The sequence below is a fragment of the Agelaius phoeniceus genome, chromosome 14 (assembly GCF_051311805.1).
Source record: "Agelaius phoeniceus isolate bAgePho1 chromosome 14, bAgePho1.hap1, whole genome shotgun sequence".
NCBI classification, from domain to species: domain Eukaryota; kingdom Metazoa; phylum Chordata; class Aves; order Passeriformes; family Icteridae; genus Agelaius; species Agelaius phoeniceus.
The window spans coordinates 20,906,314-21,047,459 of record NC_135278.1 but is presented as its reverse complement, the minus strand read 5'-3'; the positions used below and the strand labels follow the sequence as shown (position 1 = coordinate 21,047,459).

General features: G+C 43.0%; 5 protein-coding genes and 1 long non-coding RNA gene across 15 annotated transcripts; 4 read left to right on the top strand and 2 right to left on the bottom strand.

Annotated features, from left to right (window-relative positions):
• Positions 1-485: 485 nt before the first annotated feature.
• LOC129125627 (uncharacterized) lies at positions 486-14,644 on the bottom strand. The gene is made up of 23 exons (XR_013184262.1): positions 14,402-14,644; positions 11,787-11,906; positions 10,720-11,388; positions 10,604-10,645; positions 10,335-10,509; positions 10,171-10,251; positions 9,024-10,093; positions 8,898-8,925; positions 8,646-8,810; positions 8,482-8,562; positions 7,326-8,404; positions 7,206-7,247; positions 7,010-7,123; positions 6,846-6,926; positions 5,667-6,768; positions 4,515-5,589; positions 4,397-4,438; positions 4,261-4,304; positions 4,116-4,159; positions 3,994-4,034; positions 3,534-3,912; positions 2,949-3,057; positions 486-2,486 (listed from the first exon to the last, which is right to left on the bottom strand). It is a non-coding gene; the product is annotated as an uncharacterized LOC129125627 (long non-coding RNA).
• A 20,578-nt stretch (positions 14,645-35,222) lies between these two features.
• LOC129125630 (uncharacterized) lies at positions 35,223-50,991 on the bottom strand. 9 transcript variants are annotated; one of them, XM_077185854.1, is made up of 25 exons: positions 50,789-50,991; positions 49,210-49,329; positions 48,902-48,981; positions 48,152-48,825; positions 48,036-48,077; positions 47,774-47,941; positions 47,610-47,690; positions 47,420-47,532; positions 46,447-46,490; positions 46,319-46,346; positions 46,221-46,234; positions 46,068-46,108; positions 45,904-45,984; positions 44,734-45,826; positions 44,616-44,657; positions 44,477-44,520; positions 44,332-44,375; positions 44,210-44,250; positions 43,655-44,115; positions 42,745-42,838; positions 41,038-41,097; positions 40,275-40,294; positions 39,031-39,369; positions 37,644-38,901; positions 35,223-35,779 (listed from the first exon to the last, which is right to left on the bottom strand). In XM_077185854.1, the coding sequence occupies exons 6-14, from the start codon at positions 47,840-47,842 to the stop codon at positions 45,755-45,757; spliced, it is 543 nt and encodes a 180-aa protein (XP_077041969.1). In that variant the 5' UTR covers positions 47,843-47,941; positions 48,036-48,077; positions 48,152-48,825; positions 48,902-48,981; positions 49,210-49,329; positions 50,789-50,991; the 3' UTR covers positions 35,223-35,779; positions 37,644-38,901; positions 39,031-39,369; positions 40,275-40,294; positions 41,038-41,097; positions 42,745-42,838; positions 43,655-44,115; positions 44,210-44,250; positions 44,332-44,375; positions 44,477-44,520; positions 44,616-44,657; positions 44,734-45,754. The 9 variants fall into 9 exon arrangements, with proteins under 9 accessions (XP_077041969.1, XP_077041974.1, XP_077041971.1 ...); XM_077185859.1 differs by lacking the exons at positions 35,223-35,779; positions 37,644-38,901; positions 39,031-39,369; positions 40,275-40,294; positions 41,038-41,097 and adding an exon at positions 40,328-40,672; XM_077185855.1 differs by lacking the exons at positions 35,223-35,779; positions 37,644-38,901; positions 39,031-39,369; positions 40,275-40,294 and adding an exon at positions 40,681-40,858 and having other exon boundaries at positions 42,745-44,115.
• ADGRG4 (adhesion G protein-coupled receptor G4) lies at positions 50,824-87,502 on the top strand. Its single transcript, XM_077185852.1, has 24 exons — positions 50,824-50,978; positions 53,512-53,862; positions 55,179-55,283; positions 58,749-58,826; positions 59,274-59,368; positions 59,766-59,818; positions 60,535-60,574; positions 60,882-60,907; positions 61,974-62,122; positions 63,042-63,174; positions 63,663-63,781; positions 64,513-64,723; positions 65,842-66,007; positions 66,129-66,278; positions 67,089-67,211; positions 68,930-68,975; positions 69,799-69,902; positions 71,222-71,343; positions 71,975-72,243; positions 73,428-73,521; positions 74,575-74,864; positions 75,445-75,546; positions 76,937-77,095; positions 87,370-87,502. Exons 3-24 carry the CDS (start codon positions 55,193-55,195, stop codon positions 87,435-87,437), a joined length of 2,688 nt encoding a protein of 895 aa, XP_077041967.1. The 5' UTR covers positions 50,824-50,978; positions 53,512-53,862; positions 55,179-55,192; the 3' UTR covers positions 87,438-87,502.
• A 104-nt stretch (positions 87,503-87,606) lies between these two features.
• BRS3 (bombesin receptor subtype 3) lies at positions 87,607-95,233 on the top strand. Of its 2 annotated transcripts, none has more exons than XM_054641646.2 (3): positions 87,607-88,025; positions 90,692-91,043; positions 91,627-95,233. In XM_054641646.2, exons 1-3 carry the CDS (start codon positions 87,610-87,612, stop codon positions 92,032-92,034), a joined length of 1,176 nt encoding a protein of 391 aa, XP_054497621.1. In that variant the 5' UTR covers positions 87,607-87,609; the 3' UTR covers positions 92,035-95,233. The 2 variants fall into 2 exon arrangements, with proteins under 2 accessions (XP_054497621.1, XP_077041968.1); XM_077185853.1 differs by having other exon boundaries at positions 90,674-91,043.
• A 2,711-nt stretch (positions 95,234-97,944) lies between these two features.
• On the top strand, positions 97,945-112,576 carry HTATSF1 (HIV-1 Tat specific factor 1). Its single transcript, XM_054641213.2, has 9 exons — positions 97,945-98,300; positions 101,856-102,060; positions 102,368-102,415; positions 103,536-103,690; positions 104,712-104,875; positions 106,465-106,564; positions 107,099-107,188; positions 107,670-107,807; positions 108,173-112,576. The coding sequence occupies exons 1-9, from the start codon at positions 98,124-98,126 to the stop codon at positions 108,455-108,457; spliced, it is 1,362 nt and encodes a 453-aa protein (XP_054497188.1). The 5' UTR covers positions 97,945-98,123; the 3' UTR covers positions 108,458-112,576.
• A 4,986-nt stretch (positions 112,577-117,562) lies between these two features.
• VGLL1 (vestigial like family member 1) lies at positions 117,563-122,808 on the top strand. The gene is made up of 4 exons (XM_077185960.1): positions 117,563-117,773; positions 118,359-118,778; positions 120,877-120,936; positions 121,561-122,808. Exons 1-4 carry the CDS (start codon positions 117,563-117,565, stop codon positions 121,599-121,601), a joined length of 732 nt encoding a protein of 243 aa, XP_077042075.1. The 3' UTR covers positions 121,602-122,808.
• Positions 122,809-141,146: the final 18,338 nt, after the last annotated feature.

Here is a 141,146-nt window from a genome sequence, read left to right as displayed (position 1 = left end):
GAGGGAGAGGAGAAAAGACAGAGAGAGAAGAGGAGAGAACAGGGACAAAGACAGAGAAAGAAGAGAGGAAGAGAGAACAGACAGAGGGAGGAGACAGAGGGAGAGGAGACAGAGAGGAAAAGACAGAAGAAAATAAAACAGGAAGACAGAGTGAGACAGGAAAAGGAGGGTGGGAGAAGTGAAGAAGGACAGGAGTTAGAGGGAAAGGAAAGTGGTTAGGATTAGAGTGAAAGTGAAAACTTAGGAGTGGGGTGAAAAAGGAAAAGACTAAGAGCAAAAAAACACAAACCAAGGAAAAGGAGAACACTGAGAGAAAAAGAAGCAAGAAGACTGAGATTGACAGTGATAAGGAAACAGAAACAAAGGGTTAGAGATAGATGGAAGTTAAGTTAAGTTAGAAATAGAACAGTAAAGTGAGGAGCAAAAGGAAGAAATACAGTGGAAAGAAATGACAAAACCACACCAAAAAAAGACAGGAGCCACGGTGGGGAAAGGAAGGGCAGGGGGTATCTTTATTAAGGGTGACTCAACTTTATTGAAAGAATGCTTTTATTTATACATCAGCAAAATACATGGAAACAGTGTATACAAGTGCAAGTGCAGATACAATGCATAGACACACTGATCAAAGTCTAATTTACATATAGAGCAATACAGCAAAATGAAGCAGTTAATGCAAATGCAATACAGAGCAGCAATACAGAGCAGCAATACAGAGCAGCAATACAGAGCAGCAATACAGAGCAGCACAGCAAAATGCAGCAGGTAAGGCAAATGCAATACAGAGCAATACACATATTAACACAAAGCGATAACCGTTTTCTATTTTCATTAGATGTTGATTTATTGTTACAGGAAACTCAAAACAACAAAAGCACACAGAAAACAACACTCATCTACCATTAACACCCCCTTCAGCTTACACACAAACTCACCATCACTGCCATCACAACTGCTAAATTACTCCCCAGCAATCATTGGTCCTCAGGAACACGGTTCCCGGCTGCCTCCGAAAAATCCTCCTGCCTGACGAAAACCCCGGTCCCTGGACGGTCTGCGCCCAAACTTTGGTGATGAATGTTGCCTCGCAGACCGACCGGGACCCGGGAAAAAAAAACCCAGCCGGGGGGAAAAAAAAAAAAAACCCCCCGGCTGGGGATTTTTTATTCTAAATTTAAAAATGATTTGAAAAACCTGAAAAGCAAAAGTCATATAAGGTTACAACCCTTCAACACACACATACACACACCTCCTTCAGCTTACACACAAACCCACCCTCACTCACACCTCAACCGCTCTGCTAACCCCCGGCACGCATTCGCGCCGCTACTCGGGAACGCGGTTCCCGGGAGCCTCCAAAAAAATCCTCCTGCCTGACGAAAACCCCGGTCCCTGGACGGTCTGCGCCCAAACTTTGGTGATGAATGTTGCCTCGCAGACCGACCGGGACCCGGGAAAAAAAAACCCAGCCGGGGGGAAAAAAAAAAAACCCCCCCGGCTGGGGATTTTTTATTCTAAATTTAAAAATGATTTGAAAAACCTGAAAGGCAAAAGTCATATAAGGTTACAACCCTTCAACACACACATACACACACCTCCTTCAGCTTACACACAAACCCACCCTCACTCACACCTCAACCGCTCTGCTAACCCCCGGCACGCATTCGCGCCGCTACTCGGGAACGCGGTTCCCGGGAGCCTCCAAAAAAATCCTCCTGCCTGACGAAAACCCCGGTCCCTGGACGGTCTGCGCCCAAACTTTGGTGATGAATGTTGCCTCGCAGACCGACCGGGACCCGGGAAAAAAAAACCCAGCCGGGGGGAAAAAAAAAAAAAACCCCCCGGCTGGGGATTTTTTATTCTAAATTTAAAAATGATTTGAAAAACCTGAAAAGCAAAAGTCATATAAGGTTACAACCCTTCAACACACACATACACACACACACACACCTCCTTCAGCTTACACACAAACCCACCCTCGCTCACACCTCAACCTCTCTGCTAACCCCCGGCACGCATTTGAGCCGCTCCTCGGGAACGTGGGTCCCGGGAGCCTCCAAAAAAATCCTCCTGCCTGACGAAAACCCCGGTCCCTGGATGGTCTGTGCCCAAACTTTGGCGATGAACGTCGCCTCTCAGACCGACCGGGACCGAGGAAAAAAAAACCCAGCCGGGGGGGGGAAAAAAAAAAAAACCCCCCGGCTGGGGATTTTTTATTCTAAATTTAAAAATGAATTACAAAACCTGAAAAGCAAAAGTCACATACACAAGGTTAAAACTAGTCAGCATGTGCTCACACACACAGAGACGAGTGGACACAGACACACACAGTCACGTGCTCTCACACACGCTCACATGCTCTTCCTGCTTACAGGCTCGCTATGGCCCTTACTCGAGACGCTGAAGAACGTGCTTCGACGCGTCTCCTGGCTGCCGCTCCTTGACGTCGAATGGTAGATTCTGGGGAAATCGGGAGCCTCGAGGACCTGTGAGACGACAGGAATTGGTCAACTTGTGGCTGACAGCTAGGAATTTTCCCCACTCTGGACCAATACATTTTCTACCCAATATGCCATAAAAGACAGATGAACAGTAAAGTTTTTACAACTGTTCTACCTAACTATGACTACATGCCAGGGCAGGGCAGCTCCAATCATAAGTGGTATATTATAAGTACATACAATATAAGCAAACGCATACAGTGCAAGTGTACATACAGTGTAAGTAGACACAATATAAGCCGACACAGGTACACGCAATATAAGCCTATACAATACAAGCCAACACAGGTACATGCAATATAAGTATATACAATATAAGCCTATACAATATAAGCCAACAAAGGTACATGCAATATAGCTACACACAATACAAGCCAACATAGGTACACGCAATATAAGCCAACACTTGAGATAACTCTGTGGAAGATTAATTGTTGGGCCCCATACCCTTTGAGAAGATGGAACCTACAGAACAACTGCAGTCACTTGAGGAGGGTGTAAGATGCTCCCTCTAGAAGTCCAAGATAATGGCATGGAAAAAAAAGCACTACCAAAGCTGGTAGTGAGAAGGAAGATAGATGAGAAAATCTTGTAATCCTTTCCTGTCTCAAAGAGTAAAAATGTAAAGATGCCAGAATAAGCTATATCTGGGAAGGAATGTGAGTAAAATACTGCCTATATGGCACAAAATAGTGCCTGTAAAGCGTCGAGATGTAACAAAGGCCTATGACACGGAAGACAATAGACACAGACTACATAACACGGGCGACACAACATAGACACGGATGGCATAACAGAGACACGAGTAAACTGCCTAGCGCTTTCAACTTATGGACCCGAGATTCGTAGCGCAAGATGAGCCAGAGGCCGATGATGCCAAAGGAAAGAAAGCCCTATGATGATGGCACGTGATGATGAAACATAACTCATTAAAAGAAGTTAGTGCCAAAGCAGTTAAGAGGATGCTCGAGAGGCTCGGTGAGCCTAGAGAAGGAAGCCGACTGCCGGGTGACCGTGGCCGTAGCTCCGGACCTGAAGGCGAGCTCCTCGGGGGAAAGATCCGTGACGACGTCGAGTCGAGGAAGGCGGACGACGCAAAGTTCCCGAGAACGTGGAGATGGGTTGGAACTGCCCTGCCCGGCAAAGGCTCTGGTGAGGCTGAGGAGAAACCCTCTCCCTTTACTTCCAGAGAGCCTGTCCCGCTACAGACCTCTCCGCTAAGCTGACGTGAAATTGCCCCCTGTGATAGTAAAGGTTTTTCCCCTTCTCCCGACCGCTGGCCCCGACACTTAGCTTTTGGAAGAGGAGCGGACAAAATCCATCCTCGGTCGCACGTGGACGTTGATATGTTCTCCGCGTGTGCTTCGGTGTTGCCGTTTCTAAGCTTTGGGTAAGAGCCTCCTCAGGGTACCTAAGACAAAACAGAAAAGGTGACTATTGCCCTCAACAACAGTAATCCCCTGGACTCCTCCGCACCACTCCCTCGGCTCACCTCAAATCTTGATTTGACTCCGGAGGCTGGCCAGAAGATACCTGCAAAGAGAAAAGGTACATGCTTAGCATGCTGCTGCATAACATTCACCTATGAGTCAGCCTGCCTAAACGCCGACTCACCTGCCTTCCTCTGTTCCTTGGCGTACCTAGGGCAGCGACAGCACCTGCAAAGTAACAAAGCAGAAAAGCATGCTGAGATACTGTGAAAACACAACCTCCCAAATCTGACAAATATGCCACACCGATACCTTAAGCTCGCACCCACCTGGCACAGATATGCTCGGCTAGGATAGATTGCAAGCGGACCACCTAAAATAAAAAAAAGAAAAGATGCTTAAAGCTGCACCAGAAACTGAGACCTCAGCAATAACAATTGCTTCTGTACGCTAGTCAATGCTCACCTCGCCCACTTGGCCTTGACTGCTGCTCTCGGCTTTAACTTCCTAAAAAGAGAGACAAAGAACAATGCTGTAACAGCCACCATTTATGCTTCCTCTACAGAAACAAGTAGTGCCTCACCTGCTTGGGGGAATCCTCTCACCCGGGATGGGGCCCTCTGGCACGGATTTAATCCATCTGAATCTGAAAAAAGGTTAGGACAAGAGTCAAACTGTTGCAGGATAACTTAAGAGCTCCAGATATCTTGTGTCCATCTACAAATCCCATCTAGAGTCCAACTACACCCCACATTACAAACTTCAAGTCCCCGGGACTTCTCCTATTGCGCCGGGCTACGCGGCAGGGCAGAGCAGCTCCGGCACAAATGTGTGTGCTGACACCCGTGACGGGACGTGACAGACGACGGGGACGCGACATGGACAGAAATCTCCTGGCAAGGAAAATGGCTGTGAGGACTGAGAGAATGCAAAAGGAGATGACCGAGGTGAAACTGATGGTGGGCTGATGAGGCTCAGAGAACACTGGAGGAAAAAGATGCTAACTGAATGATTTATTCCAAGAACTGCAAAGATGGATGCCCGAGAATCCTACGGCCAGAAGCCTGTACCTGCCCTCACATTCTTACAAGTCCTAGTCCGCCATAATGGATCCTGGCGGGGTATAGCTGTCCATACAGCTCAGAACAAGACCTGAAAAAGCAGCTGACTGGATGCTTATAAAAAGAGATGAGAGTCTGAGCTCCCGAGTCAAAAGTTCTATGGCATGGGTGCCAGGCCAAGGAACGCTGAGAGCACAGATGCTAAGACTGGTGCCAAGGTTTCTGGTAGGCCCCTCAAAGGGCTAAGATAAAAGACATGAGACAGCTAAACAAGACATAATGCACAACAGACAAGTGACACGATACACACCGGGACTGCTCTGCCCTGCTCACCTCAGCACGGTGATCAAAAGTGAGATTTTGCTTTTAGGGGGCCTAAGGGGCCACTTCTTGGCTACCCTCGTCTCCAGAGCCAACTCAAAACCTCCCCCATCCCAGGAGTGCCGACCCAGCACCTCGCTTTCATCCCCTCTGTGGGTCGTGGCCCTCTACTTATCTCTCGGACATCCGGGGATGCCGGTCCGTGTCGGGTGCGAAGAAAGGCCGCCTCGCCGGCTGGGAAGTTGTGCTGTCACCGGGCTGTTGTCTCTTAGACAGCTATATTAAAGAAAACCAAACATCAACGCCTGACCTTGGCACCACATCGGCCAAAACCACACAAGTCTGCTACTCACCGTTCTCCTAAGAAGGCCTGGCACCTCGTAACCATAACCCTCTGCCACAGATGTAATTCATCTGCACCTGAAAGAAAGGTAGAACATATGTCAAACACATGCACGATAACTCAAAAGCTGCAAACACCTTATGTCAACCTAGGAATAGCATCTAGAGTCCAAGTACAGCCCACATTACCACTTTCAACTCCCCGGGGCTTCTCCTATTACACTAGGCTATGCGGCAGGGCAGAGCAGCTCCGGCACAAATGTGTGTGCTGACACCCGTGACACGGGACACGACAAACAATGGGCACAAGACACGGACAGAAATCCCTAGGCAAGAAGGATGACTGCGAGGACTGAGAAGATGCCAAATGAGATGACCGAGGTAAGACAGACCGATGGCGAGCTGATAAGGCTCAGAGTGCCCTGGAGAAGGAAGATGCTAAACTGAATGTTTTAGTCCAAGAACTGCAAAGATGAATGCACAGGAGCCCTACGGTCAGAAGCCTCTACCTGCCCTCACATTCTTACAAGTCCTAATCCACCATAATAGAACCTTGCAGGGTGCAGCTGTGAATACAGCTCAGAACAAGACCTGAAAAGACATCTGACTGGATGCTTACAAAGAGTTGCAATTCTGATGCCTGTCTGAGCTCCCGAGTCAAAAGTTTTATGGCCTGGGTGCCGGGCCAAAGAAACGTGGAGATCGTGGCTGCTAAGAATACTGCCGAGGTTTCTGATAGGCCCCTCAAAGGGCTAAGATAAAAGACATGAGACACCCAACCAAGACATAATGCACGGTAGACAAGTGACACGATACACACCGGGACTGCTCTGCCCTGTGCACCTCAGCACTGTGATCCAAAGTGAGACTTTGCTTTTAGGGGGCCTAAGGGGCCAATTCTTGGCTACTCTCATCTCCAGAGCCAACTCAAGACCTCCCCTCCCCGATCCCAGGAGTCCCAACCCAGCACCTTGCTTTCATCCCCTCTGTGGGTCGGAGCCCTCTACTTATCTCTCGGACATCTGGGGATGCCGGTCCGTGTCGGGTGCGAAGAAAGGCCGCCTCGCCGGCTGGGAAGTTCCTGCTGTCACTGGGCTGTTGTCTCTTAGACAGCTATATTAAAGAAAACCAAACATCAGTGCCTGATCTTGGCAGCCCATCGGCCAAAACCCCACAAGTCTGCTACTCACCCTTCTCCTAAGAAGGCCCGGCTCCTCGGGTGGCACGCTTCGGGAACGCTCGGAGGCCGACGCCGTCGTCGTGGGGTACGCCTGGGTTGAGAAGACAGGAGGCGATGTGGCATTGCTGAAAACTGACTGGACCCTCGGTCCTCCTCCCTACTTCCCTGACTCACCGCAACTCCTCGGTGGTTCCTGACTGCTACCCGGAAGACGGGGCTCATCAGGGTGAAAAATTCGGTCCGTCGGCCGGGTGGGGATGGGAGCTTGGCGTGCTCCGAGTGGATTGCCTAAGGCACAAAAACGAGAATGGAGACTTAGACTTGCCCCCTTAGAATTCAGACCTCAGCAACAAGAAAGGCTACTGCTCACCTTGCTCTCTTGAACTTGACTGCTGGGATCCAGCTATACTTCCTAAAAATAAAGACAAAAAACAGCGCTGTAATAGGGTCACACTTGACACTCCCCCTGCACAGACAAATGGTGACTGACCTGCTTGTGGGAACCCCCTCACCCAGGATGGGGGGCTCTGCCATGGATGCAATGCATCTGCACCTGAAAGAAAGTTAGAACATATGTCAAACACCTGCAGGATAACTCAAAAGCTACAAACACCTTAGGTCAATATAGGAATAGCATCTAGAGTCCAAGTACAGCCCACATTACAACCTTCAACTCCCCGGGGCTTCTCCTATTACACCAGGCTATGTGGCAGGGCAGAGCAGCTCCGGCACAAATATGTGCAGACACCCGTGACACGGGACAGGACGTGACAAACAATGGGCACACAACACAGACAGAAATCTCTGGGCAAGAAGGATGACTGCAAGGACTGAGAAGATGCCAAATGAGATGACCGAGGTGAGACCGATGGCAAGCTGACGAGGCTCAGAAAACACTGAAGGAAGAAGATGCTAACTGAATGATTTATTCCAAGAACTGCAAAGATGGATGCCCAAGAATCATACAGCCAGAAGCCTCTACCTGCCCTCATGTTCTTTCGCGTCCTAGTCCGCCATAATGGATCCTGGCGGGACATAGCTGTCCATACAGCTCAGAACAAGACCTGAAAAGACAGCTGACCGGATGCTTCTAAAGAGACAAGAGAGTCTGATGCCTGTCTGAGCTCCCGAGTCAAAAGTGGCATGGGTGCCAGGCCAAGGAATGCAGAGATCACAGATGCTAACAATGATGCCAGGGTTTCTGACAGGCCCCACCAAGGCCTAAGGTAAAAGACATGACATATGCAAACAACACATAATACACAAAAGACAAGTGACACGATACACACCGGGACTGCTCTGCCCTGCACACCTCAGCACTGTGATGAAAAGTCAGGCTTTCCTTTTATGGGGCCTAAGGGGCCACTTCATGGACACCCCCCACCTCCAAAGCAGACTCAAAAACCCCTCCCAGTAATTCCCAAACCAGCACCCTGCTTTCATTCCCTCTGTGGGTCGTGGCCCTCTACTTATCTCTCGGACATCTGGGGATGCCGGTCTCCGGTGCGAAGAAAGGCCACTTCGTCAGCCGGGAAGGTCCTGCTGGCACCGGGCTGGTGTCTTAGACAGCTGTATTAAAGAAAACCAAACATCAGTGCCCGATCTTGGCAGCCCATCGGCCAAAACCCCACAAGTCTGCTACTCACCCTTCTCCTAAGAACGCTCGGCTGCTCGGGCCGCACGCTTCGGGCACGCTCGGAGACCGAGGCCGTCGTCACGGGGGGTGCCTGGGTTAAGAGGAGAGGAGGTCATTTGGCATGGCTGAAACCTGAGTAGAACCTGGCTCCTCCTCCCTACTTCCCCTACTCACTGCAACTCCTTGGCGGCTGCTGAAGGCCACCTGGATGGCACCTTTAAATAGAGTTCAGGGTTTCATCACCAGGTCCTGTAATGCATCCGCAGGGCTCAAACGTGCAGGGAACCCGGTGCATCGGCCGGCTGGTGACGGGGGCTTGGCAGGCTCCGAGTGGATTGCCTAAAGCACAAAAAAGAGAATGGAAGCTTAGAGCAGCACCAGAAACTGAGACTGGAGCAATAACAGCTACTTCTCTCCACTGCTCACCTTGACTGCTGGTATCCAGACTTAGTTCCTAAAAAGAAAGAAAGAACAGAGCTGTAACAGAGTCACCACATACACTTCTGTTGCAGAGACAAATGGTGCCTCACCTGCTCGGGGGAAACTACTCACCCGGGATGGGGCCCTCTGGCACACATTTAATCCATCTGAATCTGAAAAAAGGTTAGGACAAGAGTCAAACTGTTGCAGGATAACTTAAGAGCTCCAGATATCTTGTGTCCATCTAGAGTCCAACTACACCCCGCATTACAAACTTCAAGTCCCCGGGACTTCTCCTATTGCACCGGGCTATGTGGCAGGGCAGAGCAGCTCCGGCACAAATGTGTGTGCTGACACCCGTGACACGGGACAGGACGTGACAAACAACGGGAACACGACACAGACAGAAATCTCCTGGCAAGGAAAATGGCTGCGAGGACTGAGAAGATGCAAAAGGAGACGACCGAGGTGAGACCGATGGTGAGCTGATGAGGCTCAGAGAAACCTGGAGGAAGAAGATGCTAACTGAATGATTTATTCCAAGAACTGCAAAGATGGATGCCCAAGAATCATACAGCCAGAAGCCTCTACCTGCCCTCACGTTCTTTCGCGTCCTAGTCCGCCATAATGGATCCTGGCGGGACATAGCTGTCCATACAGCTCAGAACAAGACCTGAAAAGACAGCTGACCGGATGCTTCTAAAGAGACAAGAGAGTCTGATGCCTGTCTGAGCTCCCGAGTCAAAAGTTCTATGGCATGGGTGCCAGGCCAAGGAATGCAGAGATCACAGATGCTAACAATGATGCCAGGGTTTCTGACAGGCCCCACCAAGGCCTAAGGTAAAAGACATGACATATGCAAACAACACATAATACACAAAAGACAAGTGACACGATACACACCGGGACTGCTCTGCCCTGCACACCTCAGCACTGTGATGAAAAGTCAGGCTTTCCTTTTATGGGGCCTAAGGTGTCCGCTTCATGGACACCCCCACCTCCAAAGAAGACTCAAAAACCCCTCCCGGTGGGTCCCTACCCTGCGCCCTGCTTTCATCCCCTCTGTGGGTTGTAGCCCTCTACTTATCTCTCGGACATCTGGGGATGCCTATCCGTGTCAGGTGCAAAAGAAGGCAGCCTCAACATCTGGGAAGTTCCTGCTGGCACTGTTGTTCAACAACTCCCTGTTGTTTCTTAGTCAACTACATGAAAGAAATCCAAATATCAATGCATGATGTTTGCAGCACACTGGCCAAAACCCAACAATTCTGCTACTGACCGTTCTCCTAAGAATGCCCGGCTCCTGGGGCCGCACCCTTCGGCCGCGCTCCGAGGTTGATGCCATTGTCACGGGGTAAGCCTGGGTTAAAAGGAGACGAGGTCATGTGGCATTGCTGAAACCTGAGTGGACTCTAGCTCCTCCTCCCTACTTCCCCGACTCACCGTGACTCCTGACTCCTCGGCCCGTGCCCAAGGCTACCCTGGTGACACCTTTATATAGAAAAGGCAGAGGCTTCATCAACGAGTCCCGTGATTCTTCCGCAGGGCTCGAGAGAGCGGCACACCCGGTGCGTCGTCCGGTTGGTGACTGGGGCTCGGCGTACTCCGAGTGGATTGCCTAAAGCGCAGAAACAGGAACGGATGCTTAGAGTTGCACTGGAAAGTGAGACTGGAGCAATAACAACTGCTTCTGGACGCTACTCAATGCTCACCTTGCCCACCTCATCTTGACTGCTGATATCCAGCTTTACCTCCTGAAAAGAAAAAGAACAGTGCTGTAACAAAGTCACACTTTACACTCCCCCTGCAGAGACAAACGGTGACTGACCTGCTCGGGGGAACCTCCTCACTCAGGATGGATGGATGGATTTTGCCCTGGATTTTATCCTTCTGCATCTGAAAGAAAGTGAGGACAAAAGTCAAAGGGCTGTGGGATAACTTCACAGCTCCAAATATCTTCTGTCTATCTAGGAATATCATCTAGAGTCTGGCAACACCCCACAAACTGCAAGTCCCTGGGACTTGTCCTGTTGCAGCAGGCTATGCGGCAGGGCAGAGCAGCTCCGGCACAAATATGTGCAGACACCCGTGACACGGAACGTGACAAACAGGGGGACAACAAACAACACATTATGCTTGTGGTGAGGGTCTCGAGGGGAAAAGGCAAAAGGGACCCCAAAGACACGCTAGGTAACATGGTATGCCGGACAACACGACGTGGACCGGAACTGTTCTGCGCTGCCTGCCTGAAAGCTGCCGTCAAAAGGAGAACCTCTCCCTTTAGCTGTCCTAAGAGGCCCCTTGGAGAAGATTACTTTTCCCTCTGCTAATTTTTAAATCTGTCCCAGGAACTCCCAACCCACTACTCTCCCATCATCCCATCTCCAGGCCGTGGCCCTGACTTATCTTTTGGATGATCGGTGATGTGGATCCGCATTGCGCCTGAAATGAGTCTGCCTCGGAGGGCCCCGTGATCACCTGTTAGCCTCTCGGTCAGCTACAATAAAGAAAAACAAAACCAAAGTATGAGTACAGAGTTATGTGGGCCAAATCCCAGCAAGTCAGCTACTTGCCCTCTCCTGAGTGTGCCTGGCTCCTTCAGGCTCCAGCTTCATCCTGATTCCAAGGCTGTGGCCATTATTATGAGTGGTGCATGGGTTAGAGAAAGGCAAAGTAAATAGCATTCCTGTGAGTGCAGTGGATGACCTTGTGTGCTGTAAGACATGTGAATGCCTCTGCTAGGTTTCTAAAAAGCCTTGGGGTGGGGGGGGGCCTCAAATAATCACCCTTTCTCACCCTGCTGCCTTCAAAACCACCCCCCCCCCCCCCCCCAACAATAACTCCTAACTGGATACCTGCTCAGCCTCCCTCTCCTAGTCACATGCCTCAACTCACCTGAAGCCTCAATCTCAAACATTATCTTTGACACTGGGCAGATCCCTCTTGTGACATGATGAATCTGCTGAAAAGTGTCGTAGCTGACACAACCTGGAGCCTCTGGAAGCTGCACTCTTCCTAAAAAAAAATACAAACCAAAATACAAACAAAACCAGAAATTACAAATGCACTTTACCACCCCTAAACACAAAACCCAAAATTGTGAACTTAAATACTCCCTGTATTCTATGCTGTTTTCTTCACAGTATCTTCAAAGCCTCTGTTGCTTTAGGTGCCCAGAAGCACCTACTGAAAACAAGCTAAGATAAGCTGAAAGAGCCTCTTCTCTGAAATGAGAGGAAAGCTCTTATCCTAGCACAGCCCAGAGAGGGAATGAACCCCCTCAGCAAAAGCTGGGGTTAATATACCCCTGATGGTGCCCGCCTCTCGTTCCCATGGCACCCAGGAAAAGGGAGGGGGCGAATCCCACCGGGCATAAAAGCCCTCAGAGAAGCTACAGCTGTTTGGCTCCTCTGACTCAAATTCAAGGGGAGCAAAGGGCTTGTTATAGAAGAAAACTCTTCAGAAAAATAACAGCACTTTCTTTTTTGCAACAACTACTTGGAGTAAAAGGGTAGAAAACTGGTAAGAAATATAACTTTCTGTTTAGGCAGCATAACTAGATAAATTGGGTAATTTGCTGTTAACTTACTTATAATTATTCCTTAGTGGCTACTAAGTAGTACTTCACGTGTGACTGAGCTGGGTGGAGAAGAATGCTTATGATATGAATAGTCTAAGTCTCCTTGGGACCTCTAATTAGGCCTATCTACATTATAAGTAAAAATAAGAAAAATAAAAGCTTCCCAGGCAGTGTAAGGGTTAAGTGCCTGCCAGGCTCACCCTGCTCTGAGGTACTTGGTCCTACGGCACAGAAAGAAGGGCCCTGAAATGTAGTTTTAAACCCTTAAAATGCTGAAAAAGGCAGAGCTTCCTTCCAGTGCACCCCTTAAACAGAGGAAATGGGGTAGTTACCTCTACTGAAACTAATACAATAGCAAATAAATAGCTTCTGCCCTTTGATTTATTCTCCTCAAGTACTGGGAAAAGAGGGGTTTTCATCACTTTAAATCTCTCTAGTGATGAAAAAAGAGGGATTTTTCCCTCAGTTCAAACTCTTATGGAGGGATAGCTGGGCTTCTCCCTCAATTTAGGCCTCAGGACAACAAAAAGGGGGTGGCTACCCTAAATTCAAACCCATAAGAAACATTTTCAATATTTTCCCCTTCTACTTAAACTGGGAAATAATAGAAAATGAGGACTCCCTGTCAATTAACACCCCTGACAGCATAGAAAAGGCAGGGATTCTTTCAACTGAGACCATTAAAATTGCAGGGGAAGCAGAGTCCCTCCCAGTTGGAACACAAAAAATAAAGGAAAAGGAAGCTTTTTGCCTTTTTTCTAAACCTTTTTTCTCCTAATAACCCCTCTCCTTTCTGGGAGTGCTGTGGAGGGTCTGGGGGCCCTGGGGAGGGACTGACACAGTAAAAGGGGAAAGTTGAAAGCCCTCTCCTGGAACCCCCAAATGCTGCCTGGCCTGCTCAGATGCTGCCCCTTGGCAAAAGGGCTCTTCCCTTGGCATTTTCTCAAAGTGATGCTCCGTGCCGAGGTGGGTCTGGCTGCTCCCTAGTCCGTGCTGGATGCTCCGACCGTAGTTCCTGGAGGGACCCTTGGGATGCCCCTGTTAGCCACTCTGGACTAGCAGCTCCCTGTGTGGGTGTGCCTGGGTAACCCTCTGAAAGCAGCTGGGCACACGGGGGGCTGCTAGACCTTGGAGTGGGCTTGAGGTGAAGAAAGGTCCTGTGAGGAGTTCCTTCCCCTGCACAGCCCTTCGTCTGCCCCTTAAACCATGGGCTGCCAGACTTTCCTTTCTAAGGAAATTAACCGTCTTTATTCTCTGTGTGCCCGTGGCCAAAACTGCGATTCGGCCTCCAAAACTGCAGAGAACGATTTCTCACGGACCGCGGCTGCCAACGCCGAGAACTCTTGCCGCCCTTGGAGTGCCACGTGCCTCCTGCGAACGGACGTCGACGCGCAGCGGGGCTGAGTTTGGCTTTACGGGGAAGAGGGCCGGTGCGGGATTTCTCGGGGAGCAAAGCTGCCCCCGCCGAGAACTCGGGCTGCCCTGGCAGTGCCGAGCACCTCCTGCAAACTGGCATCGGGAGACGCGGGGGGTGAGTTTTTCTGTGCAGAAGTTCTCCCAGACCAAAGCTGAGAGCATCTAACCCTAACCACAACTTATCTGGGTCTAAAATTTACAACCTTTGGACTGGCAGCGTGGGACCCAACCCGCTGTGCCACTGCTGGCCCCTTTCTAAAGCATTCCATTGCAGTCCTAAAACTCTGCCTTTTTGGAGGCTGTTTTCTCTGACCCTGACCATAATCTTCCAAATATGCTAAAGACTCATAAAATGGCTTTGAAAAAGCCCCAACAATACCCTAAGAAGTCCCAGAAAAGTCCCTTCCAAAATCCCCTAAATACCTTTAAAAGTCCTGGAAAAAAAACCTCAAAAAGACATGCTCAGTCTCCAAACTCTACCTCTTGCTGTCTAGCCCACAGATGTCGTCCCTACCTTGCTGCAGTGTGTCTGTTGTCCTCTGAGGGTTCTGTCCTTGTCCTGGTGTGTGAGGGTTGCTGTCTGGTCTCGCTGTTAGGGTTGCTGTGTTGTGCTGCTGTTGGGGGAAAAGGCTGTTTTTAGGGGGGCTGCTTAGGCTGAGGTTAGGGCTGGGGTGAGGGGTGGTACAGCTGTACCCTGTACCCTTGATCTCCACTGGACTGTCCGGCCCTCAAGCCCTCTCCCTTTACCCCTCAACTGGTCCCTCTGCCCCCCAGCCCTCAGCTCCTGTGTGTCACCCTTAACCCCTCTCCTTTGTCCCTCAGCCCCCAGCTTCTCTGCGTCACCCTACAGCTGCCCCTGCCACCCTCAGCATCTCTGTGTGTCACCCGCTGTCCCCTCTCCCTGTTCCTCCCTCAGCTCCCAGCCTCTGTCACCCTCAGGCCCCCACAGTGCCCCTCAAGCTGCCCCTCAGCCTCCATGTGTTGTGCCATGAAAAGACCCTAAAAAAACCTAAAAATTCCCTGAAAACCTCCTAATCTTCAAAATATCCTAAAAACCCCATGAAAACCTAAAAGCAGCCTCAGAATGCTGTTAGAATACACTGGAAATATCCTACTTTTAAAAAACCCCTAAAAATCCCCAAAGAACCTTTAGAAATCCCTAAATATACCCTAAATAGTTCAAAAAGAGCTCAAAAAATACCCCAAAATCCTTAAAATGCCCTGATAAGATCCTAAAAAACCTAAAAATTTCCTCAAAAACCCTAAAAATACCCTAGCCCTAAAAAGTCCTCCACATACCCTCAATAGTCCTAAAAAAACCCCAAGAACACCCAAATCCCCCCCCAAACAGTTCTTAAAAGTACTAAGAAAGCCCTTAAAATACCCTAACAAAATCTTTTAAAAGCCCTGAAAAAGCCCTAAAAGTATCCTAAACATTACCAGAAAATTCCTGGAAAACTCCTCCAAAAAAGCCCTAAAATATCCTTTTAAAGCCATGAGAAAAACCCTAAAAAAAACCCTAAAAAACTGCTCAGCACCCAACTTCTACCTGTCACGCTCTAGACCACAAACATCATTGCTACCTTTTCATTAGGGTTGCTGCCTGCAGCTGCTGGGAGAGTTCTGGGGCTGTCCCAGCATTGGGGTTACTGCCTTGTGCTGCTGTTGGGGAAAACTGGGGTCCTAGGGGTGCTCTTTAGGGTGACCTTGGGGTTGGGTTGAGGGCTGCTGCACCTGTACCCTAACTCTACCTGGTACCCTGTGTCTTTTGTACCCCTAACCCTCAGTGTGAGCTCTCCATCTGTCAAGCCTCCCCCTCCTTGCCCCTCAGCCCGCAATATCTGTGTGCCACCCCAAGAACTCTGGCGTTGTCCCTTGGCCCCCTGGCCTCCACCGTGCGCTCTCCACCTGGTTAGGGGTGGTTTTTAGGGTAAGGTTAGGGGTGGTGTGAGGGGTGGTTCACCTGTCACCCTCAAGCAGCCCCCACTTTGCCCCTCAAGGCATCTGCTTCCCCTCACCCTCTTCTTGTCACCCTCAAGCTCCCCACTCCCAGCCTCTCAGCATCTCTGTGCCACCCTGGAGCCCCCCAGTTGCTCCTAAAGCCCCCTTCTGCCTCTCAGCTCCCCCCATCCTCTGTGTCACCCTCCAGCCCCCTCCCCTCAGCCCGCAGCCCCTTGTGACACCCTGCAGCCCACAGACGTTGTCCCTGCCTGTCTCGCTTGGGTGTTGTCCTGCTGCGAGAGCCGCGCCGTCCTCCGAGGGTTCGGGCTCCTGGGTGCTGCTGCAGGGGACTCACGGGTGGGCGGTGGGTGAAGTAACGGATGGAGCGGGAAGTGTGGTGGGACGGGTTAAGAGCAGAGTGAGGGATGGAGCAAGGGCGGGCTGGAAAATAGAGTAGGGTTAGGGGTGGAGAAGGGGACGCAGCAGCAGGGGGCTGAGGTGAGGAGGTGAGTGTTAGGAGGAAGCGTAACTCCGTAACTCCAAGACCGAGTCTGCAGCCAACGAGAACTCTGAGTGACCTGGGAGCGGTGAATGTCTTTGGCAAACTGATGTAAGGAAACTGGGGTGATGAGTTTTGTTTCCCGTGGAAAAGGGATGGCATCTCTGTCCGTGGGCCTGCACCCTGCCCGGGACCTTTGATCTCGAGTGAGCTGCCACCTCCTAAAATTCCAAACATCGCAGGTGAGACAGGGGGTTGGAAATTTTACTCGGGGTAGAAACCAATTTTGGATTTAGCTGAAGTCTGCTGGTGAAACTTGTGTAGTCTGTTAATTGGTGTGCTTGCAAAAAGGCCTGCAGAGAGAACAAAGGAAGTTCTAGGCTACTGTTGGAAAAAGTGAATCTGGGTTACGACCGAGTGCACGGCCTTGTCCCTGTGTCAGTAAAAGTTTGAGGTTTTGCTGGCAGTGTCACCGAGTGCTGAGGTGTCCCCTGGTCGATAGGGCAACTTGGGAGGGTTTGCTTCAGGCTTTGCTTGTGAAAGGTGTGAGAAAAGCAAGCAGCTCTGAAGCAAATGAGCCCCCTCTCACCTGTTGAAGTGTTGGATAAATCAAAGATAAACCTCAAGGTCCCTTCCCACCCAAACCATTCCGTGATTCTTTGCCCTGAAGGCCAGGGTGCACCTGTCACCGCATTTCTCTTCACAGAGAAAAGCAAGGCACAATTCTTCCCAAGAATATTTCTGGGATTCACATCCTCTGTACCTCAGAGGAAGGAAAAACAATTCTTATCTCATTTGCTGTGCCTGTGTTTGTGCTGAAGGAGAATGCAACGTGGAGATTGTTCGCCCAAAGTGATGGTGTTTTGTTTCCTTGGCCTGTCGGGGCCAAGTGTGTGTGCGTGTCGGGTCTGTTGGGTGACAGTAACGAGTAGTGTGTGGTGTGTGCAGGGTTGAGTACTTGGCAGATTCAGTTTAGATGTAATGTAATATAGTATAATAAAGTAATTAATTAGCCTTCTGATAAGGCTGAATGCAGATTGGAAATATTTGCACATATAATATTAAAGGACACATGAACCACCTTTCTGTGAGACAAAGACACAAGACTTGGCCCATCCCTAACTTAGGACACAGCTAAAAAATAATATATAATTTTTAATCTATTTTTGAATAACTCTCTAAAACTAATGGCAGATGATATAGCTATTTTATCTGGCAAGCTTCCGTGCAAAATTTCCTGCTGATGCTGGCTCAGACGGATGGAGATTTGGGAGGAGGGGGAAGAACAAAGTGCCACAGGGCTTTATTGGATAAGCCTTGAAAGGTTTCTGCAAGCTTCTATTGCAAGGTTGATGAACCTTGTGTTTGTTAACTTCAGTTTTGCTCAGTGTTTTAACCCTGCTTTATCTCCTGTGGTCCAGATGACACATTCACACATCGTTAGAAAATTCAGTGGGATGCTCTTCAAACATGTGACTTTGCACCAGTGACGGCAGAAACTTGATGGTTTTACCTCAATCTATAGTTTTTCAATATTGCTATAGAAAGTGCTTTTCTGTGAAATGTCTACTTTGGTTAGATCATGCAAATTGAGTGCTGGCTACTTCCATAAGTTGAAGAGTAAGAATAACTCAGGAATGTTTCATCATTTGTCTCTGCACTGGTCAGAAATGGTAATTTGAACTCCAATCTGTAGAAATTTAGCAAAAGAAGTTGGACACTCAGAGGATAAAAATAGAAAAAAATGCTTTGGAAGGATTTTTCCTGCTAGTGAGTGAGTTTCTACCTGTAGGAGCATCGGGGGGGTTAGCACGGTCGGGACGAGAGATCTCTGAAGCCAGGTTGTGGAACTTGGGGTTTATTGCAAAGGGCCCGGGGGCAGGGGCCTGCTGGGAGCTGCCAGCCACAGCTCGGAGCATGCCTGAGAGAAGAGAGAGGTTGACAGGATGAGAGGGTAAGAGCATAAAAAGGTAAGAGAGCAAAAGCATAAGAGTAAAAAGGGGTAAGCGAGTAAAAGGTCAAGAGAGTGAAGTTCCCATTACAATACAATAAATCATCTTCTGTGTTGAATATTCTACTTCTCACTAACCAATCTAGTACAATACACAAATCCTATAGCATTTCAATACGGCCTATAAGAATCACTACATACTGTGTTACATTTTAAACCCTAAAAGCTTCTCTTTGGACCCCTTCTGCCAAGCTAGTAGGGTCTGCTCGGCCCCTTGGAGCTGTCTGCAGGCAGAAGGTGTTGTTTCATCAAAGGGGATTACCTTCAGCTGGCCACACCATTGTTTTCCTGTTGTTCAGTAACTGAGGGATCTCAAAGCTCGCTTTCATTTCAATCTTGCTTATAGAAATATTGCCTCATCCATTCCCGTTTGTTCCCCCACTCGTTCGCGGCTGCCCCAGCCCCTGTGCCGGCTCCGTCCCGGTCCGTCCGTCCCGGTCCGTCTGTCCCGGTCCCGGCCGCCTGGCCCGCGGCCGCTCCGCTGGCCGTGCCGGCGGAAGGGGCGGGGGGTCCGTCCTACCGTGTGCACCGTGGGTACCGCGCTGACCGCACCGAGGGGGGGGTCCCGTCTGTCTCACCCTCGGCTGCCCTGACTCTGCTCGGCTCCCGCCGCTGCAGCCGGGGTCCGTCGCCGGTTTTGTCTCTGCCGGATCAGCCGCCGTGAGCCATGTGGGGCCGATCCACGCTGCAGCTCGGTCTGCACCGGAACAGCCCCTGGGACGATCCCGGCTGCAGACCCCGCCTTTGGAGGACCGAGACTCTGAGCTGTGCCGAGCCCCTCGGGCGATTCCCCCTGCAGACCCCGCCTTTGGAGGACCGAGACCCTGAGCTGTGCCGATCCCCTCGGGCGATTCCCCCTGCAGACCCCGCCTTTGGAGCGTCCAGACGCTGAGCTGTGCCGAGTTCCCCCGTCCTGCCCTGAGCTCCGTTCCCTTGGTAACCACAGCTCCGGCTGCTCAGCGGAACTCTCTAAAGGAATCACCTTATCGAAACACTAAAAGTTCTGGTAAAAGAAAGCCCTCTCCTGATTCATCCTAAAAATACGGGAGAAAAGCTATAGAAGATTAAAATCCAAAAAGAATGGGATAAAGGGATTGGTCTATTTCCATTAAAAGAGGCTCCCATAGGAGGGGGCGGACCAGGGTTTGTAAATGCTCCTTTGACTTCGTCTGAGGTCTGAAATTTTAAGAAATAAATAAAAGGGATATTTGGAGGATCCCATAGGCATAGCTGAACAATTAGACCAATTTTTAGGTCCAAACATTTATATTTGAGAAGAGATGAGGTCTGTAATGAAAATAATATTTTTCTCAGGAAGAAAGGCAATCAGAGCAGCTGAAATAAAAGCTTAGGAAAAAAGATAATCTGTGGGGACCCCCAGAGAAGACAAAATGCCAACTGTACCTCCTGAGTGGGGTAAAAATAATAAGGAGGGGAGTAAACACGTGAATAATTATCGTAATTACATAATCAAAGGAATAAATGAGACAGCATATCAAAGGCGAAATGCAGGAAAAAAAAAGTTTTTAAGGGACAGCTTTTAGAGGGGAAAGAAGAAACTTCAGCTAAATAGATAAACAAACTTAAGAGAAATAGGAAAATGGTCCTAAGTAAGCAGAAGATCTGAAAATCTTTAAAGAGATGGGCACAGAGGAGGAATAGGGAGGTCATAAGCTCTAATTTTCTGGGGGGCACAAATACCATCTGGAGCCTGTGGTAACTTTAAAAGTGGGTCCCCAAGAAGAAGAATTGGAATTTGTAATAGACACAGGGGCAGAGAGAACCTGCCTGTTAAATATTCCAAAAAGTTATAGTGTGAGCAAACATATAGTGAAAGTAACAGGGGCAAAAAGAGAAAGTTTTACATTTCTGCTCATTAAAGATGTAGTAATTGAGGGAAGAAACTAGAATTTGGATGGGAGATGTCTTATTGGTCCCAGGGGCAGGTAGCAATTTATTGGGAAGAGTCTTACAAGTGCAATTAAGAATAGGAGTTATATCAGAAAATGGGAAAATGACAGCTAGAGTTTTAAAATTAGGCCAAGAGGATGAAGGAAAAAAAATCGACAAAGAAGTTTGAGCTGGAGAAGGAAATAGGGGAGGATTAAATATTGACCCCATAAGGGTTACAATTGAGAGAGGAGATTGTCCCATAGGTGTACGTCAGTATCCTGTATCTTTAGAAGGACGGGAAGGTTTGAAGCCAGTCATAGAAGGACTAATAAAGGATGGGGCATTAGAACCTTGTATGTTTCCTCATAATATCCCTTTTCCCCCAGTAAAGTCTGATGGGAGTTATAGACTAGTATAAGATTAAAGGGAGGTTAATAAAAGAACTCAGACTCACTACCCAATGGTAAAATATCTTAGACACTTAATAAATAAAAGTAGCTAGAAAACCAACCATGAGAAAATTGCAAGAATTTTATTCATTCTCCCTCCCTCTTCAAAGAGAGAGATCAGAAAATTACCTAGATTATTGAAATATTATAGATTATAGATTGAGGGGTACGCACAAGTAGCAAAATTCGTGTATGAAAAAAATTGACAGAAGGAGATGATGTAAAACAGACCAAAGAAGATATTGTTAAATTAAAAGAGTTACGTTAAAACTAGCCTAAGTACCAGCTTTAAGCTTACCTTTGTTAGAAAAATCTTTTATCATTTATACATAAATACAGAAAATGGAGTAGCTCATAAAATTTTAATTCAAGAGTAAGGAAGAATAAAAAAGTATCTAGTAGCTTATATATCAAAGATGTTAGACTCAGTAAGCCACAGCTAGCCAGTAGGTATTTAACAGCTACTGCAATCCTAGTAAAAGAAAGTTGTAAGCCTACTTTTGGAAGTAATTTAGTTAGGTTCACCTCGTACCATCTGAGGTCTGTTGAATTAAAAAAAAAAAAAAAAAAAAAACAGGTAAGAAGAGAAGAAAGAGAGAAGTTGAAGTAGGGAGGTGGTTAGCAAACTCTGAGATGTTAGAATGTGAAGTGATGACATCTTGGTGCTAGAAGAGAGCAGAAGTGTGAATGCGGGGTTTTTGCATGAAAGGCAGGGAAGTGTCTCAACACACAATTGTTAGGAGGTTATTCAATGCTGAACTGAGGTCCAGAAAGGGTTTAGCAGAACGGGCCCTCCTTGAAGGGAAAAGAGGATAAGTTGACTAGAGAAAGGAAAAGAATGTCAGGAGCACCTGGGGACGCCAGGTTTGGGGTTGTCAAGGTTGGGAGGTGTCTGACCGCTCCCTACGAGCGGCAGGGTCTCGGAGGCTGCGGCAGGCACCGATCCATGGAGGTGACCCGGCGGCGGTGCTGGCAGCAGGGGACACACGGGTTTGCCGGGCAGGAGCGGGCTGGCTCCGTGGCGGAACTGCCGGGGGGGCTCCCAGACTGCCGGGGTCCCGAGTCGAGGATGGCAGCGTCAGCCCCAGTAAGTGGGCCGAGAGAGAGAAGGAAAGAGAAAGAGAGAGAAGAAGAGAGAGAGAGGGCAAAAGGGACCCAAGGCTGCCCCCAGGGTCCCCATGCCCCTGGCTGCTCTCCCCTGCTCCGGCCCTGCAGCGAAGTGGCAGCATGGCATTGACAGCAAGGCCGTGAAAAGAGCGGGAGGGGGCTAGCACTGAAAGATAAAATCAAAGCAGAGATTGCTGACTCTCCAAACCTCACAAAGTGGTTTGTTTTTCTTAAGTAAGAAGATTTTTGGTCTTTTCTTTTGTGTGTTTTGTTTGCTGTTAAAAAGAAGTTTTTTGTTTTTTGTTTTTTGTTTTCCTGAAGCATGGGTTTGTAAGGCTAAAACAATTAAATGCTGCCTAAAAAGTAAAAAGCAATAGATGTGATACATCTAGTGTTAAAATTGGTCTAGCTTTTCTTATTTAACTAACTGTAACTCACAAAAAGAAGAATTTGCCTCTGCAGCTATTAGCACAGCTGGATAGAAGAAGAAGAAGAGGCTGCTGTGGAAAAAGCTTTTAGCTAAACCCAGAAAGTTTGGAAGAAAAGTGAATGGTAAAAGTTAATGCAGTATTATCTTACTTTTATTACTATGCTATTAAGAAGTCCTATCCAGGTACTACCGAAGCAACAATCAGAATCACGGAAAAAGGGTGAATTCATGCCAGCAGAATCAATGGACTATCACATTTAAACCGGGTGATACCAAACTGACTTTCCAATGGGGACTGAGTGGTAATAGTTTGGAAAAAGCAAAATGATCCAAGAAATGTACAAAGAATAACACTGAATTCAGAAGTAAGACAATGCTTATACCACTGGTTTCAAGCATTGCCTGAATAAAACATCTCCTTAGGGGAGGAATACTCCAGATAGAAGGATCAAGACTGTTTTTGTGTTCCAACCTTAGCCTGAGAATTGTACAGGGGAGAAGGGGAATTACCATTTCCATCAGTAAACTTTATTTGATTCATTCCAATACTGGACATGCTAGCTGGGTTATAAGTAAATGCTTGAATTGTGAGAATAATTAGTATTGTAATTCACAACATTTATGCTCTTATTGCAAAAAGTGTTAAAGTAATAACTTAGCTTTGTGGATGGGAATTATTACTGCCTGTTGAATGAGAGATACCGGAAGAATGGTAAGAGACCACAGTTAAAGGGTGTCAAAACCAATTTGCCTGGAAATTAGTTAAGAGAAAGTGACAAGGAAATAGAGGGCAAGACCAGATTGGCCTCTGTATTTTGCCACCAAGAAGATCAAATACACCTGCTGTGGATTGCAACCTCACAGGCCTGGGAGGTGGGAGTATAAGCCATACTGGACCTCTGTTATTCCTGTTTCTGGCACTCATTTGTTCTCTTTTCCCTTTCGGGATACCAGCAAGATCGTGTCACAAATGCTGCAGAAAGCATCACGTGGAAAGAAACCAAAGTTCCTCTTTTATTACACACACCTATGTCAACAGCCACTGTTATAACCCATCCAAATTAAGAACCTGTAGGCAAAATGGAGTAAATTATTGGATTACAAGAAACTTAGGAAAAAGTGGTAATAGATTTGGAATTGAATGTCTAAAAGGAGAGAGATGGATTTGTTTTACATTTAATCTTGAAGATACAGTTCGAGATTTGGTAAAAAAACAAATAATAAACAAAAAGGTAAAACCAGCACAGCAACTTAACTCTGTATTGACCCCAAATTATCTATTGAGTCGTATTACAAGACTCCAAGCAGTTATAGAAATGATAGCAAAGGGAGCTGCCCAGGCATTGGAGTTAATATAAAGTCAGCTAAGCCAAACAAAAACTGTAGGGTATCAGAATAGGTTGGCTTTAGACTATTTATTGGCCAAAGAAGGGGGTGTTTGTAGAAAGTTTAATATATCAAATTGTTGAAAATTGATGAGCACAGAAAAGTCATTCTAGAAAAAGCAAAAGAAATCAAAGAAGAAAAAAATATATATGCATATAATAATCCAGGTACCGGTCCAAAAATTAGAAAACAATGTTAAAACCTAGCTGGTAGGGTAATGTATTAGAAGAAATTAAGGTCTTTCATTTTATGTGTTGCATCCCCTGTTTTATTTTGCCCACATAGTCCAGAAGATGCAAGTAGATAAGAAATATTGCTCAAGCCAAAGGATTTACAAAGAATAAGAGTGGGGATTGTGAAAAATGTGTGTATTTTATGATTGGCTTTTTGGAAATATTAAAATTAATATTATATGTGTTGTGCTAGAAAGTAATGCTGTATTAACTCTCTTAAGTAGTGTGTTAAATATAGTTTAGGTTACAAAAACTGTTAAAATAGAAACGATGCTATGTAAGATACTTTTTTTAAAGAAAGGACTTGCAGCAAGATAGCAGCCACAGGACACCTGGATCTTTCAGAGAAAAAGAATTTATTGCCCTCTTATCAGAAGAAACAAACTTCTTCCCACCTCCAAGGCATTAGGATTAGAAGGAAGAAGCTGATGATGAGCAGACAGAATCCTGTGTTTGAATGGAATTTATGCACCATGTATGAAGTGTATGACTATGCAACGGGCTATTGCTTTTAAGGGTTTATCCTTTGTTAACGGGGGTCCTTTTTCGGGCCCCTGCTGCCCAGAAAAAGGTACCCCGATGTCCATAACTCTTTGTTTTTGTTATCTCATATTGTCCTAATTCAAATTGTCCAAATTATTATTACTCTAATTGTATTACTATTTTTATAACCATTTTATGACTATTAAACTTTCAAAAATTTTAAAAGCAAGTGATTGGCATTTTTCACACCAGTCTGTTAGGTGAAAATTATCAAAAGATTTTTGTGAATTTTCTAATTTTGGCATTAATGCTGGCGAATTTTCAGGGTTTACTGTCTAATTTTGGGTTGAGAAATCTGTCCCAAACACTGAGGGGACTCTGGAGCTATTTGGGAACAGTTCTTTTTTGAAATTCTTTTGTGTTGGGATCAAAGGGTTGGCATTTGCAGGGGCAAAATAATTCTCTGTCTGTCCTGTATTTATTAAAGCAGCTGTCATATTCCAACCTCCTCCTCCTCCTCGTCGCACGGTTTGTGTGCACGGATGTGGCTGTGCAGACAAATAGTGACACAAAGTAGTCCCACTGGGTGCTAGGAGTGTGAAGGCGAAAATGCGGAGGCACACCAGGTATCGGTTGCTCAGGGTTACACGCTGCAGGGGGATCTCTCGGTGCCCGGCAGAAGGAGAGACGCGGAAGGATACATGCAAGGCGCTGCAGTTTTCGCCTGCTGTGGTGCCGTGTATAGACACAGTGGCGGCAGAAGTGGCGTGACAGGGCACAGGGATGCCGGCTGTGGCCGGACAGCGGCACGCAGCGGCTCAGAACCAGGACCAGGCTGTGCCAAAGCTGCGGCGAAAGCAGTGGGGGGTGGCAGCGGGGCCGTGGAGATAGAACTGCGCATGTGTGCGGCTGATCCCGGGAGCAGCGCTGTGGTTCGATGAGTCGGCGTGGAGTGATATCGCTGGTGCAGGGGTTGTAGCAACTGCGCATGCATGGGGTCCGTCACTACTGCAGTGTGGGCAGTCATCATGGTGGTGGGCGGGCCGGGGCGTGCGGGAGGCGGCAGAGCTGCGGGAACGGGAACGCGGCTGCGGCTGCGGCCATGGAAGGAAACACCGGGACGCCCGTGGTTGCAGGAGGCGGCGGAGCCACGCCATCCAGAAGCTCTGAAGCGGGAGGGTGCGGTGGGGAAGTCGCAGCTCGGCCCGCCATGCAGCAGCGGCGGCAGGAGAGGGGAAGCGACCACGGGCGGCGCTGACGGGAGGCTGGGCTGGAGCGCCGCGGCGCCGGCACGGGGTGCCTTGGGTGGCTGGGGTGCCCCGGTAAGACAGTCATTAAAACACCCTAAAAATTATTTTAAAAGCCCTGAAAAAGCCCTAAAGGTATCCTAAACATTTCCAGAGAATTCCTAAAAAACTCCTGCAAAAAAACCCCTAAAATATCCCTAAAAATCCCTAAAAAATCACCTGAAAGACCCTAAAAAACTGTTTAACCCCCACCTGTAACACTGTGGCCTCCAAACATCATCTCTACCTATTAATTGGGGTAACTGCAAGACCCTCAAACACCACCACAATCACCAGCTTGAGTTGGTCTGGACAGCAACAAATAAAATAAAATAAAAAGCTTTATAAATAGAAAAATTAAAAATAAAAATTAATTTTAAAAAAATGCTTTAAAAATGGGAAAATAAAAAAAATTAAATAAAATAGAAAATTTAAAAAATAAAAAGCTTTAAAAATAGAAAAATTAAAACTAAAAATTAAAAAAAATTAAAAAATAAAATAAATGCTTTAAAAAGAGAAAAATTAAAACTAAAAATTAAGTAAAAATGAAATTAAAAAAAGAAAAGAAATGCTTTAAAAATAGAAAAATCAAAACTAAAAATTAAATAAAAGATAAAATTAAAAAAAATAAAATAAATGCTTTAAAAATAGAAAAAGAAAAAATAAAAATGAAATAAAAAATAAAATATAATAAATAGTTTAAAAATAAAAAAATTAAACTAAAAAGGAAATTTAAAAAATTTAAAAAATAAAATAAAGGCTTTAAAAATAAAAAAAAATTAAAAATAATTAAATCAAAAATAAAATTAAAAAAAATTAAAAATAAAAAAATAGAACAATCAAAAATAAAAATTAAATAAAAAGTAATAAACAAAATAAAAGCTTTAAAAAAATATCAAAACTAAAAATTAAATAAAAATTTAAAAAATAAAATAAATGCTTTAAAAATAGATAAAGCAAAAATAAAAATGAAATAAAAAATAAAAAAAAAATGCTTTAAAAATAAAAAAAATAAAAAATAAATAAATAAATAAAATTAAAAAATTAAAAAATAAAATTAAAAAATAAAATTAAAAATAAAAAATAGAACAATCAAAAATAAAAATTAAATAAAAAGTAAAAAATAAAATAAATGCTTTAATAATAAAAAAATCAAAACTAAAAATTAAATAAAAAATTAAAAATAAAATAAATGCTTTAAAAATAGATAAAGCAAAAATAAAAAAGAAATAATAAATAAAATAAAATAAACAAAATAAATGCTTTAAAAATAAAAAAAATTTAAAAATAAAATTAAAAATAAAAAATAGAACAATCAAAAATAAAAATTAAATGAAAAGTAAAAAATAAAATAAATGCTTTAAAAATTAAAAAATCAAAACTAAAAATTAAATTAAAAAAAATAAATTCTTTAAAAATAGATAAATCAAAAATAAAAATGAAATAAGAAATAAAATAAAAAATAAAATTAATAGTTTAAAAATAAAAAATGAAAAATAAAAATGAAATAAAAAAAAAATTAAAAAAATAAAATAAATGCTTTAAAAATAAAAAAATTAAAAATAATTAAATAAAAAATAAAATTAAAAATGGAAAAAATAGAAAAATCAAAAAATTTAAATAAAAAGTAAAAAATAAAATAAATGCTTTAAAAATAAAAAAATCAAAACTAAAAATTAAATAAAAAATAAAAAATAAAATAAATGCTTTAAAAATAGATAAAGCAAAAACAAAAATGAAATAAAAAATAAATTAAAAAAACCAAAATAAATAGTTTATAAATAAAAAATGAAAACTAAAAATGAAATAAATAAAATTTAAAAAAAACACTTTAAAAATAAAAAAAAAATTAAAATAAAAATTAAATAAAAAATAAAATTAAAAATAAAATAAAAAGCTTTAAAAATAGAAAAATCAAAAATAATAATTAAATAAAAAGTAAAAAATAAAATAAATGCTGTAAAAATAAAAAAATCAAAACTAAATATTAAGATAAAAATAAAAATAAAAACCAAAATAAATGCTTTAAAAATAGAAAAAGTAAAACTAAAAATTAAATGAAAAATAAAATTAAAAAAATAAAATAAATGCTTTAAAAATCGAAAAATTAAAACAAAAAATAAAAGATAAAAATAAAATAAAAAGCTTTAAAAATATAAAAATTAAAAATAAAAACTAAATTAAAATTAAATTAAAATTAAAATATCAATTAAAAATTAATAAAAAACAAAATAAAATCCGTAAAGTGCTGTAAAGTTCCATAAAAGTTCCATAAAAGGTCGTGTCGTAAAGCGCGACTGTCGTAAAACTGCAGCTTTTACGACAGTCGCGCTTTACGACACCTTTTACGACAGTCGCGCTTTACGGCAGTTTTACGACAGTCGCGCTTTACGACACCTTTTACGACAGTCGCGCTTTACGGCACCTTTTACGACAGTCGCGCTTTACGGCGCCTTTTACGACAGTCGCGCCTTACGGCAGTTTCACGACAGTCGCGCTTTACGGCGCCTTTTACGACAGTCGCGCTTTACGGCGCCTTTTACGACAGTCGCGCTTTACGGCAGTTTTACGACAGTCGCGCTTTACGGCAGTTTTACGACAGTCGCGCTTTACGGCGCCTTTTACGACAGTCGCGCCTTACGGCAGTTTCACGACAGTCGCGCTTTACGGCACCTTTTACGACAGTCGCGCTTTACGGCGCCTTTTACGACAGTCGCGCTTTACGGCAGTTTTACGACAGTCGCGCTTTACGGCAGTTTTACGACAGTCGCGCTTTACGGCGCCTTTTACGACAGTCGCGCTTTACGGCAGTTTTACGACAGTCGCGCTTTACGGCACCTTTTACGACAGTCGCGCTTTACGGCGCCTTTTGCGACAGTCGCGCTTTACGGCGCCTTTTACGACAGTCGCGCTTTACGGCAGTTTTACGACAGTCGCGCTTTACGGCACCTTTTACGACAGTCGCGCTTTACGGCAGTTTTACGACAGTCGCGCTTTACGGCAGTTTCACGACAGTCGCGCTTTACGGCACCTTTTACGACAGTCGCGCTTTACGGCAGTTTCACGACAGTCGCGCTTTGCGGCACCTTTTGCGACAGTCGCGCTTTACGGCACCTTTTACGACAGTCGCGCTTTACGGCAGGTTTACGACAGTCGCGCTTTACGGCACCTTTTACGACAGTCGCGCTTTACGGCACCTTTTGCGACAGTCGCGCTTTACGGCGCTTTTACGACAGACGTGGATTGCGACACTATCTTTTATAGAAATTTTGTGGTACTTTACAGCACTTTATGGTTTTTGTTTTTCATTTTTTTTTAATTAATTTTTTTTTTTTTCTAATTTCATTTTTTATTTATTTTTTCTTTTTCATTCTTCTATTTTTTTAAGCTATTTATTTTTTTTAATTTTATTTTTTATTTAATCTTTTATTTTTAAATTTTTCTATTTTTAAAGCATTTTGTTTTATTTTTTAATTTTATTTTTTATTTAATTTTTATTTCTAATTTTTCTATTTTTAAAGCATTTATTTTATTTTTTAACTTTATTTTTTATTAATTTTCATTTTTAATTTTTTGATTTCTAAAGCTTTTTTGTCATATTTTTTTTTCTATTTTTAAAGCTTTTTTATTTTATATTTCTAGTTATATTTTTTATTTTATTTTAAAAAATTCTATTTTTAAGTATTTTTTTAATTTTTTATTTTATTTTTATATTTAATTTTTCTATTTTTTATTCTTTTTATTTTATTTTTCAATTTTTAAAATTTCATTTTTATATTTAATTTTTCTATTTTTAAACCTTTTTTTTCTAATTTTATTTTCTATTTTATTTTTTTAAAATTTTTCTATTTTTAAAGCACTTTTTTACTTTTATTTTTTATTTAATTTTTAGTTTTAATTTTTTTTTTTTTAAGCATTTATATTTTTTAATTTTATTTTTTCTTCAATTTTTATTTTTAATTTTTCTATTTTTAAAGCTTTTTGTTTTATTTTTGTAATTTTATTTTCTATTTCAGTTTTTTTATTTTTCTATTTTTAAAGCATTTATTTTTTTTTTTTTTATTTTTTATTTCTTTTTTATTTTTAATTTTCTATTTTTAAAGCTTTTTATTTTATTTTTCTAATTTTATTTTTATTAAATTTTTATTTTTAATTTTTGCATTTTTAAAGAATTTATTTTATTTATTTTATTTTATTTTTATTTCATTTTTAGTTTTAGTTTTTCTATTTTTAAAGCATTTTTTTAATTTTATTTTTTATTTAATTTTGATTTTTAGTTTTTCTATTTTTAAAAGCATTTTTTAAAATCTTATTTTTATTTCTTTTTTATTTTTAATTTTTCGATTTTAAAAGCTTCTTATTTTTTTAATTTTATTTTTATTTAAGTTTTATTTTTAATTTTTCCATTTTTAAAGCTTTTTATTTTTTTTCTAATTTTATTTTTTATTTAATTTTTATTTTTTATTTTTCTAGTTTTAAAGCATTTATTTTTTTTTAATTTTATTTTTTATTTCCTTTTTATTTTTATTTTTTCTATTTTTAAAGCTTTTTTTAATTTTATTTTTTATTTCTTTATTAAATTTTTCTAATTTTAAAGCATTTTTTAATTTTTTATTTCATTTTTTTAATTTTTATTTTTAATTTTTCTAGTTTTAAAGTTTTTATTTTTCTAATTTTATTATTATTTAATTTTTTAATTTTTCTATTTTTAAAGCATTTATTTTATTTTTAATTTTTTTAATTTAATTTTTTAATTTTTCTATTTTTAAAGCATTTTTTTTATTTTTCTAATTTTATTTTTTATTTCATTTTTATTTTTAATTTTTCTATTTTTAAAGCTCTTTTTTTTAATTTTATTTTTTATTTTTTATTTTTTTATTTTTCTATTTTTAAAGCTTTTTATTTTTTTTTATCTGGTGCTGCCCAGACCAACTCAAGCTGGTGATTGTGGTGGTGTTTGAGGGTCTTGCTTTACGGCACTACCTTTTATGGAACTTTTACGGCACTTTACAGTACTTTACAGTTTTTATTTTGTATTTCATTTATTTTAAATTAATTTTGTTATTTTAATTTTATTTAATTTTTATTTTTAATTTTTCTATTTTTAATGCATTTTATTACATTTTATTTGGTGCTGCCCAAACCTGCTGTAGTGCATTTTTATACTTTTTAATACTTTGAAGTAATTTTGTTTTGTATCCCCATATTTTTCCCAAATGGTTTATCCCAAACTGTATCCCCCTCCTTCTACCTGTGTTATCCCTCTCCCAGGATGAGATCATCCCCAAACCCCTACCCTGGCTGTCAATCACTCAGCCTCCCATCCCCTCCATCCAGAAGTTTCGGTCCAAATCGTCGAGTGATTAGCCAGAGGCTAGAAGTCAGCCCCCCAAGCCTTGCCCCATACGCTGTCCTAAATGTCTATCCCCCAGCATCCATCCCTTAGGGTCACTTAATGGTTGGTAGGATGTTATCTACTTTTGGTTTCCACCTCCCTTTAAATGTAACCTTGGCACATCTCCCGGGGCTCTCGGCAGGAGGCCCCCTGAGGTGCAGGAGCTCCTTTGGGACTCCTAATAAAACCTTGGATTAACCCCTGCTAAGAGTCGGCCCTTTATCTTCTACTGATGTCTCTGGTGTCTCTTCTGCTGCAAAGGCGACCAGCCCAGGTGCCCTCAGCACCCTCGGGGCACAGAGAGTGTCTGCCCCCAGCCCAGGTGCCCTCAGCACCCTCGGGGCACAGAGAGTGTCTCCCCGCCAGCCCAGGTGCCCTCAGCACCCTCGGGGCACAGAGAGTGTCTCCCCGCCAGCCCAGGTGCCCTCAGCACCCTCGGGGCACAGAGAGTGTCTCCCCGCCAGCCCAGGTGCCCTCAGCACCCTCGGGGCACAGAGAGTGTCTCCCCCCAGCCCAGGTGCCCTCAGCACCCTCGGGGCACAGAGAGTGTCTCCCCGCCAGCCCAGGTGCCCTCAGCACCCTCGGGGCACAGAGAGTGTCTCCCCCCAGCCCAGGTGCCCTCAGCACCCTCAGGGCACACACAGAGAGTGTCTCCCCCCAGCGCAGGTGCCCTCAGCACCCTCGGGGCACAGAGAGTGTCTCCCCCCAGCCCAGGTGCCCTCAGCACCCTCGGGGCACACACAGAGAGTGTCTGCCCCCAGCCCAGGTGCCCTCAGTACCCTCGGGGCCCAGACAGTGTCTCCTCGCTGTCAGCCGTGTCGGGGCTGCCTCCCGGTTTCTGCCAACTCGGGACTGGCCGAGGGTTACTGAGAGGCTCGCACAACACCGCTCGGCCGCTGACTGTGGTGGTGTTTGAGGGTCCCCAGGACAAGGGAAGAGACGAGAATCTTGACTCCACCTTTCAGAAGGCTGAAATATTATTTTATGATCTCTATTATATTAAAAGAAAATGAGATATTAGAACTATACTAAAAGAGCAAGGAGACATCAGAAAGCTGGAAAGGAATGAAAAATAAAAATCTGGGACTGCTCACAGCCCCGACACAGCTGGACCATGACTGGTCATCAAGTAGAAACTGCACAGGAGACTAATCCAAGATGCCCCTGTTGCTAAACCATCTCCAGCCCACACTCCACAGCCAGCAGATCGTTATTGGTTCCATTTCTGTTCTGAGGCTTCTCAGGAGAAAAATCCCAGCAAAAGGATTTTCATCAAACACATCAGTGCCAGGTGATGGCACAGGCAGCATCAGCTGGCCGAGGTCACTGTGTCAGCCCTGTCACAGCAAGGAGAGAGTTCATCCTGTGCTCACCCTGTGCTCACACAACCCTGCCAAGGGACCGGCTGCCAAAACAGAGCTGTGCCATGCATGCCAGTGTCTGCACGGCAGAGAGAGGACATGAAAAGCCACTGAGGAAGCTGCCACCTCCTCCCTGAGCTCTGCCCTGCAGGCCGGGTCATGGGCAGCCACTTTGGGAAGGCTGCATTTGCTGCCCATCAGCTGCTCTGTGTCTGACAGGAATTGAAATAGCCCAGCTTTGGGTTGGTGCTGAGCAGAGGGCAGTGAGGAGAAAGGGAGAAGGCTGTGCTGCAGGGCAGGTGGATCCAGGCAGAGCCAATCTGGGGAGCAGCCTTGTCTAACAGCATTTCATTTTCCAGTGCTACTACATTACATTTCATTTTGCACTTCTGCTAGAAGTGCATTTCAACAGGCTTCAAATACCCTCCTCAGTCCCAGCAGCCTGCTTCAAAGTGCTGTGTATTTATCAGACCATTGATGGTCCCTCTGAAATGTGAGTCTCACTGGCTGCATCCAAACCTTGGGCTTGAAGAGCATTCCTAATCCCTGCATTAAAGCAGATTGGGCCTTTGGGGAAGAAGGGGCTGCAAAGCATTTCCTACTCTAATTTAATTGTGAGGAAATACACCCGAAGGATGATGCAGGGATTAGGATTGAGACAAAGATGAGTTTTGTGGGTCAATTTTACTTTGAGAGCTTGAGAAGCACAGGAAGCCCAAGTGATGATCCCAGAGGGTTGAACACAGAGGTTTCACCCTCCCAGATATACAAGGGCCTTAACCTTAAAACCACTGCTCTCACCACGGAGCTGTCTCAATGCTGCATTAATGTTTTCTCCTCTTTGTGCATGTGTAGAATTGAAATCCCTCTTGGGGAGGAAGCTTATTCCAAGTAAATTCCTAAACAATCAGCTGAAAAAAACCCTGAAATGTTCTTTCACTTGATTTGCTACTCCCTGCCAAATGCATGCGCATGCCAGGTCTTAAGCCTGGTACTAGAGCTGAGCCTTGAAGGAGGAATTGTCTACGCAAGGCTTCTCCTTCAGTTTTGGGATCCAGTGCTGATTGCAACCAGGTCTGGTGAGAGAAGTGATCATAAATACACCAGGTTTCTCTGTGGCTCGTGAGAAATGAAGAGCAGGTTTTGCCCAAGGCAGGTGTTGTGGTCAGATCCTGTCTGCTCTGCACGGAGTTTTTGGTCCCTGGGAACCTCTCATGTTGGGCAGGAGTTCATGTTGCAACATCTCCTGCTGGGCTTCACTCCCAGATGCTCCAGTAATGATATCCGAGGGTTATCTGGCTGCACTGGCTAAAGATGCTCTGCTAAGACACCTTCTCCTTCAATTCTTTCAGGTCCCATTGGCTTTCATAGCCCTGTATATTTTTAAATCCTTTGATATTTGAAACACTGCTCCCCTGCATGGCCTTCTCCTAAATCCCAGCTTCTCAGAAGGCCCAAGGGGACAGGGTTGGGCAAGGGTGGAGCTGTTCTGGGTTTGTTGGTGGTGCCTTGTAGTGAACAGTGTGTTCAGAGCTGCTCTGCTGGTTCTGCCTATCACTTTGACAGGGAAGGAGTGTGCTGGGATATGATAAATCACTAAATTGTCACTTCTAAATGCTGCTTGCAATGAAAACATTGTCTATAAACCCTCCTAAATGGTGTTAAATTTGTCTGCTATATTTCTTCCCTCCCACCCCACCACTGCTGCTCTAAGATCCCTTAGTAGCTCAGTCTTTCTTTGTGTTTTGTTTGACATTTATGCCCACTTTCCCCAAAGCTCTGGGGGTTCTTTTAAAAATATGATATTGATTTTTTTCTTGGTTTAAAAAAAAAACCCTGAAATATACACACACACACTAAAGAAGCAGATCTTCATGGCTCAGCCCTGAGTGGTAAAGGAAGAGCAACAGGAAGGGTGGTTTGTGGTGCTGGAGAAAGTCTCTGCAAGGTTTAAAGGAGCATCCCATTTCACCAGATGGCTTTTTTTTTTTTTTTAATGGGTTATGGTGCTGGGAAGATCTGGAAAGAGTGCAAGTCCCTCATTCCAGTTTGGATGTCGTGTTTTAAGAAATGTGTTCTTTCAGTTCTTGGAGAGCATAGTTTTGGATTTATCCTCACATCCTCCAGTTTTGGTGGCTCTGTTGTTTTTTTATTTCCCTTTCTCTGCCCTCTTCCCTGCCCTCACTCCCCTGATGGCTGCAGGGGATGTGATTCAGGCACTCATCACTGCTCTGGAGCTTCTTTACAGAACTAAAACTGACTGGGTCTTTCACCCTCCTCTCATAGCAGTGGTGCAGAATGATGCACATGGGAGGGCAGGGGTTTTATCTGTTGTTTTATCTTCTGGTTTGATGTTTAACACATGAGGCAGAACCCCAAGCCCCTGCTCACCATGTCAGGCTAGGCTGCAGGGGAGCACATTGACAGCAACACAGTGGCTGCACCACAACCACAATCAATCTGATAGAAAAAGGGTTTAAGGCTTCTAACAGTGCCATGGTGACTGAGCTGAGCCCAACCTGGGTCTAGCTTAATCCCTGATCTGTGTAAAGCCCTCTTCTGTGCTTTCCTGAGGCTGGGACAGCTGGAGAGGTTGCTCTCCACGAGCACAGGATGGCAGCTGTGGGCTGAAACTCACTGAGCTGCCTCCCCAGTACGTGATGGGGTTGTGAGGGATTTAAAAGAAAAAACATTACAATGTCTTTGTCAGTCTTCCATGCTCACTTAAGCTGGCTGTTGGTGATTTGTAGTATTTTTTAAAATAAAAACCAAACGCTTTCCCTTTACAAGTAAATATGCCATGAAGAGGGCTTCAAAGGAAAGATGATTAGTTACTATCCAACTGTTGCTAAATTCATTGGTTGATGGTCCATATACTGCATTTTTAATGTTACTGATACCTGATACAGACTATTCCCAAGCTGTTTGATAATTATTTATCAGCCATTTATCAGCCATCTGCATCAGCATCATCTGCATGACCAGTGATGGCCAAAAAGCAGGAAGGAGAGAAAGGGGTTAAGCTGTAGGCAGGAAAGGGAAGGCAGAAACCAAGCAGAAAACAATTGGCACCTGGGCTCCATTGAAGACTAAAAGTGGGAAAAAATGGCTAAATTGAAAAATCTGCCTATTGTGTGTGCAGTTTCCAAGGGGAAACAAACAAACCCATTCAAAGGAAGGGAAAAAAAGGCAAAGAATTAAAAAATCCTTGTGCTGTTATGCAAAATTGGGGGGTTTAACTCTTCCCAATCTCTTCCCAGTCTCAGGCAGAAATATTTTTATAACCAAACCATCTCCCTTTTTAAAGCATTTAGTTGGATTGAGTAATTTCTTAAGTCCTCCATCATCAGGACCAGTTTGGATTTGGCAGCTCAAACACCTTGGCAAGGCCAGGACAAGTTCAGTGGTTCTCCCTGTCCTGAAAGAGAGGAGAAAAGGGAAGTTAAGCTCACTGCAGAATCAAAGACTCCTGCATTTCATCTTTTGGCTTGGATTGCTCACCATGGAGTTTTAGCCATAAAAAACAGGGAGGTGGCACCAAATTGAATTAAAAAGTGCCCTTTCCCAGTGTTTTTATTCCAGACATTCAAAGAAAGCTCATTTTTCTTCTAGCATTCTTTCCCTAATTTTAGCAGAACCATTCTCATCCCGGACACCACTCATCAGTTGTTTAATCCTTTGGCACTGGATCTGGACAAAGGAAGGGACACATCTGGGTCATGGGAAAGCACGGAGAGAAACCCTCCAAAACTGGACAGAGAAAAATGAAATGCAGGAAGACAGAGCCTGCAGACAGAGAAAAATGAAATGCAGGAAGACTTACCTGCAGCTGGTTGCTCTTTGCACTGGGCTTCCTTTAAAGGAATGGATTTGCTGCTAAACGCATCTCAGGCTCAGATGTGACCAGGAGAAGGTGGGATGGAGATGAGGAGTCAGACAGGGAATAGCCAGGGAGATGCAGGGCCCACGAACATCAAGGATGGAGAAGAGAACGAACAGGGATTGTTCTCCATGTTTAGATCCATCAGTGCTGGGAGCTTGGGAAGCACATGAGGGTACCAGAGGGATGCTGGGCAGGAGCAGGATAACTCCAGGATAAGGGCAAGCTGCTCCCACTCCAGGGCTGGGCCAGGGAAGGAGGGGAATTATTTCTCTCCCCTTTCCAGTGGGATGCAGGTGCCACCCCATGCAGAGGCAGGAAAACTGCCTTGCAATCAAGTACAAAACCTGCCTGGCAAGCCCAGGATGCCAGCAGCCATTTCTCCTGGATTTCCTGCTTACAGGCATTTTAGGCTTACTTTGTCTCAAAAGCACCTTTTTTGCCAAGGGCATTCCCATTTCTTTTGGATCCTGAACAGAGGTTTGGAAAGCTGACTTTGATGAGGGAACTGTTTCCTATTTTGATCCGTGTTAACTTGGAGTTTCCCTTGGCACCAAAATCAGGGGGTGAACCCAACCCTTGAAGGGCCGTAAGATCCTAACTATCCAATCCCCTCAGCATTGGCTTGTAGAACCTTCTCAGGGTTAATTTAGCAAACTTAAGGGTTTGGCAAGTTCAGGATCAAAACAACCAAAAAAATTCGTGAAAAAGAAACTGAACTGAGGCTGGCTAAAAGCTGATGACTCATTACAACAATTCAGTGAAAAGGAAGCAGGATTGATCCTGTGAAAAACGCCAATCGCTTGTTTTTAAAATTTTAAAAGTTTAACAGTAATTAAATGGTTATAAAAATAGTAATACAATTAGAGTAATAATAATTTGGACAAATATAATTAAATATGAGACAATAGAGACAAAGAGTTACGGACGTCCGGGTACCTTTTTCCGGGCAGCACGAGCCTGAAAAAGGACCCCCATTAACAAAGGATTAACCCTTAAAAGCAATAGCCTGTTGCATAGTCATACACTTCGTACATGATGCATAAATTCCATTCAAACACAGGATTCTGTCTGGTCATCATCAACTTCTTCCTCTGAATCCTAACAGCGCCTTCAAGGCAGGAAGAAGTTCGTTTCTTCTGATAAGAGGGCAATAAATTCTTTTTCTCTGAAAGATTTAGGTGTCCTGTGACTGCTATCTCGCTGTGAGTCCTTTCTTTAAAAAAAGTCTCCTACATAGCATAGTTTCTACTTTAACATTTTGTTATAACCTAAAACTATATTTAACACACTACTTAAGAGAATACAGCATTACTTTCTAACACAACACATATAATATTCATTTTAATATTTGAGAAAAGACAATCACAAAATACGCACTTTTCACATTTTCAATACTCACCAAGCCATCTGGCCAGAGTTCTTTGCCCACCGAGGACACAGCAACCAGCAGGGATCTTCCTCCCATTCTCCAGCACAGGCTTCAGGGAACGCCGACTTAGTCACAACAGAAGAGGCACAAGGATAATTTGGAACTCGTTGTGACCTCAATGCCGCCCAGACCCAGGAGAAAGCACTTTTCCGATCAGACGGAGCGGGGTATTTCCCGTACCGCCCTCTCTTCTCCCTACCCAAGGCGCATGAGCACACTGCCGCCATCATTGCAAGGGCAAGTGAGTGCCGTCCTGAGCCACCATCTTGGGTGTGGCGTAAAAGTGACCTTTTTTTTGTCTCCCCTTTCCAGTTTTCACCCCCTGCAGAGGCAGGAAAACTGCCTTGCAATCAAGTACAAAACCTGCCTGGCAAGCCCAGGATGCCAGCAGCCATTTCTCCTGGATTTCCTCTCCGCAATCTTTGGTACTGGCAGAAGCCACTCCCGGCCGAGCCGCCATCTTTGTTGTGGTACCCTTAAGCATCCCCCGCTCCTCACACAGGCGTTTCTCTTGCCGGCTGTCTCAACCCGGTCCCGACGCCGATCCACTCTCAGCGCCATTTTCTGCTGCTTTTCCCGGCGGGAGAAAACGGGTGGCGGGGTCAGCGGCACCGGAGCCCCGCGAACCGCGGCAGGAAGCGGCGGCGACGCCTCTGCCGGAGTCCTCCCGCGGCGCCATCTTGAGTGTGGCTGGAGCCCGACCCGGCTCATGCAGGGTCCTGGTACGCGGGCGCTTCGCCGTCTTGAAATGGCAGCTCTGTCCCCTCCGCGCCTCCGCCGCCCGCCGAAACCGGCCCCGCCGCTGTCGTTCTTCCCAGCCACGGCCCCGCACGGCGGCCGCTCAAGCCCGGCCACGCCCCTTTGCACCCCTAACTGTGCTTCACCGCTCCTCTCTGTGCACAGTACCGTTCTGTGCCCACAAGGTGGCAGCACCGCCCCCCCTGCCCGGGCCGGGCTGGACGCACCTTGGGGCAGGCAGGGAACGGAGGCCGAAGCTGCCGGAGAGCCTTTTGTATTTATTCCCTTCAGCCCCAGCAGCTGTTCCTACGGTTTAAGGGCACTTGATTGGTTCATTCCTAGGTAAAAACGTTATAGCGTTGGTTTCAAAACGACTGCGCATCTCTAGTCAGAGTTTCCTATATTCCCGTATACAATAGAATGGATAGATTCGTTCCAAACCATTCTTTCCAAATGGTTTTAGAGATAAATTCCAATTCTTTGAAAATACCTATAAAAACGAAAAACTTGACAGGTTTTGGTGTTCTACACCCACCCCTCCGCGTGAATTTTCTGGCAGCTTTTGGTCCCTCTGGGGGAAGGTTACCCAGCATGACCCCCCCCCTCACTCCCCACTCACCTGCTCCTCCATCACAGCCTGGTGTGACGGTGTTCACAGGAGTCAGGATGAGGGAAGAGACGAGGAGTTGACTCCATGTTTCAGAAGGCTTGATTTATTATTTTATGATTTATATTACATTAAAACTATACTAAAAGAAGAAAGGATTTCATCAAAAGGCTAGCTAAGAACAGAAAAAGAAAAAATGATAACAAAGGCTTGTGTCTCAGACAGAGAGTCTGAGCCAGCTGGATGTGATTGGCCATTAATTAGAAACACCCACATGACACCAATCACAGGTCCACCTGTTGCATTCCACAGCAGCAGATAATCATTGTTTACATTTTGTTCCTGCGGCCTCTCAGGAGAAAAAATGCTAAGGAAAGGATTTTTCAGAAAATATCATGGCTACAGCCTGGCTCTCCCTCCTAGGGACATTGCGGTGCCCCAAATGACATCAGAGCCCCCAAGTCTCCAGCCCCTCTCCCTCAGCCTTACTTCCTCACCCCCAAAGAAGGCACAGAAGGAATCAAACTGCCCTGGACAGCAGAGTGGTGCTTTATTCAAGCCCTTTCCATGAGTACATCGCCCCCAAAAGTGACTCTGCTGCAACAAGAATGGGGGGGCAGCCCCCAGAAGTTCCTCCCCAGCCCCGCAGTCACAGGAGAGAGGCAGAAAGAGGGAGGGGCAGCAGAGAGGACACAAGAAGAAAAGTAAGAATGGGGTGCAGAATGAAGTTGAAAAAACAACCACAAAACCTGGGATGGGCAGCATAACAGAGAGGAATTAAAAAGGAACGGGGATAGGGAATGGCACACAGGAGCACCAGAGAGCCACCAAGAATATAAAAGGAATACAAAGAAGGCATAAACAAAAAACAACCACCAAAAAAAACCCCCAAAACAAGAACACACACCCCCCCCCCCCCCAAAAAAAAAAAAAAAAACAACCCAAAATCAAAGAACAACCAACCAAAGAAAACCAGACTGGGACAGGCAGCATTAGAGAGGGATTAAAAAAGAAGAGGGAAATGGAATGGTTCACAAGCATCCAGTGAGAAAGAATGGCATGGAAATCACCACACAGAATAAAAAAGGAACAGGAGTGGGCCATGGAGAAGGACAGAGGAAAAGGCGGAGCGCCAAACACACAGTGTGCTCAGAATTAATGTGATGGGAGGCTAAGACATGTTTTGCACAGCACAGTGAATGGTCTGGATTTCAGAAGACAATTGAGAACAGACAGAAAAACTGCCTCAAGGATACAGAGGTTTCCTAAGAATTCCCTGGAACAGGTAAAGAAGAGAAACCACACAGACTATCAGTGCAAGACTCTAAAACCAGCAAGAAATTTATTCTTGTGTATTAAATGTTAAAAATCACATGCATGATTGTAGAATATTTTAGTTTAAAAAATATTTCAAAAACCAACCCTGAGAGTTTACCTGCAACTGCTATAAAATATCTATTTTTTAATATATATATATAAACATGATTATTTTCTGTAATCAAAAAATTTAGACAAGGATGCAACCATCCAGGTAATGCTGAGTGAACTGATGCCCTGCATCAGACAGTCTTGTCAAACTCCTGCTGGCAGAACTGAGCTCACCCCAGTCCATGGATGCACTCAGCTCACACACTGATTCAAATGCAAGTGACAGCTGGGGAAACAAGGAGTGGAAGAAAATTGTATTTTGCACACTACAGCCAAGACCTGTGAAAGGCCACAGTAGAATATGCTGCAAAAGAGCCCATGGTACAAGAAATGCAGGCTCATAGGCTGTCTCCTCAAGACAAGCTGGTGGAATATTCTGCAGAGCTGGCCACAGGCACAGCGCCCCTGAATCCTGTAAGCAACATCAGAAATGTCAGCAGGTGTTGCACCAGGCACTTTTAGCTCCTAAGGAAGGCAGCCAACAAAGATGTTTGTAACCTTTACCAAGGAACAGATATAAAAATGACAGGTTGCTCAGATCTAGTACCTTTTCCATTTTCATTCAAAGTCCCAGCCCCACCATCCACTTACCAGCCCCACAGTGATTTCAGCACCCCCCCAACAGGTGCCAGCACAGGCCCAGGCAGTATTCTATCATCGACAGGGTTTTCAGGCGCAAGGTTGCAACAGAGAAAAGGTGAGTGAGATGGAGAGAAAAGAAGACAGAGAGAAAAGGAGACAGAGAGAAAAGGAGGGTAGGAAAACTGAAGAAGTACAGGAGTTAGAGGAACAGAAAGTGGTTAGGATCAGAGTTAAAGTGAAAACTTAGTCTTTTCCTTCATCACTCTACCCTTAAGAGCAAAAAAGACACACCAAGGAAAAGGAGAACACAGGGAGAACAAGAAGCAAGAAGAGTGAGGGTGAAAGTTATTAAGAAAAAGAAATAAGGTGCAAAGTATAGACAAAAGAGAGAAAAATAAATACAGTCAGACAGAAATAGTGAAATGGACAAACAGAAAAAAGGAAGCAGATGGAAACAGAGTTACAGAAGCAGAGACACTGTCAGAAACAGTGAGAAACAGAAACAAAGGGTTAGACATAGATAGAATTTAAGGTAGAAATAGAAAAGTAAAGTGAGGAGCAAAAGGAAGAAATACAGTGGAAAGAAATGACAAAACCACGCCAAAAAAAGACAGGAGCCACAGTGGGGGTAGGGAAGGGCAGGGGGTATCTTTATTAGGGGTGATTCAACTTTATTAAATGAATGTTTTTATTTACACTTCAGCAAAATACATGGAAACAGTGTATACAAATGCAAGTGCAGATACAATCCATAGACGCACTGCTAAAAGTCTAATTTACATATAGACCAATACAGGGAAATGCAGCAGCTAATGCAAATGCAGAGCAATGCAAAGCAACACAGATAGAAAAAGGTTATCACCTTGTGTTTATATTTTCATTACATGTTGATTTATTGTTACAGGAAACCCAAAACAACAAAAGCACACAGAAAACAACACTCATCTACCATTAACACCCCCTTCACATTACACACAAACTCACCATCTCTCTCGTCACAACTGCTAAATTACACCCCAGCAATCATTGGTCCTTGGGAACGTGGTTCCCGGGAGCCTCCAAAAAAAATCCTCCTGCCTGACGAAAACCCATGCCCAAACTCTGGCAACAAACGTCACCTCGCAGACAAACTGGGACAGAGGAAAAAAAAAACCCAGGCCAGGGGAAAAAAAAAAAAACAGGCCCTGGCTGGAGATTTTTTATTCTAAATTTAAAAATGAGTTGAAAAACCTGAAAAGCCAAACTCATACAAGGTTACAACCCTAGAACCCTTCAATACCACACACACTTCCTTCAGCTTACACACAAACCCACACTCACACCTCAACCAGTCTGCTAACCCCCAGCACACATTCACACCATGCCTCAGGAACACAGGTCCCAGGAGCCTCCAAACAATCCTCCTGCCTGACGAAAACCCCAGTCCCTGGCTGGTCCACACGCAAACTCCAGCAATGAATGTCACCTCGCAGACTAACTGGGACAGAGGGAAAAAAACCCAGCCGCGGGGTGGGGGGGGGAACTCTGGCTGGGGATTTTTTATTCTAAATTTAAAAATGAGTTGAAAAACTTGAAAGGCAAACGTCACACACACAAGGTTAAATCCAGTCAGAATGCACTCACATGTGCAGAGACAAGCCGACACAGACAGACACAGTCACATGCTGTCACACACACTCACACATTCTTCCAACTTACACTCACTGCAGCCCTTACTTGAGACACTGAAGAACGTGCTGCGACACATCTTCTGGCTGCCGCTCCTTGACATCAAATGGTAGATTCTGGGGAAATCAGTAGCCTCGGGTACCTGTGAGATGACAGGAAGCGGTCAACAAGTGGCTATCTGATAGCTAGGACTTGTCCCCGCTCTGGACCGATAAATTTTCTACCCAAAATCTATCTACTGTTCATCGGTCTTCTATCTACCCATAGAAGACAGATGAACAGTAAAATTTATATAACTGTTCTACCTGTGACTATGTGCCAGGGCAGAGCAGCTCCAGTTATAAGTGGTACAACATAAGTACACCCAATATAAGCTGACACATACAGTGCAAGTGTATGTATAGTGTAAGTACACACAATATAAGGCGACATCTGTACATACAGCATGAGCCAGAACTTCAGATAACTCTCTAGAAGATTAATTCTTGAGCCATATACCTTTTGAGAAGATAGAACCTACAGAACTACTGCAGTCACCTGAGGAGGGAGTAAGACACTCCCTCTAGAAGTCCAAGAGAATGGCATGGAAAAAAAGGCACTACCAAAGCTAGTAGTGAGAAGGAAGATGCATGACACCTTGTGTAATCCTTCCTGTCTCAAAGAGTAAAAAAGGAAAGATGCCGGAATAAGCGATATCCGGGAAGGAACGTGAGTAAAATACAGCCTATATGGCACAGAATAGTGCCGATAAAGCATCGAGATGTAACAAAAGCCTACTACATGGAAGACAATGGACACACACTACATACCAGACACGGACAACATAACAGACAATTGGAAACTGCCTGGCACTTTGACCTTATGGACCCAAGATTCCTACTGCAAGATGAGCCAGAGGCCGATGATGCCAAAGGAAAGAAAGCCCTACGATGATAGCACATGATGAAACGTAACTCACTATAAGAAGTTAGTAGCAAAGCAGTTAAGAGGATGCTCAAGAGGCTGCGTAAACCTAGACAAAGAAGCCGACTGCCGGGTGACCGTGGCGATAGCTCCAGACGTGAAGGCGAGCTCCTCGGGGGAAAGATCCGTGACAACGTCGAGTCGAGGAAGGCGGACGACGCAAAGTTCCTGAGAACGTGGAGATGGATCGGAACTGCCCTGCCCGGCAAAGGCTCTGGTCAGGCTGAGGAGAAACCCTCTCCCTTTACTTCCAGAGAGCCTGTCCCGCTACAGACCTCTCTGCTAAGCGGACATCAATTGCTCCCTGTGATAGTAAAGATTTTTCCCCTTCTCCCAACCAGTGGCCCTGACACTTAGCTTTTGGAAGACAAGCGGACAAAAGCCATCGTTGGTTGGACGTTGAGATGTCCTCCACGTGTGCTTCGGTGCTGCCGTTTCCAAGCTTTGGCTAAGAGCCTCCTCAGGGTACGTAAGACAAAACAGAAAAGGTGACTATTGCCCTCAACAACAGTAATCCCCAGGACTCCTTTGTACCACTGCCCCGGCTCACCTCAAATCTTGATTTGACTCCGGAGGCTGCCCAGAAGATACCTGCAAAAAGAATAGGTACACACTTAGCATGCTGCTGTGTAATGCTCACCTAGGAGTCAGCCTGCCTAAACAATGGCTCACCTGCCCTTCTCTGTTCCTTGGCGTGCCTAGGGCAGCGACAGCACCTGCAAAGAAACAAAGCAGAAAAGCATGCTGAGATACTGTGAAAACACAACCTCCCAAATCTGACAAGGATGCCACACCAATACCTTAAGCTTGCACCCACCTGGCATGGTCATGCTTAGCCAGGATAGATTGTAAGTGGACCACCTAAAATAAAAAGAACAAGAGTACATGCTTAGAGCTGCACCAGAAACTGAGACTTCAGCAATAACAACTGCTTCTGTACAGTACTCAATGCTCACCTTGCCCACTCAGCCTTGACGGCTGCCCTCTGCCTTGACTTCCTAAAAAGAGAGACAAAGAACAATGCTGTAACAGCTACCATTCATGCTTCCTCTGCAGAGACAAACAGTGACTCACCTGCTCAGGGCAATCCCCTCACCCGGGATGGGGTGCTCTGCCCTGGACTTTATCCTCCTGCATCTGAAAGAAAAAGTTCGGACAAAAGTCAAAGGTCTGCAGGATAACTTAAGAGCTCCAGATATCTTGTGTCCATCTACAAATCTCATCTAGAGTCCAACTACACCCCACATTACAAATTTCAACTCCCCAGAGCTTGTCCAATTGCACCAGGCTATGCGGCAGGGCAGAGCAGCTCCAGCACAAATGTGTGTGCAGACACCCATGACACAGGACAGGACGTGACAAACAATTGGGACACAACAGGAACAGAAATCTCTGGGCAAGGAAAATGATTGCGAGGACTGAGAGAATGCAAAACGAGATGACTAAGGTGAGACCAATGGTGAGCTGATGAGGCTCAGAGAACCCTGGAGGAAGAAGATGCTAACTGAATGATTTATTCCAAGAACAGCAAAGATGGATGCCCGAGAATCCTACAGTCAGAGTTCTCTCCCTAACATCGCATTCTTAGAAGGCCTAATCCACCTTAATGGATCCTTGTGGGGCACGGCTCTCTGTACAGCTTAGAACAAGATGTGACAAGACATCTGACTGGATGCTTCTAAAGAGAGATGAGATTCTGATACCTGCCTGAGCTCCTGAGTCAAAACTTCCATGGCATAGGTGCCAGGGCAAGGAACACTGAGATCACAGATACTAAGAATGGTGCCAAGGTTTCTGACAGGCCCCTCAAAGGGCTAGGATAAAAGACATGAGATACCCAAACAAGACATAATGCACAAAAGACAAGTGACATGATACACGCCGGGACTGCTCTGCCCTGTGCACCTCAGCACTGTGATCCAAAGTGAGACTTTGCTTTTAGGGGGCCTAAGGGGCCACTTCATGAACACCCCCCACCTCCTCCAAAGCGGACACAAAAACCCCTCCCAGTAATTCCCAAACCCACACCCTACTTTCATCCCCTCTGTGGGTCATAGCCCTCTACTTATCTCTCGCGCATCTGGGGATGCTGGTCTCAGGTGCAAAGAAAGGCCACCTCGTCAGCTGGGAAGGTGCTGCTGGCACCAGGCTGGTGTCTCTGAGACAGCTGTATTAAAGAAAACCAAACGTCAGTACCTGATCTCATCAACCCATCGGCCAAAACCCCAAAAGTCTGCTACTCACCATGGTCCTAAGAACGCTCAGCTGCTCAGGCCGCACGCTTCGGGCACGCTCGGAGACCGAGGCCATCATCACGGGGGGTGCCTGGGTTAAGAGGAGATGAGGTGATTTGGCATGGCTGAAACCCGAGTGGACCCTTGCTCCTCCTCCCTACTTCCCTGACTCACCGCAACTCCTGGGCCATTGCCAAAGGCCACCTGGATGGCACCTTTAAAGAGAAAAGTTCAGGGCTTCATCACCAGGTCCACAATGCATCCACAGGGCTCACATGTGCAGGAAACCCGGTGCATCAGCCAGCTGGTGACAGGGGCTTAGCATACTCGAAGTGGATTGCCTAAAGCACACAAACAAGAATGGAAGCTTAGGGCTCCACCGGAAATTGAGACTGGAGCAATAACAACTACTCTCCACTGCTCACCTTGACTGCTGGTATCCAGATTTACTTCCTAAAAAGAAAGATAAAGAACAGAGCTGTAACAGAGTCACCACATACACTTCTGCTGCAGAGACAAATGGTGCCTCACCTGCTCAGGGGAAATAGCTCACCTGGGATGGGGCGCTCTGACACAGATTTAATCCACCCAAAATCTGAAAAAAAAATTAGGACAAGAGTCAAACTGTTGCAGGATAACTTCAGAGCTCCAGACATCTTGTATCCATCTATAAATCCCATCTAGAGTCCAACTACACCCCACATTACCAACTGCAAGTCCCCGGGACTTCTCCTATTGCACCAGCCTATGCGGCAGGGCAGAGCAGCTCTGGCACAAATGTGTGCAGACACCCGTGACACAGGACAGACAGGACGTGACAAACCACAGGCACAAGACACAGACAAAAATCTCTTGGCAAGGAAAATGGCTGCAAGGACAGAGAATGCAAAAGGAGATGATCGAGGTGAGAGTGATGGTGAGCTGACCATGAGGCTCAGAAAACACTGAAGGAGGAAGATACTAACTGAATGATTTATTCCAAGAACTGCAAAGATGGATACCCAGAAATCCTACAGTCAGAATCCTCTACCTGCCCTCACATTCTTACAAGTCCAACTCAGCCTTAATGGACCCTGGCGGGCATAGCTGTCCATACAGCTCAGAACAAGACCTGAAAAGAGATCTGACTGGATGCTTATAAAAAGAGAAGAGAGTCTGATGCCTGTCTGAGCTCCCAAGTTGAAACTTCTATGGCATAGGTACCAGGCCAAGGAATGCAGAGATCACAGATGCTAAGAATGATGCCAGGGTTTCTGATAGGCCCCTCAAAGGGCTAAGGTAAAAGACATGACATATCCAAACAACACATAATGCACAATAGACAAGGGACACGATACACACCAGGACTGCTCTGCCCTGCGCACCTCAGTTCTGTCATCAAAAGTGACACTTTCCTTTTATGGGCCCTAAGGGGCCGCTTCATGGACACCCCCATCTCCAAAGGTGACTCAAAAACCCCTCCCGGTGGGTCCCTACCCTGCGCCCCGCTTTCATCCCCTCTGTGGGTTGCAGCCCTCTACTTATCTCTCGGACATCTGGGGATGCAGGTCTGTGTCATGTACAAAAGAAGGCGGCCTCGACAGCTGGGAAGTTCCTGCTGGCACTGTTGTTCAACATCTTCCTGATGTTTCTTAGTCAGCTACATGAAAGAAATCCAAATATCAATGCATGATCTCTGCAGCACACTGGCTAAAACCCAACAATTCTGCTACTCACTCTTTTCCTAAGAATGCCTGTCTCCTGGGGCTGCACCCTTTGGCCACACTCCAAGGCTGATGCCATCGTCACGGGGTAAGCCTGGGTTAAAAGGAGACGAGGTGATGTGGCATTGCTCAAACCTGAGTGGACCCTCGCTCCTCCTCCCTACTTCCCTGACTCACCACAACTCCTCGGCCATTGAAGAAGGCTACCCTGGTGACACCTTTAAATAGAAAGGGCAGAGGCTTCATCGCCGAGTCCCGCGATTCTTCCCCAGGGCTCGGGAGAGCGGCACACCCGGTGCGTCGGCCGGTCGGTGACTGGGGCTCGGCATACTCTGAGTGGATTGCCTAAAGCGCAGAAACAGGAACGGATGCTTAGAGTTGCACCGGAAAGTGAGACTTGAGCAATAACAACTGCTTCTGGACGCTACTCAATGCTCACCTTGACCACCTCATCTTGACTGCTGATATCCAGCTTTACCTCCTAAAAAGAAAAAGAACAGTGCTGTAACAAAGTCACACTTTACACTCCCCCTGCAGAGACAAACGGTGACTGACCTGCTCAGGGGAACCTCCTCGCTTGGGATGGGTGGATGGATTTTGTCCTGGGTTTTATTCTTCTGCATCTGAAAGAAAGTGAGGACAAAATTCAAAGGGCTGCAGGATAACTTCACAGCTCCAAACATCTTGTGTCTACTTAGGAATATCATCTAGAGTCCGGCGACACCCCACAAACTGCGAGTCCCTGGGACTTGTCCTGTTGCAGCAGGCTATGCGACAGGGCAGGGCAGAGCAGCTCTGGCACAAATATGTGCAGACACCCGTGACACGGAACGTGACAAACAGGGGGACAACAAACAACACATCATGCTTGTGGTGAGGGCCTCGAGGGGAAAAGGCAAAAGGGACCCCAAAGACACACTAGGTAACACAGTACACCGGACAACACGATGTGGACCGGAACTGTTCTGCGCTGCCCGCCTGAAAGCTGCCTTCAAAAGTAGAGCCTCTCCCTTTAGCTGCCCTAAGAGGCCCCTTGGAGAGGATTACTTTTCCCTCTGCTAATTTTTAAATCTGTCCCAGGAACTCCCAACCCGCTACTCTCCCATCGTCCCATCTCCAGGCCGTGGCCCTGACTTATCTTTTGGATGATCGGTGATGAGGGTCCACGTTGCACCTGAAATGAGTCTGCCTCGGAGGGCCCTGTGATGGCCTGTTAGCCTCTCGGTCAGCTACAATAAAGAAAAACAAAACCAAAGTATGAGTACAGAGTTATGTGGGCCAAATCCCAGCAAGTCAGATACTTGCCCTCTCCTGAGTGTGCCTGGCTCCTTCAGGCTCCAGCTTCATCCTGATTCCAACAGTGTGGCCATTATTATGAGTGGCACCTGGGTAAGAGAAATGCAAAGTAAAATGGCATTCCTGTGAGTACAGTGGATGACCTTGTGTGCTGTAAGACGTGGGAATGCCTCTGCTCGGCTTCTAAAAGGCCTTGGGTGGGGGGCTCAAATAAACACCCTTTCTCACCCTGCTGCCTTCAAAACCACCCCCCCAACAATAACTCCTAACTGGATACCTGCTCAGCCTCCCTCTCCTAGTCACAATCCTCAACTCACCTGAAGCCTGAATCTCAAACTTCATCTTGGACGCTGGGCAGATCCCTCTTGTAACACGATGCATCTGCTGAAAAGTGCTGTAGTTAACACAACCCGGAGCCTCTGGAAGCTGCACTTCTCCTAAAAAAAAATACAAAACAAAATAAGAACAAAACTAGAAATTACAAATGCACCTTACCACCCCTAAACACAAAACCCAAAACTGTGAACTTAAATACTCCCTGTATTCTATATTGTTTTCTTCACAGTATCTTCAAAGCCTCTATTGCTTTAGACATCTGAAAGCACTTGCTAAAAACAAGCTGAGATAAACTGAAAGAGCCTCTTCACTAAAATGAGAGAAGAGCTCCTATCCTAGCTGATCCCAGAGAGGGAATGAAGGCCCCCCAGTAAAGGCTGGGGTTAATATACCCCTGATTGTGACCGCCTCTCATTCCCATGATACCCCAGAAAAGGGGGGGGGGGGGGGGGGGGGGGGGGGCAAATCCCACCAGGTATAAAAGCCCTCCAAGGGGCTACAGCTGTTTGGCTCCTCTGACTTGAGTTCAAGGGGAGTAAAGGGCTTGATATAGGAGAAAGCTCTTTAGGGAAATAGCAGCACTTTCTTTTTGCTACAGCTACTTGGAGCAAAAGTGCAGAAAACAGGTAAGAAATAAAACTTTGCGTTTAAGCAGCACAGCTTGGTAATTTATGTAAGTTAACAGCAACTTGATAAGTTGCTGTTAACTTACATAATTATTCCTTAGTGACTGCTAAGTATTACTTCATGTGTGACTAAGTAGGGTGGAGAAGAATACTAATGATATAAGTAGTCAAGTCTCCTTAGAACCTCTAATTAGGGCTATCTACATTATAAATAAAAATAGGAAAAATAATAAACTCCCACATAGTATTAGTGGTACATATGTGCACATGTGCTGGCCTTTCTCCCATCCAAAATATTTGGTAGAAGTGCCTTGAAATGCAGTTTTAAACCCCTAAAATGCTGAAAAAGGCAAAGCTTGCTTCAAGTGCACCCCTTAAAATGAGGAAATAGGGCAGTTGCCTCCACTTAAACTAACACAGTGGCAAATAAATGGCTTCTCCCCTTTAATTTAATCCCCTGAAATATTGGGTAAAGAGGAGCATTCATCACTTTGAATCTCTCCAGTGATGGAAAACGGGGGATTTTTCCACCAATTCAAACCCTTAAAAAGGAGGGACAGTTGGGCTTCCCTCTCCATTTCAGCCTTTGGATGATGAAAAGGGCAGAGCTACTCTTAATTCAAACACATAGTAAAGCATCATCGAGGTTTTCCCCTTCCATTTAAACTGCAAAATAATGAAAGATGGGGACTCCCTGTCAATTAATACCCGTAACGGCATGGAAAAGGTAGGGTTTCCTTCGATTGAGACCATTGAAGTTGCCGGGGAAGCAGATTCCTCTTCAATTTGAATGCGGGCAATTGTGGGAAAGGAACCTTTTCCCCTCAATTTAAATCCCCTTTCTCCTAGTAATCCCTCCCTTTTCTGGGGGCACTAGGGAGGGACTGATAAGAGCTGAAAGCCCCCCAGGCTTTCATGCCGCATGCTGCCCCACCTGCTCAGGTGCTGCCCCTTGGCAAGAGGGCTCTTCCCTCGGCATTTTCTCTAAGCGGGGCGCCGTGCCCGGGCGCATCCGGCTGCTCCGCAGCCCCTGCCGGATGCTCCGACCGTCGTTCCCCGAGGGACATTCGGGATACTTCCGTTTCCTTCTCTGGGCTGGTAGTTCCCTGTGCAAGTGTGCCCAGGTAACCCTCTGAAAGCAGCCTCTGGCAGGAGCTGCCCCCTCCTCATCCTCACTGGTCACACCTAGAGCTGCTGCATCTTGGGAGTGGGAGGTGGGGGGGTTTTAGCCAGATTTCTGGAATGCTTGCTGCAGGACTCAGTAACTCATGGTCAAAAAGATTTTGTCCGAGCTATGAAATTTTAAAAAAAACCAAAAACTAAGTCAATCTCGTACTTAAAGCAATTTGTAATCTAGAAGTTTGTATGGACTAACTGTCAGCTCTCAGGAAATTAAACACCCTGCTATCTTTTCTTGCCCTTACATAGTGAAGAACTCTAATATTTTACAATAAAATTTACTGGCTTCTAGTTCACGAACTATAAATGGTATTTGTTATGATTTTGTGATGCTGTTTACAGGTCAGTGTTCTGAGGGTAGTTCCAGCCCTCCCTTGGCCCACTGCCCTGTGCAACCAGGCCCCTGTGCTGTGTGGCTGTAAAAGGCAGCTGATGCATCTGTTTTGAAGAAAAAGAGTGAGAATTGTGTATTGAAACTTAGTACCGGTTCCCTTTGCTGTACAGTATTTTACACTGAATCAAAGAATATGTGTTCTGGGCTTTAATTCTTTTTTAATGGTGCCTTATCTCAGGGGAGCTGGGCAGAACGGGGTAAGTCTGATGTTTAGAGAGCGTGAATAATATTTGCACAGGTTTCTGTGTTTTCAGTGCTCAGTCAGTGACAACTAACCTAAATTACAAAAGCTGAGGAAATGCAAGAATGCTCCTGTCATTGTGTGCTTTTTAGTTTAGGTACCAAACTGAAATGTCCAGTGATTTGAAGAAAGCTCAGCCCAACTGGAGCTAAACATCCTTTAATTACCCTTTGCAGGATGGAGGTGTTCTGAATAGGGAGGCTCTTAGTTTAAAAGTTATTCAAGCAGGTCTTGGAACATGGCAGCCAGAAATGCCTGAAGAGTTCACAGAAACTGCAAGCACCTGTTAAAAGCAAAGTATATGGATCTTTTTGTTTTAGAATAAAAATGGCTGGTTAACAAACATCCTGAAGAGTCAGCCACCCACATTCTTCCTCCAAAGAATTGCAGATTCTTAGCTCCTGGGCTCTGAGATGTAATTACAGTATGAGGAGGTTTAGGAGAGCTGAAAAGTCACCATGGCAACCTCCTGGCAAAAATCTTCGCTCATCCAACGTAAAGCAAAATTTATTTTTATCTGAATGGCCTTAGTGAGCCTGAACAAGTTCTGTGTTCTGGCTCTCTGCTTCATTTCATTGTACTCCTCAGACACGGTCTTTTCCTGCTCTAAGTCCTAAAGGCCATCTTCTAAATCTTCTAAATGAAAGTTTTGACTAGAAATGGATGCAGGATGCTGGCTGTTCAATCGGGGTCTGCCTCTGAGTTAAGAAAGAGAGGCCCTCTCGTGGCGTTCCAGACCCTTTGCAATCAGCTCCAGTGAAGCTGATAAACAACCTGTGCTGAATAATTTTAAGCATTGAAGTAAACTGAAAAAACGTGGAAACAGATAAAAGAAGATGAAGGAAATGAAAATCATTGAAAAGTCCTGTGCAGTCCCTGTTCAGAGGAAAGAAAGGCTCTCCATGCAAGAGTTTATGCAAATTATAGAAGCTAGGAGAAGCTATGCAGCATGGACTTGGTGAGACGCAGTGCTTGCCAAGCAATTTTCGTGGATGTGACCTGCCCATAATAGGAGACTGAGACCTGCTGGTCGAAGCTGCTGGATGGCAGGAGGGTGCTGCTCAGCTGCAGCTACTTGACTGTGAGAGAGTCTGTGCGGGTGCACAGGGGGAAGGCAAAGCAGGAGAAGAGCTGCTGAGATATAAAGCAATTTGGCTAAGGGGTGCTCTCAGTTTTTTGAGGAAAAACTTGAAGTCTGTGGTGTTTAAATGGGGGTAACCAAGAGGAGGAGACAGATTTGTGAGCAATAAGGTGACGATGGATGGGTAGGTTATGTAGGAAAGCTGAAGGGAGGGATGCTTCTATTACTTCTGGAGCCTAGAGTGCCTGGACTAGCAGGGTGCCGTGCTCAGCAGCCTTGGGAGGTTCAGGCTTTCTCCGGTTCCTCTTACATCCCTCTCAGATCCAGTAAGGGGAGTGAACAACCCGGAGCTGCTGTCAGAACATTTAAGATCACGCTCCTGCAGGAGACAGCCACCTGGCCTCCAGGGCCAATTTTGTCCCTCTGGAGCTAACTCACAAAATTCAGAAGTTGATCTCTGGCTGACCAAAGTGACAGGCACACAGGGGTGTCCTTCTCAGGGGCCACTCTCTCTGAGACCTCACTCATGAAATCTTTCTCAGCAGCAAGCAATAATTAGTATTTTTGGAACTTGGCAATGACTAATTAATATCTTGCAGGAAGGAAGAAACTGGTGTTGATCTTTACACTATAGTATTATGTACTACAAATATGGGCTAGCTATTGGGGGGAATTTTCAACTAGTGTTCTTTAGTGCAGTTGCTTTGGAAACAGAAACGAGGGGATCTCTTCAGTTGTTTCTGTCTAATTTATGTTTTACAGTGCTGCATACTCTGGACTTTGCTCTGGACAAAACCTGCACGACCCTGTGACGTACCGTAGGCTGGGAGTGTAATGATTTGTTTCTTAAATATTATTGCAAAAGTCAACAAATCATTTCTGGAGTAATAAAAGAGAGGGTTGAAAGCAGAGATTTGTTATTGCAGCAGATTTTCCAGGACCTTAGAAATGTGGTTTCAAAACAGAACAACTTGCTCTTCATTTGCTGACCCACTGAAAATATCGCAATGTCCCATCTGATTTCCTCTTCATATTTTCTTCACCGGTCTTTTGGCATCTGACAGAAGAAACAGTGTGGAGCAAAAATCTACCTGAGCTGCGCTACACAGGGAGGTGAGTTTTTGAGCAGAGCCTTTAAATAACTATGGTGTTCTTAGAAGAAAGTATGAAAATATATTTATGTGCCACAGGCTGGGAGCACAAATGTTACTGCAAAATCAGCAAAAAATTGCCAGAGTGATAGCGTTGAAAGCTGGGAGAAGAGATTTGTTGTCACAGCAGTAAATGGAAAACTGGATGCCATTTCCTAACGTTGTAAATTTTGTAAAGTGCAATTTTTAAAGGAAATGGATGGAGTTGTTATTAGCTCAGAGGTCTTTATAATTTTCTAGTGTCCGAACACAAAGGGACAGCTTCCATTTTGCCAGTGGGCAGGATGCTGTAACCCTGTGTGGAGAGCCCCAGGTGAGGGCTGCGTCTGATGTGAAGCCAGGTGACTCCACGGAACGGAGTGTGGCCATCTTAGACGATCTGAGGAGCTAGTTCCTCCCTCACGGTCATTTTATGTAACTCGTGAATAGGTGAAGATTTCATCCAGTGTGGTGCTGAACCAAGTCCTTCCTTTGAGGCCTGGTGAAGTGAGTAGAGGAAGTAGAGTGGCACAGGGGGAGTTGCAGGGCATGGGGAGCGAGTCTGGGGCTCTCAGACATCGAGGCTGCCTGTCCACTTTTTCTTGATCCGGTTTAACTCTAGTCATTTTGCAAGCAACTTTAGTCAAACTGAAGCACAAAATAGAATAAAGCCCTTTCTGCTTAGACTGGCATATTTGGATTTAAGTGTTCAGTATATGCTTATACCCTGGAACTAGCTCTGTCTCAATTATAAACATGTTCCCACAGCTGAATTACACTGATGAAAATTTGCTTGTAGTCAGAGCCCTGGAGTGAGAACAAATACTTTTACTGGCTGTTGCTGTCTGTGAGAAGTGTCCTGTTTCTCCCTTTGCCCTGTTTGCTGCTGTGTGGATTACCATCCCACCAAAGTCTGTAGGATATAACTGCAGGTCAGCACACCCAGCTTAGAGGCACTGGTAGGGCTTTCTCTTCTTATGTTCCCCTACATTTTTAGGAACTTCACCACTTTGTCAAAGCAGACTGGAAGCTGGTTACAGGCTTACAGAGTTGTGACAGATGACCAAAATGTGTTCAGTGTTGTTGTATGAACTTCATCTCTTTTAGAAACCAGCAGAATCCAGAGGGTTTTGTAGCTGTGACCTTTACAGAGATGGCTGATCTAGTGACTCAGCCCCATCACAGGGAACGAGGACTTCTGGGCCTCTGTGCTGTCAATGCCATTCCAGCAGATTGCAGGAGCAGTTTGAATTTCTCAGCCAAGTGGGAAGGGGGTGCTCACCAACATCTCTTTTTCAGAACATGCCTAGAAAATGAAGAGGTTCCTGCGTTGGCCTGAACAGCGCTCTGCTGATAAGGTCTTTTGCATCTTGGTGGCTGCTGCTTGTCTTTTTCTCCTGACAGGTACAGTAATTCTGCTCAGGACTAATCACATGAATGGTGCTTCCAGCAGGCTCTGGGAATCCCCCAGCCCAGAGAGTGTCTGATGGTGTCTTGATTTGTGCACACACAGTTTATCCCTACAGGAGCCCACTTTCCTTGTGTTCTGCCCCAGAGCAGCAGTTCTTATTCAGGCCCTTTCCCTTCAGCCATTACGAGGGTCCCTGAAGCACACTGGCCAAGTCTGGACACAATTCATACCCTTTCCTGGGCTGCAGATGAGTCAGTACTAATAAGAAAACGCATCAAGGAGTGAAATGTCAGGTTTTGATGGCATCACAACCGTCATCCATGTTTGGAGGTGAAAAGGCTTGTGTTTTGTCATTATTCACTTTCCCTACTGGGTGTCTTCTGTATTTCTGCATAGTCTTTTTCTAGTTTTACTTTGGTCACTGTAAAATAGGAGCTGTCCGGTTGCTCCTCGGTGTCTTGGGAAATGCACAAAGCTGCTGACAGAACCAGGTTCTACGGTAATGATTCAGGCCTAGAGTTCCGCATGGTAAGCTGTGTGTCGTGAACACGATCAGCATCCTTTCGCTCTAACATAAATCCCAGCAAAACAATAACTAGTTCTATGCCAGTTTTTGTATTCCTTTCTTTCACTTGTCTTCAAGAACAATGCAGGGCACGGAGATAATTTGTGCTTCTAAAACGCACCCTGCAGGACTGGGGTCACTTCAGCCCACTGGCCTGTTGAGGAAAACTCAGTCTCTTCCCAAAGAAAACCTTTATAATAAAAAGACTGAGTTAATATCTAGCTGCCAAATCTATCAACTTTCTCTCAGCCTTGGATGAGAAAAATCAAACACCCAACCTGGTACTGGACCACATGGACCCTAGAGAGCTGAACTATGTATTGATTCCTATTTGACATGTCTTGAGGACTTTGTTTTCTATTGCGGAGTTAAACTTGTCTTTTTACTGGTAGCTTGGGCAGTCTCAAATTTCAAAGGTAGCAGAAACAAGAAATTGAATAAACTTTTAAATTTTTTAATCATAATGTGGAGAGGTACTCAAATGAGGATGTAGGGCAGCTTTTTCTTTGGAAGTGACACTTCGTTTCCCTTTTTTTACTCTCTTTCCCAACGTGGTTTGCTTACAGAAGAAGGCTCTCTTTATGGAGAACTCCTGGATTTACTGGGAAGGAATGATAAATATGTGTCCAAGTGTGTGTTCTCATCCTCTCACTGACTCAGTCTGCATCTCTTCCTCCCTCTACCTCACCCACACACTGCTTTCTGTTTTTCTTCTTAATTTTAAGTAATCTGAGAGAGGGATAAATATTCAGTATCTGAAAATGACTGCTAATAATATAGAAATATATTTATTGCAATCCTCTTATTGGTTAGTCTCATTTTTGATGCTCACCTATTGGAAACCATACATATTTACAGGGTGCCAAATAGACCATTTATTAAATGGTTAAATCAAAATCCTTGAGTTGGACTTTAAAAAGTCAGTGGTACAGTAGGCTCATGGCTTCAGACCTCGTCTGCCATCACATCTCGGTCCTCTTTTCACAAGCAGAATCACATCACTTGTGAGGCAATGGTTTTTGAAATATTGCACTGATAACAACAGGAATGGAGTGGAGCCTGTGATCGCCCTCTGCAGATTCAATTCTACCTAGAGAGAATCTGCAGCACTGGAATGTGCAGGGAGACTAGTTGAGCCCCAGGTGTTCTAATAGTTTGGAATGTGGCTCAGTGGATCATATCCTAATATCATGTCTATATTTCTGTAGGAAAGAAAAACGTATTTATTCCAGTGATACAGCATGCCTGACGTTGCAGAGCTGGATTTTAGTCGCTTCACTGTCCACTTGCTCCAGTTTGATTCTGTGCTGACTTCATAGCCTTTGGCTTAGTGCAAAGGGAAAAATCAATTCTGTGCCTAGCAAGTAGAAATTTAGGTACTGTAGCATGCCTGCTCAGAAGGGGTTTTTGATTTCAGCTGTCCTTTGAACTTCAGAAGACAATTTGAAGTCATTTAGAATAAAAATAGGAGACTTCAAGTTATTACCAGCCCCTGTTTCTGTTATTGTCCATGGATGAATTGTCATTGATTTGAGTGAGTTGGACTGTTGTATTTTGAGCGTGGATGAGTGTCCTTAACTTGAACTACAGTAGAGAGAACAATGTTTTATGTATGAAGCATGGTCTTACCCTGCTTCTTTCTGACCATGCTCCTTATTCATAGATATGTGGCTTTGTATTCATATGTTGACTTTATTTCTCATAGACAGAGCTGCAATGGCAAGTCTCTCACAGTCAGGTCAGAGTGTGAACTAAAAAAATACCAATTACCAGCCTCGCGAGGAAATGGCACTTCTGGGGCAAAATTTTGTGATCCTGTTTTTCTTTCAGCATCCAGGCCTGTAATGTAACAGGGTGATTCAGTTCACTGCGATTTTCTGTTGTACGTGTGCGCAAAAATATTCACAGTGCAGAGGTTTGCATCCAAAAAGGAGATAGAGGAGGCCTGTAACTTTATTCAAATAAAGGGAGAGGCTGTGGGTCATTTCCCCCAGGGTCTCTCAAATTGTTGGAGGACACGGCGTCCTTTTAATCCTATTTTCCTGGGCATATCATCCTCTCTCTTTCTCTGTTGGCTGAGCTACTTGAGTGGTACAGACTTACCGAATCACCTGCTACATGACCCCCCTAATATGCAACCCTCCCCCCCCCATTTTGTATCTCTGTTCTGTCAATTAGTACTGTTCCTCTGAATTTTATGGTTCCTTTCCCTTACTATCTTATCTATCAATCTCTGGTCTTAACTACAAGTGGGCTCAAACAGTCTATTTGTAAAGATGCTCATTCCTTTCGCAGGTGACAAACATCATCCATCCCTGTCTGCCTGGTGATGTGGCAGATCTCATGCAAAATGCAAAAGTCATATCTGCTTTGACAAGGTGATTCTCTTCAAGGAAAATTAGCTATGAATGAATGCCTGGATTCTTTACTTTGAAAACAACAGGCAGGATGGCCAGCATTTAAAATGGGAATCTTTATGCCAGGTTATCATGAACCCTGAGGCGATGAATATCAATGTTCCTTTCACAGACATTACGAATGCCTTCCCTGAAGGCTGGCACAGCTTACACGGGCAAGAAGGGAACACGGATAACTGTTCTCCAACACAAGAAATGAAAAAGGATAAAAGTGCATTAGGTCTGGTTTTCCCTGTGATCTAAATCTTGTTTTTTCCATTGCTATGCTGTGTTGACCTCTCTATATAAAGAACAACACCCTGTGTGGGTGTATTTTGCCCTTTGCCTTCACCCTGCTGAAGTCTGAGGAACCACAGCAGGTCCTTGTAAAAATGACCTTCACAGAAGTACTCAAACCTTTCTCTCACATGAACTGTGCTTTCCCTCGCACTTTTGCTAGTGTGGATTCTCAGGCCTTTTATGGTTCTTTCCAGCAGCCTTCAGTCAAGCATCCTCAAAAAGGGCCCCTATGCTGTCCCCGGTATCTCCAGTCAGTACCAATGGTACCATGCCACGTAAGTGCTCGGGGAGCTGTCTTAAAGGTTGATGTGGTTATCATTGACGCTAACTAACAGTGTAGATGTGACAAGTGAAGTCACGTGTTTAAGCCCTTGCTGCTTAGCAAGGCGTCCCATGTCAGCAAATGCTCCTGTCTCTGCCTGTGCATTCTCAGCAAACAGTAAAAACTGAGATGGTGCCCCTCAGCTATGAACCACAGCTTGGTTGTTGATGTGTGATTATGTAACTGTGTGTTTGGGCCCTTGAGGTCTTTAAAAAAATTCCTATCGATGCAGCAGTAACATAGACTTGGACACTGTGGTCTGGGGTTTCCCAAAGACACTCGGTGCTGTAGGAATGGGAACACAGCCGTGGTCCTACAGGAGAGTGAGGAGAAGAGAAGGGGAGCAGGCGCCTTCTGTGCAAGCTGCAGAATGTTTCTCACCTCTGTCCTCTCCTTACAGTCAGATTCTTTAATGTGCACGTGAACTTCTCTCTTCTCTATAAAATGGAGAAGGCACCGGATTGCTGTGATGCAAGGAGGCTTCTTGAACACTGGGTGAGTAGCTTCCTTTTCTCATTCTCATGTGTTTCTAGCAAGTATCACATGAGGACAGCTGGTAGGATCATAGAATACTTTGGGTTGGAATAGAATGGGTTGGAAGGGACCTCTATAAGTCATCTAGTCCCACACCCAATGTACAGAATGCAAACTGTTGGGACAACACAGAAATGAGCATCCATGTAACAATTGTGGTGTTCCAGACTCACATTATTCAATGTATAACAGGACAAAATGAAATTTTGAAGGAAGGGAAAAGCGTAAAAATTTTGCAAAAATTCTTAGCCGCTTTCATTGGGATTTAGGACTTTGATGAAAATTCTAATTTTACAAGCAGGTCTAGAAAAAGTATTGATATATCATGCTAATTAAAATGTTACTGTTTTCTTTCCAGTTTAATATCATACTTACTGGACAAGGGTTTGTTATGACAAATTTTAAAGTCAGGTAAGGTTCTGGCTGTGTGGTGGTGTCACCTTGACCCTCTGTGCTTTGAGCAGTCCCGTTCCAGGCACCCATTTCCCAACTGACCGGTCTGTTTGGGGGTTACAGAGGGGAACAAGGCTCACAGACCCGGGGACTGGCTCTCATGTGGCAATGTCTAATGAAAGGATGTTACAGCTTGAAAATGCTGCTAGAAACAATGGTTTCTTGCACCAGATTCCCCTATTTTGTTCCTTTTAGGCCAATCCACTGTATTCACATCCAAACTGTGAGCAGCAGAGAGGGATATTTTAGCAATTTGTAAACATGTCACATGCATGGATGCAGAATTTTGTCATTTTATATCTATTTTTACTTCCTACTTTCTTCTCTGGTACTGCTCTGGTACTCTGGTACTTCCACAGGTACTGTTGGTTTTATAAATGACAATACAGTAACACACTGCAATGTTCACATGGGATGAATCCCATCCATAAAACATTAAGGGAAGGTTCTTCCCATTTTGGAAGAAACATTTTTTTGCTGGCATGCATATCAATTATAGCACTCGGTTCTGGTGACTTCTGTAGATATACCTGTGCTGAATTCAAGATGATTTCCAAGCTGTAAAGTCTAGCTTATTGTGGTCACAAGATTTTGTTTTTAGGTGGTAGCAGAATCGGGCATGTTACAGTTACATGCTACCGTGAAATAATTGTTCTATTCCCTTTTGTTTTCAGGGATAATTATCCATACCACAGTGCCTATAAGAGGACTCATGTATGTAATTAGTTATTTTCCGATTCCTTTTATAGACAGATATATTTTTCTTACCTCTGCATAGAGAATGTAGTAGTTAAAGGGTCTAAATGTCAATGCTATTGTGTTTTGTTGAAATTATTTAATTATCCTGATGAACCCCTTACAGTACTGTGAAACAAAGGCTTCTCCCGGTAACATTTAAAGCAACAGGCCCTGTTTTAAAGAGCACATTGAGTTTCTGCTAATTGCTTTCCTTAAAAAACAATTTGTGCCTGTCGATTCTAACCATTTTCTAACTTTCTGTGTCCTTCCATGTGAACTGAAGGGGAAGGTAAAGCAGATATCACAAAGGTAAGACCCAGGGTTATGAATTGGATTTACATAGTTTGTACTGATTTCATTTCTAGGAGGAGGAGAAATTATATCCATCCGTGGCTCTTTGAGTTTCAGGGTGACCAGAAAAGTACACATGGAAGTCAGAACCACAGGAATGCTTGACTTGGGGAAACGTATTTGGGCATCCAAGGTTTTCTTCTCATACCCCAGGTCTTGGGAGTGATTCCATGGCAAGCTGTGAGGTTTATGCTTCCCTCTAAGAGCCTACCCTGAGCTGGGGCCAGAAGCAGTGAGTGGACAGTGCCCAAGAGGGATACCAGGATGAATCCTGCAACTCTTCTGTTGGAAATCCTATTTGCCTTCTGACCCCAGGCCAGGAGGAGGAGGAGGTGAATTTCCATCACCTCCAAGGGGCTATGAATGGTTTAGAAAGACTGTGATGAGTGGTGGACAACTGTGTGAATTGAAAAAGCTTGAAATATCCCAGCCCTAAGGAACTCTCACTCATTAGCCCTCAGTTAAATAACAGGTCCATGAGGTGGTCCATCCATGGGTTCTTCTGACATTGAGTGGCTTCAGGCATTTTTCTGACATGCCTGAAGCCACTCATACAGTCTTTCCAAACCTTCCAGAGTCCGCGAGCATAATTACTTCGAGCGAAAGCTGTTCTGAGGAGAAGTGGGATCCACCAGAAACACTGAAAGTGGTTGGTTAAATCCTGGTTTTCCAGAAAGCCTTGGAGTCACAGGGTCACGAGCACCTCACTATTTTATGACTGGCTCTCTCCGAACTTTGAATGCTGAAAAACCCTTACTTGTGACAGGGGTGTTCCTTTGCTGAGATAACGTTATTAGGAAACTTTTAGAGGCATATACCATGAAACTATACAGAGATTCTTGCACCTGTATTCCTAGTATTTTCTACTTTAGAAAACATTTCCTCAATGCTGCACTTACGGTGAGAAAAACACATACATTATCCAATTCAGTGTAATTATCTGGGTTACTCCTTAATTTTTTAACCGCTTATATTTGTGAAATGTTACCAACATGGCAGCCTCGTTTGTGTATTCTCTTTGTAGCTACATCTGTAAGGCCACTGTAAAGACCACATCCCTGGAAATACCAGAAGTCCTGAGTCTCAAGATCAAAGAGTTGTTGAATGACACTTACAAAGAGGGACCATTTTCCCTGTATGTGAAACCTGAAGATGTGGCTGTGAAGTCAATAGGTAAAACTTCACTGAAGCCTCATTGGAATTCATATACTTTGCAGTTCTGTCTATTGGTGATTTTTGTCAAATTCATATTCTGTGAAGAGGTTAGGCTAGAAAACATCCTTACAAGTAACCAGACCGACCTCATGTGATGTACAATCTGTAGAAGATCATGCGGTGCCAGCAATATCAGAAACATGGGTTCCAGATGAATGGAGACCAGTTCAAACATGAATCCCAGAGTCCAGGCAGGTCTGAACACCTTTGCGACAAAGGCAGAGTATAGCTGACGAGCTACAAATCCAGGAGTTCCCGGTGGTGGCAAGTACCCCAGGAAGACTGAAACCAAACAACCGAACCAAATCTACCTGCCAGCATTTTCTCAATGCCTCTGCACATTGGAACAGTCCTCAGATGGCAAATAAGTATTTTGCTGGTTTGGTTACTGTCTCTGTTCTTCCTTAAAAAACAGGAGTAAGCCGGAGATAAGAGCTAACAGATATACCTGAGATTCAAAACCCTTTTTATAGCAATAATTTACGAAATATCAGTTGCAGATGATAAAGCAAGTCTGGAGGGAAGACATTGAGGGGTTAATAAGGGGCAATGTAAAGCACTTTCTGATAGATTAGAGAAGCCTGGAGGGTGTTCGGTCATTGAATACGGTTTGTGATGCTGGAAACTCTCTACCTGAGAACTGAACTTGTCGAACAAAGGAGAAAAAAAATGTAGGAGAAGAGATGAAATATTTAAACAAAATGTTTTCTAATAGACCGTAAACCTCAGTAAAATGCCCTTACCTGGTCTGCAAATTAGAACTCATTCCCATCAGGAAACCAGATCTACAGGGCAGCTGGCCCACCTGGTGTGGGGGCGGAGTCTTGTTTTTGACTATTGAATCTTTGTAAAGAGCTTTTATTTATTTCCTCCTCAGCACTAGTGGGTTGTCCAGAAAGCTTTTTCGTCACAAGGTACAACGGGAATTATTCCTGGCCTGTAACAAGTCCAGCCTCTGAGACAGAGGTCAGCTGCAGGAAAAACCCTCTGCAGTCTGCTCAGAGGAGCTGGTGAGTGACAAGACATCTTGTATTGATCCTTCCATGGAAGAGCAGCAGGTTTTGTAATGGCAAATCAGATAGTGGTCTGCCACGGCACACAGCAGTGCCATGCCAATGAATATACAAAGAAATCCAGGGCTTGTCCTGCATGGGCTGCAGGAAAAGGGTGTGGCATCATTCCCATCACCTGTAGGCAGAACCTGCTGTCACTGCAGGGACCCGACTTTCTGCTTGGGCAGGAAGGGGAAACCGGGCCCCTTAGCATTTTGTGCCTCCTCTCAATGGCTCCTCTGAAACCTCAAGGCGTGTTTCATGTGGGTCTGGCATTTGGGCTCTGCTGCCATTCTGCTCGATGAGTGCTAAGTCAGATCTGACTTGAAAGTCCATTTTAAGTTGAGTTATTAAATTGCATTCTTGGCTACCTAAGTGGGAAATATGAGGAACATCATGAGTACCTGTTTTTTCTTGTAACAATGTGCTTTGTTTTCATTTTTCAGTGAAATTAGTATTGAACTTGAGCAAGCTTTTTGGAAGAAACCAAACGTGACTAAATTCAAATTAATGGAAAAACTTCCAAATAATATTCTAGACCTCCGAGATATCAAGCTAACAGACGGTATGGCACCAGATACTTCAGTGACACAGTCAATCACAGTAAAAATAGTTGTAGTTAGATAATGCTCACGCTGCACATTTGAAGAAGCAATAAGGTTGTTTTTGTGCATCCTGCGCGTCTGGTCATCTTAAAGGTCTTTATTGTTGATGGATTTTGCAGGAGCTTCCAAATTCTCTATTGAATCATCTAGTCTCAAAGTCTACACTTAGATTTATAGCTAGGTAAGTAACCAGTGAATAATGTGGCAGGTTTTGCCCGTCTATATGCTCTGTTAGCACACCACTATAAAGCAGTTTACCGTATGTCATGGAAAGAAGCACTAATCAGCATCTGGTGCTGTAATTCATGTAAGCTATGAGATGAACTCTACCACCTGTTTATACTTTAGCTATGCCTAACAGTGAGAATAGTTTGTAGTTCACAAATTCTTGTAAACAACCAAAGTTAGAACTAAATATTATTTGCGGATAGTCTTTACAAATCCAAAAGCAGGTGACGGATGGTATTCTTTTGAAAAGTATGCTATTTTCTTCCTTAAAATACCATCTGGGGTATGCAGATTTTACTTAGAAGTTTGTGCCAGTCTCATTGACATGTTGAGGGCTTTTTGACTTATCCTTAGGACATAAGTTTGTAATAGATCAGGAGCACTCGAGAGAAACATGTAGCTGTATGGCCGGACAGACAGCTATGCCACATAAATTGTGTGCGCTTCCTTTTCTTTTTTCCAGAGAATGCACAAGATGTTGTACAGCATATTTTATACCTCTTACCTAATGCAACACTGCATGCGGAAGAGCTAGAAATCATTGCAAGTAAAATTTCTGATATTGAAGAGCTTGCAGATGTGAGTGTGACACTTGCAGAGAGTGTATTGGCTATACTAGACTATGTTCTGCTGCAAGAAATAGAAGATGAGAACTTTAGAAAAATAACCAATAGGTAAGCAAGATAACTTGCCCAGAGGAGGCTTCCTAGGCTGAAATGGCACTATGGTGTAATTTATTCAGTCTATTGAAATATTATCACTGGAGCTAGCAATTTCTATACTTTGATCTTAAACATATTTGAGGTTTTTACCAGCAGAAATTGGTTATTGTGTTGTCAAAGGTGCCTTTGGCAGAGCCAGTTCTGCAGAAGTCTCCATTCCAGCATTGTTCCCTATGGGCATCCCAGCCTGGAGGCAGCTCAGGGACTGCCCAGCTGTCATCTCCTCTCACAAGGATCTTTGTGGCTCAGCAGTGAGGGCTGAGGTCAGGTCAGCCTAGGGACATAACTCTCTTCCACCCTCTACCCTTGTTGATAAAGACTTTTTAAACACAGCTATGCAATGTTAGTCTTCAAAATCTGTATTTAGGATGCTGCATCGATGATGTGATTTTCACACATGCTAAAGTTGAGGTTCTTAGCTTTAAAAACACTTCTCTTCTCTGAGGTCTTAAAGGGAACTCGGCTGCCTGGTTTTGAATGTCTGAGCAGAGCACTGTCCAGAGCAGTGCAGCTGGCCTTGGCAAGGACAAATGCAAGGCCACAGAGTTTGCCCATTTGAAGCTTTGCTGGACAAGCCCCTGAGCAATAGCTCTGCCTTCAGAACATATCCTGCCTGACATGGTGAGGATTTGGAGGATGGACTTCCAGAGGTTCCTACCGGACTAAATTCTTCTGGCTCCAGTATTTCATCTCCTGGTACAATTAGATGATTGAAAAAAATCGAATGAGCAGATTTTACAAGTTACTGCCTTCCAGATGACGTGCAGTTTTTGACTGGGTGTGGATTTTTACTCAAGTCTTCTCAGAACCTCCTTCTGTGGTCCCCACAGGGAGAGTATCTTCCACCTGCCAGAGGCCACTGAATCATGCTAACTCAACTGCTTGCCATCACCTGAGCCTGAGCAGACAAAGTGCCATCTACCCCAAAATGGACCCATTCTGCTCTAGTGGCTGCTCCTGGTGATCATAAATCAGAGCAAAGGCTTTTAGTCTCTTGGGTGTGCATTATGAAACCAGCACTACATTTCAAGAGTTCTATTTTTTTTTTCTTTCTGTTGCTCTTGTTGAAGTATCCTGAAGATGTCTGAGGAGATGGGCTATAAGGTTAGCTCCACAGAGAGAAATATGTCAGTCACAACCACGTCCTTGGCCCTCTTGGTGCTGCGTCCAGATCCCGGCCTATTTGGAGGACTGGCCTTTGGCATTGCCTCTTACAACAGAGGTGTGGATATCAAGGTGAGAGCAAAGTATCACCTCAGGGACCACTGACTAAACCAGACAATTCTCCTACTCTTTTGCCTCAGTTTGAATTTGACCTGAGCATGGCACCTCTGAGCATATCATCTTTCTCCTGCAGATCAGTGTTCAAGAAAACCCTTTCAGAAAGGCTTTGGCCTCTGTGTTTTTGCCAAAATCCCTGAAGAACTTCCTAGGCATCGAGTACTCTGACCCAGACAAGCATTCAAAGATCCAGTTCAAGTTTTTTGGCACTACTTCACTTTTTCTGGTAACTATGGCTCCCAACAAACCCTAACACGGCAGGAATGGGCTCAGCTGTTCTCAGTGCCTACAAAAAGAAATCCCAATCCCAGCATCATCTGTTCTGGGCATATTAGCATCAGACTGATGCATGTGCAGGAAAAGTGTACTCAGGCAGCAAAACCTTCTCTGACATAAGGATGCTCTGAGAAGTGCCTGTAGACCTTAGACTTTTTTTTCATTTTCTGTAGCTGATGTTATTCTAGTCTTCTTGTAATGCAGGCAAAGAACATGCCCCCTAACCTTCTCTGATCGTAAGGATGATGCATAGCATATGCCGAGTACCACAAAAATAATTTCGAGCCTTCTATCTCTATTAAAATAATATAGCAGCAGGATGTGCAGGATTTATGACTATTCTAGTACTTACTTTTCTTAAGGCCAGGTGGGTATAATTTAGAAAGGGAGACGTTTCTTTGAAATGATGGCTTGTACAGTGCGCCGAACAATGCTTTGTGCAAGGAAGGAGCATTCACAGTTGTGTCTCCTGTCTAATGAGCTTAGTGATGTACAACCAAGTGTTTAAATGTACTGAAACAATTACGCAGCTTTCTCAATCTAGCTGGTGCATCGGAAACTCAGTTCAGCTTCAGCTGATGTTGATGCTGTCCCTGAGTTGCAGCTAACTACTTGTTTTAATGATGTAGCAATTAGCTAAATTACATCGGTCATCCTCTGGAGTTTAGCTGATCACCATATCCAAGGAATACAGTTTAAAAAAAAATAGCGCAGGCCAGATCTTGAATTCATTTTGCATGTGTGTGCTTTCCCCCTGCAGGATGACAGTTTAACGATGGAGAGGTTGAACACTTATGTTGTGAGTGCCAGCATTGAAAATGCATCAATTCAGAACCTTAACGAGCCCGTGACTGTCACTCTCCACCACATAGACCAGAACAGGGTAGGATGTGTTCATTTCATCAGAGATGGGGTAAAAGGCAAAGCTGACTTCACATTTTCAATAAACTGGGAACAGGAATAAACTTAAAATACCTTGCTGCCTCACCTCTCCATGATGCATGGACCCAAACACTGACTGACCACACACATCTCAGTGTTTAATAATTCCTTGCAGGTCACTACAGCTTGTGTCTGCACTCTAAATCCATACTTAGCAACAAGGGACATTCTTACTGTTTCCTTGTTCTGATCTAGGCAATTTTTTTTTTCAAAGAATAGTTTGTTTGTCAGAAAATAGTGGGGCTTGGATTGGACTGAAATGATTTATCCTTGATCTGAATTTGGAAAATAGGTCAGGTCACCAAAAGAGAGGAACTTTAAAAAAACCCAAAACCTTGCGAAGATGTTTTAAAAATCAAATTGCTTTGTTTTGTTTAAGTCTATTTTAAATTTAAGTTTAGACTTTAACCTAAAGTCTAAACTTAGTCAAAGTCTAAACAGACTTGAGGTTAGTCTATTTTTAAGTGGGCATGGGTCAAACTTGTTGATTGAATTCCTCAGAATTTTTGTGCTGCCAATGTTTAAGGTCCAGCCTCCTCATGACTACATTACAAACCCAAGGCAGAAGAAAATTACTCAATAAGATGAACTTGGTTAGAGTTTGAGTTAATGAGGACTTGTAATTGCTGTTTTCGTGGCAAAATGCTCTTTCCATCCAGCAAATATATACCCAGAAATTTCACCCAGATATTCCCTCTCTTCTGTCATTTTTACCAGACCATCTGGCACCTTTCAGATTTTTTTCCTTGACCTTTTAAAATTATCTTAATTAAATATTTAATGAGTTGTCATCCAAACCTACATCTTTGGCTCTGTGCCTAATTATATTTGACAGCCTGCAAATCACACATCTTAACAGCTTCCTGTAAACTCTGTGCATTATTAGACTTTATTAATGATATAATAATAATAAAAGTAAATGAATCTGTGCCCTGGGAAAGTTTGCAGCATTATGAGTAACAAACTAGAATGTCTCCAAGAGAAATTATTGGATTGAATATCCATTTACATCTGTTCAGCTCTCACTTGCCTTTCCTGCCTGATTTCAGAGAGAGGGAACTACTGAAATTCTTAAGTAAAGGTTTCTTGTAGGGTTTTTTTTTTTTTTTCCAAATGTATAAAATCTCAGATTGTTATTGCAGGTCTTAGTCATAACTTTTGAATTTCACCAGTAATTTGGTGTGACATCTCAGACACCGCATGGACCCAATGAGATTAGACACGGGAATTGGTCTAAGGTGAACAATTTGTCAGATTTGCTGCTGTCCTTAAAAAACTACAAGGTATTGAAAGATACAGGTAAAACTGGGAAAATCACTGACTCGCAGGATTTCCCTTGGAAAAGGGGAAGGCAAAAAGTGGGGCTCTGCTAGTTTAGTGCCATGGGTGAGATGGCTAATATCCTGGCTGGCTCCTCAAGCCCAAGTGTCTGGCTGCCCCGTATTTCGTGGTGTCTCCACTCACACACAGACCCCCTGCAGCACCGCACACAAATAATCACAGACATAAGTGGGCTTTGCTGCCAAGCAGTGCAGGGGTAATCAAATCCAAGTGCCTTGGTTATACACCCCAATTCGAGGTGAGATACACCATCTGCAACTGCAGACGGAGTGCATATGTCCTGAAGAAATGTCACAGCCTCCTTTCTTCTGTTTCCAGGGCAATGCAGCAGTACACTGCGTCTTTTGGGACTTCGGGAAAAACAGTAAGTGTTATTTGCTGTGCTGGCTCTGTCCCCAGAGGCTTTGGTTTCTTGACATTGCACCTTGAAAGTTGAGTGTGTGCTGCTGCTTTGTGTTGATATCAACACTTCAGTACTCAGTGTTTTCCCCAGGGACCTGGATATGGCAGTGTGCAGTGCTGCGTCTGCACAAATAAGAAGACTTTGCTAAAGAAAAAGGCAGAAATTCAGATGAACTCTTACCATGACTTCAGGGAATACAATAGGGGCTTTGCTGGGATTAGGTCTTTAAAATGGCTCAGACAATCACTGGAGAGAGATAACTGAGAATTGGGTTAACTCGGAGCATGTGGGAGAGGTTTCCTCTACAATCACTAGGAGTAGAAATGATTTGCTTGTTTTTGATCAGAATCTTAGCTTCTGAATGTGTGATGCAGACCACAAAAATAGGGTCATAACATTCGGTCTTACCAGGGAAGACCTGGCTGTTTCAGTGCTGCACTCTGCCTAAACAAACCCTCTGCCCTGTGTGTTTCTTTTCTTCTGTTTCCGCACCCTCCAGCACAATCTCCCCCAGCACTAGGTTCTTTATCTTCTTTCTATGAGTACAGATATGTAAATGACTTTAAATATTTCTTCATTCCACTAAAAGCTTTCATCCAAATTTTGAGGTCCTCAGGCAACTACAGAAGATGTGTTTCAGTGTGAAATCTCACTTGTGTGCTGCTAAATGACCCTGCAATCTGTACTAACTTGAGCTTGTCTTCACACACCCTGCAAGCTGCAGAGCTATAAATGATGGAGGATGACTAACTCTGCTTAAAAATCCTTTTTCTTTATTACACAGATGGACTGGGTGGTTGGAATACATCGGGGTGTGAAATGGAATATACAGATATGAATTATACAATCTGTTTCTGTAACCATCTTACCCATTTTGGAGTCCTACTGGTGAGTACACCATGAATCATCTCCCAGAAAGTCCCGTGGTGCTAAACAAAGTCATCTCTAGCTTTGGAGAAGAGGTGGGAGATTCATATCTATACAAGCTCTTAGATATCTGCAATGTTGCCAAAATCAGCAATACAAAGAAAACAGTAATAATAATTTAATGGTGTAAAGTCCTTTAAACTGCTTTGAGGCAGTTTTGTTTTACAGATGTAGTTTGTACTTTGCAGTGTAACTTAATCAACCTTAATATGTGTTGGAAATACTGTGTTAAATTTATCAACTGCCAGCGACAACTAATGACATTACACCTTCTTGAAAGTTTTATCTATGCTCCATCAGAAAGTGAAGTTTAGTATAAATATAGGAGATGTCATTATCTAGCACCTCTTATTTCTCTGCAATATAGAGAAAACTGCCCCTAAAAGCAAAATGTCAAAAGCTGGTACAACTGCCTGAGAATGGGCTGCACAAAAGGCAAAGAGACAGGTGGGTTCTAAGCAAATCAGGTAGATTAAATTGTCTATTCCTGGTAGGACACAGCCCACAGGATGGGGTGAGGCCCCACCTTTGCCTTTGGATGCTTCCCCTGTCAGCATGACCCTGCTCCAGAGGCAAAAGCTCTCCTGGGAGTAAAATTGTGGCTTTACAAGAAGGAATTGAGATGGTTCAGATTCCAGACACTTGCTTAAGTTTTTGTTCAAGCAAGAAGAATTCAGTCTGATTTTCAGATCACACCTCGCACTGTCACTTTGGTAATCAGCACAGCTACAGGTCTTCAGCAGCATCATCCATGGGACATTGGACATGTAGGTTACTAGTCAAAATAGAAGAGAAGCTGTGTCAGGGAAAAACAAAATCCTCTCAGTGTTCCTCCTGGCAGCAGCTGTGGAGAAGCGGGGCCCAGCCTCCTGTCTGATTTTGCAGTGGTGCTTCCTGGACAGGGAGGATTGACCATGCTCTGAGGCATTTAGTAGATTTGTGCAGTTCCCAAGCATGGCAGCTGCCACTGAAACAAAGTAGTTTCTCCTACAAAGTGAGCTCCCGGTGAAATAATTTTGGTAAGATCTTGGAATCCATATTCAATTTGTGGTTTCTGAAGAACAGCTTTTCTAGCTTCACAACTTATTGCCGGATACTTTTGGCTAATTTGCCATTTACTAGTTTGAATATTCTGTGGGACTATAGGATAAGAAACGCATAAATATATTAATGGAAAATCTCCAAAAGTAGCAGTAAGCAGAACAGTAATTTCAATATGTGAAAGGAATTTTCTAAATCTGTCTTGGCAAACAACTGTGTTTCTTTATCTTGTAACACAGGACTTGGCCCGGACAGAAATAGATGTCACACATGATCATATATTAACTTTGATAAGCTATGCAGGATGTGGTGCTTCTTCACTTTTTTTGGGAATAACGCTCATGACGTACCTAACCCTTGAGTAAGTAGGATCCTTTTTCTTACACTGATTTCAATATTTCGGCAATAAGGAATTTGCAGCAATTATCAGAATGTTTGCTAGTATTTGATGCTGTGATGCATAAAAGGTGTAAGACTGAGAGTATAAATATTGCTTTATTTTGATGTCTGGTGCAAAATTAGAGAGATTTGAATACTTCTACTTCAATACAAGCACCTATCTTTACTGTTCAGCAATTTTTATGTTCCTAAATTTCACAAAGTCATTGAATGCTTTGGATTGGAAGGGATTACTAAAAGGTCCTCTAGTTCCACCACCTTGCCATTGGTAGGGACACTTTCCCCTAGACCACATTGCTCCAAGCCCTATCCAACATGGCCTTGAACACTTCCAGGGACAGAGCAGCCACAGCTTCTCTGGGCAACCTGTGCCAGGGCCTCACCACTCTCACAGTAAAATGTCTGTAAAGAGTAAAAATTCCTGTAATTTCAAAAATTTACCCCTGGACATGGGTGAGATATTACATCAAGAATCTGGAATATTCCTGTGCATAGGGTTAGGGTTAGACTGCAAACCCACTCCTGTAGGGAGTAAATAGGCTGTAAGTTGAATGATGCAGTGATAACCTTGCGGACTTTCCCCTTTCTTTTAGGAAGGTGCGGAGAGACAACCCCTCAAAAATCCTGCTCAACCTTTGTGCTGCGCTGCTGATGCTGAACATTGTCTTCCTCACCAACTCCTGGCTGACCTCGTTCAACCAGCCAGGCCTCTGCATCACTGTGGCCATGCTCCTCCACTATTTCCTTCTTGCAGCATTCACGTGGATGTGCCTGGAGTCTGTTCACTTTTATTTGGCTCTTGTCAAAGTTTTCAATGTTTATGTCCCAAAGTACATCCTAAAATGCTGCATTGCTGGCTGGGGTAAGTAGACTGAGTTCCTCTCCACTTCTGTGCTTGTCAGCTTCTCTATGATTGGGGCATTTTTACAGAAATAAGTGAAGACACTGAGCTCGCAGAAATGTGATGCACACCCTGCGCTGTAAGGATGGATCTCTTCCTCTAGGCTGTTCAGCTTAAATTTCTTCTGTCCTGGGAGACATTAGCAGAGAGTGTTTGTTGGTCCCTGCACAGTCATACGCAACTGAAAGTGGGTGTAAGGCACTGCTTTCTTACTCCTCTTCTCTTTACAGGATGATTTATCAGGGTACCTCACGTGAGTGGCAGTAATGCTGCCCACAGCCTTCACCCCTGTGTGAGGATGCTCAGAGGTGATTTTAATTCCTTCTCTGAGCCTTGTGTCCATTTTTGGCATTCTCTAACTGATTCCCATGCACAGAATGGATTTGGCTTTCATTCATGGCTCTCCCAAGGACTTCCCTTGACAAGTATCAGAGACCTGTTTTGGGAGAAACGTACCAAAAAGAACCCAAATTCTGGTTCACCTGTTAGAAAAGGTGTTACCGGAGGCACTGACATAGAGCAGAATTTGGGCTGTATTATTTGGGTCACCATTAGATGCCGTTTTAAAGGTTTGGGTTTTTTTGCTCTTGAATAGTGTGCAGCATATTATCATCCCTATCCTCAAATCTGATGTCCCACACAATTGTTCTTAGGGGCAGCCATCCTTGATGGTGCTGTTGGCAGCAGCTGTTCTCTACAGAAAAAGCCAGAACTGAAAAAAAACTGGGAAATGTGTGAAAGGGAAGACTGATAAAGCACTGCCTGGGAAACACGTGTCTCTATGAGCTCTTAAAACAAAATGCTGTGGTCTGCTTATCCTTTGACACTCAGCTTTTGTAATAATCATTTGGTTTTATTTTACCAGATTGGATCCCTTCTGGAGATGTTTGAAGGCTCAGAAACATTTTGCAAACACAGATATTTTTATGCCTACTCATTTGTAATTTGCATAAATAAGGAGATCAAACCTGCTATGCTACACACTTAATTACAGTTGTTTTACAAGGAGCTCTGGGGGTAGAATTTGATCCAAAGATGCACATGTCTGCTGTAATTACATCTCAGAGATTATCTGACATCTTTCCATATTCTGAATTTTTTCTTTTGAATCAAACTATTTATTTTTCTTTTGCTTTCCACATGAGGAATACCAGCTATTGTGATTACTCTTGTGCTCATTATAAATAAAGACTTCTATGGCAATGGGTCACTCTCTAAGAGCCATCCTTACAGCAATTTGTAAGTATAATACTTGAAGCTTTTTGATGGTCACCAGAATATATGAAAAATACAAGGGATAACCAGAAATAACTCACTTTTGTCTCCTCTCTTTCATCTTTACCCTCTCCTTTCAGTGGTTCTGGTTCATAGGAACATTTTGAATGCATGGCTACTACATGGAGTAGTTTTCACATCGGTGAACTTGGCTTGAGGACAGGGAGGGTTTCTGCCAGTCAACTCCATTTTTAGTTTCTGTTCTTTCATTGCATTAATGCAGTCTAATGGGATATTTGTATGTGCTTCTGCATGTTCTGGGTTTCTGGTAAAAATCTAAAGGCACAATGATTGCTCCAGTATTTTGCACATTTCCTTCTGTTATGTTTTTTTTTTAATGTCAATTCACATCATTGTCTCATCATAATTTCAAGTAGTTTTATTTCAGTAGTCTCAAACTCTTCCCTTTTCCAGTGGGAAAACACTGCCTTCTTTCATCCTTTTTTAAAATGCTTCTATAGCAAAGAATGCTTTCATTTTTCCACCTGCTTCTTGTTTAGCACAATCACTTGTTGGTGAAGATTACCTGGAGTGTTTGAGTTTTCTCTCATCAGAGAGGCTACACACCTGTGACACCTCAAAGGGAAAGTTGGTCCCCATCTTTAACAAAAAAGACACAAAGAAAAATAGAAGTAAAATTCATTAATTCATGCCTAAGGAAAAGCTAAGCAGTGGTATGCTATTATTTAGACCCCTAGCTAAGTCATATTCAACTTGGTTTTCCTAAGGCAGCATGTCTTTGCGTTTATATGTTGTTAGGTTGTGAAACAATCATCAGGTTTATCTAAATTTGGCAGAAATATCCGTGTCTTAAAGGTACCAAATTTCCATAACATCCATAAAAAAGACAAGTGCAGGCATTCTGTGAATGTCCTCACTGGGGGAAAATAACAAGTGCAAGGGAATGCCCCTAACTAGGCATTGGATAACCATACAGAATGCTTATTTGGGGAACCAGCTTCCTGAATTTCCCCCTCACAAAACTTCTTGCTGAATACTTACCTCCCTTTCTTGCAGTTGCTGGATCCAGGACAACACTGTGTTCTACATCTCTGTCGTGGCCTATTTCTTCTTAATATTTTTGATGAATACAGCTATGTTCATCATTGTTCTCCTTCAAATCCACTCTGTGAAAACAAGGACACAAAAGACATCCAGATTCTGGAAACGGGGTGCTCTCCAAGACCTCAAAAGTGCTTTCAGCCTGATGTTTCTTTTGGGGTTAACGTGGGGCTTTGCCTTTTTTGCCTGGGGAGCAGTGAGGATATTTTTCTTGTATCTCTTCAGCATTTTTAACACCTTGCAAGGTAATTTCAGAATGGAGTAGTGCTATAAACACAAGGGTTTAGGAATGTGAAATAACAATACATCTGTAATATCATGTCACTCAAGCATGGGGAAGAGGAGAACTGATACTGCTTTTGTGTTAGAGGCTTTAGCTATTTTAAAAGGAAAGCTCTGTTACAGTGGGATGACAGTGTTCAGATAAGTTGCTGTGATAGGTAGACTATTAAAGACATAAATTCATGCCTTGGAAACACAGGTCCCGATAAATGCACCTTGTCAGGAACTGGTACGATCCTTTTCATCTGGGCATAAAAAGGGCTGATAGAATCAACTTGCAGATTATTCTTAAACCAGATCTGCAGAAAACTCTTCCTATTACCTTCACATGCACGAAGAAGTCAGTGCAACTCTTGGCCAACATGATTATAAAATAGTAGAGTGGCTTGGGTTGGAAGAGATCTTAAAGATCCTGGTGCTGGGCCAGGGACACTTTGCCCGCACAGAACACATTGGTATCAGTGGCATGACAGAAGTTTAGAAAAGGGGCGGCAGATTGGAGAACACACATGAAAACCCATGAATCTCTCCTTTCTTCTTTAGGGTTCTTTATCTTTGTGTTTCACTGCCTAATGAAGGATGAAGTAGTGAAGCAGTGCCGAGTACACTTCTGCTGGGGAAGATTTCGTCTGAGTAGTTATTCTGGTAAGCACTGAAGGGGTTTGTTCAGTTGACTCATAAATCTTCGTCTGCTACTGGTGTCACATTTGTTCTGCATTAAGAAATAAGGCTCCTCTCAACAGCCCTTCTGCATTGCATTGGATAACTGTTCTTTAATAGGTCTTTATCCTCTTGCATTAACTGCTTGTGATATGATGACAGGGTGACAGCATGCAGCGAAAACTGCAGATTTCCAAAATGTATTTCAGCTTGGTCTCTTAATTCTCTTCTCACATGCCATTCAGTGCTCCCTTATGTGAGCCATATTTTTGGTGGCTTTCCAGTCTTCATATAGCTGAGATTCTGAAATTTATACAGAATACTGGGCATACAAGTTGCAATTTTTATGTGCAGTAGCTGGATTTGCTCAGCCTGGGAAGAAGGGAGATGTCTTGCTGTCTTTGGCTATCTGAGGGGCAGTTACAGAAAAGAGATGGAATTTCAGAGGTGCACAGCAAGAAGACAAGAGGCAATGGACCCAAGCCACAAGTGATGGAAATTCACATTATTTATAAATAAACACTCTTTTTTTGCTAGTTGGGTGGTAGTGACGCAGAGAGATGGTGGAGGGAGTCCCTTCCTTGAAGAGTAATTTAGTTGGACAGATGCCAGACCCACTTGATCCAACTCTGGGCAGGAGGTTGGAGCAAAGACCTCCAAAGTTCCCTTCCAATCTAAATTATTCTAAGATTCTTTTATTTGCCAGCTCAGCAAGGAATAGCATGGGCTTATTCTGGTCTACTCCAGTGATGTTGATTTTTTACTGAAATGTGGAAGAATTTAATAACTCTGTGTGTCTATCAAAATTAAATGATGGTATGAATGGGTATAACAAAGGAGAAGCTTAACTAGTTGGTTTTCAGGAAACCAGACTAAAAATCCTGTATTAATACCTGTGTCTTGTGACCAGCATCCCTTGCACTTTGTGCTGCTGAGGAAGAGGCAGCTTTCCATTTGCAGAGGGAGAATTCAGCACAAGTGCCCTCAGTAGCTACCGGACTGTTCCCCCTTGAGCAGGAGCCAGCACAGTGTTGTGTGATGCAAGAAGGATGAGGCTGCAATTCCTACCCTTCGTGTGACTCCTGCCTCCTTCTGTGTGACCTTATCAAATTAGTATTACTAGACTGGGTCCTCAAGGGGAAATAGAATACTGAGTTGCTGGTGTATAGCCTCACCTGCACAAGCGTAATGGAGCTAATGTAAAAATTAAATCGGGAATTGTGCACTGTGAGGCACAGAGCCCCCCAGCCTCTAGGCAGGAATAAGGATGGCACAGAAAGCAAGCACAGACCATTCTCCTTTCTGCTCTCTGGTACTTTGAGATGTGGCACCTGTACATAATTTTATTTCTGCATCTCCCACTCTCTGATTTCAGACTGGAGTGGGTCAGATGCAACTTCTGGATCTACACCAAAGCATTTAAACCACAGATCACCATCCCAGGCTTTGTGGAGTCTACATTCTAATGGAACAAGTTCAACTTTCAATGCAGATTTGCTTCCCATGACTTCTCCAGATACGAATTTTAAGATTGGTAAGAAAAACTGCGTACACTGCATAGACTGTAATGGATATGTACCACAATAAATTCCATATGGTGACAGTCAAATCCTAACTAATGGAAAGAAAAAGGAAACTTTTCACTGCTTTGTCTGTGCCAGGCTTCCATTTGGCAATTAATGGCAACGTTACAGATGGCTTTTGCTGTACTAGGGAAAATAAGAAAGCTCTTAAAATCCTGGGATGGCTCTTCTACAAAAGGACAGGAACTCCCTGCTCAGCTGCCACCTTAGGCACCTAAGGAATATTCTACCCTCTGCCAGCTGGCTGACACTCACATGGGACCTATTCCCAGTTAGGGAGCACCGTTGTCTTGAGATAGACTATGGTGCTCTCTAACTGGAGTTGCATTCCCAAAAGAGCAAAGATCTTGGGGATTACGGAAAGCTAAACAGGTCATGTTGTGAGCCTTTTTAAACCAGTAGAATCCCAGCAGAAGGTTTTGCCTTCAAAGATAGAGAAATTGTTGCAGGGCTGTATTCTGAAAAAGGAATAGGACCAAACATTCCTACTTGTTTTTTGAAAAAAGTGCTGATTTCTATTATTTCCCCAAGGACATTAAAACTTCATAGGCAAGTTCTTTCTGAACATATTAAACCAAGTTATTATAATGCAAAAATGTTCCCAATTCTTTCCCACAGCTGAAGTCCATTGCAATCCCAGTGCTGTATCTCCAGATGATGAGACCTACCATCCTTTTTCACAAAGAATACTATCCATGGATACAGGGTTGCACTATAAACAGAAAGTAGGATTTTTACACTGATGATGATTTTTTTTTTCCTCTGCTTATCTAATGGTGGTTCCTTTTGAGACTTGTAGAAACAAACATAGTTCTAAGGAATTACATCTAATGTACAGTTATCACTCTGGACACAATTATAGAGCTAAACATCCCATGACTCAGCTTTAGGCTTCTTTAGGAGTAGCAGTACTGACCACAAGAGGATTTGGTCCCACTGTGTTTCCCAGATTAGTCCTCATGTTAAACAGAGACTGGAAACAGTCCTCATCCTGAGCCGCGTTCATAGTTCGTCCTCCTTTTTTTCCCCCTTTCCACTGTCCCGATAGCCCTCTGTTTCCATCTTCATCTGATACTTATCTCAGAATTCAATACCTGTAATACTGAGTTACAAGTGATATTTTTGAGACTGTTGGCTGACTGTCCCAGGCGTTGATATCTAGAATCCTTGACCAGTATCTTTCCTTACTTTTCTGAAATGGACTTGGACCACCTTATACTTGAAGAAATTGGATGCAGATTTCCAATCAATTCTATGTTATTTTCAGACATGCTGTCATTGGTGACTTCAACTTTGATTCCTAAAGAGACGTAGATGCATGTCTACATCTGAAATGTTTGAAAATGTTGCCCAGTATTTTCAAATGGAATGTGGAAACAATAAAAACTGAAATTCCCACCTTCAAGGGGTGTCCATATGTATGATATAGGCTTCAGATGACCTCTCCTGAAAAAACTTCAGAACTAAACCCAAACAGAACAATAGCAGATAAACCCCTACTATCATTAGAGCTGGAAATAATGATGTTTTCCCTTTAGCGTCGCTTTACTTTGAATACCACCGGTAAACTCCATTTCATGACATCACAAGAGAGACTTAACTTTCCTCATCTGCTGAGGAGAGGGTTTCTTTCAGCAAATGTGTTCAAACTGGTAATTTGCCTGCTCAGCCAAGTCCTAGTTTCTGTTTTGAATGCCCTTCTCTGTATCACTCAAGTAAAGATTCTTAAATGATTGTTAATATAGTGGAATACTAAGCTGTACCCATGACAGAGGAGTAAAATAATATAATGAAGTGATGTCTTAGAGCTGGTATGTATGATACAAAATACAAAAGGTTCTTTCAGTCAGAGAATAACTCCCACATAGCAGTTAGTGGGAAAAGATGAGTATTTTAAGGTACAGTACCTACAGCCAATCTACTTGAAATCAGACAGATGTCCTTCAGTTCCTTTATGGAGAAAATGGAGCTTTTTTTTTTTTGGAGCTTTGTGGGAGAAATCTTGGCACTAAAAACGGGCAAACAAGTTCCACCCCATACCCACGTGTTTCTACCTTGAAATTGCTTTCAAGGGGAATGAAATTCAATAACAAAGGTAGTTCATTTGTTGGGCATGAGCTATTGCATTTTTTTTATTTTCTACAGTAAACTCTTTGTTCCACAATCTGGTGCTGAATACAAGCTTTCCCATGTGAAGCACAACACACTGTGCTGTGGCGCTAAAGCTGTGCCTAACCCCCCTCTACCCCTAACCTGGCTGCTGCACAGCCCAGGGAAATCCTGAGAGACTGATGAAGGAGGCTCTCCAGTTTTTTAGGGGAAATGGAGATTTAGTCCTCCCCTGAGCCCCTTTGAGACCAGTTTGACTCCACTACATCAATACGATCAGGTGGGTAGGCAGTCTGATGTGTCTCCATCAACCCGCACTTTCTCCTTCCTGCGGTAATTCTTTTTACATTCACTTCAGAGGACAGAAAATAATAGGCTTACATTTCAAATACACATTAGGTAACAATTCCTATTTTCAAGGAATAAGAGGCCTAGAGAGCACATGGAATTGCCATCACCGCAGGTCTTAAAAAACACTCAGGGTGATAAGACAAATATCTGCCAGAATTGGTATAGATTGATTTTCCCTTAGAGCAAAATGTATTTTCTATGACTCTAATTTAAAATAAAAAGACAGCAGAAGAGGGCAAAACATGAGAGCAACATAAGACTAGCCTTGTCTCCTGCATGCTGTAATTATTTTTTACATTCTTGATAAAAGCTGAAATGCACCTTGATTTTCTAAAGTTTTTGCTACATGCCCTTGTAAAGGATTAGGAGCAGTAAAGATTCAGGTAAAAGCTGGACAAGCAGCAAGAAAAGTGCTGCAGTACAGAAGACTTCTCAGGCTGCTGAGAAAAGTTTGGAAATGCCATTTCTTGGGCGGATCCATCAGCATGCCTTTACACTTTGGAGGTGTACCAGTGGGAAGAAGGGCAAGCTGCACAGGTGGAGGTCTCCATTCTTTCTACTGATTTTTGTTGTTGTTGTTGTTGTTTTTTTTAAAAAGCAAAATCTGAAAGTCAATTTTTAAAACTCTGTCAAGTTGCTCACATAAAATGCAAAGCGCTATTTGTTCTGGGAAGGCGGTTAGCTCACTTCCACTCTCCACTACATGCCTAATGGCTTTTCCAGCTAAACAGTGTATCATTTATGTTTCAAGCATGGCATTGTGTAGGTTGTCAGCTGGAATGAAGATGTGTAATTTTCCTCGGGCTGAAATAATATCTTCCACACCAGCACTGTAGCATTTGCTCTTCTCCAGCATATCTGTGCTGACATTCTGTCACAGAATTGTGCATTGATGGTTTTAACAGGGAGAGGGCATGCACAGAAACAAATCTCATGAAATTTCTACATGCTGATAATTTTAAATGATGGGAGCAGCTTCTGCAGCCCTGGCTGGAGCTGTGACCAGTGTGTCACCAAGACAAGTGCATCCTCCTCCTCCCCATTTGGATTCTATCAGTTGACTTCTGCCCATGGCAGAAGGCTGAAATGAGATGATCTTAAGGTCCCTTTCAACCCAAACCATTCCATGATTCTACGACTCAATGTAAAAGCAACTTAGATTTCTAAGTTGTTCTCAGTTTACTCCCAGATTGTTTATTTTTAGTGATACATACACTAGGAAATGTGTGCTCTATTTTAAAGCAATAAAAGGATTTCAGAAGGTATATTCATTTGAATTTTTTGAAATCAGATCTCAGTGGGCTGAGATCTTCTTTTGTATCATCCACATAGGTTAGATGATACAAAAGAAATAAAAAATTGTTGTCATCTTATTGCAGGGCTCCCATACCTTATCGGTGATTTCTCATGGGTATCTCCTCACAGCACTAACTCCTTCTTCTTCACAGTACAGACAACAAAGTCCAACTCTCTTCTCAACCAGCTAACCCACTCTTTTGTAGCACTCGTCTTCTTATTGGACACAGCTGTGGCCTATTAAGAGCAGGCCTGTTCTTAATCTTTGGTGACTGGTACAGCTGCAAATCCTCAGGTGTGAGACTACGTTCTGCACTATCTTTATTTTCTTAAAGTCTACCCCTCCACAAAAAATGACAGTAAAATCACAGCAGAAGCTGTGGCAAATAGAACAAAATCTCCCCACTCCCACCTTACTATTAAGACTGGCACAAAACTCCACCACTCTTCATCCTACCTAAGTCAGGGGGTGCAGATCCAAGATGTAGGCAGCTCATTCATGGGTTCCTGGAGACTTTTTAAGTCTGTTCACGGACAAGTAGCTAAAGCTGTCTTCTATTTCAGCATATGTACAGTGGTTTGGTAACCCTGGGATAGGTAAATCTTACATAGGATGACAGCTAAAGGTTAGTACAGCTTGTTTAAGCTTCCTCCTGCCTGTGTGAATCTGAAGTATTGGTAGCAGTACACCCAAGATGTGTGACTCTTTCTACATTTAGCAGACAGTTATTACTGGGACAACAAAAGAAATGTCATTATGGGAAATGATTTGAGATTAAAAATCAAAATACTGGGAAGATAATTGCCTATTGCATAAGATGACTGTTGAGCCTTAATGCACAATTCTCTGTGCTTTTAGGTATCAGAAAGTATTTAGCATGTCATGGCACTTTAATGGTCCCAAAGTAAATGAATCATGGAGAGTTTCAAGGATGCCCAGAAGAATTATCTTTGCTATATTATTTCATTGCCTGATTGCTCCTGTAACTAGAGAAGTGCATGGGTTTCATTCCAGTGTTTATTTTTCTCTCTTTTCTAAGAAATGACACCGATATTTCACTGTCCATTCCCAAACTGAAACTGGCTGAGGAAACTCCTGGAAAAGGGGGCTGGAAGGGATGCAAGAATAGAAAAACAGGATAAAAGTTATGTGGAACCATAGATTAATGACAGCATTTGAGATCCTGTTGCAGGCAAATTGCATCACAATAACTCCACTGAACAGTCTGGATTTGGGCATTGTAACAAGATCTGAAACTCTTTTCTAATATTTTAACCAAAAAGATACCCCATCTTGTTGCTGCATCACCAAATGCTCCTTTGGACAGCTCCTCTGAACTGACCTTCCATCTCAGTTTCATAACAGTGAGGGCTGAGATGGTGTTATTTTTGCTCCTAGGCATGCTGATAAGTCTTGTGGTAATTGAAAGTTTAATTGGGTATCTCATCTTAGTTTCAAAAAACAGGGACACTGCTCCAATTAAATGTTGCTGCAGGATTTGGTGCCCCAAGTCTCAGTACCTGCACGGCTCCCTTTGCCCTTGGTGTAAAATCAACTCCACACAGATAAACCCAGAAATAAACCAATGTTTTTTTCTCCTACATGTGTAGTCTTTTACAATAAATGGTTACACTCTATTATGAATGTGACACAGATGAGGAAATTGTCTTTGAAGTGTACTAAAAACATTTTCCATTTTCATAGCTTAGTAGTTGCTTTGTCTCCAGCTGCTCAGGAGACTGGGCAATGGTAAAAAAAAAATCAGTACAGGATAGAGAAGATGTTCCCACTTAGTGGTGAAAAACACCAGACTGACAGACACTGAAATCAAGCTCTTGTCATCACAAGTGAAGAAATCCAGCGTGGGCAGTGCCCTCTGCAACATTCCTCCCCTTTGCCTGAGAATTGTCGCTCTGAAATAGATGCCTGGCAAGATAGGGAGGTGATGTTCTCTGTTTTGGGAGGCATTCAATGTGGTACATGGAAATGACGTATTCCCATTCTCCTAGAAGGACAGAGCAGAACAGAACGCAGCCCTGAATGTTTTGGTAATCTGCTCTGAACATGAACTGCTCTCTCCGACATGGATGCTCACTCCGGCATGCATTCAGGCTTTTCCACTTAATACTTGCCTGCCTGAAAACTAGAAAATGGATTGGGAACAGTCACACAGCCATAAAATGGCTTTTTGTCCCTTCATCTTGCCGTTACATGTCATGCCATTGGCAATTTCAGTTTAAAGAGAAGACAATAAAGCTGTTACACGTTCTGACTGATATAAGTCAGAAACAAGGCAATTACTCACACCTATCCCTGAGAAGGTTGTCTCTAGAGCAGGCACTCCTCTTCCCAAAACAAATGTGGCAAAGCCAGCTCACAAAACACTAGGAAGAAAAATGCATTTCAGAAATCCTAGTTACAAATGCAAAGTCTGTGTTATAAGTTGGAGTTGTTAAAGGACCCCAGGTCAGGACTTTTTGATGAAGGAGCAAAAAGCTTTCCATCGTGTCAGAAAAACATGGCCTAAAAGGAAGGCTACTGGGATTTGCTAAAAGGGACAGATTTACATTGATCTGGTCAGACTGCTAGATTTAAATCAGTTTTCTCCATAATGGGAGGAGTTGAGGAGTGCACCTGTGGTGTCCCAGCAGAAAGTCCAGCTTTCCACTAAAGAGTCTGGGCACATGGACAGCAACCAGGCTCAACTGGAGGAGCGATCCTAACCTAAGAAAAGCCTTTTTTAAGAGAAGATGCCACAACAGAGTCTACCCAATTCAGAACTAGGATAGGCAAGCTATTCAGAATCAGTCTACTGTTAACACCCGACAAACGTAAACATCAGTTCACTTAGTGGAGAGACAGAAGGATGCATCAGCCAGCAATAAACAGATGGTGAAACTGCTAGGAGAGACAATCAAAGGGTTTAAAATGAGTTTGAGACGTAAAAGAAGAGTTAAGACTACTAAATAGTTCTATTCAGAAATGATACAAATAACAACCAAAAAAAAATGAGTTAAAATTATCTTAACTTTAATGAAATTATCTTAACCAGGCAGGCTATATTAGCGGTTTAGTATGTATCCATTTTGTGCTCCTAGCACTTTAGCTGCAAAGCATTCTGACATATTTTTATAAATCGCGATCAATGCAGCATGACCAATGCACCTTGAAATACCAAAAATAAGCAACAAAAAAAATTACTATTTTGGAAAATAATTTTCTTTATGAGTGAGTTAAGATTTTGGCTGTTTTCAAAAAGTATTTCAAAAGGAGCATTTATTTTCTGTGAAGCTTGAGCCTGAAAAATTAGCCAGAATTACTTCAATTGCTTTTCATGCCAGGAGGCAAAACTCTAAAATAATGCTTTACAATACTTTACGGTTTGGAATAACAATGCCATTCTCTTCCTATAGAGCTAGATTTGAAAAACAGAAAGCTATCAGAAATAGCTGAAATTCTGCTATCATAAACAATTGCAGATAGTGGTTTCCTATCTGTCCTTCAGATTTTCAGATTTTGGGTCTAGTCATTGTTATTTTGTGTGCGTTTTGAAAATAGTGGTTTTCACCTCCTATTGATCCACTAAAACAGTATTTTACGCTCCATAAAGAGAGAAGCTGGACAACTACCTAAAACCTCCAGTAATAAAAGGACTGAGGAAAGAATTGTGAGAAATGATGAAACTTCCTGCTGCCACATTCCTCCAGGGAGGCAAAAAGATGGGAAAAAAGCAGTCTCTCAGTGGAAAGAGAAAATCAAGTAGAATTTCATGTTGCTTTGAGCAGGGTTAGACATGTGTACTGTGCCCTGTTAGAGAGAGAGAGAGAGAGAGAGAGCAGGGAAAAAATGAGTCTGTGTTTCCAGATAGTGGGAGGTTCTAAAGCATGAAGCATCAGAATGGGCATTGGGGTCCGGATACACAAACTCTGGTCCAGTTTGGGATGAACAGCACATGAAGTACCAGGAATAAAGAGAATTTTAAGCTTTTGCCACTTTCTGGAGTTGCTTGCAGCTGTGACATATGTTGATATCCTCAAGAGGCTTTAATATGGGTTGGGAGGTCTGTCTGCTTTCCCTTCATACCTGAATCATCCCCCAGTCCAACTGCTGGGAGCAACTAACATCTCAAGAATCCAGTCCTGTGGATTATGAGTTGCTCAGAGGGATACCAGTTCAGGTCCTTCATCTCAGCATCCAAAATGCTCAAGTGACAGAACCACCGAACCTCAGAGTCCACGTTGCCAGCCTGGATCTCTTGAACAGCTCTGGAAGCTCAGGCACTGTTAGAGTTGGTTGGGATCTCTACTGCTGGCCAAGCTTTGGTGCATCAACCAACCTCTAGTGCAATTCAAGACAAGCAATGAGCTTCTTTCAGCTCAATTCCAGTTTCAGCTAAACACCTGATGCATTGTTCAGATGACACCCTTGAGTACTCAACACTTGGTGGAGTACAATTAGTTCCCAATGTTTGGTGACACCCTGAATCTCCCATCCAGGAAAACGAAACATTTATGTAAGTATCTGACATTAAGTTGTCATAATCTGCTACAGTTACTGAAGTCTGTATTAAATATAATGTATGGTACTACGCCAGTGTGGGTGGACAACATAATCAGGATCCTCAAAGGTACCTTAATCTGTGAGCAACCTACATACTGCACCTGCATGAAAGGACATATTCTGGTTGATGATGACAAGAGCTTCTCTTCTGAAAGCACTTTCAAAAAGTATAATTGGAACTTTTAACCCATGAATCCTCTTTCCATCAGTAATGCCTCCTCCCACCGTGACACAGCACAGATCTTCCATTTGATGTACATTCTACCACCTGGTCTTTCACCACCTGATATATATGGCATGGTTATATTTGAAAGGATTGGGACCAGGGGAGGAAAAGAATAAGGCTTTTCATGCATAATATTTAGAGAATTTTTTTTTTTTTGAGTAAATGAAACAAGCTTGATTTTGTGTGTCAGAATATGTGCAGCTAAAGGGACTATAAGGTTGCTTTTGTGATTTGAGCAGGGTACCTTCTCCACTCCAATGTCACAGCTCAAGAACAATCCGAAGGAAAAATACTCCAGTGACTGATCTTAATTTTCAAGGCATAAGGCTTCAGGCCTTTGATCTCTTTTCCACTCCCATTATTTAGAAATTAGATCTTGGCTTTCTTAATTTTAGGAGATTTAGCTCAATGCACCACATTTCTTGTATCTTAGTTTACCAAAAAGTTAAGCAGGAGTTCATCAAAGTAAGATGATTTGAACACATAATGAGATTATTTGAGATTTGACTGTTGACTTATCTAAAGATAAGAAAACCCATACTAATACTAACATGTCTGATTAAGAAAGCATCAGGAAATCAGGAATCTTCTCTGAGAAGATTTGACTCATCAGTTGTACCATTCAAAGCCAATATGTACATGGGTTATTGCAAGATAACAGGTATCTATCCAGCAACTACCTGTAAACTTCTTCATACTTTGGCATAAATTGAAACAGTGGGACTGTTTCAAGGGAAAAAACCTAAGTGTTACCAGTACTGTGGCCATAAATTTTGGTTTTATATTGCCTTTTGGAAGGTCACTGCATTTCTGTGATAGAAAGGCTAATCAGAGCATGTGGAATCCTTTGACTCCTCCCCCTCAGGGAAGACTCTATCATAGAGTTTTCCCCACCTAGGCTTATAGAGAAGACTTAACCCATGATGTTCTGCAGCACTACTGTCAATCTACATCAGATTGCCTCCCCCATTGGCCAGGTAACACTGCCCACCCCAATTATTCATCCCTCATCCCCCTGCAGGTTGCTGCGCTTGGTCCTGCCCTTTGCCCTCACCTGTGCCCTCAGGTCATTGGTCACTGACCCCACACTTAAGTCGTGCAGACCACACGGTTTGGTCTTTTGTCTCTGGTCCCTTTGGCGTGGTGAATGCAATAAACCCCTTGCTGGAATATATCATGCAAAGATCCTTTCTGCCTTTCCTCTGCTGAGTTATCTGTGGCATGTGCATGGACTCGAAATGGCTGTTCTTGTGGCCTTGCTCTGAGTGGCTTCTGAAGGAGGTGTTTCAAAGAAGGTTGCAGCATTTCTACCACCCTGCCACGCTGCAACAAGAGCATAGTCTGTTTCTATTGCTTTGTCAGAAAATATTAACTATATTCTGATACATTTTATCTGCCATTAATGTGTACTGAAGAGTTTTCTGTTAATTTAGTATATTCTCTGCTTACCTGTACTATTGAGAAAACTATTTCAGGTTTTCATTATATTCTCATTTTAGAAAATTTTGAACAACAGTAATAAATGTTTGCTATGTAATACACAAACCCTAATGTTATAGTTTTGATACAATATGATATTTACTTATCATAAGTATATCTGCAGTAAAAATCCCACCTCATTTCAACTAATGTATTTAAAGGAACCCTGTTTCTCTTTTCCTCCTCCCTCTCTGTTCCACTAGCTGAAAAGCCAATAAAAAAATTCTCCTCCTCTCCAGTTCAGAACAAGACCTATGTGCATTTCTCCTAGGCATGTTTTGAGATCCAGAAGGGAGTGAAAGTAGTTAATGTGCAACAGGAATCTGAGTTTCAGACATAAGCCTCTACCTTTCCATTGACCCTGCTGACATGCTGCAAGCTAAATATTAAACATTTTTTTTATCAATTGAAGTCCAGCCTGGGGAGAAGAAACAGTTAAAGAAATGTCTCAATTGTACTTGCAATCAGCTAATCAGACTTTGTGTGCATCTGTGGAATCAAGCTCTGATAATGAAAGCACGAATGAAAAATGGACCGAAGACTCCTTTCCAGGATTAGAAATATTGTGCACAATTTATGTTACATACGCTGTGATCATTTCAGTGGGTCTCCTTGGAAATGCAATACTCATCAAAGTTTTTTTCAAGATTAAATCAATGCAGACGGTTCCCAACATCTTCATCACCAGCCTGGCATTCGGAGACCTGCTGCTTTTACTAACGTGTGTGCCGATAGATGCAACACGTTACATTGTGGATACCTGGCTCTTCGGAAGAATTGGGTGCAAGCTGCTGTCTTTTATCCAGTTAACATCAGTTGGAGTATCAGTGTTTACCCTGACTGTTCTCAGTGCTGACAGGTGGGTCTGTGCAACTGATTTGCCAGGAGATGCTGCAGGTTTGAAATTAGAAATTAATAAAATAGCAGATATCATAATTTTGCACAGTCTTAAACAGCACATTTCAATAGATTAAAAATCCCAAACTACCAGCCCCCCATGTAATTTAAAAATGTGTGATAGTAAAATTGTAGCACTTCTTTTTAAGGGAGTGAGGTGAGGAAAACTCTTTAACTCTTCTGACCTTTTATTAGTTTGAGATACAGTACAAGGGTTTTTCTCAATTGCACAGAAAAAGGAAATGGCTTAAGTTGGGAAAAGACAGTATATTGGTGCTATCTAGTGGTACAGTGAAGTAGTCAAGGAAGATGAAAAATAAAACTGATTATGAGAGAAAATTCTTTAACCTATGTACTCAGGGATGCTTTAAAATCCTAAAACATAAAAGACTGACGTGGGATAAAAAGCCAAAAGAAAACACAGAACAGACTGGGGGACAAAGGAATGACTCTCGTGATTTGATGGCTAATGTAATTTTCACCTTGAGAAGTGTATATATATATTTTTTTTTCTCTTGTAGTTCTTCTGTCTTTTACAGAAATATTTTAGCCCAGGGGTCGTGAAATTAAACTCAGGTTGTAATGACAGCATTGCTAGGAGGGATCAGTGCTCTGACTGCTGTCAGTAAGTGCTGAATCTGTTTTCTGTGTACTTCTTTCTTGAATGAACAAAACTAAGAGGAGATTTCAGTTCAATCAGCAGGAGCACTGAGGAGTAGAAAACCAAAAAATGAAATTTAGTATTGAGAGGGGGAAAAAGGTCATCTTGTCTGCCAGCAATTGTGGATTGTATGTAATAGCAAATTGTTCATGTGTCCAGAATTTTAGCAGTGGTACTGTTACTGTACTACAAAATAATCAGCCAGCACGGGAATGACCGCATAGGGTCAAATCAAGGATCCATGTAGACCAATACTAGCCTCCAGCAGTGGTAGTATAAGGACAAAAAAAGACGTGTAGGAAGAATAAAAAACCTCTATCGAACTAAATTTTTAACCCTATGCCTTCAGATGACACTGAACAGATGTTGTTTCTGTCTATTTAATATCATCTCAAAGAATTTCTCTTTTGGATAGTTGTTCAGCTTTTTCTTGAACTTGCTTAGCAATGACTTTCATTGCCTGTACAAAGTAACTCCTTTTATTTCTGCACTGCACATAGCTTCATTTGATGGTGCTTGCACTTGTGTTGGGAGACAGTGATCCCTCTTCATGTCTCCAGGCTATTCATGTTGTAATCCATCCTTAGGTTGTATTTCTTCTAGTTAAGGTGTGCAGAGCAACACACGATAATAAAAAGTTTCATGAATCAGGGATACAGATAATTGCACAATTGTCTCTTTTGTTCTCCATTTTTTTCCTAATACTACCTAACATTTTGCTTTTTTGTTGTTGTTTTGGTTTGGGTTTATTTTAGGGTTTTTTAACTACTGCTGAAGATAAACTAATGTTTACGTTGAACTATCTATGTAGCTCCAAGGTCTTGGTCCTGTAGGATGTCAATTCAGAATTCACCATGACTAGATGACCTTTAAAGATTCCTCCCAACCCCAACTCTCCTCTGATTCTATGGTTTAGACACTTGTTTCTGTATTTAATTCTTGATGGTAGCTGTTATATAAATACTCATACTACATACTCTCACAGAGTAACTACATCTCTCAACTTTTTACAGAGCAAGCTCAGACCAGTCATGGGCTTAATGCCAGACTGTTGTGTTCCAATATGCTAGAAGAGCTCAAAGTGAATAAAAATGATATTTATTTGATAAACAGCAAGCCAGCTTCCAGCTTTCTATTTAAATTTGCCTAGAGGAGAAAAAGACCAGATCCTCAGCTTGTGCAAAATGATACAACTAAGCTTTCTTATCCTCTGGGTCCTTTTTCACCACCTTTCTTTTCATGCCAGCCTTGTGCTCCCCTGGAGGGGTTGCTTCTTTCTGCATTATCAAGACTCCCTGGTCCTTTAGGAGCAGGGTATATTGTTTCCTGTGCTTCATCCACATTCATGGAAATTGGTCTATGTCCCAGTTCCACACAGATTATCACACATCTATAGATTAATCCAGATTCTTCTTGTATGCCTGACTCAGTCCATATGCTGCAGAATCACAGGCATGAATCAACAGCAGTGCCCTCTCCTGCTTTATAAATAAGACTGAATCCTGGGGCATTATTTTGAGTCAGATCACTGCACTCAGCAGGAGTCTTAGGAAGACAGAAGAAAGGAGGGGCGAACATGTGTGGTTTCATCTATTTATAAAATAGTTAACCTGTTTCATACCTTCATCAATGTTGCATACAAATTCCCTCATTTATCTTTCAAGGCAGTGTCATAAAATTAGGAGTGATGATTGCCCTTAGTGATTCCAATCCAAACTTCAGAAGTCATCTTTACATAGGAAGGTTTTAATGGCAACTCCTGCCTGTAAATCCATTAAAATACATGCCTGAAATTAATTTTTACATTTTGATTTTAATTCCAAAGAGCTAGTGTCTACTTTCATTTCCAAGAGAATTCCAGCACCCTTTGTTCAGCAAGAACAGTAATGGCTTTAGCCCTAAGAATTTTGCAGTATGTGCTCACATTATTTCTGTGTTTATTCTGACAGCGATGTTGGTCATTTTAGGTACAGAGCCATTGTTAAACCCTTGGAACTGCAGACTTCAGATGCGCTCCTGAAGACCTGCTGTAAAGCGGGCTGTGTTTGGATTGTCTCCATGATATTTGCTATCCCAGAGGCTGTCTTTTCAGATTTGTATTCTTTCAGCAATCCTGAGAAAAATGTAACTTTTGAGGCGTGTGCCCCCTATCCTGTATCTGAGAAGATCCTGCAGGAAGCTCACTCCCTGGTTTGCTTCTTAGTGTTCTATATTGTGCCCTTAGCTGTCATTTCTGTCTACTACTTTCTTATCGCCAGAACTTTATACAAAAGTACATCCAACATGCCAGCAGAAGAACACTCTCATGCCCGTAAGCAGGTAAGCTCTGATCAAGCACTAAACTCTCCAATTTTCCAAAGTCTATTGTGTTGATTAAATACTAATTCTTAAGTAGAGAACTTTACCTCATAATGGAGTAAAAAGCTCCAAAAACTTAGCCCGTACCAAATTTGAATCCAAACTCATCTGTGCACTTAGGCACATGCTCATGACTCATCATTTGTGAGTGTCCACTCTTTTCTAAAGAGAGACGGGTCTGTGTTTTATCGTGACCCTGTAAACTCAAGAGTTAAAACACTGAATTTTAAACACTGGGACCTCATCCATGTGAGCTGACACATTAATTACTGTATTTTTAAGTCCTAGTCTAGATGAGAGTGTCATATGATGTATAATGGAAATTTGCTCTTCACTGGGAATACTTCGTTAAAAAATATGAAATAGATTTATTTTCTGGTTTAGGTCTTCTGGTTTGGGGTTTTATTTGCTCATTTTATTTTTACTTTTTGCTTTTTTGGTAATTCAAGCATTTAGACTTTTACACTGCTTTGCAAATCAGCACCCACAACACAAATATTTTACTAATTGCTATTACTACCAGCTATGCATTTCTTTCTTGTAGATTGAATCCCGCAAGAGAGTTGCAAAGACAGTGCTGGTGCTTGTGGCTCTGTTTGCCTTCTGCTGGCTGCCCAACCACATCCTCTACCTGTACCGCTCTTTCACATACCACACTTCTGTCAATGCTTCCACCTTTCATCTGATAGCAACTATTTTTTCCCGTGCCTTGGCCTTCAGCAATTCCTGCGTCAACCCTTTTGCTCTTTATTGGCTGAGTAAAAGTTTTCGGCAACATTTTAAAAAGCAAGTCTCATGCTGCAAGGCAGCATTCTGTGCAAAGCCTCCCAGTGCTCCCCAGAGCAATTCTCCTACCAGAGCCCTGTCAGTCACAGGCAGCATGCGTGGCTCAGAAATCAGTGTTACACTGCTAACAGATTATAGCATCACGAAAGAAGAGGAAAGTGTTTAGTCATGTGGGAAGAAGAAGGACAGAAACTGAGTCATTGCTATCAAGTCCCTGCTACTGGTATCCTGGAAAGAGGTGCCATGGCTTGCCCTGTCTGTGAAAGTGTGTTCATCAGGAGTTCCTCATCTTTCAAAATACAGAATAAAGAAATCAAATTGTGTGTGGGAAGAAGCTGCAACAGCTGAACTTTCCAGAATAAACTCAAAGGGATTACTCATGTTTCCAGGCATGAACACAGGTTCCTAGCTGGAATTCTTGGACTGGGAAGGAAGGGACTTAGCAGAGTTGGTGAAAGAATTGGCTGTAAGGGTAGTTTTGTTCTTGGTGACTTGCTTTTTGAGTCATGACTGTGAGCTCCCTCTGACAACTACTTGCATCCGCAGCAAGCAAGCAAAGCCACTTGGTCATAACATGATCAACCAGGCACATTTTTGATTTATTTATTTTCTTGTCCTGAATGTTAAAAATGAGTAAACACATGAGAAAGAATGCTAAAATGAAAGAAGGTCTGTTGCTCTGTCAGTGACACAGAAATTCTGGGTAAGAGCTGACTGCTTTGTAGTGAGATGGATGTTCCTAAGAAGTCAAGGGAACGAGCAGGTGATAATTTCTCTCAGAAATTTATAATCACCTTTAACCACACTTGTAAAATTCTTTGTGATATATGGGTAAAACATCTCGAAAGTGCAGAGCTTTTTATTGTTACAGTGATTTAATATCAATAAATTGGGGTGGATCTGTATCAAGGGTTCTATTTGGGATTTATGGTGCACTTCTGAAGTGCTCAAACATCCCTTCCTGCCTTACTTTATATCCCAAAGTGGTCTTGAGTGCACAACCTGGATTTCTCTAAGATGGAACTGTGTGTCCAATCCACCAAAACAGACTAGAGTGAGTTTGAAGTGAAAAATGTACAGTGTGGAGAGTCAGACTGACCCTTTACCGGCACAGATCCACTCCTGCTGTAGTGTATGTGGTTGTATCTGAGTGGTTTACACATCTTCAAGCACACTGGGAGAGCTGGATTTTTTCTGCTATATACTAATTTTCTATTCTTCAAATTATATCCCTTTTTAACATTAAGATAGGCTGTCTTAATGCCATAGGCCTTCTAATCTCAAATCCACTGATTCTATGACTGGGCTTGCAGAGGCAAATCAGGACAGCCTGTCCATGCACAGCAACACTGCTGGCAGGGACTGCCTTCCCATCAGGAAGTACAGGAGGCAAGTCTTCCTACCCCATGCTACAAAATATTTGAGTGACACTTATTTTTATGAATTTTATGTTCCCTGAACCAAAATTTTGTTCTGTGGAAGCTGGTGATAGAAAACACAATAGATTTTCCATTGTTTAAACGAAGGCACTTCTATTCCAAGAAAGAATTTATGTGTTAAAATATAGAACAGAAGTTGCAACATAGAAACTAAAATAATTCTGTCAGTCACAGAACCTTCAATTTTAACTAACCCTTGAAGGTATAGCCCCCCTTCAACTGCACAGAGCCCCTTAGCAACATATGGCTGGAGATCCATCCACTCATGCATCATTAACTAAGTCGATTATAAGATGAGAAAACGTATTTACAGACTCTCTCTCTTGCCTGCTCTAATCAGAAAAATAAAGCCAAACTATAAATCCCAGGGGCATTGCAATACAACCTCTGTCATCATCATAAACCAGTTAATGACAGACCAGTTTAATCCCATCAGACATGGCCTCGTTTTACTATGGTCCTCATGTTACAAGCTGCAAGGCTACATGTACTACTTTTCAAATGGATTCCTCCTTTTATTGTTCCAATTGCATACCAGGACAGGATCACTGAAATAAATGGCAATCCAATAGTACAGAAATACAATTTATGGCAAAGCAGACTCCAGAGACCTTATTTTACTCTCTTTGTCTCAATGTAACACATTGCCTGGAAGAGAGCCATGTACAAATATGAACATGTTGCACTGCTGTTTTCTTCTTCTCTCTTTCCTTTGTGGAGCTGCAGGGTGAGACTGAAATAAGTAGATAAGCCTACACACTTATGAATGTACATTTATCTTCCTGGATCTTATTATAGGAAATTCTAAACAAAGGAACTATCCACCAACAATACCGTTGCTTACAGCATTTTTTATTTTAGCTTAGTAATGCCTTTGGGAAACAGATCTACATGTTTCTGGACTTCACAGTTTGTCTCTGTCAGAGACCAAATTTCCCACTGTAAAATCTTTGGCTAACCCTTAAAACCCAGTTTCCTAATTCACCGTTTCTCTTCATTTGCATGCAGTTACTTTTTGCTTGTGTAACTCCTCCTCTAACTCGATTGTCTTTCTACTGCGAGTATATCTTGTTACAAAACTGATGTTTTTGCTATATTCTGCACATGTTCTGTTTAAAGACTGGCAATATTTCAAGCCACAATTTAATTATTTCTGTGTACTTTATGCATTGATAATTCTGTACATTCAAATCTTCATGGCATGATGTATTAGAGTGATATATGGGTCGACATAGATTTTTATCTAACCAATCTGATATTATTTATTACATCTACTCCCCACAATACCATTATGCATAAAAGGTCTCCACATTACTATTACTGGATTTAGGGGAAAAGGGTTGCTTCTTTTGCAATCTTTTCTCAGTGTTCCAAAACCAGATTCTTTCACCCCTAAGTAATACAAGTGTAATTCTTTAAAAGCATATGGGAATACCATCTATTTACATAAGTACTGAGTATTATCTAGCAAATAAAAGGGATGAATAATTAGGGGTTCACTATTTATGTCTGCAGCATAAGAATAGGTAGGAAAAAAGGCACAAAGTACTTAAAGGCTGACTCCCTCAAAGGTTCTGTCCATATGGAGTCATACTGAGAAAGTAAATACAATTTCTAGGATGAATTTTTTTTTTAGTTTGTTTTGTGAATGAGATGTAGACATTTCATGTGCACATTAGCAACAGTTTCAATATCAGTAGTTAATCCCCCCGAAAATCCACAAAAATTAAGAAACCTCTGTCAAAACACTGCTAAAGTGAGAGTGACTGGGATATAAAAGTTAGTTACACAATTATAGCCATTTTAAAGGTCCCACTCCTGTTCCCATAAAAACTGTTTTGTTTTATTTTACATGGGCTGCCTGTTGACATTCCTGTGCTTCTGCTGAGAATATTACAATTAAACAATAACCCAAAGGTGCACACAGCTACAGCGCTTACACGTTTCAATCAGTGTTACTTTAAAAATGTAATATGGGTTTTAATCAGCATTTAGTTGTTGGGTCTGCCACAGAGGGTCCCCCCAGTGCAAGATGAACTGTGATGTGGAATTTCCATGCACGGGACATGATATTGAATTTTTAGTACATCTGTACTGGTTCTGTAATTTTTCCTACCATGAAGACTCCTCATCACTCTCAGTAACCTGTGTAACAGCTACAGGCTCCAGACCCCTGAAAAGCTCAGAGGAGTAGCCTGTCTGTACTTAGTCATTAGTTACTGCCTTCACTTAACATAACAAAGCAGCTCAGGAAAATAAGGTGTCTACCAAATAAGGGATTAGCCAGCAAATTGCTGGTTCCCTTATTAAAAGGAGCAAAACACTTCAGGAAAACCAATTTATCTATACTTTTAGTAGGTGGTACCTCTAGAACAACATTCAGGTTGTATCCTTAGAACATCAATCAGCTCTGATGAGCCAAAATTGGCTTGCATCACACAGACACAGATACAGAATCATCATGCTAATGCCTCCTTTTAATATTTACTTTGAGACATTTTGCCAGAATTTAAAACATCATTTCTTGACAGCTTGGACTGATCCGAGCTGTGGAATGCTTGAGCCCTTTGCGCCCTCCTCAGAAGATGCAGCTTGCAGCAGCAGTGCTTGTGCAGCCATGATCTGTGTATTTTCAAGCGTGTGATTGAGAGGAAAGTTGTATTGACCCCACAAAATTATGAGTTTCCAGCTGAGTTGTCTCCCTGGACCTAACCCTAACCCTGGACCGCTCACTGTGTCTTTACCAAGGATGAGGTAACAGATGGCAGTGACACCACTGGAGGCTGCGCCGCAGCAGCTGCTGTCACACATTCTGTTACGCAATGGAAGTGTGAGGGAACTCGAGGCAATTTGTCCTCATAACTACATCAAAGTGTGCAGAGCGGTTTTATTGAGCATTATCCCTGCTGCACAGAAGTACTCTCTCACTCCCATTGGATTGAGAATAAATCTGGATTTCCTGCTCCCCAGGAATAACCCAGTGCCTTGCTGTAGGCAGATCTGCACAGCAGGGAAAGCTGTACAGACTTCACTGCAAACACTCAGGTAATAAACATTAAAAGCCCTGCAAAAATAAAACAAGCAATTTAAGACTTAAATTATATTTCTCTTACAAGTTCAAGGCTATCATTATCTGATTTCCAAATATATACCCAATTCCAAATTTTATAAGCAAGCAACAGGTTATGTCAAGCCTCTTATGCTCCACTCCAAAATCCAATAACTGTTTGAAAGTGAAGACAAATGTCCCTTAGGTGGTAAGTTTATAAGGGATCACAAAGCAATCTTTGGACAACTACGATAATAGACCTGCCTAGAGAAAATTCTTGAAGCATCAAAGATGTCATTAACTAGGCTGGATGTTCTTTGTGCAACAGCAAAGGTTACTAGAACTCTATATCCTCAGCAATTTTGTCTGACAGCCTGGTGCCCAGGCAGGGAGCTGATGTTCATCTCTCCCTGCTTCACAATCACATCTTTGATTTTATTACCATTCCAGTCTGTATATTTGTTCCTGGTATACTGATTTCCAGAAAACTTCTGTTTATTATTTTTATTTCTGAGTGGAAAGATTTTTTTTGCCCCTGGCAACTAGCCACAGCCACTGCTGGCTTTGCTGGGGCTGTTTAGCTCAGTTTTCATCTATAACATGTACACTGATACACGGGGTTTTATAACTCCAGGTTAAGGTTTGCCAAAGAAAACATGAAGAGTGTGCTGCTTCATCCTCTAAATAGAAATACTTTAAAATACAAGAGCAATTAAAGGTTTTCAAGTAATGCTGTCTAGGCTACACTGTAAAAATCACTAGATGGCATTAGATGAAGGGCTTTTAAAAGAACTGGGTGAAATTTGTATTTAAAATATTTAAGTATCCACAGAGAGAGTAGTAATTGCAGACTTCATCAACGCAAAAGGAATTGAGTGTTTTGAAGCCAAGCTTCATCCCACTAATACGACGTACCAACCCTTTCCTATGGGAACACAACCGCTGGACACTCTCAGCCAAGAGGGCAGAGAGAAGCAATATGATTTCGTGACATTTAGAGTGCCATTTCAATCTAATTTTTCTATTTTTGGTTCTACCTTTGCCTCTAGTAGGACATGAGTAGGCTTCCAGTGCCGAACGGCAGCCAGCCTTGCACAGCACCACTGGCAGCAAGCCGCTTCACTGTCCAGTGTTGTCGTAGGCGTAATAGGGAAACAGATGCAGCAGGGAGGACTTTCTGTGCCCTAAACTTTTATTTCTCATGTAAGTAAAGCTACCGTAGACTCCATGCAAAGCCGATCAAGGTACAGCTTCTCGCCCAAAGCAGTCTGGTGCGCCAGAGGCAGCTGCCCTCACGCAGAGACCCTGCCTGTGTGTGGTGAAACACCGCTGCAGCCTGAGGGTGAAGGGAAAGGAAAAAAAAAAACACGGGAAGAGAAAAAGAGGCAGGGGCGCTGTGGCAACGGCCCCTGTCCCACGACGGACGCACTGACACCAGGGGCCCATCCCCTGCGTCCGCCCTCCCCAGGAAGGACTTCCCCCTCCCCTTCCCATTGGCTCCGTCGTTCCCCGCATGACCCAACACCGCTCGTTTCATTGGCTACAGCTCAGGGTAAAGGGGCGGGGCGGGCGGAAGGTACGGCGGCGGGTGGGGTATTTCCGGTTTTGTGCGCGCGCCAGGGCCCGGGACGGTCGCTGTCGCCGCGCGAGGTGCGGGGTTGTCCGCGCGCGCTCCCGCCACCGAGAGGGGCGGGGCGAGGCGGGCGTGCCTGCCTCAGACAGCGGCGGAAGGAGCGCTGGTGTTCGAGGCCCAGTGAACGGGGCAGCATGAGCGGCGAGGATGGAAACGAGGAATTCTACCGGCAGCTGCAGCTCCAGCAGCAGTACGAGGCCAAGCCAGCCGAGGGCGAAGGCGAGGGCGAGTCCGACCCCTTTACCTACGTGGACCCGGCGGACGGGGCTGCCTACGAGTGGGACTTGGAGAAGAAGGCCTGGTTCCCCAAGGTAGGTACGGGGGAGCCCCGAGGAAGGGGGAGAAGAAGGAGCGGTTGATGCCGGATCTCGTCGGTACGCAGGTGTCCGCATTCACCCACATCGTGTCTGCTGCGAGTCTCAGCAGCACCAAAACATACCTTTTCAAAGGCAAAACCACGGTGTCGTCTCCGTCCTTGACCGGCTGCGCTGTCGTGAGGAGCTGCGCGTTGGCTATTCGTCTGGGCGGAGAATCTGTAGAGTTGTTCGGGCCTGGGATGAAGTCACGGTTATATTTGTGCATGTTGATCAGAGGTGCCTGGGATGTGCTTAGGTCTCTGTAGCTCACCACTGTAGTCTCACCACAGTAGCTGTGGTGATCTCTTTGTGGGCAGTGTAGAAATTAATTAGTATGTTACGAAGTCTAGATGAAAACAGAGTAGTATTATGTCTCTTTTATTGTTATCTGAGACTTATGTCAAATAAGAGATGTGTTTTTCCATCTCCTCCAGTCTTGGAAGCACATTTGAAAAATAAGTGTATTCATCTTAGTGGCATTCCACAACATGGAAATAGGTTACAGTTTTTAGTTTTTTAAAATTTTGTTAAATGTTTTAACTATGAAATATGGTCTTGCTGTAATAACATGGCTCCTCCAAGGGCGAGTGAACGTAGATTTAATATGTTGAGCCAATCTACTGATTTGCGAGTGAAATAGTAGTTTTCTTATCATGTAGCAGTGAATGAGGGCAATTACTTAATTTAGTATTAAGACTTTTATGGTATCTGCTTGATGGATGTAATGTGCCAGTTCTAGTTTGTGAATTCTAGTTTGTGTTTGACTGTGAATTCATTGCAATCCAGAGAATCTGAGAGTGAAGCCTGTAGTGCCAAGTTTGAATGCGTGTAAACCTAGGAAGGTGTCTGTGGAGCAGATGGCTTATGGAGGGGTAAAAATCTGAAAAATCCAGACTCAGAAAGTGGAGCAGTGGAGAAATAAGTATTTCTGGCTCCCTGTGGGGTGCTATATCCAGTAACTACAGTAATTTGTAAGAGGGTTCTTCTTGTTTTGCTCCCATTTCTTCCCCTTCTTCTTACCTCTCTTTTGAAATGTGTGTCTTCTCAGTAGCATTTTTTGCTTCCTAAGTGTTTTTCTTGTCTGTTCCGTCTTGGAGAGGAGATAGCGTTAAGGGTTGGATAGGTTAAATAGGAGCAGAAAAGTTCATTAGTGAATATGATGTATAGTAGAAGTTGGTGACCTATCCATGACCCACAGTGCTGCACAAAGATTCTTTACCCATACATCATAGAGTTTTTCTGATGATTACTAACAGAATTTTTTATCTAGATAAACTGAGGAGACTGTTGTAACCAGAAGCTGTACTTCTTTCTCCTTGGGCAGTAATGAAATTTTTAATCTGTTTCTTGACAAAAGATACTCTGACTGGTCTAAGTAATTTTTATCTATGGACTGGGATTGCACTGCTGCTCTGCTTTGGGAATACAGTGTCTGCTGAACTTCCACTAAGGCAAATTTCAAAGCAGTGCAAAAAGTGAATGATATTCTCTGCTAGCATTCCCTAGAAAAATTTGCAGACAGTAAATTATTTAATAGAAGCAATTGCAACCTTGTTTATTATTTAATTATTTTAATTTCAATGGTACTGTATAGGTGAATTCCAACTTTTTTAGTGCTTCACAGATATAGCACAAAATAACATGTGAAATTCATCTGCTGCTTGCATCACTTGCTGTGAAAATACAGACATTGGCTGTCATCTGCAAGCACAAGGTATCTGTTCTTCATTTGGTTTTATTCTATTTCTTTCCTTTTCAGTGGCACCAGCAGTTAATTACACGCCCACATGTTCTGTAGTATTGTGTTTCTTTTTCTATAAGCTTAATCACCCTAAACTGCGTGACTGTGTGCGTGTGTAGATAGGACTGATCTCTGTGATGCGCTCCACCAGAACTGGATTGAAGTCCCCAGTAAGTAGTTCTGTGACTGCTTGTTTCTAGTGCCATCAGGCATGACAGGAATTCCAATAAAAGCCTTTATATGTTTATAAACTGCTTGTAAAAAGACATTTTAAGGTAAAGTAGTGGTAATGGCTATATGGTAGGATGATAGTGTTTTATGCAAAAAACATCTTTGTTACAGAGTGGCAAAATTTTACAGTCTGTGGTAGATAATTTGCTAAGAGTAAATGGAGGTTTACACAGAGTGCAGTTCCCCCAGAAGCTGAAAAATAATGCTTTTGTAGGTTTAATCACTAATTTACGAGTAGGTTCTCTGATGAAAATAAATAATGCTGTTCACCAGCAAGTACAGAAGCTTCTTAATTCTCTGGATCTCATCAACTGTGGCACTAAGGATTCACTAAGATAGCTAATGTCAAAGATAATGTACCTGATTAGAGCAGTGTCTTCCTTTTTTCACTAAATGTGGTTGTACTTTGTCTTGATGCTGTGTTACGTCATACCTGTAAGAGCAGCCATTTACATTCTTCATTGAGGTGTGCAGCAAATCTTCTTTAGCCTAAGAGTTATTTTGTGTTCACCTTTAAAGTTATGGGACAGCATGGCATCTTGCATTATTCCTTACAAGCCTGTTACTGTCAATTTTGCATTTCTGATTTGTCATAATGAAATTTTAGAGCTCAAACATCAAGCTTCAAATTACTATGGAATATAAGAGATTACATTTTCATCACTGACACTTGAAATTGCTCTCTTATAATAGCTTAATGGCGCATAGTTTTGTTTCCTTTTGAATACAAATGAAGCAACTGCAGCAAAGGTCAGAGTCAGATAAGATTTTTCAAAGGTTAAGGCTCAGTTTTGAGAAAAAATAATTCAGAGTGTGCAACTTCAGAAATTACTTCATAATGTGGGGATGCTAACAGAAGAAGCTATGATGTATCTCTTTGCCTGGGATTGCCAGTGGCTGGAAGTACTGTGTATAATTTGTGACTTTTTTCTTTTATTTTGATCCCTAAAGCATAGGCATTGGCGAGTCTTATATTTTATCCAAATATAGTCTCTCTGTCTATTTGTACGATATAATGTAAAGCCTATTGCCTTGGAAGCAACGTGTTAACATCTCTAGTTAAGTGTAATATTTACTGCCTCTCAACACAAATATATGACATCTCTGGAAATGATTCCATGAAAAGGCAGATACCTGCAAATGTCAGTCATTCATCATCATATGTGGATAAATTGTTGGCTTACTATCAGTATCACTTTAACACTTCACCATGGCCAGGAGCACTTGATTTCTGTCCTTCAGGCAGATCCAACTCACATGGAAAGCAGAAAGCTTTGTTTGAAAAATGGCAGAACCTGTGAAGTGTTTGTGTAAAAACTACATATGCATATGTATGGAGTTTGTGTTTTGGTCTAGTTCAGGTAATGCCTGAACTGATTGTTCTTGTGTGTGTATGGCTTTGCGAAGATTGTTTTAAAATATTGTTATTTTCTATGTTGCCAGATCAGAAAATGACCATCACCTAACTAACTTTAAAATACAAACCTGTATTTATACTTCTTTGAAATTTTATATTAATTTTCCTAATTTCTTTTCAGATAACAGAAGATTTCCTGGCAACCTATCATGCCAACTATGGTTTCCATGCAGCTGAGACAGATACTTCATCTGCTTCTGGTACAGCCACTGAAAGTAAGCAACCAGTAAGTTCTAAGAAATCAGGAACACAACCATCAGCCAATGAGACAAGACAAAAACAAACAGATCCAAAACAAAAATTGGAAAAAAGGAAGCTAGAGCCAGGTAAGTGACAAAGCACTTCCCTCTGCGTAGGCTATGACCTATATTGTACTGGCGGAAAACTGGCAGTTAATTGTTGTTATCTGGTACAGCAAAGATAAGGTTGTGCTGGTAATTTGCAGAATGGTTCTAAAATTGTGTGGTGCTTCATAAGTATCCTCCTGAATCTGTATATAAAAGGAAAAAAAGCAAGGCATGTTCAGCATTTCTCTGTGAGCAAGAAAAAATTCTCATAAATCTGTTGGAATATAGATGTTTATGCTCCTGTGTTTAATGTATTACCATGACTGAATTAGATTCTTGTATTTAGGGTGGTTTCATGTTGAAGAAGATAGGAACACAAATGTTTATGTGACAGGTAAGAGTGTTTATTTATATATTTTGAGCTAAAGATGGTAAAAGAGACTCATATATGTCTCTAATATTATCTATTCAATCTGTCACTTGCAAGCTGCTTAATGTTATATTCATGACTGAATAATGTCTTTGTGACCTTTAAATTGCAGATATTGGAAAGAAGTAGAATGGACAGATTCCATGCTTTTATCTGTTAAATGGGGTATTCTCTGAGCTGTGTCAGCCAAGTCACTAATTTGTTATTCTATAGGAAAAACATTTTCTGCAGGCTTTTAAGGGATAGGATAATGACAAGTTTATGATGAGACAGCGGATCAACTATATGCATCACTTAATCTATAATTTTTATTTGCTCTAATAAATAATTATTAGGTAAGAAGGAGTAAACAGTAAAAAATGTTGGGAAGAGAATGAGAAAATAATGTGAAAGCTCACATGAAATTATCTGTGCACTTATTTATTACAGTGTTTTTCTACTTCTTTTGGATGGTGGGGTGCTTTCTTTAGATGCATATACTTAGGTACACTTCGTGGTTGTGAACAGTCACAGGAGTGCACATACTTGCATTTTCACAATCATTTTCAAAAAGATTCAAAAATCTTCATGCAGGCCAAACTAGCATAGGACATCCACATAATTTCCTCATCTGCTTTGGTTTTTTCTTATCCTCAATTCAGAGTTCAGTTCTTAAAATCTTTATACGTTATCAGCTACTCTTTTTATTGAGTTTTTGAGTGAAGAAAACATTTGTCTGTTTATAGGTTGTGTTCTTATGGGGTTTTTTTTGTCTCTGATACCTAGAAGTGCAGTGGGACTTCAAGCTTGGGCAGGAGGGTTACATTTGCAGAGGTCTTTGTGTCCGCTGCAGTGTGGATGATGTGTGACAAGAAATCTCTAGGTGTGCATATTAGGGAGCACAGAGTACAAGGATTTGCAGAATACTAGTATGAAGTAATGCTTAGAAGGTAAGGCCCACGGGCAGTGGTTTCTTGCAGTGTATGTAAATTGTTGTCCTTTTTGATATCTTTAGTTTAAATAAATGCTACAGGAAGATTTGTTCTAATGAGGCTTTTTTAAAAATAGACCATACTTAAGCCTTCTGTTTGAATTTATTTTGCAGGTTTACCTCCAGACATTACAAAAGATGAATTTGTACAAGTCATGTCAAAATGTGGTATCATCATGCGAGATCCTCAGACAGAAGAACACAAGATCAAACTGTACAAAGATAAGGAAGGAAATCTTAAAGGAGATGGCCTCTGTTGTTATCTGAAGGTCAGGGTGCACTGAAATGAAGTTTTCCATCACGCTGAGGGCACATATGGCCATTATTTCAGAACCACATTCAGAAGACTTGAAAATGTAAAGCACAGTTTGGAATATAGGTGTCTGGTTTAAAGATTTACACAGAAATGCCCATTAAGCTCATTTGTTTCCTCTTACCCAACCTCATCCTCGGCCTGGAAATGGCCATAATACCTGCTGAACATGTCTCTACATGCTTCTGTCTTGGGTGCCAGAGATGATGGACTGAAATGGGAGGATTTTCACCTTTTACTTTGAAAATATGCCACTGTGTAACCAAAAATAGAGAAATAATGAGCCAGGAAGAAACATACTGTAGTCCTGTACTTAAAACTTTTAATTGAGAACTGGCTTGGTTCAAAACTGTGCTTTCATTCTTTATTAAGCCTTAAAAGTTTAGGCCGCAGTACTATTTCCTTATGTGTTGCGCTTGTGAATAGTTCGGAAAGTTGGTGATTGCAAGTGCAGCCGGCTTTAGCTCTGCAAGAAGCACAAGGCAGTACTAAATCAAATGGCTTGTAGTCTGTGCTATTTTTGCAATTGTAGTAGTTAGGACCATGGAGTGCACAAGCATAAACGCTGTCCTCACTCTAAAGGACTTTTAGGAAAACATTAAAAATTACTTAAGAGTCTCAACATCTGCTGTTCTTGGAAAAGTGATACAAGTTTTATAGGAAATCAATTCCCTGAAACCTTTTTATTCTTGCTTTTAAGTTCATCAGCTTGCTTAGATATTGCAGATTCATGTCTATGACGTATTTGAATGAAATATGCAGCTGGTTTTGGAACTATTAATCAATTACAACAGGAGTGAAGAAATACTGGGTTTTGATCAAGAAAACAGTGCCAGCTGTGTGTCAGAAGACAGCATTATGGTTTTCAGTGACAGGGACTTGATTCTTAGCACAGTATACTTAATGACATCTTATTGGAATACAGTTTGATTTTGCCATGTGCTTTAAAGTTTGTACTGTGCTTTATCTTCAAATAGAGAGAATCAGTTCAACTTGCTTTGAGGCTTCTGGATGAAGCAGAAATCCGAGGCTATAAATTGCACGTGGAAGTTGCAAAGTTCCAACTGAAGGGGGAGTATGATGCAAGCAAAAAGAAGAAGAAATGTAAAGACTACAAGAAGAAGTTGTCACAACAGCAGAAGTTTGTATTTTTTATTTCAGTAAAATATTGCTTGACTTCTAAGTGCTATTAGTAAAGCGATGCTTTCTTTGAAATACAGTGCTAAGTTTTGCAAAGGTTAAAGTCTTGTCTGACAGTGAAATAGCTTAACTACTGCACATTTGAAAGGGGCTAACTCCTAAATTAAGTGTTTATAAAATGAACTTCTTGGCGATTCATGCATTAAATTAATACACAGGGAGCAATGATGCCTTCAGATGTAGAAGAAAATAGTACAACTCTGGGGAAGTAAGACTCTCTTCCTCTTCGGTGGATGAGAGTGTGCAAGTCCTGCCACAGTATCTGGGCTTACTGTTGGAAGGTCATAACATTCTGGCTGCTTACATATATTTAGTGTCATACTGCAGTAGTTGCAAAGGGCAAGAAATGCCTGCTGTTAGGAGCAAATACTAAATTATCTCTGTAGGTTTCCCCAGACGTCTCTCTCTGTTATAAAATACACTGGGTTTTGAGTTGTACCTTGATTCATTTTGTCTCTTAAAAATTGTTCTGCCTCTTGGAACCAAGAAGATGCAGATTAAAGAAGAAAAAACTTTGAATATTTTTGGTATTTCAGTGAAAGCAACATTCACTAAGCATTGTAAATAGTAATGCAGAAATAGTTAAGGGGAGCAAGGCTACTTGATATCTTATCAATTAAAGCCAGAAATATATCTGCCCCAAAAATACACTGATGATTCCTGCTGTAAGAAGTCTCCAGTGTGTAGGCAGGTGTATGAAAATTATGAATTAGCATTTGACAGCAATTTCTGTGAATAAAAGGACTGTGTTCCTTTTGAGTTGAATTTACTGGTATAACTACTCTCATTGGAAATCCAAGTTTTCTTCAGCTGAAGTAGCAGGTACAAGAAGAAACTTAAGATTTCCCCACCCCAGTGTATGATCTTGAGATTTAAAAGTGTAAGTAAACATGTGGGGGTTTTTGTAATAGGATATGAAGTAGGCATTTCTACAAGAAGTAAGGTTTGCTGTGAGAAGGCAAAGTCCTAGATGTGCTGGATTTGCAGCACGTGTTCTATGTGACTAGGTTGTGTTAGTGGCTCTATACCGGGGAACAAAATACATCTTCTGGTAATACCAGTGTAAGAGTTGATGTGTTCTTACATGTTCTTTTAAATAAAAACAGTTAGATTTTACCTAGGGGAATAGTGGATCTCCTTTTTTCCAGAGTAAGTTAGAAAAAAATGGTAAAATACTGACATTTTAATTGCACTTGAAAATAGCTGGTTCCTTTATCTGAGTTGATATTAGGAAGGAATTAATACTTCATAAATATTTTCTCAGTGTTTTAAAAAATACTTTACTTTCAAAAATTATTTGTATTCCTTCTATGAGCCTTTAAGTACCTTAAAATCTCAAATGCTTTGTAGCAGTAGTAAACCTGGGTAGTTCCTGTATTTTTTAGAAGAATAACTTAACTCTTTGTGTCAAAATATATGTTAATATAGCGCAAGAAATGCGGAATTAATGATTTTTTTTTTTCAACAAATACTTGTAGAAACTGAAGAGAGCCGCAGCAATATCTTCTTACTGTTGCTTCATTTCATTAGACAGCTGGATTGGAGGCCGGAGAAGAAAGATGGGGCAACTCGAATGAGGCATGAACGCATCGTCATTATCAGGAATATGTTTCACCCCAAGGACTTTGAGGTAGGAAGATGCAGTTTGCTTCTGTAGATTGTTCTGTTAGAAGTTAACATGTCTGAACTTTCTGCCATACAAATTGTAGCAAAATTCTAAGCGGATGAAAACAAAATTAAGCAAAATTAAATTGCTGTTTGGGAAGGATGTTCTCCTGTGCCAAACATCTGCTTTCAATTCATTCATCTCTCTCCAAAAGCAAGGGGAAAATGTTGATAAGAATGTATTTTTCAAGTTGGGGTTTTTCACTGTCTGAAAAACCTATATAACTGACAATACTCTTTTCTGGGATGGAAAGAGGAGTAAACAACAGTAATAGTTAGAATGGAGAAATGAGCACAGAATAGCTTTATTTACAAGTAGTATTTATTAAATGCAAATGAGAGCTGTCTGCCAACTCCTAAGTAGCTTTGAAAATGTAGCATAATAGCACTTCATTTATGGACTTTTAACAGATCGACATGTGTACCACATGCTGATGGATCTAAAATAGAGCTGAGGGAAGTGAATGCTTGTCTTTAAAGCTGTGTAATTGCTTTGTAGGAGGATCCTCTAGTGCTAAATGAGATAAGAGAAGATCTGCGGACAGAGTGTGAAAAGTTTGGTCAAGTAAAGAAGGTTCTCATATTTGATGTAGGTATTTTTATATGTTGTGTTGGCAGAATTGATGTAATGTGCAAAGGGGCAAAACGTTTAGGCTGCTGTAAATATGAGTGGAGCATTCATTTGGGTGTGTTTACTTTGTGGAAACTTGACTTAATCTTTCAGTACTTTAAAACTTTTAGGACCTAATGTCTAAGCACACTCCTTCAGCCTGTGTGAAGGCAGCTAGCTCTTCCTAGGAGCTTGGATATATGTTACAAGTTTGAAAGTGTATGGGTACATTATTTGTAGCTAAGCTAGCTGAAATAACTTTTGTTTTGTGTTCAAAAATTGTGTTGTGTGTGTGCCAGTAGAACAACGTATGGAAACTTGAAAACTGAACTTTTCAAACATGATTATGTATGATCAGAATGGAGCTATATCCTGATTGAATCTCTAAGACAATATAAAGGGTATTGGAATGAATGCATTAGTTAGAATATTATTAAATGCAAGTTGCCTGTCCTTACAGAGGCACCCTGATGGCGTCGCTTCTGTGTCATTTAAAGAAGCAACAGAAGCTGATTTGTGCAAGCTGACTCTAAATGGAAGGTGGTTTGGTGGCCGTCAGCTCAGTGCTGAAACATGGGATGGTGTAACGGATTATCAGGTAGCTTTTTGTGGTTCCATTTTATCCAATGTGTCTTCCAAACAGTAAACCTCCTTGAATTCTAGGAGTCCTTGGCATTCCTGTCCCCATACCCTTCCCCTGCCTGCGTTACCTTGCTTCTCTTCAAAAGCTGTAGAATGTCTCCAAAAATCATTCTCAATTACTCAACTTAGCAAAAAATTAGAGGACCTGTTTGAGTACTGAAGATGTCAACTTAGAAGATTAGCCACTGGATATACAGATCATTAGTTCACAGTCAGCATTGAGATATTTCTGTAATATAAATATTTGTTTATTTTCATCTGTGTAAATACTCATTTTGACAAGTGTGACTCTAATGATGTGTATAAACACTTCTTTAACAGGTGGAGGAGACTGCAAGAGAAAGGGAAGAAAGGCTCAAGGTGTGGGAGTCATTTTTAGGGGATCCTGATGCAAAGGAGCAGCAAACTACATCTGATTCACATTCTGCATCAAGTAGTGTTAAACTGCCCGAAGGGAAACAGCCTCCAGCGGTTAATGACACACCTAAGGAGGATGCAAATGAGGAAACTCATAAGAGGGAGAATAATGGTGGGGGTATTAATGAAGATGGAGCTCCATCCACAGACAGCAGCCTTGCAGGCAGTGATGGTGAAGCTGATACATAACGTCTTTAATGCTTTATGAAAGCATGATTTTTAGGGTGATGTTTGAGTGTATCCCTTTCTTCAGGGTGACTTCAGGCAATATTCATATGAATATAGGTATCATTAGAATGTCATCAACTGTATGCTTTGAAGTTTTCATTTAATGGGGGTCTAAAAGTTTGTATTAATTGGCTGTTCAGGTGAAGTTACTCAAGTTTTCAAGAGCACAGTAAAACTCATCAGGCTTCTTTTGTTCTAACTATGCTTGTCAGTGTTTCATGATGTGAGTATGAAATATGTTCCAGCCCTTAGGTTTATGTAACTATATGTAACTTATGTAATGCGAAGCTTTTACAAGATTTGTGGATTGTACTGTTAATTTTTCTGTTAAGTTCCCTTGGATCTCAGTATTTAAATAACTTGTGTCCTGGTATGTTGGATAATTTTATGGAACATGTGCCATGATCCAGATAGGGTGAATGCATTGGATTTGTTGCTATGTATTGGGTGGCAGATGAGTAGTCTCAGGTCATAAGCTTAAAGAAAGTGGTAGACACTGTTGCCACAGCAACCCTAAGGCAAATTGAGTGAAGAGAGGTTATTAAATCAGAGCATTCAGCAAATGAAGTTTTCCTTCCCCTGTTTAGATCTTCTGTTGATATTAGAGAGTGGAATTGTCTCAAGGAGACTAGCAGTGCATGAACACACATATTCTGGGACATAGAATTCTGGGACATATTGTTTTTACACTCTCATGGTCTGTATGTAGTAGGTATCAAAACAGGCTTTTGATTTTTTGGTGGCTTTATTAGTTCTTGCTTTTATATTAGAGTAAGGGTTTTTTGTAAACTTCATTAGCATGTTGAATGTGAGTTCTCCTCGACATTTTCATTTAGCTCTGTATGCTCTTCACAGTGGGGAGGATTTTCTATCTTTCATAAAATTTAAATGCTTTGGCAGCTCGAACTGCAGTTTATTGTGCAAAAGTTAGAGTACTTTAAAATATGCTTTCAAATAATGCTCTTATATGGAAAAAGCAAGTGGTACTCCTCTTCAAAATATTTCCAAAAGCAAGGACTTAGAATATCTTCTAACTTAAGATATTTTAGTAAGTGGCAGACTTTCAAAAATAACTGGGGGAAACTGTTTTGGGCATAGTCATTCTTAATTTAGAATTCCACTGTTTTGATAAGTACGGATAGAAGAACATGGATTTAGGCACTAAACAATTCAAAATTTATAGCATACTGTTTATATGGGTGATCACCAGTACATATTTGCAAGGAGAATCCTTTTAACTTTTTAAATTCATATTGGATTGCAAGAAACTATAGATGCTGTGTTTCCATCATGAGGTAATCAGAATACTCTGAAAATGTTATTTTCAAACCTTGTGCTCTGAGATTACCATACAGATTTTTTTCCTGAATTCTGGGTGGTTTTCTAAGTTTATTTTGTTGGAGTTTTTTTAATATATAGTCAGTATGTGTGGGTGGCTATGCCAACAAGAGCATCTAAGTTAACACTGCCATTGTGGTTATAAGTCACTTCTTTTGTGACAAAAATAGCTGTCATAATTAAATTTAGGGCTTAAAAGTCCAGGGGCTCATCATATGCTGATATGACAAATTTCCCATTTTGAATTGCATTATAAAGAAGAGATGTAGCTCTTGCTAGCTAAAAAAAGTCAATTTTCTCATCTTTCCAAGTGTGTGGATTGTGTGTTTCAGTAAAGCAGGTGTTTGAAGAATTCAGGGAATCTGGAACACTGCCTGGTTAGTAGCTGCACATAGTGGTGTATTCAGGCACATTCCTGGGTTGTGTTGGTTCTGCCTTAGTTATTTTTATTGGTAATAAGCACCACAGACCTTTGAGAGCTGGAAGCGTTTGCATATGAGGAGTGTAGTTTAGTGTGGTGAGTATTGCTTTCAGTGCTCCTTTTTTCTTCCAGCTTCTGGACTTCAGGCTTTAGATGTCTTTCTCTTGTGTTTTGTTTGCCTTTTTTTTTAAGGGAGCCCAGTTGTAACACTACACTGTTAAATCACTTGTTTTACAGTGGAATTACACCTGATACAAGGAAACTTGTGGAAATATGTGTAAAACTTGTAAAGTTCTATGAAGTTTTATCATGGTATCAGATATGGAGAACAAGGTTAATATTAATATTTGAAATAAGATGTTGAAAAATAAGGAATTGCTGTATGTGCTGTATGTTCCTCTCTCCAATTGATGTGCAAATTTGACTGGCTTGGTGTGGAAGTTCAATGTGCTCTTAGTCCTTTCACCTTCTCCTTTAGACCTCACACTAAAGTAGAGCACCAACAAAGACTGAGACCAAATGCTTTACTGGCTTTCCTATTAACTAGGATTCTTAAGTAATAAAAGCTCTTTTTCCATGCAAATATGTTGTTCTCAAGTGTGGAATTATACTCAAACTTGTATTTTCCTTTTGTCTACCTCCATTTTCCCCAGTAAAATGTAAAAATATATTTTTATAAACTATTCATTAAGTTATTGAGGCATTTAGTAGTCCAAGGAGAGGTTAATGCAGCTGTGACTCTTTTCAGCAGATTTTCATTAAAACCAAATTCTTTGGATATTTTCCTTTTTGAAATTATTTATGAAGTTATTTTGAATTTATGAAATTTGTATAAATCAGTCTGAACAAAAATCAAGAATTTTCACAGAAGTTAAAGTTGCTATTTTGAACTATGATTATGAAATTCTTAGAGTATAGAGCAGTAATGTTTAATGAGAAATTTTAACAAATTTGAACAAGCGGAGTTCCTTTTTAAACTTACATATTTTTTCTTAGTAATCAGCATCATACATAAATTTGTAAGAAATTAAAACCCTAAAGGAATTCTCACTTTATTTTTTCTTTAATTAAAAGTGTTTCCTGTTTACTTTCCTTGCTCATTAGAAGTGAAACAACAACTGTTTTGCTCAGTTTCTAAGGTTATTCTTTTAGGTCCCATTCCAGTGTTCAAGTGTACTGCATGTTGCTCCATCCCTGTGCTTTTGGTGAGAGGTTCATTTTAAGAGAATCTGTCTCCTTTCCTCTGTATATGATAGAAACAATAACTAGCAGCAGACTGAAACAATTTGTAGATAATTATTTTTGCTCAGTTTTGAACTAGAGGAATAGATGTTTCTACCAATTTTCAGTGTAATAATATGGATGTAAAGCCACTTAAATACAATATGACAGAGTATTAACTAATCCTTCACCATAATTTGGCAGAATCACTTTCTGAACCATCCAAAATAATTGCTGAGCTTCAGGATAAATTGGTAGTTTGCTTTAAAATCAAATGCTGTTCAGTGGTTTGCAGGAAGGAGATTTTATGGAGTTACAGGTATTCACCAGACATGACATGGCTGGAGGAGCATGGCCAAGGTAGACACCTGGAGACAAAAAGCCTCAAAATAAAAGGCTTTTTAGAAGGTTTTCTCTTTTTTTGCAGGTTCTCAAATGTTCGTATACTGGTGTAAAGAGAGAATTAGTTTCATTTTGCATCAAAATGTTTATCTGTTTCTCCTGCTGGCTTTTTAAAATTTTAAAATTGAATTTCAGTCCCTTGTATAGCTTAGGTTTTGTATAAGGATTGCAATTCACTTAAAGTCTTTAATATGCTAAATGCAGTGCATTTTAGCTAAAACACATCCTACACATTATTCAGTTAAGGTTAACCTATTAACAGTTAAAAATAATTATCTTCATTCACTTCAGAAAATTGAAGGTGTTGGATGCTTCATAGAAACCCAAACTTGTCTTTCATCAATATTCATACCTGGAATTCTTGAAACTAAACCAAACCGAATTTGAAAAAAAAAATGTATTCCTATGGATTTTATTTGGATTTTTAAATTCTTATTTTTATTTCTGCATTTGCGAAAACATACTGCAGTATGGTAAATGAATTCTGTGAGTTGTGTATTTGTGTTGATTTGACTTGTGTGTATTGTAGTGCTCGTTGTAGCTTGACATCTTACTGTCAGAATACTCTGAAAGTTCTGTAAAATATTTATAGAATTATGAAATCTTTTGCAGCAAGCTGTTTTCTTGCTCATTCTGTAATATGAAAAGTATATTGTTAGATTAAACTTTTCAGTAAGTAAACTCAGATTTTTTTCTGACAGGTGATTTTTCTTTCAATAAATTAATCATTTTCATTTATCCTTTAAAAAAGCAACATTACAAAGCAAAGTGCTATTTGAATAATGTCTAGACTTGTGACAGCATCTGAGAATACCCTTTGTTTGATTTGTTTCTTAAAGGGGTTGTGTTTTATACTACCTTTTTAATAAACAAACTCATGAACAGAACAAGTCTCTGCTGATTAGTTTCAAGGTAACGTATTTGTCTTTTTTTCCTCAGTAAAAGATACCATAGCATTTGGTGTACAAGAGCTTCAGTTTATAAGCCACATATGTTAATGTGCCAGAGCTTCCAGCTGGACCCAGTAGACAAGTTGCTGGAACTGTAAGTGGGAATATGGTATTTGTTCCCTATTTATGGATTTGGTCTCAGCCTTCTTCCTGGCTTGGGATATTAATGGACCTGCATGGAGAGAAAAGGAGCAGGAGGGATCACTGCAGACACTGTAGTTAAAATGGAGATTGTGAAGAAGTTTTTAATAAGGACAAGTAGAATTTTAATTTTTATTCTCAAAGATTTTTAATTTTTTTTTTGTTTTGACACTTTGAATGCTTCAAAAGCACTGGAAATCAGTCGTTCAATTTCTGTACTGAAGAATAGGGATGAAAATCCCATTTTACCTGGTAGTTCTTTCTAGGAGCTTTAAACTGATGCCATCTTAACCTGAGGAGAGCTTTAACTGTCAGCACGAGAGGAAGATCTCAAATAAGGTCTTGAAAAGCTTTAGCAGAAGGAAATCTCTGCCGTATGAGACAGTTTAGAAAAGGGAGTCAGAGAAAGAGCAGTGGAGATGTTGAAGACTCTTGCCCTGCTGGTGGACTGGAATCCAGTCTGTCTCACAATGAAAACGTGTTTGCGCAAACAGTGTGTCAATAAAAGACTAAGCACTGTCACGGGAACTCTCCTAGCCTGGTAGTTAAGTTGTTCTGGGAAGGGCAGAGGGTGGATTCATACGTATTTAGGCAGAGGGAATTGGATTGTGTTCTCCAGCTTTCTGGGTGAGTAAACAAACTCCTAAGCTACTCTATAAAAGACATAATGCCACCAGTTTGGTGACTAGTTCCTCAGTGTGTTTTTTCCAGCTGAGACTGGCAAGTTTGACCCTGTTTCAGCATTTCTGGAATGGTTGAAATTTGCTAATTTTGGAAAACTTGGTACAAAAAAACCCTCTTTCCTGCAACAGCCCTTACAGAACAAGAATGATTTTTTTTTTCTTCCCTGTAGTTACTAAAACATCCAGCAAAGAAAAGTGAGAAAATTGATTATGCAGTTTATCTGGATTGGAAACAGGTCTTTTTCTCATATGTGTTTGTTGTTACCAATTTAAGAGTGAATATTCTGTAACATAGGAAAAATCCTTTATCATCCTGGGCAAGTTTGGTTTATTGCCATATCTCATTTATCACCCTACTCCAAACTTTTTCAAAGTCCACAGTATCTTCTTTATTGTATACACATTGTCATTAAAAAAAAAAAAAAAACAAACAAACCTAAACCTACTTACAATCCTATTTTCCTCATTCCTGAAACCTCCTAACCTGGTTGACTCGTTGGAGTGCATTTCATGCATTCTTAGCAGATAGGCTGAAGGAAACGCCTCGTTCAGTGCAGCTGGAGGCTAGAAAGTGTGGGGAGTTCATGAACGTGGCTTGTCTTCTGCTGCAGTCGCTGCAGTGCACACAGAGCTGGCCAGGCCCAGGAAGGATCCCGACCTGCTGGACACAACATGAGTGTCCCTCATCTGGAAAATCTGACTGACAGTGAGTTAAGGTAGGACAATTCACTGACTTCCTCAAATGTTCCCTTATTTGAGGAATAAGTTGATGACAGGGAATGCCTGCTTGTTAAATTGTGGTTTAATACTTGAGAAGTGGGAGTTTTTTGTTTTTAAAACGGTTTTGAGCTACATGAAATCAAGAATGAGGAGTTCCCTGTCAGATACTCCAGTGCTGCTAAATTAGTACTGCTGGCAAGTGTGGGGAATGTGGAAAATATTGTAAAGTATTAGGTCTTGTGGTGAGCTGTCAACAGCCACCACTCTTTAAGCCTGTGTTGACCATGGATCCTTGTCCACTTGAAGGAGAAATAGCTTGGACAAATACTAGCACTATTTTGCCCTTATTAACCCATTCTAAGAGGAGCGAGATATGAGCTGAGTCCATTTCATCCTGAGTTCCACTCTATTTTGCCAATGGTTTGTGTCAGTCACAAGCTGGAAGGATTTCTGCTTTTTGCAGCCTTGTGCTGGGTGATGGAATAATAGGAAGTTCAGGTAGTGAAGACTATAGTGCTACAAATTCAGGTCCTGTCTCCTGGGACGTTAGAATCCTTATGCCCATATGATCACTGAGAGGACTGAGATGTAACCTAGGTTATACCTAGCCTTCCTTTGCCTACTTGTTGGAAAGTGCAAGAGATTTTTAAGGGAAACACTGGAAAAAAAAAAAGAGATAAATGACCTTTTTTCCCTTAAAATACTTTATTTTTCCAGTATTTTAACCGGTCACAATCACACAAGCTGCTGCGCACAAATAAATGATGCTAAAGGAGCCCAGAATAAATGTCAGGAGCTAGTTAAGCATGTTAATAAAGTGGTACAAAGACATAATGCCTTGTACTGAGTGAAGAATGGGAAAAGTGATCCTCTGGGCCAGCACTAATGCTTCCTAAATTGTATGTTGATGTGTAGTGCTGATGCAGAGTAGGAAAAGCTGCTTTGCTTATTGCTGTCAAGATGACTTCTTGTCCTTTCTCAGGCCATCTGGTTGCTCATGTCTTTGCCAGTTCTTGGATTGGAATTTTCAATGGCAAGTGTTGGCCCCTGGCTGAGCAATCGTAAAGTTCCTTAACCCAAATTGCAGGATGCTTTCTAAAACAAGGCTGGGAAATAACAGCATCTCTTCCTGTGCTCAAAGTCCTTCCAGTTGTGTGGCTGGGTTGTGCTAGTTCCTGCTTCCCCTCATGGGCCTTGGAAAGGTGCCTGTAAATTGGGAGGAAGTGTTTCTTTAAGTTTTCTATGTCTGAGAAAGCTGGGTTGTTGAAGTTGTGAAAGATTGTCTTCTGAATCAGTGACCTTGCAGTCCTGCTCCCACTGCTGTGTTTAGGTGAATCTAGGAGGATGGGATAAAGCAATAGAAATTTTAAAATAAGGACTAAGGAGCTCCTGAGTTTGGATATGAGTTAGCAGTTGGTGACAGGAGATTTGGGCTGGCTGAGCAAGTGACCATGAGTCAGGGAGAATTGAACAGAGCACATGCTGGTGGGAGATGGAGGTAAACAAGCAAAACTAAATATGGAAGCAAATGATAAACAAGGACAAGAAGTTTTTAGGTGAAGGCTTAAGCATCCGAATGGGGATAGATTATGGCTTGACAGCCTTAATCCTCATGTTTCCTAATACTTTCTGAATACTTGTCTTGCAGCCTGAGCAGTTTTTTTCATGTGCAAGAAAATTCTGAGAAACCATTTGAAGGCAGACTTCACAGGCACTTCAGGGTATCCTTTGAGACACAGATGAGTGTGGTGTTTATTGGGAAGTTTCTGAGGATTAGGGGATGTATGACTAGGAAAGAAATCAGATTAATGCATTGAACTGGGTTAAGCAGTGGTGTGTATTACAGAGTTAGTTGGATGGAAACACATATCTAATGATTCATGAGGTTTTATGCAGTATGGATGGCTATTGGCTAAAGGTTGCCCTGATCTCTGAAAAATAACAGCCTTCCTTTTGCTACTGAGGTAAATCAATTACACTCTGCGGTGTCACGACCTGACAATGAGACTGGAAAACTGAATAGAAACAACAGGCACTTCACTGCATTTGTAGACTGAGTCTAAATATGATTTTGATTAGAGCAGGACTTGTGAGCTCTGGCTGGGAAGTTGCTCCCTTGTGACCAGAAACTGTACAAATGCATGAAAATGATACTTCTCCAGGGCAAGTAGTGACATTCCTTGTCCTACTCTTACCATACCTGGCAGCAGAGATGTTTAAAGAGAATAAAAAAGAGCCTTATAGTCTTCTGTTGACTTCCTGCAAACTATTTTAGTGGAGTTCCTGCCTTAAATCTGTTGTCTTACCTTAAATTCTGGATTGTCAACCTTAAATTCTGGTTGACCCACAGTGTGTGTTTTACAGCCTTGCTCCAAAATTTTAAGCAGCTGGCAGAACCACCATGTTCCTAGGTAAATTGTTTCAAACAAGAAAAGTTTATTTGTTTTGTTGTTGTTTTGTGGTGGCTTTTTACTTGAATTGGCCATGATTTGGATTTCCAATAATTTAATCAGAATGTCGTTTTCCAACAGGTGAAGCAACTAATTACTCTTAGAAGTCTTTTTGTTTTGGAGATCTGTGCTGACAGTGATTGAGGTACTTCAGACTTTACCTTATCTAAAAATTATTAATTTCAGCTCTAATGTAGTATAGTGGGGTTTGGGGTTTTTGTTGCTCCTCTTTTGTTGTTTTTTTTTTTTTTTTTTCACTTTGTCATTATTTTTTGAACAACACAAAAACCTAAATTGGACAAAGCATTTTGATAACTTCACCCCCCAACTTCATTCAGGGATAGTGCCACCTCTGAATTATTTTTTAAGTGTTTCAGTTCTTCCAGAGGGCACATTCGTACAGTACTACTTCCTAAGCCCAGACTTACAAAGTCAGGGTGAGAAATGAAAGCTGGTGGGTAGATATGCCCATTCTGCCCAAGTAGTTCATTTTAGAAGTATCTAATAGGAAAATCAGTAAAGAAGAGGTGCATGGAAAAAGCAGAAAAACAGAGAATCTATTCCTACTAATAAGTGTTCTTCTGGCCCCTACCATTTTTGGGAGGAAGCTGGGCTCACCACTCACTAGGCACTTGAAGTTGAATATTGTCTCTTTGACCTGTCTGGTTTTCTTGGTTTGTGTTTTTGGGTTTTGTTGGTTTTCTTTTTTTCTTTTTTGCAGGGACTGTTGGTCATTGAAAATGGAAGAAACGAGGAAGCTTTCCCCAAAGCTGAGTAAAAGCAAAGAGCCTGTGAAAACAGAATGGGAATCTCAGAGCGTGGTGTTCACCTATTTCCAAGGGGACATTAACAGCATGGTAGATGAACATTTTTCTAGAGCTCTCAGCAATGTCAAGAATCCCCAAGACCTGAGCACAAAGCACAGGGGTGAGACTGTTGTCCTGAAAAACGGTGAGCTCCTTTCCCTGTGTGGGCCTGGTGTTGGATGGGATGACTGGCTTTTACTAAGGAATTTAAGATCCCTTGAGCTTAAATTTGAAATTGTGTGCAAACAGAAAGCAAGAGAATCATACTTGTAAAGCCCTAGGCTATGTAGCTGGGAATTCCTGGGTAAATCCCTGTGATTGGTGGAATGATTCCTAAGCTTTCCATGGGCCTGTTGGCAGGACTAGGTCATCATTTTCCAGCCAAGTGTCCCCATCACTGCTGAATGCAATAAGTGCATTATGGCTTGTCATCTTCACAAAAATATATTTGTCTAAGCTTGCAGCTGTCAAAAACCTGCCTAAGTTGGTGGTTGTGTAGTACACATACTACAGTAGAAATACTTAGTAGAAAGATTGATGGTGGTGGTTTAATCTGCTTTTATTATGAATTTGTGGTTGATTTTTAAGATAAGCAGCACTAAAGTGATTTTGTGTTTCTGTAAAAATGAATATGCAATCTGGTAGCATTCCCTTAGAAGTCTGCTGGAATTTGCCTTGGGAAAAAAGTAAGAACTGATGAGACTTCAGATGCTTTTTTTCTCTTTTTAAGTAGACAGCATGTCTCCCCATCAGTGGAATTTCTCTTCGCATTGCTACAAACCATATCCATCATCTTCTTCAACAAGCATGGCAACTTCTGCTCTGAATTTTTCTGCTGCTGGTGTGGTAGGCCAGTGCCAGCCATCGCCTCTGCGGAGTCGTCCAGCTCAACCTGCAGATTTATGGCCCTTCCCTCCAACTGGGACTCCCAGTGTCACTGGTTCGGTGTATCCTCACACCCTCCCTGACCTGCATGCAGCCGATGAGCTGATCTCTGACAGGAAATACAGTTCTCTTCTTGGCCTTCTGCAACAGGAAAGGTGCTTAACATCCATGCAAGAATGCACCATGAAGCAACACTCAAGTTCTGCTTGTATGACTGGACCTGCGAGGTTACAAAATATGAGTCAAAGTTCAGCTCCTGGGGGAGGTAAGAAAATACTATCACTTTATTCTTTGATGACATCTGATGTAAAGTGACAGAATAATGCCATCTGTTCCTAAGCTTTTCAAGCCGGATCCAACTTCTGGCAAACTCACAGAAATCTTTTACAGTAAATAACCCTGGTATGTACTGTGGTACTTGGAATCAATTAGCCATATAGTATGCGTTAATCAAAAAATGTGCAAAAAAAATGTGCCTACTCACACAATATTTCACCTCTGGCTTACATTGGAGAGACATTTTAAGTGACTAGAAGCATTATTCATAGTGCTATCTTAATCTCTAATAAGCATAGGTATTAGGTGTGGTGTATACCAGATGCTCCCTCATTGGGACCAGAAAGGAGTGGCCAGGAAAGATCCCTGAGCAGCCTCTCTCACTTTGCAGGCTGTTAATTATGGTCTGAGTATAGGGTGGGAAACTGCAGCCCTTACCAGCATGGCCAGGGGTTTTTCTCCCTCCCAGTCTCTGTCTGTAGCTGGAATGGTGAGGGTACAGGGGCTGGTGGACCAGCCTTGCCTTGTCCCCTGGCTAAGAGCTCCTTGCCATGAGGTGCTGCTGCCCTGCCTGCCGAAGGCTCTGTCTGCTCTCTGCAGATTTCCCAGAGCTAATGCAATTCACACAGTGATGATTGTTGCTTATTATCGACAATTACTAGGAATCCCAATCCGAAGTACTACAAGTGCACAGCAGAAAGAAGTTCAGCCTGAAGTTCATTTATGTCCCCACAGCATCTAGATTTGCTGGATAAAATGTTCTCTTGTGAGTAATTCTGCCTTTGAGAAGGTCTCTGGGCCAAAGTGCTGATGCCTGTTGGGGTACATCTGCATTGCTGTTCCTGGGCATTCCCTAGTCAGGCAACTTGACACTGGTCTGCAAGGAAAAGGGTTGTGAAATTGTTTAGGGAGTCTGCTGGAAAAATACAGTGAGTCCTTCCTGGTTCTTCTAATCAAAAAACATCGGGCATGTGAAGAAGCAATCTTGAGGCTTAGGTTTTGAAAAATAAGCAGCTGTGAAATACTTCCTGGTTACCAAGTTTCGAAACTGCATCAACAGGAATTTGGCAGAATGTGGGCTAAAGACTGCCTGCAGATACAAGCAGGAGTTTATCTACAGTTCCTCTTTTGAGGATAGAACAGATCTATGTTGTTATGAGGACCCTGACCGTAAGTGTTTTGCTAACTCATTACTGCTAGAATGTCTAATGCCTGTCTGTTCATGTTAAAGGGAGAGTGTCTGTGTCTTCAGCTGGAATGCAAACTGTCTGCTTGTGGTATATGAGCAGAGGTTTTCTGTATGTGTTGCATAGGCACTCACCCTAGACTTTGTGTAGGTAGTGAATGAGAGTTTAATTTCTTTAAAGACACTGTCTGAACTGGGATCTCATTTAAGAACAAGCTAAGGTGCCCTCTTCCCCCAAGGGGGAAATGCAAGCCTATCAAGGCTTGGGAGCCCCAGGAACTGACTCCTTCAGAAAAAGAGCTATTTCATTAAATTAGTCTTGTGTTGATAACAGGGAAGCACTACTAACAACAGTGGACTTTTTTTCCCAAAAATTCCAAAAGAAAATGAGTGAGGAAAAAATTGAAAAAGAATTTAAACAGCCCAGTATTCTCCAGCCATTACCAATTAAAGCTGTTTCTTTCAGGATGTATACAGGGCCTTTCTGAATATTCAGGAGCCTCTAAGCACCACACATGTAATGCCATCCTTGTGATTATTAAACAACACAACAAGGATCAATAAGAAATGGCTGATCCATGTTGATAGGGAGTCTTTGGCAAATCCCTAGGATGTGTACATTTAGTTCAGCTGTAGGAGTCCTTGTTTCCTGGCTCTATCTGTTAAATATACTTCTTCTTGCTCTGTGTCATGTTTAAGAACAGCTGATATTTATATTTATGGAAGTGTATGTTGCTGTGCCAGACAGCACAGAGCTCCCCAGCACCTGTGCTATAGGCTGGGCTGCAAAAGCACAAGGTTTCTTTAGTAACTGTGGTCTACTTTTAGCTCTGTGCTGAATCTCTGCTCATCGACAGTAGTTTTTGTTTTTTGTTTTTTTGTTTTTTTTTTTTTTTTTAAGAGAGGAAAGAAAGCTCTTACCAAGGCTCAGAAAATCCCGGTGTAAGCCATGCCACTGCAGGTGAGTAAAGAAACCAGCAAGTTTAGAACAAATCAGACAGCAGTCTTGCTTATGCATGTAGTATTGAAGATCTTCCTTGTTTGCTTTTGTATTTCAAAAGCTCATTTTCTCCCCAGATAGAACCACCACCTCCCATAACTACATTAACAAAGAAGAAAAAAACCCACTACATTATATTAAAATGAGATACATGGGGATTTTTTACCCCATTCACCTTAGTTTTTGTGCTTATACCTTCAGGCTGCCATTTCACAATGCCTGTTTTGCACTCGCTGTCCAAGTTTCAGATCCCAGAAAGATAGAACAGCCCTTGCTTTATACCTCAAGCATGCATGTGGTAGCACTGCTGCAGTTTGCACCAACAAACCCACCATACTGCTGGGCTCTAAGAAATTACTCCCAAAGCATTCAGACTTTCTTAGTTTTGTTAGTCTCTTGGTACAACCAACCGTTGGTGGTTCTTTGATGTGCAATGTTTTGGGCATACTTTGAATAGGTCATTCTGGTTGTTCTAGTAAGGGCTCTTTTGCACCAATCCCAAAGGTGCGATTTTATTTGCGCAACATCTTAAGAGATTGCAAGGACTGTGCTGTTTGACTGTCCTGATGCTGCTGTGTCTTTCAGGTATTCAGATTCATGACAGAAGACGAGATTTGTACTTCTAGCAACTGAATGTTTCTACTTTATTCTGAAAGAGAAAGTTATTTCTGTGAACTTTTATTATTTGCAACTGTGAATCAAGAAGAAATGAACAGCAGCTATCCTGTGTTTTTTCTCTCAGCTGGAAGAATACATTTACTATTTACTGTACTATTTACTGTTTGGGGAATGACAAAATAATCCTTTTCTATATAGTAACTTCTATACAATAATTTCTAATGTTTGAGGTATTAACCTGGGCAATATGTTTGTTGTGGCCATATATTGTCTATTTAAGACTTTTCATGTAGCCCTCTTCAAAGGACTCCTGCCCCTTTTAATCTTTCTGTGTTTATTAATTTACCACCTCCTGATAAGAAGTGCAATTCTTATCAATGCAGTTGATAACCCGTAAATGCAGGGATGCAGTTAGCATAATTTCAATGCTGCAACTTCTTAGCTTGATTTGATATCTCCATATTGTTTAAAAAAGTCTTAGGCCACTGGCAAGAGACTTCAACCACAGGCCAGCAAAGCACATTATTTATGCTGCGAAAGTGCTGCAATTTATGACCATACTTGCAATTCCTAGGGATACTCTTCAGAAGGTATATAATATACTTATGCCTGAAGGCTCTGTTTTGTCCTCTCACTAATGTATCATCATCCTCTAGAAAGCAGTGAATTCATAGTAGCTCTGAGAGGAAACCTTGATTCTCATTGGGTGCAATTAAAATACCATTCAGCAAAAATCTGCAGGTAGGAGTGTTCTATTTTCCCAGCCTCTCTGCAGATGTAAGAGATTCCTTTTGTAAATAAGCTCTGTGGGTTTATATTTTCCTTCTCCACTGGTTATACATTAATATAATATAATAGAGCATGATCAGCTTTTTCTGACAGCTCTATGTAGTTGCTGAAGGCAATTTGACCTTTGAGATGGCAGAGCTTGTGATTTTTATAGAACAAATCATGAACTGGTATAAATGTTTATGACTGTTATATCAGATATCTCTGCTGCCACAGCTCCAGTTATAACATCTTTTGTGTAATTTTATAAATAATATGAGTTTAGTAACATCAGGAGTTTATGGTACTAATTCACAAACTGAGATTTTTTTAAAGGATTTATTTTTTTTAATTTTACAAGTTTGCTCTAGCAATTACATGTTATACCTCAATCTGAGATCACAAGGGGAACTGTTTTAATTAAAACTAATAAAAGATACACCAATGTCCTGTCTCGCTATAGATAAGCACTGAAAAAAACCCCCACTCCTTTTTAATATTTCTACAAAAAATCCCTTTCTTCTCTTTTAAGTTTAAAAATATTTATCCAAGTAGTTTTGTTATCCCAACTCACTTAATAACCTAATTTTTAAGGCTACATGATAATATAATTTGACTTCCTCTATGAGCCATAGCAAAGATTTCCTACCTGTATTGTGTAAATCTGTCATACTGGCATGTGCTATAATTCTATTGAATTATAATTCTATTAATTAAAAATATTATTTTTTTTTCCTCCCTCTTCCATCCCTTCCAAAGGAAAATGCTTATTTAATTTCCCTGCAAGGTCTGAAAAGATAGTCTATTTAAATGGTCTTAAATGTAGTGCTTCCCTGCGGGGGCTGGGAATATTCAAGATTACTTATAAAACCCTTGTTTCTGGTGAATCAGACAAATGGGGTTGGACAGTGTGGGGGGGAAAACTCTTGTTTTTAAATGCATGTCCCTTATTGCAAGAACAGGGAGGCATCAATGGCTCTGCCTTGACAGGGTCATGCTGAGCCATTGCTGCAAGGTTTGTGTCCTCATTTTCCAGCTGTCTGGCAGACCTGGGGAAGGGAACAAGTGTCCAAATAGCCCAAAGGTCCCTGGGACCCCTTGCCAGTGCAGGCTCCACACCTGGCACACAGGTGCTTGCTCGCTTCCCTGGCCTTTAGAGGAATGAGGATGGAATAGAGGGCTGTGGCCCAGACGCTCTGCCACTCTGGCATTTTGTCTTACACCATCACAGCACCATGCACCAGTGTGCCCGGGTTTATGGCATCTCACTGCTCTTCTGCAATAAACGTAGTTAACCCATCACTGCAATTTGCCTTTAATGATTTAGTATAAGAGAGTTTTGAACATTTCACAGCAATTTCCTACATCAGGTAGGCTTTTCTTTATACATGTATAGATTAAAACAATATAGATACACATATAGGCTCCTCTAGAATATTGTTTGTCCGGAGTGGAGTGTTTCTTGCATTCAGGATGTTCAAGCCCAGGATGTTGCTGTGTTCCTGTGCTGCCCTGCTGCTGTCATGCTCTAATGACTGTCTTCACTCCCATTCAGCATGTATTCTCCTTGCTGGCCAGGACTTGGCAACTGGGATGCTGCATCCAGCAGCTGCCATCTGGTGTAGCATCCCATGAACTCTCCTCCCTTGGTCAATGCCCAAGCCCTCAGCCTTGGAAACATTAGCCACTTACCATAGAGTCATCCCTCCCAAAGGGAAAAACAGTCTCCCCCCATGGACTTGGTGTCCCCACTTCCTCGGGTTTCTCCTTCCCTGTCACTGGCTTGGCATCCCAGGTGGCCACCCCCCTACCCCTGGAGGCCAGGCCCCTCTGCCCAGCCCTTAGCCCCGCTCCCCACCCCTTCCCCTTTATAAGCTCCTGCTCCACGTGGCTCATCCTCTCTTCCCCGGGTTTGTCCTTTGGCAGCTGTGTTACTCTGCTGGAATAAAACCTTGCAAAAGAGCCTTTCTTGCCTCTATGGCCGAGGCAGCTGCGGTGAGTGTTGAGTGGAGGTTTGACTGCATCGCCTGAATGTTAACTCAGCCTGTCTTTCAACAAGAGAGGCTTGCTGGGGACAAGAGATAGGCAGCAGCGCTTACCACTTTAACACCCACGTTTTTAATCTGGTACTTTCCATGTCTTTGGTCCCTCCTCTGAATGCAGCAGTCCTGGAGGTGATGGGAGAAGGGATGCTGGATGTTCCCCTTTCAACAGCTTCTGATCCCCTGAATGCCAATGGACCTCTGCCAAGACCATTATGAAGAACAGACAGGGGCCAGGTGTTACATCCTTGTAAGTGTTCAAAAAGTGTGTGGATGGGGCTCTCGGGGCTGTGGTTTAATGGTGGACACAGTGATGCTGGTTAATGGTTGGATTTGATGATCTGGGAGGTCTTTCCAACCATAATGACTTTATGATTTTCTATTAATTTACTGACCCTGTGAGAAACCGCTACTTTCCTTGAATTGGGTGTCCTCTAATCCAGGAATAACTTGTTTGCACAGATAGCTTTTCTCCTGTCTTTTTCTGATGGACAGGTGAGATGCCAACTGCATGCTTTATGAGCTCTGGTCTGAGATTAATGCATCTCTGAGATGCATTACTCTCAGAGATTGAAGCCAAGCCCTGGACATACCTGCCCTGTGTGTAGTCTAGGCCTTTTTTTACTCAGCTGCAGGAACAGGTGTGCATTTTTTCCACCATCTGTGTCCCAGGACACAGACACTTGAGAGGTGCCTAGCTCTGACTCCTCACATGAGCTGGCTCTGATCCTCCTCCGATGGTCAGAAAAACCTTGTGGATGGCTGGGAGCAGCAAGCGGGTTTAGCTACTCCACCCTGCTTTAGTCACTCATTAGCAGTGTTAAAAATAGCCCCAGACTGCGGTGACAAACAAGAGAGATTCTTTTGCTGTAAAAGAAAAACCTAAAGTGTTACATATATTTTTTTTAAAAATAGGAATGCTCATTGCTTTCAAAGGGAACATGAGCTTTCATTTGCTTTCATTTCTGTTCAGGTGTCAATTAATTTGTCTCATCCCAGGTGAGCAAGGGACACCTCATGTACCCATGTGGCATGTAGCCTTTGGCAAACACTCACTCGTCACTGGAATTTTTTACTGTCTTGTGGTTTTTAATCCCCTTTTCTTGCAGGCTTTACCAAGTATGATCCAGGGTAAAGGCATTGTTGTACCACTTTGTTCTGTGTTCTGTTTTCCTGCAGTGCCTGGTTTAAAACATTGCATGTTTTGGGCTCAGGGCTCTATTCTACTTAGCCACTGACCCACTGAGAATTTGGTTTGGTACTCCTTTGAGCTAGCATATATCATTACACTTGGAGGATTTCAGCAGAAAACTGGTGCAAACTGGTGGTTTTGGTGCCTTGGTATCTGGGAGGGGTTTCAGTATCACAGGCTGTGTCAGAGGGCTGTGTGTTATTGGTCTGACAATATAGCTGCACAAGCAGCTGCACTGTGGTCATATGCTACAGATCACAATTTATTTACTGAGGAGGTGCAAAACTAGCTGAGTGCTGAGCAGGCAGCAGCTGGGCTGTCCAGGAAAGCACAGAGGATGTTTTCAGGTGCCTGGAGCCATAATGGAGCTGGCTGAGCCAGTGTGAGCCAACTCAGATGTGGTGCTCCACCAAACAGGGTCCAGCAGGAGTGCCCAGGGTCCCCTGGACACCATGGACCTGGCTGAGCCCAATGCCAGGAATTCACTGCTGGTTCATGCTGTCTGCCAGCCTGGTTTCTAGGTGGGGGTCAAGTTGGGCACAGCAAAGCCCTGAGAAAAGTGGCTGCTTCCCTGACCTTCACCCTCACCTCTTGTACCCCCATCTCCTTCCATTGCCCCAGCCCAAGATTTGCAAGCTCTGGATTTGTGTCTGTCCAGGGACATTTGTGTTTTCCCCATCTATCTCTCTCTAAAAGGCTAATGCTGGAATCAGCATAGGCTTATAAAAATATTTTCAAGCAGCATTTCATTCTGGAATGCAACAGTATTACAGCTCTTGCTTATGACCTTTCCACCTGAGATAGGGATAAAGTAACAGCTCTTTCCCACACAAAAATAAAATGTTTCTATGCTCAGAATTATAAAGCAATCCATTAGCTCCCAATACCATGTTTTCCCAGAGCAAGGTGTCACTTTAGATAGATCTCTCTGCCAAACAGAAAAACAAATTTAGTGGATGGGAGGAAGCTGAATGTACTGAACTCCCAAAGGGCATCTCTAGTGACTGAGCTCAGCCTAAAATAATCCTGTACCAGCTGTCTGTTGGACCCTGTCACCCTAGAGAGCAGTGCAGAAGCACCCATGCTGCATGGGCTCCATGTGAACTGCCCAAACATCATCAAGTCGCAAGCATGTGCAGGATAAATGATATGTAAGAGAAGTTGCCATGTGCAGCTCCCCAGCCAAGGAACAATGTGTGCAGTCTGGGTGCTGTGCTCGACCCACTCCAGGGGAAAACACATCAGCTAATTAAAAGTGATGGGCAATGAGGAAAGTCCTCCACCTGGACTTTTTAATGCATAAAGTTGTTTGTTTTTTCTTTTCCAAGGTAGACTAAGTCGATTCTAAGGAAAACTTCCTGGCTTTAGTTAAACTGTCACCTAACCAAGACATTTGAGGCATGTGCTACTATCACAGTTCCACCCCACATTGTTGGTGCTGGATTTGTGCCACATTTTAAGAAAAGAACAGCATGAAAACACTCTTTTTTCCCCTCCTTTCCAAGGTTGCACTAATGACTGCTGACTGCAAGTGTGCAAAGGTCAGGCATTATTTTGCTTGCAAATGACAAAGGGACTATGCTAGAAAAACAGCATTAAGGATTGTGCCACTTGTGGGTGCCCAAAACCTGAGTTTGCTGCATAGCACAAAGGTGAGTGTTTTACTCTGAGTAAAAGAGCAGGGGCAGGAGAGGCTGGGCCTGTTTCCACTCTACTCCATGAAGGATTTAAGCACCTTCTTGCTGACATCTGCATTTGCAAGCAGAGCATGAAATGATTACCCAACACCTGCCCTGGACAATTTGGACTGTTTTTCTGGGTTTGTTCAAATCTGTAGGACCAGGATCATGGCTGCACCACTGTTTCCTGCAAAAAAATGATTACAGAGAATTTGGTTTATTAGACGGGTTTAAGGCATAAAATCCACATGTATCACCACTAAGGTGGTGCATTGAGCAGAGTTGGTCTGTGGGACTCCTTCCCCCTGCCCCTCCCCAGGCCAGGGCTGATAGGGCATGAGTCAGGAGAGGGCTGGAGGATGAGCTGGGTCTGAAGAGGAGGCTTCTAGGTCTGCCCTTCAAAACACACTGCTGTGGAGCTTGTCTTGCAGGAACACCCGTGGGATGGTGGGACAATGGGGAAGATAAGGAGGCAAAGTCACAGTGGAGCTCACAGACATGGGCAGACAGCGAGTCAGGGATGTGCCTCATCCCTGCAAGGCATCCTGGGCAGCATCCTCCTGGCACAGGCGCAAGCAAGAGCCCCCTGCCTGCACAGAAACCTGTAGTCTGCCCACAGACTGTGGAAGCAAAAAGCAGTCGCATTTGTTTGGGGTTTGTTGTTTTGGTTTTTTTTCTTGCTTCACAGGAAAGCAGCCTGAAACAACTGTTGAGAAATGTCAGTTTGGGAAGCAGCTCTGGAATCATCCTGCAGGGTGCTGATGCTGCAGCAGGCTGCCAGGCTGCTCTGATTCCAGGCAGTTTTCCCACACTGACAGGCTGCAGGGCACAAAACAACCGTGTAACAGTGACTAATGAGAATGGCTGCCTGTTTTTATGAAGAAGTTTGGGAAGGGAGGGGCTTCAGGGAAATGAGAGCCTTCTCTATTGCTTCTCCTTGACGGGGAAAAATGCTTTCTGTGGTTTTACAAACCGGGGAGCACAAAAGCCAGATTTATACCGCTGTGCAAATCCAACCCCTGGTTTCTCATACACACAGCTGCAGCAGACACAAAAATCTGCTTTAATACATACTGAAAGCCCAGGATCTCCTGGCCTGATTCTGCCTTTTATTCTTATGAGGGTAGACACAGGCTCCCTCAGATGCAGTGGAGCATCAGGAGCTGCAGCTGTGGCAGTCCTGCCCATGCCTCTGACTTCGTTTAAGTCAATAAGAGCAGGAATGTTGCACATCTCTGTAGGAATTATCAAAGGAAGAAATTACTGTCCCTAGTGTCTCTGGCTCAGTTTGTGCGTTTCTGGGATTGTGTTCATCTTTTTTAGCAATCTTGAAAGGAGGGAGAGAAATCTATAATTAAATCAATACATATGTAAATGAGCATCTGCCACAGGACCAGTTTTACTTCTTTGTGTAAAACATGCATTTCTATTGATGCATTACTTGTGACATATTCTTTGTATATAAGGGTGTCATTACATTGGATTTTGGCTTGATTTAAGCAATTAAATGAGTCAAACCATTCTAAGCATTTACAGGATTTTTTAAAGCTGTTACATTGGCTCTTGATGTATTCTTGATGCTGTCTCAGCTGACAACTACTTTGGTGATTTATGATTATTCAGAAGTAGGTTTGGATGAATTATTCAGGTAATAACCAGTTTTTGGGTTATCACTGATCAAATGTGGTTGGATGTAAAACTAAGAGACCTTCTTGCTAGCCTGCATTCAGATCTGGTTTGTTTCTGAACTTCCCTTAGAGCCCTTTGGAAGCAATGGCTTCACTCACTAATTCCTTGGTGGCTCTAAAATCAAAATGCTCTACTTAATTCATCTAGCATACAGGAAAAACACTGAGAGTGTATCGTCTTTATGCCATGAAAGAAGATACTGTTATTGCCCATTTAGGAAATTAGTCTGGTCTTGCATTTTTTCTGAATGCTGAGTGCTGCTCTATAACTGAATATTCAGGGATAAATGTGATCCATTATTTTTTGTTTGTTTTCAGAGCTTTGACCTCCCTAAATCTCGCTTCAAAAAATTTGATGTATTCTTAGCTGGTCTCCTTGGAAAAAATATTAGTATTGGTGATTGTGCTGTCTGTGATTATTTATTCTGCAGGGACACTCTAGGGGTTGCTGGGCTTCTGTGTTGTGCTTGGGTGCTGCTGGTGTGTGGGCAGCAAGGTCAGAGGATGAGCATCTACTCCTAACTTGGGAAGTCCAGCTGTGTCAGTACAGCTTAGTCAGGAAGGTTGCTTGATCTCATCCTGTTATTATATGTGTTTTTCTGCAACAGGTTTTCACACGTGTGTATAGTCCTCTATGTCATTGGATCAAGCAAATGCTGCATCTCTCTTTGCTTTCTGGGGTTTTTCTCTTTATCTCCTGCCTTGTGTTACTTCCATCTCTAGGATGGAAGGAAAACAGTCATAACAGCAAATCCAAATGTCTGACTACTTCTGCATATTTCAGCACCTGGTAATTACCACTCTGTGTGCCTGAGGGTGTGCAAAGTATTTGCGCATGTGCCATCAAGTTTGCCTCTGGTTTGTGAGTGAGCTCCTGGTGCTTGTGAGAGATACATGTGCAGCTCCTGGGTGACAGATGCCATGTCATGATGCTGGCATATAATTCCAAGAGACTCCACCCAGACAAGTCTCATCTGCTGTGGAGATGTTCAGAATGAAAAGATGCTCAATGAACCCAAAGACTTTGACATTTGTCACACTCTACTACTGCTGCAGTCTTTAAACAGTACATTGGCTGTATAACCACAAAAGACCCAAGAATTAGTAATGGTTTAGGGCAAGGAACACAAATAATATCTTTTTGCCTTTTGATAAAGGAGAAAGATATTTGGTAAAGACACCAGCAATGCCCAGTGGAAGAGGAATAATGCAAAGTTCATGCTTGCTCGAGGCACAGTGCTCTGCACATGCCATAGTCCTTGAAAGGTGGACTCTAACAGGCTGTAGGCAAGCCAGGTCTTCTTCCTAAGGTCCAGGCTTCAACAGCTACCACTGTTTCCCAGGGAACCACGTTGTGCCCCAGAGCTGCTGTCAAGCAGTGTAGTGTGGGAGGCAAACTTTCCATCAGCTTGGAGAAGTGCCACATTACTGCACTTCATCAGTAAAACCAGCAAATTCTCAGGGCTGAGGAAATGAAAGCTGTAGAGCAGCTCAGCAAGGATCAGACTAGGTGAAGCAAGGAGAAAGAGGTGTTTCTGTTGCAGTGTGTGACCAAACTGTGATGCTTCCAGCTCAGGGCTGCTGTGGGGGACAGCAGGAAGCACAGGTCTCTCTGAAATGCAACTCTCTGGATGTAACCCCCAGTGTAGGAAGTTACAAGCAAACTTTGATGTGCACAAATCCTTAATTTCCTTGGTTATCAGCTGCTCTTGGAGATCAGAATTGCATCTTTAATCCTAATGTAGGATGGGTTTTATGCCTTGTGTCTCCTGAGCCTCCAGCTCGGGAGACTGGGCTGGGCTGGAATCATAATCCAGCCCTTGCTCCATGTGATGGTGTGTACTGAGCATCATGCAACCCCATTTTGCATCCTCTGATGTTGTGTGTGTGGACCAAAACCACTGGGCAATGTGCTACCAATCCATGTGAGAGCCCCTGCCACCACCACACCCTGCAGGAACACAGAAATTCAGGAATTGTGTCTGGTCAGTTCTTCCTTGGCCATAATAACATCCCAGAGCTGCAAATGCTGGGGTTTCATACTCACCAAGGCTGCACATTGGACAGATGTATGGGACCCCCAAGGGCTCCTCATTAATTTTGTACATTAATATCCCCAAGACAGCTATGGAATTTCAAGAGCTTTTAATTTCCCATGCAGAGTTCTGGCCTTTTTCCTACCTGAGGCATAATTTTATGAAGGACTCACTGCCACATGGCCACCCAGCAGAGCCACCTCATTGCAAAGGGTTTGTAGTGGTGGTTGTTAGGGAAGAAATTTCCTCTTCATTCTGGGCTGGAGCAGAAAGTTGCCCCATCCTATGAACACAGATTATCCACAGTCTATGAAGAGGACATTGCAGTGGAGGTTTCCAGGGAATATTGCTTCTCCTGTGCCATGCAAGCAGGATGGCATGCCCCCACCTGTGTGAAGGGATTGTAAATTGTGCTTCTTGCCAAGTCTGGAGAGATAAATATCAGGGTTTTGGTAAATCTGCTTAGAGCAGGGAGTGATTATCCAGTTCTTTTCTTTGTGATAGTGCCTTTGGCCATGACCAAAGAGAACCTGGGGAACCTGGTGTGGATATCAGTGGGGACAGTGTTTGGCAGCTCCTGCAATGGGCTTAAAGGACACAGTTTGTCTGAGAGATACCTGTTGCCTGCTGTCAATCAGATCTGACCCTTCCAAACAGTTCTTTCCAAGGCATCTTGGACTTCAGCTCTATTCTCCTGGGAGATGCCTGTCCTTCCTCACCACACAGGGTGGAAATTTTGCTTTATGTCTTCTCCCTGTAATCTCAGGTATGTGAATGAAGGTGCTGTGAGAGCTCTGAGTTTGTACAAAACTCTTTCAGGATTATTTGAAAACTGGGGCTCATTCTCAGAAACCTGAATCATATGCTTCTATCCTCTAGGACAAGCTCAATGGGTTTTCTGGCTATTGCAGACCAAGAGGTCCTTTCTACCTAAAGTCTTCTGAGGCTGCTGTAAGCAGCAGCCAGTGCTGAGAAAATGAACCTAGTAAACATTGGAAGGAGATTGTGTAATTACCTGATTTTGTGGTTTGTGATAGTTGTGCATGGGTTGGCACTCTGGTGTGAACCTACTTTTGGTCCCATTGATTTTTTTGCCCTACAAAACTTAAAAAAAACCCACCTGGCTCCTCTTTTCAAAGACCCCCAACAACCACTGCAGAGGTTGCATGCTCTGCTGTTATGAAGGAAATTTGGGATAAATTTGGCTTCCTGCACCAAATCCAGGCTGTGACTTAGTCTCTCTGCATCATGTGTCAGTGCAACAGAGCTTCACAGCTATGTGCTTGTGGCAGCACTAAGACCCAGCATTGCACTACATCATTAATAGCTGTAGTGATTCAGCTCAGTTCTTGGAAAATTAGGATGAATTCCTGGGAAAGGAAGCCAGGAAGAGCAGTGATGTTCCTCAGGAGCTGCATTGCAGAGTAGGAACTCAAGGGTAGCTCATGGGAGGGCCGAGACCTTGTGATGGGTTGACCTTGCTGCCAGATGCCCACCCAGCCACTCAACAAGACAGGGGAGGAAGATGAAAAAATTTTGACATAAGGGCTTGGATATGACTCTGAAATTACCATCATGTCCAAAACAGACTCAGCGTTGGGGGAGGGGGGAAAGATTTTGCTTATCCTGCAGCCTCACTTCAAGATACAATGCACTTTGAAATTATATTGCTCTGCAGATTAGAGCTGGCATAGTGATTATTTTCTATATAGGCTGAATCTATTTGGCTGTTTATATCTCTGGATCTTTACCCACAAACAGAGATGCCTCATTTCACCAGTGATGAAACTGAGACCAGGTGACTTATCTAAGATATCATAAGCAACCAGACCCAGGCAGCAAGAGAAAGTGAGTGTCCTGCCTTCCAGATCTCTCCATCTATATGCCCAGATCCCAAAGGCAAATGGGATCCACATCCTGGCTGGCCCATGGCCTGCAAGGGGATGCAAGGAGGCTGATGCTGAGGACACAAATTGGGATGTGCTCTAGGTTTGCTTTCCTTCCTGTCCAACCACTGAACCCAGTTTCCGGTATGGTTTCCCCAATTACTGTCATAGAGATGACAACACAATACTTACGTGGGTAGATTTCCTTGTGGCTCAGCAAAATGGTGATTGTTGCATGTTCATCTTCCCCTCCCTGAACAGTGGGGAGAAATGGTCCTTTTTTCCCTGTCCTTAGGCTTAGTGCCAGTAGTGTTTTCCTTGAACAGGGTGTCTGGGGTTTTCCTTTCACTGTATTTTACAGTGAAGTGGCCATTCCAGCATTCAAGCCTCTCTGACTGCATCACCTCTGCATAATACTTCCCTCCAGCTGTGCAGGGTGCTTCAGGCCAAAGATTTTCCACTTTGAAATAAGGTTGCTTTTCTGCTAAAAGAGAATTAGAGCCTCTGGGGTTTGGTGACTCATTCAAGTGAGTGAGAAGAAATATGTCCAACAGCTTGGGCTTATTAGGGAGCTGCTCTGGAAAGAAAATGTGTGTTCTGAAAAGCATCTGTGTGTCCCCAGGCCAGGTCTCGTCTGCTGCCAGGGACTCTGGATGAGCCTGGGCACCAACAAAGAAGCTGAAATCCCATGGCCCTGCAATTTGATGTGGTGATCTGGACCCATAAGTAGCATCCACTCATGAGGCATATAGCCATGTGTCTGATTTATTGTGCATGAGTTATGTTTGCAGAAGTCTTCTCCATGAGAAACTTGTTCCTCTGGTGTGACTTCATCCCGGGGGGACCTGCATGTGGATAATCATCTCTGGTTTGGGTTTTTTTTAGCACCATCATCTCCTGAAACAGAGTGCTTGAACAACCTATGTTTCTCTGTTTTTTCTACACAATTTTTTTCACATCTTATGGGAAAGCTCTAGCAAGGATGAAGCAGCTAGGGTTTACACACTTAAGGGTTTCCAGCCACCAGCCTGCCACAGCCTGAGTATGGTGGGAGAGAGGCTGGGCATGGGGATACAAGAAGGCTGGTGTTCTGCAGAGGCTACCTGGATGCACCTCTGGCCGCTGTGGTAAATATGAGATGAGCTGAGGTCTCCAAGCCTCTGTAAATAGACAGTGAGGTCCAAGAAGCACCCTCTGTCTGCCAGTAAGAGCCTCTGGTACCTAGAAATTGTAGTGGCTTTGCTCCCAGCATCAGCAGGTTGCAGGAGCTGGGGCTGCAGCACCCTCCTGGAGATGACCTGCTTTCATGTCAGAGCCTTGCTGGCTGTGATCCACCCAGGCTGGAGCCATCTCTGATGGTTCTGTAGGGTATTGTGCTGCTCAGATGTCTGTACTCAGCCCATAGTCAGGAGTTTCTACAAAAGGGAGGACATTCACTGCTGTCTGGGGGCTGTCTATGTTCCTTTGGCCATCAGCAGAACCAGCTGAGCAGGGTCAGTGCTCAGCCCAAGCCCAGGCTTTGCACCCCTTCTTGTCAGGGTGTCAGGGCTGCCAGGCTGGCTTGGGGCTGTCACCCGCTCTTCCCCACTGTGGCTGCCAGTGTTTGGGCTGAGCACACACTGAGCCAGCCCTGCTCCCATGGATTGTGGGGAAAGCCATTGTAAACCTTCACAATGCACTCACCAATCATGAGGTTCCACTTCCTTGCAAAGGAAACCTGCACCTGACGTCTCTTCAGATGGAGGAATTCCTGAAACATCCATGTTTTATGGAAACCAGACTTCTTATTTTCTCTGAGCAGGTTTTGTCCCTGGCATGAGAACAAAGTACAGTGTTATGTCAGCAGCAGCTTTTGCAACTTTTGCTCTTTTTGCCTTTGCAGCCTGAACTGTGGCTACATCCCTGGGTCACTGGGCAGGTGAGGCAGGATGTGGGCTTGACTGCAGGGCTTCTCTGGCATCTCCTGCAGCATCACATTCCAGCATGGAGACCCTTCATTTTTAGCCACAATTTTCCAGATGGCTGTGTGAGGCAGCGATGGAGATGTGGATCAGGCAGGGAGAGGAGCTGGAGGAATCAGTAGATGGCAGAGTTGTTCTCTGCTCTCTCACAGAGTTCACAGGGATTTTATGGGGGGTTTGTTACCAAGATATTTGTTACCCCAGAGCCGTAGGTATTCAGCCTGGCCAAGGAGCAAGCTCAGGCTGGAGCTGGGTTGAGCATTCCCATCATCATGCCACAGCTGAGACAGGAGTGGAAGCATGTAGGGAAAGGGCTCCATGCGATGCCAACATGACCTGCTCAGAGCACCCAGGCTTACAGCTCTGAGGCAAAAGGGCTGTGTGACACCACTGCAGTGTCTAAACATGCATGGAAGGCAGCACTGCTCTGCCTTTGCATTGCTTTGCAAGAGATTAAAGACTGGTTAACTGCCTCTGACCATGCACGCTGTGTCTTGGTTGGGCTTCCTGACTGAGATGGCTGCATGTGAATTTCCACCTGCCCCTGGTGCTGCCTTCTCCATGGGGTTGGTTAGTCCCAAGTAGGGGCTGAGGATTTCCTCCCCTAAGCTCTCAGGTCAGAGCAGTGTTCCTGAGTCTGCCCCTCACACCTTTGGCCACTCACCCTTCCTGGCTCATCTCCTGCCACTGACAGCAGTGCCACCCTCTCTTGCTCACCTTGGGGCTGTGTGTGACCCCAATGGGGTCCTAATTATCTAGAGGTTGGAGCACAAGCCCCCCAGGGATCCACAATCAACGAGGAGAGAGGATAAATGACAGCAAAGACTGAAAGGGGAGGAGTGAAGAGCCACAGATGTGATTCCCATAGCAGTGAAGAAAGCCCTGTGATGAGAGCCTCGTGGAGCTTGATGTGTGAAGGATTTGGGAAAAAATGGGTAATTTGCATTAATATTGCTGTGGCAGGGGGATTGTGGTGTAATGGAGAGGAAACAGGCAAAAGACTGAACAAGTAGCTGCCAAAATCTGCCTTGGGAGATTGCTTATGTCTTGGTAAGTTTCAATCAGGATCCCGATGATTTGCTGCAGGATGTGTCACTGTGCAGCCCCAGTGGAATAACCAAGCATGGCCAGCCCTGGACTCAGCCGTGGTGAAGGCTCACTGCAAACCTCAACCTATGGAGGGAGGGAAAGGAAAGAAAGACTGAGTGGAACAGCTGATTCAGGTTGTGTCTTACCCACCTCCCAGGACACGAACCCCCATGAAATCCTTGTGATCCCATCCATCCCAGAGCTGCACATTTCCTGGACTTTGGTCAAGAGCTGTGAAGCTATCCATGAGACTCAATGCCTCGATCCATTGGAATGTCCCTGCTGGTGGCCAGGGACCCTTGTGGGGTGGCGGAAGCTGAGGTGGCTCTGCTGTGGCAAGTCTGGGTAGTGGCAAGGTTTGTTTGTGGAGCCCAGCAAGTGATTGGAGCCAGCTGCAGTCGTGGCTGGACTGGTCAAAGCCCCACAGTGGGGAGAGGAATGGCAGCATCCTCCCTCTCCTTCTGAGGCTTTTGTTTCGTTTGTGTGTCCCACATGGATGCTGAACAGGCAGTCCTGTCTACCTTTTTGTCCCAACGGGACAGGCAGAGAGGAAGGAGAGATGCAAAGGTGATGCTAGGACCCTCCCCACCCACCCATCGTGCCATGCTGTGGGAGGCAGCACTGGTACTGCGAGCCCCGCAGCCTCCCCGGGTTTTGTTTTCCCCCACTCCTCCCTTCTCCTTTCACAACATGAAAAGGCAGAGCCTTGCCGGGACGTTTCACTGTGGTTTTGATGGGTGCAGGCCCCCGCACCCCGTGCAGGGAGAGCAGCTTTCACCGAGAGTGGGGGAAGGCATGGGATGTTCTGCTCCCTTCCGCCGTGACTCAGGCAGGAGGGGCTTGTTTGGCAGGGCCAGGGCCGTGGGCCTCCCCACTCCCCACACTGGGCTCTATTTTTAGGAAGTTGGGACAAGTAGGTGGAGTCTTCACAGCAAGAAATTTCTAGTGCCATTTGTGGTTTTGCAGCTACTGCAAAGCTCAGCAGTTCTGAGGCCAGGTGCTCTTTGTGGCTCAGCACAGCAAGGCTGGCATTGTCACCCAAATGTGGCATGAAAGCCACATGCCCTCCAGGGCCCTCCATCCTCTGTGGGGTCACTGGGGCTTGTTTCTTTGCTGTTCCCTGCTCTCCACCCACCTCAGTTCCCCGGGGAAAAGTCTGGCTCGGGTGCAACTGTGGATTGTACAAAAGGGCAGGGAGGTGAGTGGGTAAGGAGGGAAGGGGGCACAGGGGACAGTGACCCTTGTAACAGGGTTGCTCAGAGGGACAGCAGCACCCCAGTGCCACCCCCTGTTGCTCTTTTTCTATTGTTCTTTGCTGCTCTGGATGGTGGCAGAGAAGATGTCTAGAGGGGCAGATGTTCTCTCACATCTGCAGGGAAAATGCAGTGGAGATGACACTGTACATCTGATCTGATCTACCTGCTGTGTTCACATCTGCTGGGGCTTGGAACTTTTGCTCATCTCCACATGGGTTTCTCTATGGCTGAGGACCATGGCAAGCAATGGGGTTGCAGCCTGCCATTGCCACCATGGTGGCTACAACCAGCATATTCTGCTCTTCTTTTCCACAGGGGGATGTGGCTTTCACAATGATTGACATGTTTTTCACTCCCTGAAACTGCTTCTTGCTGCTCTGGATGCCAAGAATTTTATCTTATTCGACTGAAGTAGGTAGTGAACAGAAACCGTAATGCAACCTTTCCTTCTCTGGATGCTGGTGATGTTTTCTGCAGTGCTCTGGCTATATCTGTTCCCTCTTCCTCTCTGATGGCAGGGTTGTCCTGGAAACATGAGAGCTCAGAAGGTACAGGAGAGTGAAAAATCTAAAGAAATGAAAAAGCAAATGGCAGAAAAATTCAAATTTCCCTTCTGCCCCCGGCCCTGGGCTCAAGGGACTTAATTTAGGTTTCTCTCATAGATTCCTTTCTGCATCTCTCCCATGGCATTGCAGGAAAACTCCTTTTCTGACTCAGAATAAAATCTTCTTTTCGAGTGTATTGCTCTTAGCACTGCACTACACCCAGCTTTTGTTAATTATAAAGAGCATGTGGGGCAAGCATCACATTTTAAAAAGCTAGTCAAGAAACCACAGCGTGCACCCAGAAAACCCCAAAACATCACTCTCTTCTCAGCAGCTTTCACCTTGCTGCCTTCAGAGATGCTCCCAGCCTTTGACAGATCACAGGGGCAGGCAACCGGATATTTTCTCAGTAAACAAAACTCAGAACACCGAATACGAATGGAGACAATTTGCTGATCAGTGGAAATACCACAACTCGGGCAATAGGAATGCAAGCAGCGGATCACATTTTCCCATTGTCTCACCCAGGGGTTATCTGGCTGGGGGAACTGTACCAGTTTGGGTTCACAAGTGGGTGGGTATGGTTACATTCAGAGAGTTTGGGACATGAAAGAAAACCCGATGGGCTCATCACCAGGTGAAATGTGACTTCATCTTCCCTGGGATTACCCCATGAAGGCAGACTGTTCCTTCTGGTGTTGGGTCCTCTCTTCCTTGCCCATCATGTCTCTGGATCATGTCCCACTTTCCCTAAGACTGTGTTCCCCACTTTGCTACGCTCCCCCATGTTCCTACAGCAGCCAAACAGTCAGGGATATGTATCCCCCCCATCCCTACTATCCATTTGAGGTGGCAATAGAGTATGTCCCAAGGGGCCGACAGCTCCACATACCCTGCAGCAGGTCCCTGGGTTGCCTGGCTCTGAACAGTCATGGTGCCAGAACGGCTCATTGGGGGTCTGCCTGCCACAGGGCTCGGTCAGCTCCTCCTGTCTGATCCAACAGCCCTGCTCTGCAGCTGTGGTGGTCCAGGTTGAGCCGTAGAAGCCTCAGGACCAGGTGCTGAAAAGTGGACAGCTCACAAGGGTTGCTCCCTGCCAGTTGCAGCAGCAAGGGGCTGGATTGCTGGTGTGGAGCAATGGTTTCCTGAAGAGGAGCTGCTGATGCTGAACCTCTGCCAGGATCCCCACCGTCATATTTTCCACCTGGTTTCTCCTATCAGGGTGCTGTCAAGGAGCAACTTAGTTTCCTGGTTTGCAGCACCGGTGGCCAACAGTGATGTTCTGTGCTGGGTACTCAAAACTGGAGCTCTTCCCCATCCTCCTCACCAAACTTGTCAGCCCATCTAAGGCTCCAGCCTCCATCAAGGAGCATGCAATGGGACCAGTGACATGTTTGGTTTTTTCAACATTTCCTTCAGGCTCTTCTCATTTCAGTGAAGCAGGTGGCTCTATAGCAATGTCTTTGGAAAGGTTTTGTTCACTGGAGAAAGCCAGGGCTCAGGAATAGCTGTGCAAAAACTCTCTGCAACACTCAGCATTGTGGTTTCACACGTTGTTGGCTGCCTCTGTCCCAACACATTCGGGCATAGTATTAAATGATGACTTGTCATGTAATTTAGTTTCACATGTAGTGACTTCCCCCAGATGCGTTAAATTTAGAGGAAATGCCAAAGAGCCCTGGAAAATGCTGCTGAGTGTGGTGGGGCTAAGGCAAAGCATGACAACTTCGGGGAGCTGATGCTGCTCCCCACTGTGGCTTCGTGGCCCTCAGCTGTCTGGAGTATTATTGGGGATTTTCAAATGGCTTTCTGCCTATGGCAAACTTGCCATGATAGGGACAGTATGCAGGAGCTTGATGTCAGACCAGATGCCTGAGAGGAGACCAGGCTGGGCCTTTCCAAAGATTATGGCAATTTTAAGACAAAAATAAATAAAATCAGGCACTTGGCAGGGGCCCCAGGCTGTGAGTGGGCTTGGTCCTCTGCGCAGCAGAGCTGCAAGCCTGAGGGACCAGGTCCAAAGCTCAGTGATACTGAGGAGACCCTCTTTGGGGACACAACTAATGTATTCCCAGCACTGTTTATGACACCTTGTTGCCACTGGGAGGACACTCCTGAGGAGACTGGAAAGCCCTGGTGAGCTGAGCAGCAAGGCAGCCCTTGGATGGTCAGGGTGTGTGGGCAGCCCTCAGAGTACGGGCACTCAGGGGGATGGACTTCAGCAGCTACTCTCTCCTCTAGGAGGCAAGAGGGGAGCTGACCTCGGAGCTGGCAGTCTCTTCCCAAAGGATGAGCCCTACTCCTCACTGCAGAGGTGCGACAGTCCTGGCAAGCTGAAGGGTTACATGACTCCAAAGCACCAGCTAGGACCTCAACCCCAAGGCATCCTCTGCCCTGTTACTCAAATGCTGCCCACAAAGACCCTGGAGCCATCCCACACTTGTGATTAGGATGTTATATTTAGGACCACAGTGACCTGCTAAGGTCAAACCCTGATTCAGTTGCAGAGGTGTTTGTGCTTTGTTACCAGCATTTGCATTTGCAACTCATAACACTTTAACCACACAGGGCAGGATGTGGGAAAGAAGGCAGATAGGAAAAGCAGATGCTGGACTCCATCCTGCAATGCTCTAAGCAGCTCCAGAAGGCACTGTGTACCCTCCTCTCCTGGGGCTGCTGGCAAGCAGGACCTGTTCAGCACCCCCCACCAACAGGATCCAACCCTGTATTAGCTGTGTGCACATCTGATAAGAACATCTCCTCTAGCATACCACTTTCAAAACAACTCTACATGATGGTTGATGAAGCCTTCAAACCAGCACTCCAGTCCTCCTCAACACATTCTTGCAGCCCCCCCTCCTCTGCATCCCAACAAACCCCCACATTTATTCTCTTTACATGGAGAAAATGAGGTCTGTCCCCTGTTGCAAGCAATGAGGACCCCCTGGTATTTACTTGGTGTATTATTTTAGCAGCATTACATGTACTCATGAATGTTGGATTCCTGAAGAGCTCGGGGGCAGGACCTCACCTCCCTGCAGCCAGCTCGAGAGGCATCAGGGTGTAGAGGGGACATGGGTTTCTCAAGGTTGCATGGCAGTGATGATGGAAGGTCAGAAGCTGGCCGGAGTATCTGGCATTCCCAACACCCCTTTTCGTGCCTAGGTACATAGATACAGGTAACAGGAATAAGTGGGGCAGGGTATGAGATGGCTTGTGCCCTTGGGTACAGGGTGAGCACCTCACTAGTGTATCAAGAAAGCAACTTAAAACTTGTCTCTGCAAGCTAATAGCCAAGCACCAAGCTCAAAGTCCCATTGTCTGCTAAGGAGCATGAAAGCTGTGCCCACACCAGGGTTACAGTGTCTGTACAGATGGTCCTTTCTCCCAGATCATCCAGCCTACCCAGGC

Excerpts from the sequence above, each read along its gene's own strand:
- LOC129125630 (XM_077185854.1), bottom strand. The coding sequence starts at position 47,842 with ATGAAGCCTCTGCCCTTTCTATTTAAAGGTGTCACCAGGGTAGCCTTC. Across the intron at positions 47,533-47,609 it reads CAGGCATTCTTAGGAAAAGA|CTGACTAAGAAACATCAGGA; the intron begins GTGAGTAGCAGA and ends TCTTTCATGTAG. Across the intron at positions 46,347-46,446 it reads GTCAGAGCGCCCCATCCCAG|GAAGTAAATCTGGATACCAG; the intron begins GTGAGCTATTTC and ends CTTTCTTTTTAG.
- HTATSF1 (XM_054641213.2), top strand. The coding sequence starts at position 98,124 with ATGAGCGGCGAGGATGGAAACGAGGAATTCTACCGGCAGCTGCAGCTC. Across the intron at positions 102,061-102,367 it reads AAAAAGGAAGCTAGAGCCAG|GGTGGTTTCATGTTGAAGAA; the intron begins GTAAGTGACAAA and ends TCTTGTATTTAG. Across the intron at positions 102,416-103,535 it reads CACAAATGTTTATGTGACAG|GTTTACCTCCAGACATTACA; the intron begins GTAAGAGTGTTT and ends TTTATTTTGCAG.
- VGLL1 (XM_077185960.1), top strand. The coding sequence starts at position 117,563 with ATGGAAGAAACGAGGAAGCTTTCCCCAAAGCTGAGTAAAAGCAAAGAG. Across the intron at positions 118,779-120,876 it reads AAGTTCAGCTCCTGGGGGAG|AGAGGAAAGAAAGCTCTTAC; the intron begins GTAAGAAAATAC and ends TTTTTTTTTAAG. Across the intron at positions 120,937-121,560 it reads TGTAAGCCATGCCACTGCAG|GTATTCAGATTCATGACAGA; the intron begins GTGAGTAAAGAA and ends TGTGTCTTTCAG.
- BRS3 (XM_077185853.1), top strand. The coding sequence starts at position 87,610 with ATGTCTCAATTGTACTTGCAATCAGCTAATCAGACTTTGTGTGCATCT. Across the intron at positions 88,026-90,673 it reads ACTGTTCTCAGTGCTGACAG|CGATGTTGGTCATTTTAGGT; the intron begins GTGGGTCTGTGC and ends TTATTCTGACAG. Across the intron at positions 91,044-91,626 it reads ACTCTCATGCCCGTAAGCAG|ATTGAATCCCGCAAGAGAGT; the intron begins GTAAGCTCTGAT and ends TCTTTCTTGTAG.
- ADGRG4 (XM_077185852.1), top strand. The coding sequence starts at position 55,193 with ATGAAGAGGTTCCTGCGTTGGCCTGAACAGCGCTCTGCTGATAAGGTC. Across the intron at positions 69,903-71,221 it reads CCCATTTTGGAGTCCTACTG|GACTTGGCCCGGACAGAAAT; the intron begins GTGAGTACACCA and ends CTTGTAACACAG. Across the intron at positions 77,096-87,369 it reads AGATACGAATTTTAAGATTG|CTGAAAAGCCAATAAAAAAA; the intron begins GTAAGAAAAACT and ends CTGTTCCACTAG.